Raw genomic sequence first — 121,896 nt, 5'->3', positions numbered from 1 at the left:
ATTTTTCTTTAAACTTCCTTTTAAATCGAGAGAATCAGGTTAAATTAAATTAATGCAAGATTCACGTTATTATTTAAATGTTTGAAATCTCAAATGCCCTCAAGGGCTTTCTTATTACGGCCCTGCGTTGCTGTTGACGACGTTTCTATGACAACAGTATTTTATGACGCAATAGACTAATAAGAATTTAAGAACTCCACTGGCGGTTTGTATGTTCTTCCTTATTTTAACAATGTAGAGCGTAGCAATTTTTTCGAGGACTATTTGTTAGAAGCGAATGCAAGTTTTTTAATACAATTTAATAAATGTCAAATACAAACAAAACAGAAACTTTCAATTTAACCCATGCATCATGCGGAAAAAAACCAAGGTATGTAAAGAGGTTATATTTTGAGGAGGATTGTCAAAAAGTATCTGGGATCGATCCAAGTATTGAAGTAAATGACAACAATTCTACTGTTGAAGGAACTACTAGTAAGACAAGTAGAGATGATTATGTTAGACAGTGGGTGGAAACTCACGAAAATGTACGTGAAAATAAGATCTGTTTTTCTAACGCGTCACGATCACCTGTTTTCCGTACAGTGTCCCAGAAACGATTGCAAAGATCCCCTGAAATTGGGAACCGTAGGAAACGGGCTAAGAGAAAAAATATTGCAAATAAGAAAATTTTAGCTGACAGAGGGCTTAATGACAGTAATTACTGCAGCCCTACTGTAAGTAGTTCCTCGACAACATCCAGTATTCATAAGCAAGATTATGAAAATTCACAGGAGAGATGCAATGATAATGTTTTAGACTCAAATATACTTAAATCTCCAATTATTGGCAAAACTTCTTACACTCAGCGGCGTAAGAAAAGACCACGATGTAAAAATTTATTAGACAATGGAAATATTGATAAAAATATGAATAAACTAAGAAGTAGTGATATAAAAGGCACAAAGTATGCTGTTGATGAGCATATTAATTTCACCCCTGCAAATAATTCAAAGATAGATGAAAAGTACGTGGAAAATATAAATCTAAATAATTCCACGAATAGTTTCAAAATATCCTCCTCTACTCCTAAGAAAAATGCTGATGAGCAAATAAAGAACAACATTACAAAGGCTAGTCCTTCGACAGACTTATTATTAAGTCAAACTTCAAGCTTGATAATAGGGGAAAAAAATGTTATTTCAATAGAGGTTGACAATATTAGCTTGAATACTAATTCTACTATACAATTCATAGATGATGTTGACACTCAAGATATGATATTAATGATAAGAGAACCATCAAAGATAGATTCAAATGAAACTACGAGAAATTCTCAACAAATTTCACAATTGTCATCATCCATTAATGAAAGCACAAAGAAGTTAACACCAGCTGAAGATTCCATTGTATTAGATATCTCCCCACCACGAACTACCAAAACTTCGATATATCCAAATTTATTAAATTCTGGAAAGAAGAGAAAAAGACCTAAAAGGTATGTACACTTATATGCATTTTGGAATAATGTTTCCAGAAAATTAATGAATACAAATCTATTTATAGGGGAAGTTTGAGAGCCAAGCTGCAATCTCTGATTAAAGGAAAAATATCTCATATCAGATTGTGGCGTCACCGAATGAAACAAGCAGAGGTAGAAAATACTTGTGTGCAGTCAGCAACATTGAAAGTTTTAAAGTTTTTATCAGCTTTTAATAGATATTTTCTAGAGGGTACTGTGATAGAAGATAATTTTAATTTAATAAATAAAAGTAATGTTACAATTATGGTAGTACCAGAGGTAGCTGGACAGATTGAGCTAAAATATGAAAGTACTATAAAGATATATCCACCATGGGATAAAGTTCATGAAATGGCAAATATATTAAATGTAACATATTTAAAAATAATCTCAGTTAATTACAATACTCTTTTGAAGCAGAATGAAGTACAGAATATCACAGGTTTTATGAAAGTTATTCAAGAGTTTTCGTGTCCTTGTATTGAAGCTGGAAAACTTTATCCAAACTGTTTTAAGTCAAAAAATATGAAACTTAATGTAATGGAACAAATATTTAATTCTAATTAATATAAAAAAAATTGTATAGTTTTAATACTCTGTTGTATCTTTTTGTTAAAATTTTATACTTAAAGTCAATAAATATTGCCACGTTAGAAATGAAAATATCTCGTTTTCATTTAGCTTTAAAAAATAGCTGGATTTCTGGATAATGGTGTAAAAATGTAAAGTGTGATTATCTTCGAAGCTACGAAGCTAGTTGCTTTTCTTACCACTAGATGTGGCTAAAGTAGTTTCATATGGCTCTTCATCGTCTTTATCCATCAATTCACCATACAAAAAAGTTGTCAACACAATCATCATTGGCTAGATAATCATCTTTTATTTTTCATTATTATTGTGTAGTATAAATAATGAATGAGGGGATAATCGGTAATAATTAACATCCTATTTTTCCGAGTCCTTAAATAAATCGTGTTCTTGATAACGCGATCTTTAAATTCGATTTGACAGTTTGATGATGTCATTGTCCTAATTAAAAGCGAATTATACATTACAAAGGTACATGTGAATCATAGAACTTAATTTTTAAAACAGTAAATTAAGCAGAAATAATTTCATAGAAGTACATAACCTCTAGAAGTTTATATTATTTTTCAGAATTTTTTATATTTTACAACATAACCTTTAAATAATTGTATAATGTCAATAACACAAGATCGACCTGAATTATATGAAGAAGTAAAATTGTACAAAAATGCAAGGGAAAGAGAGAAACACGATAACCAAGCAGATTTATATGCTGTGGTAAATACTCTTCAGCATTTGGAAAAAGCATATATAAGAGACTGTGTAACGCCTAAAGAATACACAGCTGCCTGCAGCAAATTATTGGTTCAGTATAGAGCAGCTTTTAAACAGGTTTGTAATTTAAAACAGAAACTTTCAAATAATTTGTTAATGTTAACTCTGTCCTGTCGTATTAAGGTACAGAGTGATCAATTCCCAACAATAGATGCATTTGCAAGAGCTTTTCGATTGGATTGTCCAGCAGCCTTGGAAAGAATAAAGGAGGATCGACCAATCACAATAAAAGATGATAAAGGCAATACTTCAAAATGTATAGCAGATATTGTTTCGTTATTCATTACTTTAATGGATAAGCTTCGCTTAGAAATTAAAGCTATGGATCAGCTACATCCTGATTTAAGAGATCTCATGGATACCATGAACAGATTAAGCATCCTGCCAAGTGACTTTGATGGCAAACAAAAAGTCAATGAATGGCTACAGACTTTAAATAATATGTCTGCATCTGACGAGCTTTCCGATAATCAAGTTAGGCAATTGATATTTGACCTTGAAACCTCCTACAACGAATTCAATAAAATACTTCACAACTCTTAATTGAATGAAATTAAACAACAAAGCTTGTTTATAATAACTATTGCATAATATTGATAGTGCAGGAATGACATAAGAATAATCACAATATAATATAATGTTACATCTATTTTGCAAATTCATGGTTCCTCGAGAATCGTAGCTTAAATAATTTTTTTAATATTCCTCCACGGTTGTCTAGAAGCAGTGCTATGCTAGGTCCACTTACATAGAATATAAGAAACAAATATATATATATAAACATATACTGTAGCTATGCACAGAGCTAAATATTTTCTATAAGATTCTTTGTATATTGTATAAAACTAAAAAGTATTGAGTGTAAACACACACACATTACATAAATTAAACAAATATTTCGTTTTAATGATATAAGTGACTGTCAACTATACAATAATTGTAGAAGTAATTTAAGTAACGTTTATTAAACGTAAATTTTCTTTCGTTTGATTGAACAGTGTAATAGGTTGTTGGTTCAGCATTATGAGAATTTTTAAAAGAAATGTTACAGCTTCTGGATAGTTACCGATCGAGCAATCTTCTACCTTCGGTGGTACGACGAGCCTTTGATATGCCAAGAGTGGACTTTTCAAACTGGTATTTGCGCGGGAAATGCAAATGAGTTAACTGCACAAGTACAATAACGACTGGAGCTATTGACCAAACTGAGCTAAACTAACATTCGAAGTTGCCGGATATGCGAATTTGCATGTAGCAGACACGCCTTTTACGGATAAAGGGGCGTGTAAAAGACGAAACTATAAAGTTTTGGGAGTTGTAGAACATTTGAAACAGTCTCATACACTCCGCTATTATTCAATGTACAACACAATTGTCAGTAAGGCGATTAAAATTGATTTTTTCTCATTACTTCAGTGTTTTTCTTGCTTCTTTAATTGTTAAACATATATGTGTAATTAAAAAGATTACATTACGCACAACGCCAAATGCATTGTCAAAACATCTCAGAGACTTATATTTATAGTATCTTTTATTATAGGGAAAGCTGACCGTGAAATAGACTGCATGTCGTTTCCATAAATTTTATCTACATATTCAAAGAAAGAAATTGAGAAATCCAGACAGTGAGCTTCTACCTATAATGGACCGAATTTGCTATTGGCATTGAGCCACGACTGCTTGGTATCTGCTTTTAAGTCCCTTTCATCTTTTGAAACATTTTCTCCATTATCATAATGATATTTTTTTATCTTTTTAAAGTTTGCAAGCTTCTAATATTTAAAGTTTCGAGAATGAAGCATCTCGAACCACAATTGTTTGAGGTAAATTTGATAAATAAGATTAAGGGAAGCGATTGGCACAAATTCATCGGAAACTTGTGAACAAAGTAGTAAAATTTGTGTGTGTGTGTGTGTTATGAAGTTAAATGGGCAATGAGAGAACGAGAAGTTGAAGCAAATAAACGATGAGAATAGTTTTGGCCAATTATAGTATAGATAATGTGAATACAACTGAATAGCAAAATCGATTGAGAGACGAAATCTGCTGACTATCCAACTCTGTAATAGATTAGTACAGCTAAAATCAAAGTTTATGATGTTCGAGTCAGGAAGTGTAAGCTCTCGGTATAATATTAGAGTTGGATTACTAAATTAAATCTCACAAGTAAGCGTATAATTAGGCACAAGACGAGCTTTAATTTTATATCAAGTAAATAGGCTTAGGAAAATTTTCTCAAAGCTTTATTTCAAAAAGCAAAAATGATAAATCAAGTGGCATACGAGCTTAAAGCGAACGTGTCGAGGGAGCTTGCACGAACGTGACAGGCAAAAAAGCTTCAAGGGTCGTGGCTTGTTCGACGAACGAATAAAACTGCGAGGAAGAAAAATTGTACCTTCCATTCTCAAGTTGGCTTTGGCACGCAAGCTTTTTCTAAATGCTCGGCTGCGTGACTGATGAGTTTTCAATAGACTTTAGCTATGAGAACTTCCATAAATTCCCATTGTCGTATCAATTTTTCATTTAATCAACTCGGATCTGTAGCTTTGTACAACAGTTTTTTTTATTCAAAATGTTAAATATTTATTATATTTATCGCGATCGGCGAAGCATTGATATTAAATATAATATTTGTTCATTATTTGTGCAAGAGAGGGAGGGCGGGGGGGGGGGGGGGTAGCAATTTCAATATCCATTTCCACAGTTTTCTCGCTGACGAGGTTTCAACTAGCATCAGTAGTAGTATTTTAGAGTCGAAAGCATTCGTGTAATCTGATTTATCGCTACGAGCGGCGGCCAGTTTATGAAGCTGCAGCTGCTTTATAAGCGTCAGGGTTCAAGCCCGTCCCTTTCCCCCATTGGTCAACCACCGAGCTTTCTCGCTGCAAAAGCTTGCAACTGCTGCCTCGATATCCTGGCCGTTCTAGGAATTCGCTATTATTATTGCTCGGTGAAAATTAATTCCAGAGCGACTAGGAAGCGATTCAACCAATCGCTATTTGCTAATTAAGCCGGTTACGGTAAACTCTGGCTAGATTCTCCATTGTAAAATGTTACGTCTACTCTGCAGTTATTAACACTCTTTAGCCATTCACCATCGTGACTGGCTAAACTCTGCACTGGACGATTAAGTTTACTCGCTCTATGCATATATATATATATATATATATATATAACTCGACGTAGAGTCGGATGGAAAGAAAATTCTTGCTCGCATATGAGAAGCCATTCGACTATATTTTGGGCATTAAGTGAGAAATAAGGGTGAGCGGTTAATTTATGAAACGATTAAAGAAAATAGCCGGGTGGTACAGGTATAAATGTAAATTTCTGGGAATAGCAGTGGAGCAGTTGGGTTAAACGATAATGGTCAAAGGCGTTTGGGGGCTTGATAAGGAAGGCTCGGAGCTACATTGGGTGGGGATGGAAATCTCGAGGGGGTTGTCGTCCTCGGATCACGGAGGGTCATTATCAATCGCGTTACCACGGAATTTGCGTTGCCGCGCTATGCATTCTGCAGAATCTTGGACGATTTCGATCGGCTGGCGCGCGCACGTAGATCCAATATGCGAGCGAGCAACGTGCCATCCAACTTATATTTTCCGCATCCGCCACAACTTCCTCGGCCTCCGAATGATTTCGATACGCGAGTCGAATACAACCAACCAACCCCTCCCCTGTCCCCCTCTTCTCTTCCTTTCACCCCTTGCCACCAGCACGACCCATTTTTCCATATTCCGCGATTCATTCAAATTTATTCCAGACAGTATCGACCAATCAATCATCCGAATTAACGTTCGGATTCTCTCCGGTTCTTCCTTCGCTATTATATATATATATATATATATATAACAGAAATATTAGAAAATATAAGCAGCTCGTTTTTTCAAAATTTCAGCTCGTTTCAAAAGAATTATGGTGCGAAGGGGAAGCGTGATGATACAGCTTGAAAAGGACGAGAAAGGGGAGGGGGAGGAGGTAGTTATTTAATTACGAAGCCAGTGGCTTGGTTTCCGCAAAGAAAGGCCGTTATGCTTTACTCCGGAGACTCCGTTCTTGGTTTTGCGGTGAAAGACGAGAATCCAGGCTCTGTCTACAGTTGCGCACCACTTTCCCGGCTTCCATTGCTGCAAGAAGAGAGCGAGACAAAGACGAAGCAACGATGGTAACTCGAGGATCCTTATTCGCTTCTTCGCCTGTCATCTACCGGTTTGACGACCAGAAGGGGTGTGTGTGTGTGCGTATATATGTACGTGCGACGAGATTCGTCCTCTATATATATATGTATATATTTTCCCCCTGATATCCGTAAACACTAAACCTGCACAGATTATACTCTCAATGTCAAATTAAAAATTTGCTCCCCCTTTTTTACACCCGTTTAAGCTTCGAGATTCCGTAAGTTCGCGGTGAATTTTTGCACGCGAATCTACAGCGAATATTTTAATCGACGGCGAGCGAAATGTATTTAAGATATCGCGGGTGATGAAACATTGAGCTCGCGAAGGAGTGATCAGTTTTATTTGATAAAGCAACGCTATAATCCGATGCATTTACGGCTCGATTTCAAAATGTGTGAAATCGAATAGCGGAAACTATCGGCAGGGGATGAAACTTCTCGTCAGCCAGTCGAGTGTTTGAAATTCGCGATTCAAATTTCATTAAAGCGTCCATCGCCGAGGCGCTCTAATTGCCCAGATAATTCCCTCATTTATTTGAAACCCAATATGTTCTAGCCTGTCACGTCTCGCCGGTCCTGCTGGATACCCAATTCCCTAAATCTACAGCCCTTTTATCCAATTCTAGTCAACCATTGAAATTCGTCCTAAATTAACAGAGTTTCCTAGATAAAATTTGCATCTTCTTTTCCTTGTTTACAGAATCCACCGTAGCGTAGGAAAATAACTTACTTATCTCTCTCTCTCTCTCTCTCTCCCTGTAACAATAAGAGATATGAATTTTTTTACAGGACCTTTTTGAAGCTCCCACTTATTTGCATTCTGAGAGGTCTTCAGCCAAAAAATGATAGGGTAAACCGGGACTATGTTTGGTCCTCAGGGTAAATTGGGACCACTATTTTACTCCTGAATGTAAATAGATATATAAACATGCCTTTACGTCCTTGAAATTAACATTGGATTAAACCCATACCACTGTGCACAGTCTCGTTACATCAATTGCCGAGAGATAATAAGCATTTGTAATATTTGATAATACGTGAATAAAATTTTTATTCTATTTTATTTCTGGTCCAGAGATCATATTTGTACAAGCTGTAATATAAAGAGATTTATTATTGTTTATATTTAATAAATTTAATGTTATTTACAAAGTTTCAAATTTTCTTCAATTTTCAAGTATACATATTAACATAAAATCATGTGCATATTATAATAAATATATAGACATAAGCGTTGAGACGCATGACATAACTTGCCCGTGTTCACCGTAAAATCATCTATTATTCGGAACATATATCAGTTTCATTATTATCTACATATTTTAGAGTGGATATATATGATTTAACCGCTTTCAAAATTAATTACATTTTAAAGGCACGCCACTCGCGCTTACATTATATAAATTTTAACGTTGTGCTAATTATCAATTACAGCATGAATTTTATTCTATTTCCTATGTTAATATATTTCTTTCATTCAAAATATTTTCTAACGCTATAAACTCGTTCTTATTAATTATCCCAACTATGCGTTGGTGCACACTGTAAACAATTCTCTTATCAATTATCAGTTTATAAACAACTATATAGCCTGTGGATTATTTCGTTAATATTCTTCATTGATCCCGCGAATACCAATGACGAATAATTTAATCAAGAGTTTTGCTATACTTCTCGAGGAAGAAAATTAGTCGTACCCTCACGATCGATTAAGCTGTATGCGATTTAAGAGGGATTAGAATTTGTTGGCGCGTTGAGTGATTAAATAGTATACACCGTATCGACGTTTACTAGTGACGTTGGAGCTAGCAAATAGTTAAGGGATTATATCGGCTAATCCGCTGTTTGCTGGAAAGCACCGGACGCCACGCCGGCGAAAAGCTGCCTATAATCCCTGACTCGATCTCAGATTAAATTTCACGCATGTGCGAATCGCAGTTTCTGCTGACGAGCCACAAAAACCTGCATCGAGCGCAAGACGCTTCTCGCACAATTTTCTCCCGTCATCCCCTTTTCATATTCACCCGCCAAATTCAGTAACAGCTTCCGGTTTAACGGCACACTATATATATACATATGTATATTTCTCAAACACTACTCGGCCAAACTCACTGAAAAATTCAATCTCCGAATTATTAATCGTGTAAATTGATAGAATATGTGCGGAATATATGGCAGGTTTTTGGCGAAAAAATTTGGCCTTTCATGCGTAAAGAGCAACGAGACGAAACTTGGCGCTTTTCGTATTGCTGAAACTGACGAGATTTGCGCGTATCGATGGTGTTTAACGATAGAGAAGAAAATCATCAATGCCCGACGCCCTGAAAATCTGAAATTCATATCTGCCGTTGGGAAACTTCAACGGACGAAGCTCGTTTGTTTGCTGCACTGGAAAAGTTTGCAGCGATAAAAAATTTGCTATAGCGGAATACGCATTATAAACTTTTCTCCCTTTTCAATAGTTTACAAAGCGAACGGCTAAAAATATTTTTAAAAGCGCTATAAATAAAGCAAAAACATGAAAAGCCATTTTGCGTACTTCTAATAGAAAGCATCTCTCTGTACAAATTATTTGGCGAATTTGAAGAAACGAGATTTGCATCGGTTAAACCCATTGATTATATCGTGGAAGGAGCGAATCGAGAAATGGAAGAAAATTAAATAATTAAATTTTCGTCTCGAGGAAAAGAAACAGCTTGCGAGATTCTTTGAAATCCCGTCCGATGACCTCGACGCGCGTTGATGCAAATAAGGAGCGCGTAAAGCTGACTTTATGATTAAAAACTGAGCAGCCTCAGCGATCGGATGTGAGGGATGGAGTTTGCTTTGTAGTTTGCGCAGAACGCGCGGCAGTTATGAATTTTAGATTTTTCTGGGGGCCCCGAGTACCCACCCCTCTCACCCCCCCCCCCCTCCCTCGTTGCGTATTCACACTCAGCCCGTTTTTATTTATTTCCACTTTATTTGTCTTCCACGCGAGCGTTCAAAAGCCGAGTCGACCAAATTTGCCAGCCATTCTTTCCTTCTCTCCCAAGTAGAAAAGGAAGCTGCTCGTTTTTTCGTTAAAATTCGTGTATCTATTATCGAAAATCCCTGTTGAAAAATTATTAGGTTTTAACGAGAGGCGAGTCGACCAAATTTGCTGTACTTCTTCCCTCGTTTTTCAAATAGAAGAAGAAGTTGCTCGTTTCTTCGTACAACATTAATGCATCGATTACTCAAAATCACTATTAAAAATGATCAGTTTTTAACAATGGGCGAGTCGAGCAAATTTCCCTACCACACTTTCCTTTGTTTTCCAAATATAAGAGAAGAAACTATTCGTTTGTTCGTAAAACTATAAAATATCGATTATTAAAAAAAACGCCGTAAAAAAATCAAGTTTTAAAGAGTTTCCAAGTGCACTGAAATTTGACACGTGTGAGTAGGTAAAGTTATAAGTTTTATCGTTATACCGGAAGAAGGCGAGAAACGAGCGTGATGTGTCGGTTTGTCGGGTTGGATAATTGCGGTGTTAGATATTGGGAAAGTGCGCGAGGGTGTCGAGGATGATTTAGCGGGTCATCGAGAGAGGAATATGGATCCGCATGGTTGAAAAGCGTTTGAGGAGGCCAACTAGGATGGCGGGTTGGCTGCTGGTGCTGGTGCTGCTGCAGCTGGGATGAGTACGGAAATTCATTTCCGCGGTCGGAAAATTGCCATCGCCGTGTCCCATTGTGTGGCGCATCGACCAATCGCCGTAGTCGGATCGCATCCCGCGGGAGCTAATAGTCGCGATAATTGCCTCCGCGTAATTATTTCCTCCTTTTTCGACTTTCCCACCTCTCGCCGCATTCGAGACTCGTCAATTTCGAGCCTCGCCGGCTCAGCCCCGTCCAGACGACGTCGAGACCAGTTTTCGCCCCACCCCACACTCCCCCAAATCCTCCATAACTTTCGAATACTTAATTATTTTCTTATTGAGAAAAAACTTTCCTACAAAAACTTTTTCTTCCCTCCTCGCACTATATTCATCCATCCACGGAGAAAGAATAGTGTAGAGATAATGTGCGAAAGCCACAAGGCTGCAAAATGGAAAACGATTCTTTTCATTCGAAACGTGCCTAAGTTGAAACTCGACAAAACTTTTTCATGAATACTCTATATATATATATGTAGGTACACTGTTAATGGAGAGTAATTGGATTTTTTCAAAAGCAAAAGCAGCTCCGAGACGCGCGGTTATCTGCTGCACAGAAAATTATGTCGAATTCTTAGCGTCCAATAAGATTAAATCCACGTTGCTGGCAACGAGAGGCAACGGGGGAAAATTGGCTGGCTCGTTTCGCGGAGCTCGAGTGTCTGCAAAATTATTACTCGGTTTGCGTAGAAGAGTGGGGATTTTTGTAAGAACGTGAAAGGGCCTGAGGGGGAAAAAATCAAAGGTATTATATTATGCGCGAAAAACGAAGGTGTTTGAGAAAAAACTTGAGGCTGGGCGGAAGAATCAGGACTTGGTGGAGGGGGGTGGGGGGGGGGGGGGGGGGGAGAAGCGTAGGAAGGATAAAAAATGTTCCGAGCAATCCCGCCGACCCCTCAAATTATCCTCGCATTGTGTGTCCCGGTCTTAAGAACGGAAAAGAGCTGCGGAATTTTAACGAGTTTTCTGCAACTTGATATAACGCCCAGATCCGCGAGATCTCCTACTGCTGCAACGTCGTCACCTCGACATCCCTTCTGCTCTCGTACCACCCCCACCCCTTTTTCCCCCTCCCCTATCTAAGATTTGTTTTCTTACTCTTCCCCACCCCCTTCTGCAAGAATTCGCCATATTGCGAAGAAAAGTACAAATAATAATAAATCAACGCCCCGACGAGGGAACTTTCTTCGTTACGATTAACATAAATATCATAAGCTTATGCACGTTCTCGAAGAAAAAAAAAGAAGATTTCAAGTTTAACAAATTTTACGATTGATCGATCGCGATCGTTGATTCGTTTCCTGAAAAATTCCTTAACGATGTGTACCGAGAGTGCTATCTCTGTAGTTATAATATACATATATAATACGTCAGGGAGGTGATAATAACGTCTTCAAATCGAATTAAGCACTCGAGTTCTGACAATGCTGTGGGATATATAACTCTGGAATTAGAATTTCTCTGAAATACATCATCACCCTCGAGCAGCGAACAGCTTCAGGGGTGAGAATAAATTTTTGTTGCAGCAAAAAAGGAGAGAAAGGAAGTAATAAGGGGTTGAAAGAAGAGAATTAACCGGCTAGATAAACAGTTAGGAAAGAAAATGGTGAAAAAGTAACGTGGAGGAGCTCGAGAGGGTCCGGAAGAGGTCTAAGAGGAGAGGGGGAGTGGCGGACCTCGTAAATTCTTCCAATCACCGACAAATGTTGCTAATTCCGCAAGGATTCGGTGAGCACAGGGTGTTTCCAAGGGGTGTAGCTAAGGGTCTGGGGTACCGGAATTCTGGCAGACACCGCATGTCTCTGATAATTTTTATCTACCATAAACCTCCTTTTAAAAACTTCATTATAGTTGTTTGATAAAATATTATTAAGAGATTTAAAGGGAAACTTTCCTTAGAGATTTGCATTTTACTGATAACTTTTACACTCTATTTTATATACTATATAGTATAACGTCAAATCTCAGATAATATTCAATGACTTGCAGCTGTTGGGAAAAAATGGCAAATACGATTTCTCACTCTCACTTTGGTGGACGTTGATTTGATTCTCGTCAGAGCTCTGCGCAAAATTGCGTTTCCGGTTCGCTTCGTGGCATTGATAGATAGAATAACGTTAATATGCGTTTGATCCGGCCGACTATGAACTTTTATCTCTTTATTCGTGCAACAAAAAGTGGAAGATAGCAATTCCAATGGCTAAATCCTAACGGAACTTATTATTAATCGATTGAACGAAACACAAAAATTCGAATATACTTTTTTATTGATTTTCCCATTTGACAATTTCTTTCCAGCATCTATTCTATAACTTCTCGATATTCATCTAAAAAAATAGCCGGGAATAATCAGATGTCTGACAAAAACGGTATTTTTAATGGAAAAAATAAAATTTATTGAATCTCATTAGATGACTTATCGACAAGGTAACATCGATTTGAGTAAAAGAAAAATTTTTGTACTATTAAAATTGTTCTATGAGAGAAAATTATTTGGAAATATTTTGGAATAATTACGAGAACGTGATTTTTCGAGCTACGTTAGCGAAAAGTTGAAAAATAAGGAAGCTTGCTGCGTACGTGTTGGTGAAGCAAGTAACATTAAAATACTCGAGACGAATTCGTTCTTAGAGGTTGGGAAGAGCGTAAGTTTCAGTGCTGCGTTAGCAGAACGTTAACAAAATAAGGGGAATTGGCGTACGTGGGCCCATGGCACGAAATGGCTCCCACAGGAGGCCGTTAGTTGTTCCTCTTTGAAAATGGGAACTCCCACGATTACGATTTCTCTGATTGGTACGGCCCTGTCAGATTACACGCCGCGGGCAAGTCTCCCATTACGGACCCTTCAATGGTCAACTGAAACTTATTGCCGTCGTTTCAGAATGCAGAACTCGATATCTCCACTGGAATGATTCATCGACTCGCATCTAAAGGGTATGCCACGCGATTAATGTGTAATTGTTCGCGATGAATTTCTATATTAGGCTTGAATGAGGCAAAGCACATATATATATATATATATATATATATATAACGATGATATAATATGTGCGAAATGAAAAAGTTAGAAGTGGTAATACCATGAGAGACACGTGGAAGTGTTGAATTAAAAAATATATAAAAAGGCTTGAAAGGAATCAATTCCTGCTTCCGCTTCTTCCTTTTAAATGTAAAAAATTCAGGTGCCGTGACACAGGTGCAGTGGAGGCTTCGAAGCTGGAGAGAAAGTAGGCAGGCAGGCAAGGGAAGCTGGATTTTTTTACGCACGAATCACCCCTTTTTCTTCCTTCTCTCTACGTATCCAGAACGATTTTTCAAAGCGGCTCACGTTTCCTCGATGCGATATGCTTCTTAAACGACACATCTCCTCCACCCACGCTTCCATCTTCACCTCCCCCCTGCGCTCCAAAATTCCCTTTTCCTTCGCAAAGAAGATCGCGATCAAACGGAACAAATGATTTATACAAATTCCACATTTTCCTTCTGCAAAATTCATCGTGCGGTTGAATTATTATTGTTTGTGCAATTGCGCGACGAAATTATTAAATCTTAGGTAAACGGTTTTACCATGCAATCAATAACTGCTTCGCTCAGAACTCCATGCAAAAAGAGTGATATATGGATCCACTCATATCACTTTTATTGTAGCAATTACAACGTTTTAATTAACTGCTGAAATAATGAGTTCATTCATTTTAAATCTGGTACATTAAACCATTCTAGGGAACTGGTTATTAAAAACGTGTTAATTTAAAAGGGGAAATTAAAAATTCATGCTAATTGACTAAATTCAGCTAACCAAGCCCTTTTGTTTGATATTGTTTCTTCGCATACAAGGCTTGGATATTATTACCTTTCATTAATTTACTTGTTTTGAGTAAATTAAGCAACCTACCAAAATGACTATTTCCTATAAAATATTTATATAACGAGGTCTTACCGTTGTTTCTCGAGTGGATTACAAGTATTTGAAGAAATAAGAACGATAAACGACTGTATTTTTATTCTTTTTATTGATCGAATACACAATCGTAAATGATATAATTGGCAATTTGATCGGTACAATCGAGTATATGTTATATACAAGTATGTACATTAGCAGTTCAGAGCTGAAACCTCTACGATACACAAGAGCATTATAAATTCTAATTCGAATGACGAAAATAGAGAATATTCGAGGAAATATCCGATTCCCAGGTAGATGGAACAATTATCGGACGAAATGAAAGCGAAACATTGAGGAAGCTGAAATTTTAGACTAGAAAATGTGTTTTGTTTCTTTTACATATTAATTCGTACCATTTCCCTTTTAATCTTAATGGAACTTATATTTAAATATTACACTTATGTATATCGATATGATAAAAGCCCTCGGATTTTTTGTTCGCGGCTCACCGAGGGAAAGTACAGTCTTTGTTATTCTGTAGTCACTATGGACGTTTCATGAATATTACATGATTTTTTTCGTGACTTGTTCGTAACGGTCACGTAACTTTATTGCAAAAATGCACTTTATACCGAGATAAAAATTGTTAAGAAGCAATATTTTGTCGCTCAGAATATAACTTGACAAAACTTTACCAGTACCTTGATTAAAAATTGATTTGGAAATATCTCTTATTGGATAAGAGTCCAATTTATTATTTGGTTAATTAAAGAAACCAACATTTTTCTCTAAAACGAAAAGCTTCAAAATAGTTTAGATAAATTAAATAAATGTAAATAATACGTTTATATGGTGCCTCGCAATTATTTTTATACAACACTGATTATCATCATAGTTTCATTTTAGAGAAAAAATATCGGATTGCCAAGCGACCTCTTCCTCCACTACGTGATATTTCTTTTTTCAATATCGAAAAGCTTTCAGGAAAAACCAGCGCTTTAGCAGTATCAGAACTTTCCTTGGATGCATCCGTTGGGCAGTGATTTTCACGAGTGGATGAGTCTCAGGAAGACTCGTTATGGTACGATTCTTCCTAAGCGCAATTTTACATTTCTCCCATTTTATAGGAAGCAGAGATGTAAAAAGAAATCGTAAAAATATCTCGCCTGATTATTAGGCAAATTGATTAATACAAATAGATTCAATCGCTCGACATTTATAAAGTCATTAGTTCACTGTTTATTCATTTATAGTCTATAACTTTACTTTATTAATTTTATCTACTTTATAGTCATTAGCTTCACCATTAAAACACTCGCATCACTTTCAGTAAAACCGTCGTATTTTAATATAACCGCAATCTTCAATGTAAATTCCATCACACTCGTTAACAGTCTCGTAAGAAGAATTTGTAATTGGACACTCTTTTACACAATTAATAGTTGTAGACTTTTATGCTTTAAGCTATAGATAATAAATGGAATCTCCTCTAAATACACTTTAGCCACTTGTTTGCATTGCAGTGGTACTCGGATCGATGGCCGAAAAAAAGCCAAGAATGGTCATTGTCGTTGAACGTTGAAAGAGAGATGCAAGGAAAAAGCATTGGACAGATTTCGACTCCCTGTTTATAGGCTGAGAATAGCTGTGTGAAAATCTCGAGGATTCTTGGATAAGGAAAATGCTGGCTTTTCGGTAATCCTTCCGAGCTTGAACAAGCTTACACCAAGGTCTCCCAGCAATATTGCTCGTACAAGCGAAGAATTCTTAATTGGTCTCACTGAGAGTTTCCTCGACAATTTTTTCCAGGATCTGGAGCTGACCATCGAAATCTCTGGGCCTCTCGAAGCACGGGGTCCCAGGGGAGGCGATATCTTGCATAAGGCCCTTTTTCAGGACATTGAGGTACCCCTAGCTTTGAATAATATCGCTCATATATTCTTCGTGAATCTCTGGCAGGTGGCGAGGAACGTCCAGACCAGTGTGAAGGGTTACACTGACTCCTCTATTGAGACTCACTGCAGGGTAAAAGACTCCATAGAGGTCCCTGAAAGCCACGCCGCTTTGGGGCTGGCCGTTCACGAAGAATCGCATGGTGTGCGTGTTTTCAAGGTCGAGCAGGACCCCCACGGTCGATCCTTGCTGCACCCCTCCTTCCGTGCGTTGAGCGTGACCCCCTCCGTGCATGAACCACGAACGTTGTCGATCTATGTACATGCTCCAGCCTTTGTCGTCCTTACCTGAAGCACAAATTACGCTACTGTATATATGTATGCCTTGCGTAATACGCATGTTAGTTGTCAAAGGTTGCAGCAGTGCGCGCGCGTGTGTGTGTGTGTGTGTGTGTGTGTGTGTAGGAAGAATCAAACGAGCAATAAACTTAATCGCAAACGACTCGACAATTATATTATTAATAAATTAATCGAGTCAACTGGTGCAATATAAAAATAAGAAAAATATTGTACAAAGTTTTGGTACAAAATTTGGCGAAGACTCACCTAGCATTTGGTCACGAGTTACATCAAGCCTTGCGATGCCGAAAGCCGGATCGGTGTCGCTGTGATATCGATCTATGGTGAGCTCCCAGTAGTGAATACCCCGTGAAAAGCCGACACTGGACAGGACGACTCTGTGTTCGTATCCCTCGCAGGATGCGCTCATTGCATCCTCTGATATCGAAATCTCCTGTGGTATTCCTGGTGCTCCCGTTGCCCAAGAGAACCATGCAACTACGCATCACCAAATACGCATCGGTCATACACAAACACAGACATATATATCCTTCGTCGACTATATTTACTCCCCCCTCCCGTTTATTTTTTTTTCCAAATTTAGATTGAAAATACTTTTCAACTGCAGCTATTTTACTATATATATATATCGAAAAAGAGTTTTAATGGAAAGAAGCGACAGAAAATAGTTACAGAGCTGCAGTGGTATAGGTGAAATTTGTCTTTTTATTTTACAGGCGTTATTCGGTAGCTTCAATCCGTGCTTCATTGTTCCAACGAACAAGACTCGATAGATCTGTCGATCAGCGAACGAATGTTTCAACGGAAGAGACTGTTTATTTTTTATTTTCAAGCTCGTTTCGTCCTTCGGCTGGTCGAACAGACGACTCCTTCCGGACGAGCTGGTGCTCTCTCAATGGAAATTTATCTCTTATTTAGAGACTCTTCTGTCAGGTGGGAGGGAAATAATGAGAGGAGAGAATTGCTACTTGCCTTCTGCCGTTTGTAGACCGATCAATTCGGAATATTCGCCTTCGCCTGCGCTATTAAAAGCCCTCACTCTTGCATTGTAGAGGGAATTGAAATGCAGGCCATCTACCGTACAAATGGTCTCTCGACCACAATAAACTTCCTGCGAGAAAAAAGCAAGAGAATAAAAAGGATCAATGATCAAAGGAATATTCTCATAACTCTCCTATACTATATATATGCCAGAAAAGCCTTTTCCTCGTTATTTACATTTGACTCTCGTAGGACAAAAATATATAGCGCGCGGCTGAATGTATATCGGTAGGAGAGGAACATCGGGTTAATGAAATAATTTATGATAAAGTTTTTCCAACTGGATCTCGAAATATCAAGTCCGTCGGGAGACTCGTTAACGAACGGCGTCATATCTCGCATATAAATCGTCCCGAGTCCTTAGGATCCTGCGACTATACTATATATATACACTCTTGGAATACTGGACGCTTTTAATATTTAAATCAAGCTCGTTTCTCGCTACGCCACCTTCCCTGTTTCCTCCACTTCTTCCACCTTCTTCTTAATTTCTCAATGAAGTTTTACATAGAATCACGTCACTATTTAAAACCAAGTTACTCGCGAAGTGGGAATTTCTTGGAAATTATAATCAAGGGGCGAGAAATTTAAATTGAATTTGGTCCAATTGATAAATTGACGGTTTGATTGGATGTAAATAAATTCGTGTGGGGGTGTATGGGTCGACGAATAAAGAAGTTAAAGTTACCCTGAACTCTCCGCCACATCCATCATCGAGTTCGAGTAGGTATCCCTCGATGCTTGGTCCCCTTTGGCCGGAACATCCGGTCACGCCGTGTCCAGGAGGCGGCTGCCAGGCGACGGTGACGCTGTTGTTCTCGGCGCTGCATTCCACCGGTATGAGCAGTGGCGCCGCAGGGGCTGAAAATTTCCATTTACGACAGGCGTTAAGACTCGCTGCACCCCTAACGGTCTATTTAAGCCAACCTTACCCACCCGGAAACGTTAAAGCCCTCGATTTACCCTTTCCCCCTCCTATACAAGATCTGCGCTCTGGACTCCTAATAATACACCACCTCCCCCCCCCCCCCTCTCTCTCTCTCTCTCTCTCTCTCTCTCGAAAAATCATCCTGTAAATACCTTTTCATTTGCCTTTCAAAGAGAGAGAGAGAGAGAGAGAGAGAGAGAAACAAGAAAACTTGACAACTATCCAATCTAACCAAACAAAAATACAATTACATAAAAACCACTCTGGCCGCGAGCAATCATTTCATTATGTGTATATATAGAGAGGAAGCAAATTTGTTGGAATAATAAAAGTGAGGTAAACTCTGCGAAAAAAGGGGCCAATTAGCATACGAATGCTCGGCGAGTTTAACGTTCGCGTCTTTCGATTAAAAAAAAATGAGAGACGGGGTGTTTCGCCATTGCCTTTGCCGTTTTAAAATATGCTGGTAAATTGGCGAGTAACGAGGAAAATAAACACGAGCTATAGGATTGGTACAGGGGGGAGGGAGGGGGTGGAAAGAATGAGGGAAAACATCAACAGGAGGGATAGGAAAGGGATGGGGGGTTGAAAGGGAGAAATGCGTCGGCGGTCAACAACAATCGAGTCGCCAAAGGGAATATGCATTCGTTTCACGAAGGGCCATTTCTCCACACGTATACGCGTCTCCCATACAGCTCCGCGTGCGTGCACTACACATGCTCCATACATGTACACGCATGTATGTACAAACACGTATTCTCTGGTCTCTGGACTATCGATTCTCTGAAAATCTCTCCTATCCTGTCACGTCCTTTGGTCTTTTTCTCCTCTATAGGAAAATCCAAGGCAAAAAACTTACAGGACCTTGCGTCCACCGCTCACAAATGAATTTCTCGCGTCAACTTTTACAACTCTATACTATTTTTGTCTATTTTTATTGTACTCGTACAACCGATTCGAGTGGACCACTGCAGGACAGAGTTTTAGCGGTACTAAAAGGGTTTTTCCTTCCTTTTTTTTTCTAAATGGTGTACTCGATTTTCGATGGAGTCTTTGCGATTGTAAATTCTTTACGCTGACAGCTGGCTTACCATAACATGGGCATTACTACTGAGCCCGGATTCCCACCCCGTTTTACGATCCACCAATCGGTATAGCGTGCCGAGTCTCGCGTGTCTAACTCTATTGTTACTACTCCCCCCCCCCCCCCATTCTCTCTAGAATAATTCTACGCTGTATAAAAACAGATAAAATTAAAGTTTATACAAGTTTAGCAGGAGTACCAAAGTTCCGAATCCTTCTCTCGCGCTTCTGTCTCTCGCGAATTTCATCCAAAATGCTAACATTTGCTATTTTTATTATTCTTACCGCTGCTTTTTATTGCCTCGTTGCACTTGTGCCATAAATTTCCTTAACGATTCTGCAGGAAATCATTACCGTGATAAATCTCGTTTCCATTATCCTTTTGAATATATCGACGATCACGATACAGGCGCGAGTGTCTCCTGGGAGGCCGGTGATTCGTGATTGAAACACCGCGAACAAGGGTAGATAAAATTTTATGGTCCTTTTTTGCAGCAAATCGCCACGGTCAGAAAGTTTATGCGAGTAGCGAGATGATTTATCGATATCGATAAGCGATATGGAGCTAAAATACCGAAGGATCATAAAGCAAAACAGAATCTTCTAATAAAGTTCAGCCAATGCTTTTTTCTTACTCTCTTCATTTTTCAAAGCCACTTTCCTAGAATCGTCTTTCAGATTAAACGTTTCGTCTACTGCTGCTTTTATGAGTTTTCGCATAATTTTCAAGTGTTCCTCGAATCAAACATATTTGTACCTTAATTTCCTGGATTGAAAGATGAGAAACCGTTGGGAGCACGTTTCGCTGCTTTTACGATCACTCGCCTATGGTATTAGGAGCTTCCTTGTAAAAGGGAGGTAAAACCAGGCGTCGGGAAGTTTTGTTTCATAAACGCGCGGCTAACGTCACGTACTTTTTGCCATTTGACTTTCGGCTTATTGGATCGAAGCTCCCCGGGCAAAACCCCTTCGAAATATTTCCACCCTTATTTCCATTGGCCGAAAGTCAAATTTGACTGTTCCGCTTTTTTCACGATGAGTCTTTTTTTTTTATCATTTTCCACAATTCAGCTCGTTTTTTCAGGGCAATTTGTCAGTTTCGATATACTACTCCATATATAGTCAGGTTTGTTGTACTTTTATATCGAGGGGAAAAACAAACAAGATTTTTTGCAGAAATTTCTCATCAAGAATAGGTAGAGGGTATGTCACTTGACTGCTCCAGAGCGTCGACGTAAAACTTCATTTATCTTCGCAAACATAAGGGATATCAATTTTTTATAAGACCTTTCCGAAAGTGCCTTCCCTTTAAATCCAAAAAGGTTTTATGCGAAAAATTGATATATCCTTTATAGTAACGAAGATTAATTAATTTTTACGTCCGTCCTATGGGGCAAATAAAGTGGCACACACACACGCTCGTCGCAAATTGGTTTATAAGAGATGATCCATGTCGAACGTGTCGTTATCCGTTACATGAAATGTTGCAGCGAAATTCGTTTGCATCGATGTTAAAAATGGTGTAGCAAAAAAGAAAAAATAGAATTTAATAATTTATACATTTTGCAGCCGAGCTCATTCGTGGAGCGTGACTGTTTCTCAGGCAAATTTGTCTCGTATCCAGATCGTTATAGCAACTCGAGCAAAGGCAGTACCTAATTAATTCGCTTTTGAAACGCTTTAGCCCGAGAGGGGGTTCCGCTTAAAAGAAGCTGCCCGAAGCCAAGTAAAATCATTAGGCAAGCCCCTCCTAGCCATCACCAAGCGGAATTAAGTCTAGACATTTCGCAATGACACTCTTATTCATTTATCATTTTTTTTTGCCATTCGTATACCCCATTCGCGTTTCCTTTTAAAATTATATCAAAAATTTAGATTTTTTTACGCAAACCACTCTATATACATAATTCATCTCGCTGTTTCTTTCTTTCCCCAAACTCTTTCGTTGTACTTTACTTTACCTGCAGTGGGATAGCGCTCCTCTCCTTCGGATGCTGCGTGCAACATTAAAATTCAAAGTAATCGAAAAGTTGGTGAATTTTATTTACAGCTTATTTGATGACCAGCTCGATAAAACGCATTCCACGCATTTCCAGTGAATTTTCACATTAAACCATAATCATAGGGTACTGTATTACATATGCAATTTCCACATTTTCCTCCCTCTAGTGTAAATATCTGTTGTTGTTTTAAGGCCGCGTAAACAGTTGGCATAAAATTTAGAAGGAAATTTAACGAAGCAGCGAAATCAATAATGAGTATGGGTATTTGTTTGATTCGATGCTTTTGAAAGTCGAGTTAACTGGAATGAATTTGAAACTGATGGTTTATAACTGGCATAATTAGCCGAATAATTTGGCAAACTGACAACACATAAATTTGTAATTTAGCTGATAGTACATAATTGTTCACTCTCGTAGATACATATAGTAATACAAGTGGAGTAGCGATAATTCGGATATGTCGTACAGTACATAACACGATAGACCGGTAATCGTATTCAGAGATTTTGCATATCAAATAGGGCTGTACTCCTACAAATGGTGTCAGTAATTTAATGACAGATTTTCCGACGTTACGCATCATGGAGCAAGCAAATCAAATTATCCCTAATCATTTTTGTTCGCATCTATCCCGTTTAATGCGAAAATTCAGTGAAGTATGACCTTGGCGCGTGGTGCGAGTTAAAGTGGAATAATAATCTTGCGAATGGAGTGAAATATTTCAAGGATGCGATTGGTAGAAATTAGAAGGATTCAGCCGAGGTATAGGAAGGGTGATTGGAGATAAGAGAGCAATAATTCTCACGTTTGAGTTGGACGAAAGTGAGTTGGTCGATGGCGCGTTTGAGTGGCTTATCATCCAAGGTCAAGTCGAGGAGGGGTAAACGCGCAATTTCCTGGACCCCCTCGGAGCCTCCCCAGGATCCCGCCGCAGTGGCAGCTCTGACAGATAACATTCCACCGATTTGCAGGAAAGCTGCGCTGTCCGTTTCCTTCAGGGCTTCGATGCAGAAGGTAAGAAGAGCCGTGGTCGCCTGCAGGTGTGTCGCACACCTGCCAACTTGGTCCCTCAAAGAGCGAACTCTGGCCTCCCTCGTCTGCCTGGCAGCCTCTATTAATCGAGATTTTCTTGCCTGCAGCATACTTATCAAATTTGCCACCCTCTCCTCCACCTCCTCCTCCAATGCTATGCACTCTTCCTGCAAACAGAGTTCAACGCGAATTAATCAAATTCACCATGAAGAGGAGCTCCGGCTCTCCATGCTAAATAATACTGCACTTGAAATTAAACACCAAACATTAATCCAGTTGGCTCGGAGGAAATTTCGACGACCCCCCGTAGCTGCGTCTCTCTCCCCTATATATATAAATTTCTCTCGCCAAAGATTATCGATAGAAAATGGGAAAACTTATTCGAGACTCGTTTATATAGGTTTGAAGCGCTCGATAGGCGAGTTCGTTAATCTCGATAACATACAGCGAAACATCTGATAATCCTCTTTGATCAATAATTTGCCATCCAACGTGACGGTGTGTCGCGCAAAGCAGCTTAATAAAATGCAATCCTTTCGCGATAACATTTATTATGTGTTCCCCACACAATCCATTCCTCGCTTAATCAAAGTGTACTGTAGTGCGTTACGCGTATGGCGAGTACACGAGCTTTTAACGAGTGTCCCATTCATTTACGTACAGTCACGTACATTTCCTCACGGTGAAATTTAACTTTTATTAATTAAGAATAAACTAATTGCAGTTTATTGTAGAGAGAACAATGGCAGCACTCTGCTTAATAGAAAATGGCCTTATTTCATATTCGGCTATGTATTATATAGCAGGGAGAGCTTTTGGACTGATCAAAGAATCGCTCTGACGTTATTAAAACTCGAGTTGCAATTACAGAAGGGGGTCGATCGATGCTCTTGCTCGATAAGAACTCCAGTCAGGATTTTATTACTGGTTTGGACAAAAAAAAAACAAAGAATCTTTCTTGTAGTATAACATATACGTACACGAGTACATGCATTTGTTAATTTTTTGAAAATAAAAGAGTTTATAATTGCAAAGAGTCTTTAGGGTGGAGAATCGTGTTTCGTTAATAAGTCGAATTAGGTTTTATCGTTGGGTGGAGAAGATGGTTAAAAAAAATATCTACGGTGGCAGCAGCGAAAGTTCTTTGTAATTTCAAATGGTACTTTCATGTTGGTGGACGCGGAGTGTGGGTGGGTGGGGGGGGGGGGTGGATTCCCCTTTGCCTTCCGGCACTGATATAATTAACGCCCTGTCCCTTCGTAATTTTACAGGGCGCGCAGCAGAGACGTCCATCAACCTCGGGAAAAAATAGTACGAAAAGGAGCGTATATACTCACGTGCACTTTATCCGTCATTCCTTTGAGCCTCTGGATGAATTCCGTTGTGGAACGGGCGCGCTCCGTTAGCTGTTGAAGATTTTGCGAAAGCTCCGTCTGCAAGACAAACCAAGAAAACTCGATGCAATACTTTCGCAAGTGCTACGACGCTTTACTACTAATATATATATATATATATATATATATATATAAACATATCGTTTGGCAAATATTTAAATCCCACCAGAAATTCGTAGCTTTGCAAAATGAAAAGATTTTTCATTTTTGTGTCAATAACAGTGGCAGAACGCTATTCCCATTTACAATGTCGCCTCTCGCTGGCACAGAGGCGTGTAAGTTAAATTGAAGTGGATTTAATTAACATACGCGTAATTGTTTTGTACGATAATACACATAATGGAATAGGGTAGAGATGGCAGAACAGGAAATTCATTTCGTACAATCGGGGTACATATATTCACGTCGAGGTAAGGCCGTTTGGCGTTGTTATCATAGAGTTGCAGCCCACGCGATTCAACCCTCTGGGCTTGTGGGGGTAAGGGAGTAGATGTATATATATATATATATATATATATATATATATATTCTGTGGGGGTAACATAGGCGTCTGTTGAAGGAGGGGGATATACTCCTACTTTCAGAGAAAGAGTTCGAGATGCTTTGTACGTTGGTATGTATATATAGCAATCTATAGAAGCTATGTAGAAGGGCTTTGAAAAACCCTAGTGCATTCTGGCTGCATCAAGCTTACACCTGGATGAGCACCCCCGTGCAATATCTCGTAAACAGCAAACAAATCGACGTGTTTGAAAGAGAAGATTCCCTCGTCTCTCGCGAAATCGAGTGGCTTCTTGTCGATGGCACCTGCCAGCTTTTCCAAAGATTCGAGAAGAACGCATCCTATAAACATTACAAGCCGATACCTATATATGTATATATGCATATACCAATACGACGAATAAACATCCAATCGAAATCGTCGATTATCATCCTCACGGAATATCCTGCAGATTTTCGCAACGCAAATTCTGAATATCGATATTTAAGCGAGCTTCGCTCGAAATTGAAAATATATCGAATTCTCGCCAAGTAGATAATGGATTACATTTCGTTTAATGAGAATTTATCATAGAACCCACCACGGAAAGGGCAGATCCACACGGAGCGAAGGTATTCGAGCAGGTGGTACTTTAACGAAGGAATCCAATTAACGTTTTTAAAGGGAATTTGCAGCTTGAAAATTATTGTCCAAGGTGTTTCGATGCGCAGAGAAATTTTGTGAAATTTATGTAGCTTCGAGGGTGAAATTAAAGCGTTGTGCTTTGCGTGATTTCAACTTCGAGTTTTTAATACGGTTTCGTATATAAGGGTGGAAGTTGGTTGATGATGGAGAGCAGGGATGATTTATCATTTGTGGATATAATTTTTCTCTTACTTCACTAGTCTATTTTGCGATCCGGCTCGACGTACTCGTTCGTCGGTGTGCCATGAGACGAGGGGTGGAGGGTGGAGTCGGTGAAGACAGAGCAGAGTCAGTTCGGTTCAGCCAGTGGCTTCTTTCGGTTCACAAAAGCATCCTACGACGCGTCAACTCTGCTCCGTAATGAACTTCTCTCGGACCCTTTCGAACATTTCGCCTCTTTCCCCTTTACTCGCACAACTATTTACAACTAATGTTCCTGTGTGAGGAACTATAGTCAAGACAACACTGAGAGATTCCAAGACCTTGCTCTCTCACTCTCTCCCTCTCTCTCTCTCTCTCTCTCTCTCTCTCTCTATTCGTCTGGTATACACGTTATTTCGAGTCAACTGGATTTAGCTTCTCTCAGTATTGGAAAAAAAAGAAAATTAACGACTTCACACCTCCCCCCCCCCCCCTCCCTCGAATCGATATCATCCACACACGCAACGATGCAAAATTTAATCTGAAAAATTCTTCGATCAACGCTGGAATAATTATTTTCTGGACGACATTACTCGTTGATCGAAATTTTAAGGGTCAGGCAGAGTGTATTTTAGCAGAATTATGCAGGATCATTAGTGTGGTGGCTATAATTCTAATAATAGTGAATGGACCGATATACAGCAATATATTCTGGTATCCCAGTAAGTGTCTACTGAAAACCGAGCAATGCACACCTGGGGAAAATGTTTTCTGAACGGTTCCCGCTTTCCACCATAACGCACGGCAAATAAATTGCCCGAAGCGTTTCTCTCCCGTTACCTTACCTGTATTGTTCGTATTTTCATCCTTTTTCTCCCCTCCTTTTTCACAATTTCACATACCGCGTCGTTTCGTATTTTTTACTTCGCTTCATTCCGCTGTTTATACATGAAATGTCATGCGGAAGTTGTTTTTCTCTACAAGTAAATTTGACCCACCCTTTCAAGCTGCTCACCCTCCAGAGACCAGAATTCGTTTATCATGTACGAGCTTTTACTTACCTCTTGGCTATTTTACGCCGATTAAACGACCAGTTATAATTTCCATAATCGCAAACGACAAAAAATATAATCGAACCGAGTCGAACGACGCGAACCATAAGTGTGTTTTTCGTCAAGAAAGCAGGAATCGCAGTTCGATGAACTATCGTCGATTTCACGGGTGATCCATTTTTATCGGAGCAGACTGAGCTGTTTTTAGCCCAGGCTGAAATTCGCTGGTTCCTCTAATAGGTATAAAAGCGAATTAAATTTACTATTATAGTAACACGCGAGGTGAATAAATGAATCGCACCTGTACTCTTTCGCATTTTAAATAAACTATTCTAAATTTTCCGAGGGATTTCTATAATTAAGGAGTCTTCGCACTGGCAAACGCGCTTCGATTGTTACAAAACTCGAATATCAACTTTAAGCGAAGAATAATGGAATCTCGTTGCGTGATGGAGCAAGTCGGGTGAATCCAGATCTATATATAAAACTGTGTTACGTACACATGTATATGTATGTATGGTGAAGTTAGGTATAGAAGATACGCTTTTGCCGTTTTTTCTTTCGGGCTCTCCTTTGAAGTTGGCCAAGTGAGAAAATTTTGTAGCCTTATAACGAGACCCTCGCAAAGACGTTTTAGGATACGTTGGCGCTGGAAAACGAAAAGGGAGAGGTGTGGGAAAAGCGAGAAAACTCGGGAAAACAGTGGACGCATGCTAAACGTTGCAAAAGGAGAAGTGGGTGTACATAGGAAAAGTAGGTGTCCTCGTAGGAATAGGTAATCCGGCTTATACCCACGTCTATCTCGTTTTCACTGAAAGCCGGAAAACAAAAACGTTTCATGATTCTCGCTTATACCGAGTGGAGAACCCTTTTCAACATTTTCCAGCACGCTTTTCAGCTTCTCCACGCGCCAACGTGTATACTAATATTTGTCGCCCATCCACCTCATTACTCTTCTTGCAGAAAATTTAGTAAAGCAACATAAATCTGTTACGAGAGAAACAATGGAAAATGAGAAAAAACTGTACCGCGATAAAACATGCTTCTCTCGCGTTGACATTTTTTTTTACGGAAAATTCGGCGCCGAATTTCAAAAGACTCGCTGCTTTGAAGTACACTATTTCTATTCTGAGATAACGAAGAACTCGTTGCAGGGATCAACGTTTGCTTATTTCCGTAACAGGGGACTCGAGAATTTGCAGGATAAAAGCGACATTGGAGTGAGCGGTAGAGTCAAGAGATGGAGTTTTCCTTGTAATAGAAATGTTCCTTTATTTTTATCTATGCCTTCTTTAAAAATAAGCTCCCCTCGTTCCCCTCGTATAATATATCCAGCACGCTTTCCTCGCGTCGAGTATGAAATAAAAAATTAAACGATTTAAGCTGGAAAAGTTGAGAGTATCGGTATTACGCGTGTCGTAATACAAAGTCCGGTAAAGCTTTCACACTGTTGGAAAACAATTTGGTAAATGAGTACAGCTAAAGGACACCTGGACCTCTCTCGACAGGATTACGCATTAATAATAATCGGGATTGAGGGGATGAGGAGAAGGATAGTGGCTGGCACCTCGCAATGTCGTTAACAAGTTTACGAGTTTGGTTAGTGTTTTCAACCGCTTTTGCGGTTCTCTGACAATAATTGTACGTCCTTGTATTTGGGTTTTCCGCAAAAAGCACCAGTGGCTTTCAAGAGTGGGAATTAATCCTTCAGGATAGTTATATTGCTTTTCCCCCTTAAATCAATAGAACCTTTTTTATTGGCATGTCAAAAAAAATGTTTGTTAATTACAAAATATCGTAACGCGTAATGTTCAAGCGTTATTCCATTTCTTTGCAAATGTTTTGGAGCATAGAAAAATATTAGATATATCAACCAAAAGTAGAGTATATATATAACCACGGATGAATTCTTTGATACATTCTACGCATTATTGGATCCACCAGGTGGAATCCCAACGGTGATTACATTATTTCTTCCGTATCAGCAATAATTCACCAAACGCGGTCAGACTCGACTAGATATCAGCGCGATAAATTTTACGAGTTTGTTCGCCAACGAGATAAAAATAATCTGTAAAGTGTATAGAGCATGCGTGTGTATATATATATATATATATATATGTATAGGTGAATGTTGTCGCCTTACCAATGGGGTCGAACGGAAAATTGTTGGCATTCGATAATAAAACGCTTCGCACCAATAACCGTCGCCCTACACCACGAACATCTCGCTATATCTTCTTACGAAAACTCAACTTTATTCTTCCACTACCCTATCCGCAGCACGTATACCTGCGCAAACTTTCCAAACGTTATATATCCGCTTCTATACCGATATTAACTTTGAACCTTCATCTTTTGTAATAAACTACCCTCTCTATCTCTTTGTTTAAAAATAATTATTACTTCGTTTCTGGATCAAACGAAAATTTCCAGAATTTTCCCTGTTTTCTGTTTCACATTTAATGTTTTTTATTCGCGACATGTCGTTGAATTTGTCGAGAGAGAAGAGAAGTGCGAAAGGTAAAAAAGGACGTGTTTTGGGAATGAAGCATCTCGTATAATTATGATGAAAAATTGTTAACATTTCACCTCCTAGTCAATCGCCAAATTTGCAGAGTTTTTGCTATTTTTGTTTTACTTTTATTTTTAATTCGCGATACATCATCCTAGAGAGAGAGAGAGAGAGAGAGAGAGTGCAGGGTGAAAGGTGAAAATAGATGCGCTTTGGGAGTGAAAGCATCTCGTAATTAGGATTAAAAAAACAATCGATAGTTCGTCTCTCGACCAAACGACAAATCTGCAGGATTTTCGCTGTTTTTTGTTTTATTGTTATTTTTAATTGACGATATATCACACATCGCGTTGGTCGACAAGGGAGCGCGGGATAAAAGGTGAAAAGAGATGTGCTTTGGGGGTGAAAGCATCTCGTAATTATGAGGGTGTATCTACATGCTCGAGTTTCGAGTGAGCCAGCGGAAGGGACTTGGCCCTCTTCTCGAAGAGCTCGTTTCACCCTTCAGCCCTTCCAGGCCCGAGCGCCAGGACCAAAACTCGCTCGATTGATCGACCAAAAACTTTTCGATTCGCTTCCGCGTGGCTTTCACTGCATCTCTCACTCCCAATTTCACGTCCATTTAAACTCCACGGATTAAATTATATTCCGGCAAATCCCCATTTAAATAAGCATTTTTTCAAGCCCCAAAGTCCTACAAACTGATAAACAAGCCGGCAGATTTGAAAGACTCGTGAAAAGCTTCTCGACTGATAATCGAGTTATCTTATTAATTGCTACCCAGGCCAATTAGCCCCTTTGCAATTTCAACGTTACGCTTTTAAAAGGGCCGAGCAAGATATCTTTACAATTTACCAAATTATATGTAATTTTACGTTATCTAATTAGTCGGCTAAGGAGAGAACCGAGTTCTTTCGAGGAAAACATTTTCGATGGAGGAAAGAAAAGCCAGGCTATAATGGCGAGTGTTCGTACAAAGATACACTTTCTATTAGGTATAACAGTTTTACGCACGAAACACGAGCACAGCGCGTGTGTACCAACTATATACACTTTCACGTAGAGACATTCGAAGCTTTTAGGAAAAGGGAGTGTGTAGAGGAGGGGTGGGGAGCAGGAAGGTTTGACCCCGTTTCTAGGTGCATCGGGTAACCAACCGGTCACTCCCATCGAACGCTAACGGTATCGTTACCATTTTCATTTCACCCACGATTCACAATCTTGACGATCGTTAAAAAAACACCACTTTATTCCGTCCCACTGATCAAATTTCACCGCACTGCCTGCTTCACCCGATCCCACTGCTTTTATTCCACCTACTATATTATACCTATACTGTTAAAACTGCTGAAAAATCTTATGCCAGACATATCGATTTTGCACCCTGGATAATTAATTTCAAATATTATATAAAAATAATTAATGTGTTATATATTGAAAATTCTTATATTTGATTAGATATATATATATACACACATACACGACTGGACTTAAATGCGAAATCTCGTAGTTGTGACCTGCGACGCAGTACGAAAGTGGAATATTGGTCTAGAAACTGATATAAAGGAAAAAGGATTATAGCGATCAAGCTGGGTTCTTCGGGATATAATTCGCAGGAGCACGCGGAAAATCGCTCGTTTCAGATTCAGCGCGTATAAAGTTGGTCAGCGTGGCTTAATTTTGAAGTTCGTGCGGCATGCGCGCGTAGCTGGACCATTTGGACGATTTTAAGACCGGCAAGAGCAGCTGCGTCCCCAATTCGAGTTACACGCTCGGCCATAATGGTTCTTCGCGCGCGACAATTTTATGAGTTCCGCGCATTGCTAGGCCAACTTCCAATTGCACGAGAGAAATTCGCTGTATCGGCTGGCGGAAAATTCCAAGATTCCTCGGTCACGTGACGCGAGGACGAGTCTCTTTGGCAAATTAACCCAATGAGAAATTTGCAGAGATATAAAATCTACGCGAGAGCGGATGATAAATTACGGGCGACGTTCGAGCGGGCCGCAAGTATTCGGCGTGCAAAACGCTGATTAAATTAAGCGAGCCTTGCTAAGTTAGCAGCCCCCCCCCCCCTCCTCTCCCCCCATTTCAATCCCCGCAGCAGTCGTCTTTAATGCGATACGCGAACTACCGATTAAATTAAAGCCGTGACATCGTTGGGAATTGTGCAGTGCTCGAGTATCGATCATTTCACAACTGTGCACCTCGACTCGATCCATTTTAATTATTGCTCGCCTGACATTTTGCAATACTCATGCCCGACTGTCGCGTCCTTCTCAACTATCAAAATAATGCAAACGATCCTGACGATTTGTCGAGCTTGAGATATATATATATACCGCTCTATTATCGAGTTGAAAAAAGTTCATTCCTATCCAGGTAAATGCAATTAACCGGGAATTTAGGACGTTAAATGGAGTAATTAAATTCAGGAAATTTAATCGCAACTCATCCGTGTGATATTGCAAAATACACTCGATCGTAATAATTGTGTTAATTAAATTATAGATTGATTAAACGAGTAAGTATATATATGTATTTAAATCTCGGCAGAGTGTGGCTTTGAAGCAATCACCCTATCTCGCAGAGGAGAGGTTGATTTTTTTTTCTTCTTTCAACATTATCCCCTCACAGCCCCAATTTGTCACGCACGTGTGCATCTCATCTCAAGATTTTGATCGGCGACCGCCCACTTTAACCTCCGGTTCCCGCAACTTCTTCTAATTATAAGTAGGAAAGCACTTTTATTTCGAGTCGATGCTTGAGTAGTCGATAAATAAACCAGCTTTGCCCCTCCATCTGCTTCATCGATGAAAGCTTTGTTTACTCACGGATCTGTTAATTTATCTCGAAGGTTTTTAAACTGCCTGCTAATGGACTCGTGGACAAAAAAAAACTCTGTGGAAAAAGTAGCTGCTGTCACATTTAACAATCTGCCTTAACTTCGCGTTATACATTCATTTTAAAACGTTAAATTATCCAGAACTAAAATTGCTTTTTTCTTCTCTTTTTCCTTTTCTTTTTCTTTTACATGTACCTTCTTTGCATCTCTGGAAATAAAAAAGGGTGGAAAAATTAACGCGAATTTCCATCACCATTAACGGATAGAAATAGACGCAGTGCCTTTGCGTATGTTAATTTGATTCGGTAAACTTAAGATTTAATCGCTCGATATAAAATGAAAACGATTTTTCTGTGTATTTCGAGAAAAGTAGTAAAATTATTAGTACTATACACATAGCGTATATATTATACATTGCTGTGCAATTTGCAAAGAGGAGGAGAAGGATTTTTCTCTCTAATAATAAAGCGAGCGGTTGGCCTGTTCCAAGAATCATTCCATTTTCACGAGTTCCCATCTTTGGATTTTTTGCTCCCACAGTCCATTTATGCCGCAGTCCTATTATTCGAAGCTTTTTGGCAGCTAAGGAGAGCGAGTTGACATGACCGGTGCCCCGTACTAAATTTAGAAAGGACCGCTCGAAAAGCTCGATCCCCCTGCACGTGTTTTGCCTGCAAACACACTCGATGAAGCTGCCAAGGAACATTGGCTAGTTTAGTTCGTTACACTATATATATATATATATATATATATAGTAATATGTGGTAGAAACGCCAGCGGCAAAATTCTCAGGAGAAAGTGAATCATCCCTCTAATCGCGGTGGTTCATTCATGATTTTTCGTCCCACTGCACTCAATGTTTTCATTACTCGACACGATATTACTAAATTGAAGGCGAAAGCTTCGGAAATGGCCCCAAGTTTCATCCTGTTTCTCCCGCAATTGACTGGAATAACATATATTCTTGTTTACATTAATATCTTAGAGCGAAAGAAGAGTGTTTTCAGGAATTAATTTTTACAGAGGAGCGTGGCAGATGTTTTGAATAATTTAGCTTAATAATGGAGGGAAGGTTGAAAATCCTTTTTAAAATGGACGGTACAGCCTCTTGGGTTAAGACACGGAGGAAAAAAGCCGGAAATGCGGTGGTGAATTTTTTAAACGCAATCGAGGTCACTGCCAACCTGTGGCGTGGTCCTCGAATCCCTTTGTGAAGCCTGCGGTGGTGGCATAGAAAAGCAGCTTTTCCTTCTCACCAATACCTGTACATCCACTCGTATATCGATTTTTCTACCAGGACAACGAGATTTTCTAACTTTTCCCTTTGTCCATTCTACTTATCAACGTTAAAGCCGAACCTGTCAAAACAAGACACATTGCTTTCGTATAACTTTCTAAGCACTTGAAATCATAAAAGTGTCCACGTCCATAAAGCTGCAAAATTTCTCCTCCTTTTATTCTTAAAATTAAAATTTAAACGTTTTCCCTCGCTTTTCGCGTGATTTACGAGGCCGTTCTCCATAAACCTCGTAACAAAAAAGTTATCTAATGTTATAAAAATGTTATAGTACACTTGTTCATAAATAGAAAAATCAATGAGGGAGAGAGAGGGAGCGATAAATGAATGAAAGCTCTCAACGGAGCTCTCTGAAATGGAAAAATCCATAGAGGAACTCGTTAATGAAACAAATCTTATTAAATCAGTGATAGTTTCGAGATGGGCGAGCTAGTTCTAGGAACGGAGATTTATGTGGGGTTGTAAGGGAAAATCGTTAGGGGTGGGGGAAATTCTTGACCTTTGGAGAGGTGATAGCTTGGATCTGTGGGTAAATGTGAAGAGCAACGAGTTTTTACCAAATTATAATCAAACAGAAATCCTTTGATGAGAAATATTGATTAGCGAAGAACGTGGGAGGGATGACGTCACTATATATCTACAGAGTACATTTGAGATATGCAGAGTTTCGCGTAGAATTGGATGAAAGGAGCGAAGAAGAAGAAGAGAAGAAGAAGAAGAAGCCCCTTGACCTGTCGACTGGCGACAGATCCAATCAGTCGCTGGCGCATTGTTGGCCCCGCGGGTATCTGCCGAAAAAATTTCAGCAAAGCATCCTTCTTTCTGACAGAGCCAATCCCGATCCGATCTCTCAAAGAGACACGTGTGGCTTCTTTTCCAGCTTTTACATGAAACTTGTATTACCTTTCCTCACTTGCAAACAAGTACCACAGAAACTTCCTCCTTTCCACTCTCGACAAATTTTGATCAAATCTTTTCATCCACCCTGTTTACTCGAGTTTTACCCCCCCCCCCCCCCCTCCGCCACCGCCACGCGGTTAACTTTGCTCCCTCTATTTCTTCCCTTATCACAATGCCTTCTGATCTACAAACCGTCGAGAGTCGGTAGATCTTGTGGAGAAGCTTAAAAATCTACTCCATATTCCCCATGGATGTTGATACGGAGGAAAAATCACTTATACACGTCAGTACTGAAAAATGTCCAAGCATGCAGCGCGGTTCAGGATTCGTGGAAGAGCAGCTGGGCTCCAAAGAGATTTTTGAAGGTGCAACGAGAGCAAAAGATTGGCGTGTACGCGTTATTTGTGGAAGATGAAAGAGGATGAGGGGCCTGTCGTAGCTTTTGCTGTACACAGTGTGGAGCTTTTAAGCTGTTTCGATGAAAGCTTTCTAAATGCTCGATGTTATATATGTATATATATATATATATATATCAATCAAAAAGTTAATTCGCGAAAAAATTATCTCTTACCGAGCGAGCCACGAGAATTCTGAATAAAATAAATCTATTCACCATAATTCCCAGAACACCTATAAAAACTGTCTTGATTCCCTAAGCTGACTTGTTAGCACCGAGCAATGAATTCTTGTTAGAATTTTTATCAAAACTCACGAGTTTTTCTTTCGAGGCCAAGTCCAGTAATGAGAGAGCGTGCATGTACGAGCGGTAAGCTTTAATAAAATGTAGGGAGTATGCACGGTATATTTGCCAAGTTTACGAATGGTGGAATGATGGTGGGTATATATCGGTATATGGTATCTGAGATATATTTATAGTGCAGAGTCGTTATATGGCAAGTGCGGGGTCGCAGGATACATAAGGACGAAAACGCGTTACATAGTGCTGCCACGCACGACATATGCCGTGACACCCCTCCCGTCTATCTCACCCCCTCCCCATCCCTCTACCCATCCATCCCCTTTTCTCTTTCATTCCGGATTTAATGGCGGAAAATGCAACGAGCCAAAGTCAATAAGTTGTTCCCTATGCCCTATGGGGTTCATACTCGCTAGTGCCAACAACTGCACCCCAACAGTGGCGTTCGTTTTACTATCGAAGATAAAACTCCAACCTACGTACATGAAACTGCGTAAAATATATCATTTATTAAAACAAAACTTGTGTTTATTACAGTTTTCAAATATGCACAAATTCCAGCTATTATTATGCAGGTTTTTTGGTGGAATGAAAAATATTGAGAGAAAGGGGAAGGGGTAATACTCGATTTTATTGGATAACAATCATAATAATCTCTGTTAAACTTTAGGGAAAAAATTGTTCTACAAGCTCGTTTGAAGATTCGTGCGATCTCTGCGCCAATGTTCCCGGTTCGCATGGCGTAGTATATGGGAAGGGCTGCTCGAAAGCAATTTGTACTCCTTTGCAGACTTTACGTTTTATTTTAGACGTTTATATCCTGCGATATTATATACAATCGAAGCTAAAATTGCTCTGCATTTGAATATATAACTATACATACGCAAAATTGCCTTTTGCCTGAGCGATTTTGAAAAGAGTAAGAATTACCCTGAAATTTATTATTATTCTCCAGGAACTAATTCTATTAAAGATTAATAGTGGTTGAAGATAAACGGAGGTTTCCTGACAAATTGTTTACATTGAAAAAGTCAACGGGGTTTGTTTGAAGTCGTGTATTAAAAAAGCCAGAAAGCTTGTTAAATAGGGATTTAGGGGGAAGAAGAGCGTAGGGTATATATTGGAAACAGAAAACACGATGCACGGTGGGCAGTCTGAAAACGAAAATAGTTGTTGAAAGCCTGCCAACCTTTGATACCCTGCTTCAGCGCGTACGCACGTACGTAAATAAACGTACGTGCGTGCGAAAAGTTGAGGGGTGGGGGGGCCGACAGCACGCAGCTATCACGGAACTAACGCCAGACCGGACCTTCAATAATTTATTATCAGTGAAAGCACACGCTCCGCCTATTCTTTCGCTTATTTTACCCTTTAAAACCATTCCCCACAAATTGAAACATTTTCCATTGGAATATAAACAAACCGTTTAATCTACATTTTTAAACTTGGCTTTTCACGGTTGCGGAAATATTGCGTGATGCGTGACGAATCTTCTATAGAACTCTCTTCCAGCTCTTCCTATATACATATATATATGTATGTATAAAGCAGAGATTATCGTAACTGTTTTAAAGGACCCTCCACAGCGAGCAGTGATTTTTTCTCAAGTTTACTTAGGATCCCAAGCCTCAAAGAGATTTCTATTTCGTGGCTGGTCCCGCAATTCTACAAACGTTTTTACGTGATCGTCTTCAGAGAGGGTAGCCACCCTTTTGACTCGAGGTACCCTCTCGATTTACTTTTATACGGCAATTTTTCGATCTGGATATTCAGCTTCGGACGGTCACCCTCGTCGATTAACCCTCGAACCACCTTGCTTCAGGTCGATAAACATTTTCAACCCCCAAACACCCCCGCATTAACCTTAATGTTGCGTGCGACCAACGAGAGAAAGGCCATGGCGTGCGACTGTATTATCACATGTACGAAAGCTTTTCTTTTATTATTAAAACGATTCGTTTAAAGTCGGATACGATCGGCCATTGAGCTGGAGACGAGGTGGAAGCTGATGCGAATCGGTAAAAATTAAGCCACTTTTAATAGCGGCTATATTTTAATTAAATGTTTCGGAAATATATTTTCTTTATCGTTTTTGGCTCGCGTTCACCACCGCTTTTATATATAATTTTATTAATGGAAATAGCAGTGGAGGATAAAGCAGCTTTTTCATAGCATATCCTGACTTGTGTTTCTTCATTTTCCACGCGTCAGGAGCACCATAAATTACTAGATGATCGGATTGGCCACCCCAGTGCTTGCGATTTTCCACCTCTTTAAGGCGCAATTTCCAGCCCTTCCTTCCTTACTCCAATTCACCTTTTTCCCAGGCGTGCGTACCACCCCCGATCCCGGTACCACGTGACACTCGCTTTATCATTCCACCGCCAAAATCTTACGCCCTTATATATATATATATATATATATATATATGTATACGTATATATGGAAGAAAAAATCCAAACGTCTTTCTTACGTTATTTTTTACAAAACTTCATAAATTGTAACGTTGAAACGAAAGAAATTACACTTTTGTCAGTCTCATTACATAAACCCGATTTAATCTTCAACATATGTAACGTCCATGGATAAAAATAATATAAACTGTTTTCTTAATTTATTTTTGACTATATTCATAATTATATAGCGTTGAAACGACATCAGAAGAAACTGTATTTTGGAAGCATGTCATACATTGGATTTAATCTTCTTGCAGAAAGTCTTTGATTCGTTCAAATGAAATATTTCTGTAGCGAGAATTCACGTGAAAGCCCCTACTGCTGCAGCTTTTGCATATTATACTATTTGTTGAAAGGGTCAAAGTCACTTGGCCTTTTCATCCGCTCAGCTGACTCCACTTAACTGGAATATCGTTATAAAAGTAAAAGAAGTGGATTAATTTGATAAAAAAGCGCAAAAGGGGCAAACTAAAAATTCGTGCGAGTGTAGACGCACGAAAGTGCAGCAGGAATTTTTTAATTATCATCGAAGCAGGCTGTAAGCCTAAACTTTTTCAAGGGCCAATAGTTTTGCGAGCCACGGTGCCATGCCGGTTCCAAGTGCTCTAAATGTTTCGTAATTTTTAAGTGCCACGATAACTTCGTGCCCATTTGTAACGCGATCAGCTTCTCTCTTCTGGAAAACCCTTTCGTCGAATGGGTAAAAATCTCCAAAATTGTAAGCTGCAGGGTGAAAAATTTAAGCGAAGACGATTGACAGCGTACTAATGAACGTTTAGAGGATAATTAAACGTTTGTAATTAATTCGGATGCAGGGGCTTGTGTACGTCGTTTTGCTCGAGAGACGGATGGAAGGGTAAGGTGTGAGAGGGAAAATTAGGATATTCGGCAAATCGAAACACGACGTGGTAAATTCCACAGCGATATAAGGAAATTCGGATTGTCAGTTGATAAATCGCACTGGTACCACCCTCTAAGCAAGACGAATAGAGGTCAGGGAATCGTCAGGTAAATCAGCCTGAGACATACATCAAGTATTGTTGGATATTAACCTCCCTTTGACGTTTAGTTTGCTTCGCCAAGCAGAATCATCGATTTATCCCCGAGTACGTGCATTGCGAGCCAAGAATAATACACTCTACCAGATTTTCCCTCAAGATCAAAAAATGCAGGATTTTAATCGCAAACCTTATCTAACCTTGAGAAACACCCTTCTCTCGATAAATTAACGATTCTCCAGACGAAGCACAAATTATCTCGTGGTCTTTAAAGCTACAAACACATATATACACGAGATGTAATTTTTATAGAATTTTATTTACAAAGCTTCACCATCGCTGAAAAGAAGAACGGATAAGAAATGAATATTCGAGTCGGCAGACTCTATTGATTAATCAACGACCGTCCGAACGTTTCTCCAGAAGAAAATGTACGCTTGAGATATAAATCAGTTTATTTTTCTTGCCAAAGCTGATGTTTTCACACCATTCGGGATAAAGAGCTGTTTCAGTTATACAAAACGATAATTGCTTCTCACTCTGCACACTTTGGTGCATAATTAAGCAAAGCCAAGAGCTTTTTCCGTAAATTGGATCACCGTACGTGTCCACGTTAGAGGTAAGCAGCATTGAGGTAATTTTAAGAAACGTCTGGAAGGTAATTTCCGAGAGGTTATTGGCAATCTGGAAATTTCGTGAGGTAAACGCAAACGTAGCATAATCCCTTCACTCTGGAGGATTTGCGCGAGTTCTTTAGCCGGAGAAGCTGAGAGGTCCTTGCAACCTGGAGAGATCCTTTCAGGCTCTGTTATTCGACTCGTGGATAATCGCAGGGATTTCCTACGAGAAATTACTTCAACGGAGAGTCCCACCAAGGAAGCGATTGTTCGTAAAATGCGCTGAGAATTGGTTTTACTCAAACGTGCGCATATATCGACTGTCGATGAGCCCAGCTCTCTCTCTCTCTCTCTTGTACCACTCCCTCCCTCCTCTGTCCCTCATTTTACTCCAATTTCATTAATTTCGTCTCGCTTTTGTCGAGTCAAATGTTTCCTTTTCCTTACCCCCTCGACCGTTCCATCCAATGATTTAGTTCCATTTGACTTTAGTTTACTTTAAATCTCCAGCCATCCGTTAGCAGCCTTATTCACTCGCAGAAATATCGTATATATTGTAGGATGCGTGGTGGAACAGTTGGATAAATATTGCAATAGAATCCAAAAAATAGGAGAGTTATTCCGGGTAAGTAACCAATGGTGAAATATCGTTTTACGAAATATGTTTCGTGTTGAAAGTAATATCTGCGGAGGTATCCTATATATACATATAGTATATCTGGACGAATCCTCGCAGAATTCGAGGAAAATAAAGATATGCGTTATATACTCGTGCATAAACTATATCTGTTTAAATATTGTAATGAGAGACCACCTGAATTATGATTTGCTCGAAACAATATGTTGGTTTTTATTTAAAGGAAACGTTTCCCTTTCTCTCCTCCTATATACATATATATACATATATGAGTGTGTTTGTGTAAGATTTTATCGTGCAATGGAGAGTATGTAGAGTGCGGTTGGTTTACAGCATCCAAGTTTCTCACGAGTGTTTCTTGTGTTTCTTAAATCGATCGGATTGAAGCAGCAACGACAATCGGTTTAAGTGGATGCTTTTGAGGAGACTGCCAAATCGTGGTCGCTCTTCTTTATCCCTTCTGTACACTTGCCAACTCGGGTCAAGTTGGGTGAAGTGATCATGCCACTTGAAACCGTTATCCGATATGCCAGCACGCCGACAACACGAATCGCGCTCTAAAATATCTTATTGCATTTGCCAGATCTTCCCTTTCTTCCCCTTTCATCTTTCTGCGAAAGCCTGATAAGCTCCGATCGTTTCAACCGAAGAGACTCCGCCATTAAGGCTTGCGCGTGATGGAGAACACCGACAAGGATTATCCACTCTCGCCTTTTAGCTTTGACTCATCAAAATCATTGCAATTTTCTTCGCGCAAATTTATCGAATTTTCGCAAAACTAGCAGTTTGTATGTTGGCAAACTTTTACAAATGTTCTTCCGTGTTGGAAGAACCGTTGGGATGTACTGGCGAATCACTCGATAAATACCGTGGATGAAAAAGTACACAATATTTTTATCATCGATATTTCCATAATAAAATCCACAGAAATATTTAATATTATACATTCCGAATGTCGACCAAACAAAACGATCAAAGATTCTTCCCGTGAGTCGTATTCGCGGGGGATGGGAGAATTTTCCCCACCCATGCCGGATACTATGCAAAATAACTCGATCGATATATCGTTCGGTTTTCCTCCCAGCAAATATTGCGGTACGCCGAGGTCACGTACGTTTAATAGTCCCCATCGAATTTCAAAAATCTTGCCAAATTGTTTAATGCTTCCATTGATTTACCTAATCGAACACATGCACTTTTAATCAACCACCGTTCATCGCAATTTTGCTTCTTCGTATATGTTTTTTTGTATATATGGAATAAGAATAAATTATTTTAATGATATAGGGATAATGATGAACAGAAATTTATACATGTATACGGTAAAATTTAATGAAAAGAGGCATTTTAAAAATAGAGTATTACTTTTCACACTTTTATATTATACGTGTCAATTCGACACGATGGGGTAACTTAATCCATAGAACAGTATAAACTGTCAAAAGCGTTGGCGTGACAAGAGCGAAAGCTGCACTTCCGCCTTTTAGCTGCACGCTACCCGCAAACCGAAGGTGAAACTGGTCGAAGTTGGAAAACTTCATAGTCGACTGGAAGAAGCGTTATTGTGCAAAATATTTTCTATATACAAAACTTCTTTGCCAGTCAAAATACAAGAAAACCTGGTCTTGTCGTCGTAGCACCCATAAATATTCGACCAAACACGATCCGATGAGATTTTTATTCAATCCAATGACATAATAACAATAACAAAGTATAAATAAAATGTAAAAACCATGTTGTAGCATATAAGCGAATTAAATTAAAATGTTTATCAGTCATCGGAACAAATCGAAGGGAAAAGTGGTATATTTTCCTGATAGAATAAGATAAAGAAAACAATAAAGTTCTCTCGAAGGATGTCGAGACGGTAATTGTAATTTGGCGCGGCACGTGCTGCGGTGTCAAAAAGCCCAGCGACAATTGGCCAAGTTCCTTCGTCCGGAACCGAGTGGCTATAGCTTTTATTTTTCAGTCGGCTCTTAATTTCCCCCGAGAAATCCGACGCTTTCATTGGTGCAGGGCAAGCCACGACGCTCGATGCATATATTATATCCAAGACCGATGTGCGGTGAGCCACGAAAATCTCACCATCCCCATCAGATTTTACCGATCGATCATTCCCGAATCTCCGCCAAAGTATATATTTCAATAATCTGCAGTAGCGTCGATCCTCTCGCTCCAACGCATCGTCTATTTATTTTGAATCGCCCCGTCTGGCTTTTCCAAAGTTTTATTTATACGGCAAAAAAGTGTGAATGTAGATGGTGTGAAATTTTATAAAAAATTACCCAATATTTCAATAATCTGCAAAAGCGTCGATCACCGGAATTTAACGCATCATTCGTTAATTTTTTCTCGCAAAATCGACATTTCTTTTACACAGGATTATACGTGTATATAGAATAAAGAGTATGTGCGGTGAAAATTAAAAACAAAATTACCCGATAATTCAATAATTTGCAATAATTAACGTCAATTCCCAGAATTTAACGGATTTTTTATTCTTTTATCCCAAAATAAGCGTCTTGTTTTTTGCAGTGCAATAAAGGGTGAAGAGTATATAGACGAGATTTAAAATTTATAAAAAATTTGCCGATATTTCAATAATCTGCAATAACGTCGATTCCCAGAATTCAACGGATTATTTATTTATTTTTCAAAAAAAGGTATGTTGATTTTTGCAGTAATAAAGGGTGAAATGTGGAAGAGGTGAAAATTTATAAAAAATTAGCCGGTATTTCAATAATCCATACACAATAGCGTCGATTCCCACAAGAATTTAACGCATTGTTTATTTATTTCTCGCAAAATATGCGTCTTGCTATTTAAAAGGGGGTGAAATGAAAATTTATAAATAATTGGCCCCTGTGTCCTTGCGTGATAGGTTCCGGTTATTGATTTTCGATGAGGTTGGAAGTGCCGTGAATTGACGTCAATAATTGGTTCCCTCTACAAAACCGATAAGTCCTTTTACCTTAACGGAACAGCAGCACACTGGCGTAATACATCGGCCACTCAACGCTCCACGGCGACTTTAACGAGACCGTCACTGACCCAGCTCTTCGCTCCCAAGCCAAAACCACCGGCACTCGTCGATTCTGCCGGTTCTGCCACTTAACTTTTACATCGCGCTCCACGAATTCCGCGTCTCATCTTAATATTTACCCACTATTTTTGCCCCTCGAAATGCTGAAAACCGCACTTGTAGAATCTCTTTGTAAACAATTGGAAAATCACACATGTAACTCGGTGACGGATTTGCATAATTACAATAGAATTATTAACCAATATTATACTAATAAGCAATTGACAGTCGCGTTTGCAAACAGACAGATTTTAATTGATGTAAATAAATAGACGATTGATGGTTCAATCGATCGGAACGAAATCAATGATTGTTTAATTAATGGAAGGAATGAATAGGTTGATTGAGTGGATATAGCAGAGTCTGAGTGAGGAACATGGAAAAAGAGGAGGAGGAGGAGGGGGGGGGGGGGAGAAAGTCAATGAACGTGGTTTAGCTGTCTTGGAAAGCAAACGGTATTCTTCGCGACCGAGGCGTCTTCCATTAGGCTGATCATTCGTGTCACTCGGGATCCAGCAAGTTCGATTATTTAATTAACTTCCGAGCGACCGCGTTGAAATTGCAGCGTTTCATCCAGCGAAGACTTCCGCGTCGTCTGAAGGGAACACCAAGTGTCGGCTTCCAGCTTCATGATCAAATTATATTCCATACTTAATTGCTTCGGTTCTCTCAAGGGCAAACTCGATAATCTATACACACGGCACGTAAGACGCTCGCTCGTCTTAACCCCTTAAAGGTAAAACTCGCAAATTTTGCTGATAGGACCTCGAAAACTTTCCTGAAAATCAAAGCAAAAATTATATATACGTGACTGATGAATTAATCATGATGTTAGAAATTACCGATCAAGCGGTGGTCTGCTTCCATTCTTCTCGGAGTTTCGAGATCACTGCCGGACAAAAATAGATGGCTTTGGAACGAAAAGCATGGGGACGTGTGTGTATAAAACGACACGGGTCGACTATTCATGGTACAAGTGTCCTTATTACAAGCCCTCCTTCTGTTGGAATCCTTTTCAGGGTACATTCCCACGCTATACACCAACGGGAGGCTCAACCACCCCTTTCAGTCTGTCTTCCGAGCTAAAGGATCTCGTTTTCACATCATCAAGGAACTTGTCCTTTCATTATTGCTTCAAATCTCAACGTGAAATCCTCCCCTGGATCGCTTCGAAAAATGAATAAATCCTGTTGGAAGTACGCGTTAATAATTGTTATCGTTAATTTGCGCAAACCTAAATTCGACTACATTCGTAATCCCATTAGAAATTCAAATCTATTTGTTCGTAAATTATTGGAGCGTTCGCAGCAAATGTTACAGTTCCCATAAAATATTTTCCATGTATTTTCACTTGAACGTAATCGCTTGACCAGATTGCAGACATTAGTGCGCCTGGTGTTCATTAAAATTAATCGGTTCGGCTCAATAATACTCGGTACTTAATTCGCATTTATTCAAATTTATGCTGGTCCTGTTGCTGTTAAAATTGCTCGGTTTACCCGGTGCATAAATCGAATCGTTCCAGATATATTTATTATAACGTCTGTATATATATATATGTATACAGCGATCTCGCGGAGGAGCGATTATATTTCAAAAGAATTGATTCGGTGGATCATAAATCGAGCAGATCGGTAGACTTTTACGAGGAAAGATGGTTATGCAGGACGGTACAGGTGGAGCCGATAAGACTGGGAAGGGAAGGGAAAAGCTGTAGGAGAGTCGCGGTAGAGAAATGAGAGATTAAAATTGAAAAACTATGAGAACTCTCGAAGAAGAAGAGTGTTTTCGCCATCCACGCGCACTCGAGGAGGCTGCATAATTTTTAAAATTCACCGGTCGCCAAGGATTCCTTGTAACTTGGCAATATTGGGCTGGTATGGGAATCTACAATTCAAATGACGCAGTGGCTGCGGTGCGCTCGCAGCCACGCGAGGGCCTCGTAAACCACAGAATCCTGCGATTCGGAGTAAGGTCATTGACGATTTTTGTGGCAAACCTCGTAAAGGTCCCAACCGTACACATTTAAATGTCAGGCGAGAAGTGGATAACAGCATTTTCTCGCAATTCACTGACTCTCCACCTCGTTCTTCATGCTTCCCTCTTGTCTCTTCAGCCCACAGCTTCCCCTCGTCACCCGACAAAATCACTTTACGACACTGGGTATATGGGTGCACTATATATATAGACAGTGTAGAATCCATCACAATCATGAAATATATATATATATATATATATATATATATATATATATACTATGGTATATACACGCACTGGTGCTAAGCCCCAGCGAATATTGAAAATTAATTCCTGATACTGCGAGGATGAATATCCCGAATCTTCTCCTTTACTGATTAATTTTCATCTTTACATTTTAACAGGAAGATCCTCGGCAAAGATTGACCATGGGGAAGATGGTCGCTTTTCGTGGTCGAGCCAGAGCTTCTCGGAGTTTCTCATCAATCTAAAAGCACCCCAGAAGCGCTGGAAGCTACTGCGACAAAAGCTTGCGAGGGTGGAGTAAGGAGGAGCGAGAGTGAGAAAGCCGCTTGGGGACAAATAAGCGCACGCTTAAGTGCGTGCTCGGGTCCTCCGACATAAAACGCAAGGACGCGTGACTGTCGGCAACGAGCGAGAAACTCCGGAAAATGCACTGGGACCAACTTCTCTCGGCCACTAATGGAAAAACACGAAACAGTACAGTCCTTTAACATATGTTTCTCGCCCGCCTGCCTCTCTTTTTATATTCCCGGTGAATGCTAACCGAAACGATCAGAATACACAGCGTCCTATTTTGCTTTAAAACCGTATTAATCGAGGGAGGAAGCCTTGCGAAAAGGACCCTTAAGGAGATCTCGCAGCTCGGTCGGTAAAATCGCTCCCTGTAGAGATTTGCGTTACCGACCGAGTCGCGCCTCGGAAAACCTATACCAGAAACGATTTATCTCTGCCGACTTAATCTCCGTCGCTATTTTCGTCTAATTGTGGGATTGTGACCTCAGCCTGAAAGCATGACCCATCTTTGGTCCTCTTTGACGTTCAACAAGAGGGAACTCGACAGAATTCAAGTTTATCCTCGTACCTTGGGTGGCATTCGCGCCAACTTCAACAGGCTTCTCACGAGAAGTTCTTGCTCTCTCTCTCTCTCTCTCTCTCTCTCCCGTCCTTTCCTGGCTCGAGAGCTTATCTCGGAGCTTAACGTTTCGCGTAGACTATGCTACGCCATGCCACGTGACGCCTTAAGGATCGACGTGTCTGGATCCGCACTTTTGGCAAACTCCTCCACACTGAGATATTAGTGCGTCGTAGAGGGAATAGCTTCGAGAGATTTACCGAATTTATGTAGCCGATATATATGTATATATATATACACACACGTAAATATAGTACATATAGCCAGCACCGTCACATTGACGCAGCTGCCAACTAATAAGGCACAAACCCGGCGCATGAGACGCATCCGTCGCCACGCTAAGCACCTGCGAGTTGGCGTGAAATTGCAGTGGCAGAGTCATTGAAAGCTCGAAGCTTCAATTACGAATAACTAGCTAAATAATTCGAGAAATACAAGAAGCCCTTTAACGCTCGACTCCTCGATATTATTTATTCCCCATTCTGGCAAAATTTCCAACACAGAGATTCATAAGTGGTCCCTCATTCGCCGCGAGCTTCAAACTACAGCGTTGTACGTTTGCCCTCTGCAAGTTCATTACACGAACATTCGCCCAATGTCTCGTGATTCTCGCAACCTTTTAATGGCTTATGATGTTTCTGCCTATAAAATCTTGCAGTCACGAATACATAATTTTCCCTCGGTTTTGCTCGTAGAATAAAGCAGAAAAAAAGCAACGAGTTAACGCGTGCGGTATAAATTATTAAAGACGAATGGAAAGATGGAACTAGCGGGTTATAATGGAGTAGTGGAATGGATGCAGAAACCACTAGCGGGAGGATGAAAAAGGAGCAACAGCGGTTATGTGTACCTCTGTGTGAGTGCGTATGAGAGAAATAGAGAGAGAGAGAGAGTGTGTGTGTGTATGTATATGTATGTGTAAGAGAAAACCGGCCAGACTCGTGATTCTCCGATATCACGTATTACATATCACGGGACTTGCACGTGTACTCACGTACGGTACACACGTACGGTACACGTTAAAAGTTTATACCTCACCAAGCCAAGCTCAAGCTGCAGGGATGCGGTGTGTTGGAGAACGCGAAGCGTGCGAACGTGTGTAGGGAGGACATAATGCAGCGGCATATTTCTTTTTGCTTTTGCGCGTCCTTCTGTCTCGTACTTTCTGCTTTCTCTCTCTCTCTCTCTCTCTCTTAACCCCCCCCCCCCTCCCCTTCTGCGCTACCCCCTCTCCCTTTCTTTCCACCGCCTTTCTCCAACGAGTCCCTAGCCCCGGGCAATACACGGTTTACACACTTTACAATCGCGCTCGCGCACGCTCACCCCCACAATCGACGATCTCCCATGTATAAGCGCGTGCTTAAACACAGACACGCGGTATAACGCGTGCAGCAGGATAAATGCTGTCTTCGATTCAATGTCGTGTATTTTGTCGTTGGTCCATTTAAATGAACTGCTGTATATCCGTATGACAAAGAGACAGCAACTTTTTATATCCTCGTCTCTCTCTCTCTCTCTCTCTCTCTCTCTCTCTCTCTCTCTCTACAGATACAAACATATATATAATGTATGAAGAAAGAAATTTAATCCAAAAAGTCACGCGTTTCCATCGGTCTGGCCCCGTTGATCCATTAGCTCTGCCCTCCTTTGCCCCCCCCCCCCCTCTCCCAGCTTGCTCTCGTTTTACGTCTCTTCCAATATTATTTTCCCTTCTGCCTCCTACGCGTACTCTCCGACTTCTTCAAAACTTCTCTTTTGCCGTTCCTTCTCTGCACACACACACACACACACAGATACAGCGCGCGTTGCCGCCTTAAGGCCGCGCTACACGCGAATACGTTCTTTGTGATACGCGAATCGAGGCGTGGCTTTTTAAGGCACGAGAGCAGATGCCCCGGGAAATTGCCAACGAGAAAGAACTCTAAGCTTCACGATTTTTCGTACAGGCCATTTTATCCCCCCTCCGAGCCATATTTTCATCCTACTCGCGTCTACCGATTTTCGGCTGGTTGCCTCATGCGAATATAACGATCGATCGGGACAATTCCGATAAGAACACTCGACATAAAATCAAGGAGCAAGATACGTTATGCCCGACTGCCTCCGAATCCCCCCCCCCCCCTCCTCCTACTCTTACTCCTTCAGTCGACATCTTTATTATCAAGCTCTTCTCCGGTATACGTATCTCCCTCCCCCTCCCCCCCCCCCCCACCATCCTCTAAGTAGACGCATTTTATCACACCATTTTTTCCTTTTCCAAGCTCCCACATAGATCCCCGCACACAAGCTAATCGATGATCCAATTTACGATACCTGATGAATGCGAGATATCGCGGGATGCTGATAATGATGTAAAAAATAATATAGACCACTCGACAGAGAGAGAGAGAAAATAGAAAAACCGACATCTCTCACTTTTGTCTCGTTATAGCGCAAGCAGAATCGTGGCGGGACTTTTCCATCGAGTTTTGGGGCCAGAAAGAAGCTGAACTGTAGTTGGAAGTACGTGGAGATTACCCGACGGGGCAAGGACCTTATTGGGAGGTCGTGCGCGGTACAACAAATCGATTGGCAACGAACGAACTTGAGAGACGATGGATCCACAAGCTTCGTATATACGAGCTTGTCTATTTACAGCCAATTACCGAGTAATCGAGTCCCTCGTAACATCCGTACGAACACGCTCTCACCTACGCGCCACAATATCTCTTATTTTACCCGCGATGACTCGTCAAAAAATTAGCCAACGACCGAACATCCTACGAACATCCCTCGTTGCAACGGCATCATGCCCAATTTGCACCTTAAAACTCCTATATGTAGTGCTCTATGTATACTGTACGGATATATTATATATACAGCCATCTCATCCTCGTAGATTTAACTCAATCGCAACAAACTATAATTCCATTGTAAGTTTAGCTCCTCCCGTTCATTTAAATTAAAAGTCTCACGATCTGCAAGTTCAAATGAACCGACGCGACGTTCCCTCTCTCTCTCTCTCTCTCTCTCTTCTCATTACATTCTCTTTTCCCCTGTGCTTAAGTTCGATTAAACTCGGGCAGAGAGTTCATTTCGTCCAGCGATTTCAATTGGTGTCTCTTTCTCTCTCTCTCTCTTTCTCTATCTCTCAAAATTATCAATTTGTACCGCTCGCCAAAACTACATTTTATCGAAGCTGCGTGGCAGTGTTAGGTTCGTGATATTCGCTAGTTATTTGTATATGCTATATATATATATATATATATATATGCAATGGAATATGTTTTGACGCAGTTGGATTAATTGTAATTGTGATAAGAATTATTAGTACAACGAGCTGTTGGTTAAATCAATGGTCGTGAAAAGTTTTCCAATGATCACCGTTAATTGATATTACGGACAGAAGTTGTTCGAGTTGAACAACGAGCAATCTCTGAATCATCGGGGGACAAAGTAAATCGCCACCATCGCACACGCTACGCCGTAAATTCTTCGGCGCAGTAAACGATTATGACTCTCGTCACCGTTGAATTTTTCACCGCATGGGACTACGCATCCACCGAGGCGACGTTGCTCCGACTAAACACAATAACAAGTGAATTCTTTAAACACGCTTTATTTACGATCCTCCCATCCAATCTCGTCACCTTAGACTCGTAAAATTATTTATCGCTCCCCGTCCAGTCGTTCCTCCCTCATTCTTAAACGAAAATCAATTGTAATTTATGCTAATGAAACTTGAACTGTGGAAATCAATTAGCATATCATTTAGTTTCCATCCGAATTTCATACCGATCTCCGTATTCGATCTGGAAATTTTCCCCACCGAGAAGTTTACTAATAACGACGGTGACAACTGTAATAAACGGGATTAATCGATGCAGGTTGTATAGCCAGCTTGGTAAGCATTCGGCAAATCTCGATGTTTCGACTGCAATAACATGTTCGGTTCGTAATATTAATGGGGATTTCTCGGAATAGCTCGAACGATAAATAAATATTTGACAATGTTTGGTGGGAAAAAAGCTCGTCCTCCGAGGAAAAAAAACTGATTTATATCGAGGAGTATAATGCACGAGAATGTAAACAGTTAGCGTGTTTGCTTTCCCGGAAAGGATCGCAAATTAGATGCGAGAGGGAGGGGGGAGGGGGTGGTGGGGAGGGTTGATATTAGCGATCGGTGAAAGCGCGCCTCCTAGGAGCAGAGTAATCGATTTTGGATGAAGGTCTGCAGCAGGTAGAGCGCGAATTCTAGTCGACCAGCATAACGCTCGTTTGGCAATCAATTAGCAAATTGTCAGCAGCCGGTTCTGATGCTGCAATTTATCAGATTAATCGCGGAAGAAGTGATTGGAACGGAGTGATCGGGCCCAAAGCCATATGTCAGGAAGTGGCCAGGTGTTGCACGGACCGAATGCCAAACGTATCGATGGACACACCCACGTGGAACACGCGATATCGAAACCAGCTGTCGATCCGACGATCCAAAAACACTCTTGCATATCCTCGCGCGCGTGCCTCTTCACTTTCCACAACCACTGCTACGATTCTCCATTTTGTAAAATCGACGGATCTTTCCACTCCATCGATCAGTTTTTCAACACAGATTTTAGCTGGCTTCGCTTTGTGTACACTCGGGTTTGTTTATTGACTCTGGAAAGTGTGGTGAGTGTAACTCTCTAAAGAAATTTATAGAGTAACTCGGTTTGTTTATAGAACTTAGCATTTGGATTTCTTTCGTTTGATTCTTTGTAAAATGTCTTAGGGATCTTTGTGGCATTATGGCGCTATTACCTGTTTCCTGTCTTTTGTCTACCATCCAAAGTTCAGATTTTGAGAAAAATCTTTTTGAAAACTGAAGCATTGGTACGCGAAGAGACGAGGTTAAAGGGAATTGAGATTTTTTTATGTTACGTTTATCCCCGTGTGCTGTATACGTGAGGATCAACGTTGAGGTACTGACCTTTTGGGCTTTGCAGGCAGCGGCCAAAGGGAGGACATCGTGATGATGCGTGGCGTGTCGATCTCGAAGACAAAGAGCACAAATGGCAATCTTGCATAAAGCGCAATATAGGCTAACGGCCTCTCCTGTGTGATCGTTGCAAATCAGCGTGCCTTCCGAGGGACCCCGTGAACCTTTAGTACCGTTCGATTGCCAACTGCCTCGAGGCGGACCCAGATTATGCGTTGCCAAAGGACCCCTCTTAGGATGACAAGACTCCCTGCAGCCATCGCAGTATAAAACCTGGAAAGAACATGATTCTTATCTTCTTCTTCTTCTCCCTAGCTTTTCGTCCTCTACTCATTTCTCTTAAAAGAATTATATTACGGGAATTCTACGCGCATTCCTTTCTCGATCGAAGATCTACGAGTTACTCTCTCTAAAAACGTCGTGTTCTCAGATACCGATGACGTATCGACGAACACACACTCTTATCTAAATGACAGTAAAAAACAGAGAGACGCTGGAATACTGAGTAAAATATTACAATCTTCTTGACTACTCGACGTAAAAAGGAAAACATTTGTCTCAATTCTAGAAATTAATATGCCGGGGACCTGATGGGTTTGGGCTTTTCGCAGAAACTCGAAGCTTCAACAAACAAGCGTACAGTAGTATATACTCCGAGTGTAATTAGGTGATGCGTGTTTGTTTCTATTTCGGCTGAATTTCATTCGGAGGGACTTCGTAGAATGTAAATGAAAACGAATGAATCCAGGAAAAATTAGGGAGCGGGTTCTCACAATGCGAATAAAGGCTTCTGGATGAGGATATTATTATTTACTCCCTCGGGTCTCTCTTCTTTTTTAGCAATCGTCATAGTAGAATTACGGAGAATTCCAATGCGACAAGGCAAATTTTAAACAACGAGGTTCGTTGAACTCGTGCTCGAAAATTACTTGACTACACTTTTTACGTTCTACCTGGAAAAATGTTCCGAAGAACGGAGAAAAGGGCATTAACGAGCCTAAGCTTATAGGGAATGCGCGCGTAAAATAAGAAAGAAGCGGGCTCCCGTTGCGTTAGAAAAAAAATTACTGGAAAAAAGTTTGAAGAGCGAAGCACGAAGACTGGAAAATCTTGCTCGCCTCGTCAAGAGACGAATATAGGAAGTTTGCGTTGCCGTTGTGGACTATTTTATTTGCTTGAAACTTCATGCGACATTGCTGCTGCTGTACTTACGCAATATAAATTTCAGGAAAATTTGTACGAAGCGATAAAAATAAAAGGGCTGAGAGAGAGAGAGAGAGAGAGAGCAGAAGCATCATGAGTAAGTGGAAAAAAGGTGTCTCTTTGAAAAGATGGCCTTTTTGCATAGCGCAAGTGAGGACGGAAAAAATTAAATGAACATCAATGGACGAAGATCAAACGTAATCGTCCCGTGCAAGAAGAGACGTTTGAAATAATTTATTATTTATTTCTGGATAATGAGGTATATGCATTAAACTCTCTTTTTTGCCACGAGCTATAGTCGTGCGTGGAAGCGATTCCAGCCGGTTAAGGTTATTCGCACGGAGTAATTTATGAGGCAGGTGATACGATAGACTGGTCTTGACGTAAAAAAAGGAGGCGAGAGATAAAAGAAGATAAAAATTGACAATAACCTCGCACTGCTCGCACGCGACGGTCGCTTCGCGAGGCTCTCCTTCGCACATCTGACACTGGAGCCTCGTGTTTTTCGATTCCTGATATTTCTCCACGATATGCTGCATGGCCCTGTATTTGGGCAAATTATGAGCGCCTCCTTCATCGAAATAAACGGTTTTCTGGCAAACTGGGCAAGACAAGCAGAGCGTTCCTCCGGATGGAGGGAATCCACCGTTGCCCGGTGTTCCAACATAGCTTCCGGGTCGAGAACTGGTCGATGTGCTACTGCAGACCACGCCGGAATCGGTTTCGGACAAAATGGACAATTTGTCGGCTTCCTGATCGGACCCAGGCGCGTTCGAGGAGTCTGTTGTCGATTCCGGTGGCGAATCTGGCGGTGCTTGTAGACTCACGGCGCAGCCCAAGCATAAAGTGTGCCAACAAGGCAGCAACACCGGATCTGAGAACAGCTCTTTGCAGCTTGGACATCTCAGCTCGTCCTCCATCTCTGTTACCCTTTTATCCGTAAGCTCGTTGCCTGCAACTTTATTCCATTTAACCACTGTACACGTGGCCAGTGTTCAATTCTTTCCTACAAGACGCGACTCATCGGATTACGGCGCTATAAATCTCTCTCGATCCTTCCAGTAGTCCTTTTTTCACCAGTGCAGACAAAGCATTATGAAACACCGTGTCCTCTCTTTTAAACGTAATACTCACAGCTACTTTATTCCTACAAATTACGCATTATAAAAATCTGTTTATTCGCAGTTTTCTATCTTGTGCAAATATTGCCGTATCACTGAGCAAACGGTTGAATTTTGCAAGGACATTGCAGTTTTTTTATCGTATCAACTATTAGCCGTAAAGCAGGATCCCTTCAATCGTATTTTGTGCCTTTAATCAGCTTTACTTCCTTTGACTAAAGCGCGTCTAAAGTCCAATCATCCTTACGAGTCTCACTCGAGGATAAAAACGCAAGTATCGTGTAAGCTGGCTGCACTGATAGAAGTCATCAATTTTCGTGTTTGAAGAAACACTTTTCGTAGATCGGTCGTATTAACTTTCGTATTAAACTCTTCGAGTTTTACGAGTCGTTCGTTTGGTGGAAAAAACAATCCGAAGGCCGAGCAGTATCACGTAAACCTTCACATTTTCATGGCGAGAAATGTAGGGAGAGCAAAGCTTCAATATTATGAAGGTTTACGTGGCAGAACAGTAATTGCCTACAGGAAGTTCTTTTCTTGGAAGGATTTTAGAATTTTTGATGATATCGATGGACTTTTTTATTTATTGATAGGTTTAGTCACACACCCGCGAACACTTTTTCGTACGGCACCGCAAAGCTAGGACCACTGCTTCGCAAAGGTTCTTGCTTGGTAACCGTCACCGGGTTGACTGACTCCCAGACCCGAGTCAAAGAACCGGCGCGCACCGTAGCCACGCACCTCAGGGGCGTATATACTTCGTGACCCTAAGGTCCTGCATAAGGATATTATATTAGTTTTCCCTATAGACTTCAGTTATTCTTTAACAATTCTCCTACTTTTTCTCCAAATCTTCTGAAACAAGTAATGAACTTGCTGAATGTGCAGTATAAATCAATGTAAAGTATGATTCAATGCTAAAAAAATAACCATCAATATTTATAATATGGATAAATTTTATACACACCTTATAAAAGTAAAAGAAGTTTTAAAACTGAACTAAGTTAGCAAATCGTTTATTATTAATTCCACGATTATTTCTAGTAGAATGTAAAAGATTTCAGATTCAAGTTGCATCAACACTTAAAATCAGTGAATATAGCTTTGTAGTGCTTATATACGTTACTGCAAGGTATATGCGTCCTTCACTAGAAGAGAAAGGAAAATGGTAAATCGGGAACGAGAGACGAACAGAGAATGATACGGTATTGCGACGATGTGGTGATGATGAGGAAAGAAAAAAGGACAATGGCGGCGGTGGGTAAGGAAGAGCAAGGGCATGCACCCGGCAAGGTTTTTCAAGTACATCGTGTCCAGGTGCATCTCATCTCGTATATATGTTCCTCGTAGTACACGTTGCAGCCGGTCGTCAATTGTCCTCCACTCCTCCTTATTAGAGCTTGCTCCAACTCCAAAACTTTATCCCTACTATTCCACTCCCCTCTTAACATCACCATGCTATATACCATTAGATTCGTATATAACACTACGTATGTGTCTGTATGTACACGTGGTTCCAGAAACTTCGTGTATAATGCTTAATCCTACAATTTTAAATAAATCCCGGCAGTCATCTTTGAAAACTGGCTGTGTGCCAGTTCCTTGCGAAATTAGTTCATTATATATTTGTAGCCGGTTTGCTGCTTTTACCATTTTCGAGGAATTGTATTTTGGACGCTATGGAAACAGCGTTTAATTTTTCTACACACACATCTACAAAAATTGATAAAACAAAATTAACTCTTCCGATTATGCAATAATCTCTTTAATTTAAAATGCTACTTCTTAAAGCTTTATCAAGAAAGATTAATTGTAGTTCATTTTTTAAATTAATACTTTACTGCTTCAACGCCTTCTTATATTATAAATCCATGTTAGGGAGCAAAACTTGCGGCCCCAATCCTTTCTCAGTTTTAATTGGGAGTAGTGTCAGAGAGCAGTAGGAAGGAACAAGTTGGAGCTTCCAACCTTGGAGGCGCTACGGTATACAATATGAATATTACTCAAGAGCGAAAATTACTTTATCGACCAACTCGTTAAAGCCATGTTAAAAGGAATGCAATGTAAAATACACACACACATGCTCAAAAATACGATAAGAAGAAATTAAATTCTGCCCGTAAAAAAAATAATAAGAACGTTTGATAATGTGGGACTAGAATCAAATGTCCTTTATGGAAAAAAAATGACACAATGTGACATGACTATACAAATTCTGTATATCAATAGCAGAAGTCGGCGCCATGACGCCATCTATTGACAGTTTCTCTAATGGCATGGAAAAGTAATAATAAGGTAAGAGTGGTAAGAGAAGAGATTGCCGATAAAAGGAAATTCGTAGCAGCTACCAGAAAGAAAAATCGAAATTAAAGGCTTGGGATTGAAAAAGAGTAACTACGGTTAACTGAAAATTTTCTTAGGAAAAAAAAACTTAATTCCAAAGGTCCTTAGATGACCTTCATAAAGATCGATCGGAAGTCGACATTTCTTTTTTAACCAACAAAATTGTATGCTATTTGATCAGCGTAGTGAGACTACGTTTAGAAGGCAGCCATCTTGCAATCCCTAATCAAAGATCTTCGGCTAGCGGGTATCGCTGTCTGGTTTTTAGCCAGTTAATACAATATACAGTACATCAAATGGCTTTAAAACGAATTAATAAGGTATGTGAACGTTTAGCAGTGTTCGTATTGTTTAAGAGCAGTCCGGTGCTTGTGTTTTGTGAATCGAACGCAGTTGAACGCCCTTAACGATTTTGCAGTGAAGCAATGTGAGGCATTGAAAATCATCTTAGCTTTTACCTTTTTTTCGCATTCCTTGATTATACAGATTTGGATTAAACTTTTATCAGGAAGATGAGATTATACCTGCGTACCAGTGCAAGTGGTCCTCATAACGATGACAGTGAAATTCTAACATATTTTAAGTGGTTCTCTGATAAATTGCCGGAAGTAACGTAAAACCGTGTGTTACGTGCATCTATATATACACTGGGCTATAGATAACTCAGAAATTACTAAAATTTCGTTAATGTATCTGCAGATACACTCCAACAATTAAATATTCTCCTACCTTTTGCAGGATACCGATTAATTTTCTGATCCCCTTTGATTCATTTCGTGAGATTCGTGATTTGTCAGATTTACATCATTAGCATAATTAATTGCTATAAATGAATAGATTGGTTGATCTATTGTCTTTCATTGAACAATTTTTAGCATTTCTTTTATTAAGAGAGATGGGAGGTGTGCCATAACTCTATGCTCTTTTTATAGTCAAATATTTCTAGAGATCAGCCTGGATTGGATATATTATTTATTAATATCTTCTTCATTAAATTTATTATATTACTAATTCATGCGCTTGGTTCTTATTCCAGGAACTACAGGATCTAGGTAGAGATCCACCCGCACAGTGCTCTGCTGGTCCCGTTGGAGATGATTGTAAGTTTCTGTTTTATTACCTAAACTTGATACACTAACAATCTTTAAATCTTATCGTATTTTTAGAATTATCCAATGCTATTTCTTTTATTACTTTAAAAATAAAAAACTTTGTTTCCCCTTCTTTAAACTGGGTGTTTATTTTTGTTAAATTTATCTACTTCTTGTAAAACTTATATGCTTTGAGTTACACTGAGTTTCATTCAGCCTCTTTAGATAAAATATGATTTTTTTTGTTTTCATTTATAGTATTCCACTGGCAAGCAACTATTATGGGACCAGTGAGTATACTTAGTATACTGCAATATAATCTTGTTTTAGCAATAACTTAGTTTCTTATATGTCATGTGCTTTTTATTTTCAGCCTGACAGCCCATATCAGGGAGGAGTATTTTTCCTAACAATCCACTTTCCTACAGACTATCCATTCAAACCTCCAAAGGTAATTGATTAAATTTATCATAAAAAATGACAAAAAATGCCTTGAGGGATTAGCTTTTTACAATATAACTTATGTCCCTTCAAGGTTGCTTTCACGACTAGAATCTATCATCCTAATATCAACAGTAATGGAAGTATTTGCTTGGATATATTAAGATCGCAATGGTCGCCAGCATTAACTATATCGAAGGGTAAGATTTGTTTTATTTGCTCCTCAAATAAGACGTTCATTAGTACGGTTTTATTTATAAGAGAAATTTAATTCTTTTGCAGTGTTACTTTCAATATGCTCCTTGCTGTGTGACCCAAATCCAGATGATCCATTAGTACCAGAGATAGCAAGGATATACAAAACTGACAGAGAGAAATATAATGAATTGGCTCGTGAATGGACGCGCAAGTATGCCATGTGATGCGTCAACCAACATTTACCTTAACATCTAAGCGCCACCGCCAAGCAGCCCCAGCCTATTGCCACTCAAGCATCAGCATCTTTCGATAAACCAGTCGGATCTACATGTAAATCCTAAGCTGCGTTTTCGTACTTCAAGAATATCAGGCAATTATTTTCAATCTGATATTCTTTTCTCGCCCTTTACGTGAGGATGGATTGCGAATATTAAGACGTTGCTAAAATGGCAATCGAGGCGATTTAAAAGGTGGTCATACACACACATTATTAATAGACACATATTAAAAAAAAAAACAGAACATAAAAATTTCCGCTTTGATTTTCGTAAATAAAAATGGAGTTAAAAAACCTAGGAAGTTTGAAAGTAGGGTTTGTACTTGAATTTAATAGTTTAATTCCCAATTGATCGTACTTATATCAATATATAATGTTATAAACCTACTTTCTTCGGTAAAAATTTAATTGAAGGAACTGACAGCACATCGATTTGGTAGATATATCACAAGTGAGCAATGTTTGCCCGTCCCATGGAACGATGCGATCACTTTTTGTAAGACTGGGCTATATATAAATACTGCTGAAACTATAATTTTATGCTTTGTTCAATTATTGAATTTCCTTACCTGTCTAACAAGTTTTAAAAGCTCAATGCTTAACGGCTCGAATCACTCGAGAATCAATTAATTAAATAATAAATCCTAGGGAGAATTTTATGTATATCGTCTGGTCTAAACAGTTTATTATGCGAGATAAGACTTATTATACTAATCGTGTCGTAGAAGGTATTTGGGACGTGAACTTCAATTATTTTGGCTGTCTACACTCGTATATACATATATATAGAAGTTGTAGTCATTTGTATTGTTGTTGCTATAATGGTAGTCAAATACGGTCACGTTATTTGACTACTTTAATCTAAGCCGCATTAGTAAATATTACAGAATAACGAATACCAACAATGAGATTGATAAGCATTGTAAAATCTACGTTGTTCGGTATGGAAAGGAAATTAATGAAGAAAATTTGCCAATAATTAGTGCAACGTCCTTTTATTCGTACTAATTGATGTGATTTTTGGTTAAAGATTTTTATTTAATTCTCAATCATTTCGATTTCCCTTTCATCCACAATATAAATCGTGTAAATGTACAGTCTGTACCGAGCATATTTTAAATAATTATTATTCTTTAAGCAAAACAACCTTTGTAAGATTCTAAGCTGTATTTTCAATATATTGTGGCTGTAAAGGATCAGCAAGTTATTGCTTCCTCAATTTTTTTTATCTGTCTAGTTTGTCTCACTTAGACGCTAAACAATTTTGGTTCATTAAAAATGGACTGAATGTAATTTATCATTTATTGTAATGCAAATTTATTTATTTCGCAAGTTTCTCCGGCTAGAAAAGTTAAGATTGGTGCTGTATCACTTGGCAATTGCATTTTAGGAAAGTTGTATGGGGCGCGTTTATTGTTTGACAGAAATGCAGATCTTTCGTCTCCGATGACTGTCTATTTGCTGTAATTTAATCGAAAGCACGAAACAAACAAACAAAAGAAAACACGAAGAAAAGCAGTTATCTAAAGGCAAGCTGAAAAACTTATTCCAAGTTCATCGTTCATCTCTATTAGAAAAGATTTTTCATGCGTGTAATTATCAATACCTACCACGATAATTTTAAACAATTTTAATAACTTATCTTGTGTACATTTTAGACTTAGTCCTTTATATAATAAATACCACACGATAATCATGGGTGTTTATTTTATCCATCGAACTTCATCTCATTGATTTATTTTTCGTTTGGACTTGGCTAAGGAAGAAACGCGTATGAATGTTTTCTTGGCAGGTGTTTCATTACCAGGCCAGTAACGTCGATCGATTGCAAAAAAAGACTTACTTTCAAGGATTAACGCTTGCTCGATGGCTAACAGAAGTTTTCATTTCCGTGGAGAAATATGTATTACAGTAAAGGTCAATCAAGTGCATTCGTTTGAACTTTCGAGACAATTGGATTATACATTGTCTGCGATAATAGCGTGGTGTAATCTCGTGCGAAGAAATTCATCCGAATGCACGATGTACCGATATTCAGAACTCTTAATGCTCGAGCCTTGAGTGAAAGTAGCAGCCTGTCCAGTGACTTTGGCTCTTTCCCTTCTTTCACTGAAAGTAGTTGCACATCTGACGCTTATAGCCGGAGAAACTAACACGGGGAACAGAATTCAGCAGGCCAAACTCCAAAATTCGAGTCAAAAACTTCAAGATACATAAAATTACCTATTAGTGGAAGAAGGAAGCTATTATATTACACTTTATATACAAAACATATCTTCTCTACAATGTTTTAAGCAGTGGGTCCACATATACAAGCGTTACTACTAAAATCATGGCAAATTTTCCTTGTTCAAGCTTTTTTTTTTAAACCGATAAAATATGAAATAAAAGGTTTTAAGAAAAACTTGGAAGCTAGAGGCATAATCCATAACTGTACGTACGGTTATACATTGCATTTATATAGTATATGTGACATAGACACGCGCATGGAAATGAGCCCAATCATTCCTTGTAATTTCACTTATTTTCTATTATTTATCTGTTTCACGATTACTGTAATGTTTTTGGTATTATCATCCATGACGTATCTCATGCGATTTGTTTATCGACAAGAAATTATTTGATAACAAAAATTAAAGTCTGGGCATTATTCGTTATGCAATAAATAGAAAAGACGTATAGATAAATTTGAAAACTTGATACGGGGAATCGATGCAATTCAGGAGCTTCATTGCACATTTATCTATTTAATTTAGCTCTTCCTCGCGTCGATATACAGTCTAAAATTGATCGCGGCTATTCAAAGATCTCAATTACTAAAAATATTTGACCAATCGACAAAGCTTCAATGATGAATTAACGCGTGATGCTTCAAAAACACATTTCCCCGATACACACTGGGAGCTATCCGATACTTTTAAACAAATTTCCATATAATTTTTTAACTCAATGACTCGTCAGATTTCTCAGAGTAGTTTTGATTAATTCCCATAGTGTAAATTTAATGTTAAACGACCGTCCGATGTTCAATGTCTCTTATCGGTATAATTGACGAAAGTAATTAAAATGAATTATCATGACTGAATACGGTTTAAAGCGTATGGTTTAGTGTGGATGGAGCGGTGCGGTGGTTCAGTTGGGCGGAATGAGGGCTCAAGCTCTTCGGCATTGTTGAATATTACTTGACGCAGTTGATCATAGGTGATTCGGTGGGATCTTTTAGCATTTCAGTGCGGTTTCCGGAAGCTCGGAGCCGGATCCTAGGCTGCTCAGTCAATGCGATAGTTGGCTTCGTGGTTCTTCGATAACAGAAACAGAGAGTCAGTGGTCTTCTCGACGTCGTCAGATTCAGTCGACCCGGAGCGTGGTTTGTGCGCAGATTCGAGACGCAGTCGCAACTTACTCACGCGCTTACTGCAGAAATGTGCTCGTAAACTGGCCAGATCCTCTATCTGTGATATACCGAACAACTCGGATTAATTTCTTCAATTTTCAGGTATTTTCTACATATATATATATTTTTTTTATTTAATTAAACATTTTTCTCTTAATTAAAATTCTCCGATTCTCTCATTTACGATAGGATCAATAAAATTTTGCACTTATCAGAGATTAAGCCTTCTTTCGAATTGAACGCGAAGCTCTGTCTTGAAATTTTTACCGGTAGGAATACTAGTGTCTCACATTTCTCGTTATTAAAAAACAGCCAAGCAACAAAATTACATCGAGTGTTATATTAATTTGCGAAATAACAAAGTATATTGCTATAACAATTAATTTGTCTTTTTATATACTTCGTGGTATCTCTCCTTTCAGCTTTCTAAACGCTAGATTTCTCGTTAAGAAGAATCTCAATCGATCTTAATATCTGTACACTTTCAAATAAAATGCCATCCTGTAAAAAATTTTGCAAGTTTTCACTTTTTTTCACAAATCGATGACAAACTTCCTCGTGTATAATTGACTAATGCGGAAGATAACATAATAATTAGAGAGATCTAAAGATAAATTAAATTGACTCGTTTGGACACTAATCTTAAATGTAGACCGATAGCAGTCAACGTCCAATGTGGGAACGTTTGATTCCTAGATTAGTCGAAAAGAATGTTAATCGCGAGGAATAATTCAACGATTGATCGCGACGTTTGTGCAAACCGTGGACACGTGACCTCAGATTGTAATTTCTCACCGCATTGTTATTAGCGATCGAATTACGAAATCTGGATAATAATAGTGACCCGTAAAGGGAGATTTTTTTTACGAGTCCTAAAACTGCCAATAGAATCAAGCGAGAAGGAGATGGAACGTTCAATTTCACGAGGAATATTGTGGAACATTGAAAGAAACGAATAACAGAGAGACCATAAAGAGGTTGTTAAGTGCAAACTACATCGTTCGCGATGTCGAGTCGATTGAATATTATAAATTAATTTGGATAGACGAGATGATGGTCGGTGTACCTAAAAAAGAGGTCAGCATTGATGTTTGGGTCAATAGACTAGTCGCTCCCTCGAAACGTTCTTATATCATCCTCGGCATGGCAATTGACGCAAAGATTCAACTCTCGCGCGTACGTAGCATCGTGCAAGAGAGAAAAGTTATAGAGAGAGAGAGAGAGAGAGAGAGAGAGAGAGAGAGAGAGAGAGAGAGAGAGAGAGAACGGACGTATAAACAGTGATAGTGGATGAAACGTTATTCAGTAAAAGTTTTCAGAGGAAACGACTGGGATGAGTCGACTGAAACTCGCAAGGATGGAAGAATCGTACGAATTGTTATAAGGACCCGAAGAAAAACGGCCTCCTTCGTTCTTCTTAACTTTCTCATAGATTAACGGCGAGAAATTGCTGCGTTTCTTTCCGAGAGAGTGAACAAGATTCTGCGCTCCGACCAGATGAAAAAGCAACTAATCTCCGTTACTAATAACATTCACGCTGTACGTACAAAATTGACGAAACATTTCACTCTCAAACGACGAATACCTGTTAAGGTGAAAGTCTCGGTCGAGCTTTGCTTCTGGATCGAATCTTCTAACCAGACGTAACAGAGAAATGGAGCAAAAAACCAAAACGATCCTATAAAGTCGAATTGTTCGATCGGGGGAGGTTTGAAAGGTAGCTTGGGATATTTATGTAACGCGATCATCTTTTAATTTACAGGAAGTGTGAAAGATAACGATAAATTAGGACCAATGATGAAATTACTGGCAGGCGTGGAAGAGTTGAACGACTCGTCCGCGACGTCTCCGAAAAACTCTCAGGAAAATCAGTGCCCGGGTGAAAAACCGGAAGCTGCCAATCTCTTCATTATGAAAGTAAGTGGGATTTGTGTGTGAGTTTTTTCTTATTTTATATAATACACCTTTGAGAATCGTTTGACCCGTCGATTACGAAACGCGACGCGCTTCGATTGTCAAGCCATCAAATTTTTCGCGTTCGTTTCAGCTCGGCCGTTGCTTATTAAATATTCTCCAATTTGAAAAAAAAAACTTATATACGCGTGGTCTGGTTACTGTGGAACTTCCGCCTTTGGGCAAATAAGCATAACTTTCTATAAACTACGCTATAACAATAATCAGTTTTCCTGCACGTACATGTTCTCGTGATTACAGGGCACCAAGCCGTACCGAAATGTGCATTTTTATATCGGCTATTCTCATCCATCGATGATTACTGCGGAACGCCGTTTGCCTTAATCGCTGATTTCGCGTGTTCAGAGAAATCGAATAATTTGCCGTTTTCTGCAAATAATTGCCTCGCGGTTCGAGTATTGTTGAGGAACGTAATTATACAGGGTGTGTCATTTAAAACGCCCAGAATGGACGTCTATACATTTATAAATATAAGAAAACGTTTATCTCCGTAACTATTAGAAATGTCGACTTTTTGCATCGAGAGAAGTTTTGTGCAAAAAATTGATATCTCTTGTTGCGTGTACGTGTAGATACATGTTTTGTATACGAGAGAGAGACAGCGCCCCATAGGATAGGAATTGAAAGTATCGGGTAACGGTAAATATGGGGACGAAGAATGTAGATTAAAGGATCTGTGGGGAAAAATTAATATTAATTGCTAAATGGTGATGAACCAATAATAGATTGTATACTGTGCCGAAGAACCGATTGGATGAGCGGTAAGCGCCAAGAAGAAAGCTCGCCAATGGACTTGACACAGTTGGATGAGAGGCAGGTCCCGTTGTGGCCCACTTTGCAACTTTCTTATCTGTGCGGATGAGATGAACAACATAGAAACGGTCCTTTCACATCCCGACCTCGTACACGCTTATTATTACTAGATCGCCATTTATATACACGTGTCCCATTAATCGTGTGTATATAGAGGAAACGTCATTGGTCTCTCATTATCTCCTGTCTCTCTTAATGTAACAATTGGCCTCTCTAACACCGCTCGGGAAGTTTGTAAAATTTCAAAATTCACTTTCACTCTTGGACGTCCACGAGAGCCGAGTAGAAAAACCTACGGTGAAGCTGGTGACCGCGGCGTCGTGGAGCAATCAAACTGAAAAAGAAAGTCCGGTTAGAAATAATATTCTACTTTACCCAATGCCACAGTTACGTAATACATGGGTCATTTTAATGTTGTTTCTCTCTAACATCAATGTTTCGAAAACGCGTACATATATATATATATATATATATGTGTGTGTGTGTGTGTGTATAAATTTTTGTAACAACTCGTGTCGTCGTCGGATCAGTATATCTACTGTAACTATGCAAAACTGTTTCAAGATGACGCGTTTTACAGCTAGTCGACAAAAGTTACGCTTTCTTGTTTCCGGAAACACAACTCAGTGATTCTATACATCACGAATGAATGATTTCCCGTTTATAGCACAATGTTCACAATTATTGGATGAGAATTTGCAATGCACTCATTGAATTGATCGATCCAGGAACCGGAGGAGTTTGAGAAGAAGAGACGGAGAAACGAGGCTCCGAGGGACGAAGATGTTACGCCGGAAGAGGAAGAGAAGATGAGACGACTGCTACCTTTCGAGGAGGCTCCCGAGTATCTCCAGCACAATCCTTACATACTTCACGGATATCGAGGTTTTCTCACCACCAAATTATGCGTCGAAAGGTTCGTATTGGAAAGTTGCATCAATTTCTCGGATAATCTTGAACCTGACCTTTTGTTTCCAGTGTATTTTGGTGGACGAACGAGACAATAAATATTTGGAGCCACATTTTTGGCTGGATGCTATTTTTTGGACTGACCTTGTACGACTTATGTTTAATAAATATCCATGCACCAATCGGGGATAAGATGATCGTTGCACTTTTGCTAGTGTGCTTCCAGGTAAGATGGTCCTATGGACACTTCCGAGTAGACTTGACTCGCAGAAAACATATAATTCCTTACTTTTCAGGCTTGCATGATCCTATCGTCGGTGTACCATACTTTTTCCTGTCGCAGCGAAAAGGACTACATGTGTTTTCTGTCCTTTGACCTTTTTGGGATAGCCTTGAGTCTATTGTCCATATACCTTTCCGGGGTATATTATGCTTTCTGGTGTCACAAGGTAAATCTCGATAGGCGATATTCGCGATGGTCATTGAAATATATCCTCTCACTTTTCGATACAGGGTCTTCAGCAGTTTTACTTGATAACAGTGCTGGCTATCTTTGTGGTTGCAATGAGTATGCAGATACCTAGTTTAAATGTTGATAGTAATGTGAAGCTAGTCGTTTTCGTTGCCTGGGCAGCTTATGGAGTCTTGCCAACGCTGCATTGGAGCATCGCTATGGGCGGCATGGAAAATCCAATTGTCATGATGCTACTGCCAAGAGTTATAGGCATGTATGTTATTAGCGGAGTAGCGTTTGCTATATACATGAGTAAAATTCCTGAACGATTTTGTCCAGGTAACCATTATTACTTATCCTGAATATTTTCCAATTTATCGGTATACATGTACTAATTTTAGTAAAAATCTCAGGTTGGGTAGATTATATAGGTTCTTCCCATCAGTGGTGGCATTTCCTAGTCGTATTGGCCTTGTATTATTGGCACAACACTGGAATGCTCTATGTAGAGTACAGGATGCACCATGGGTGTCCAAGTAGTGTGGTTTTGTGACTAAAGGCCTCCTATGACCAGTGTACGTTTCCTCTTGATTTCTCCTATGCCTTGTAAAACTCCATCATACTTTGCACATATATAAATTACTATTTTCTTCTTTTCAGTATTTTCTTTTCCAACCGCGCTGGAATGCGGCTGCTCCATGGAAAAGAAATACTGGCTTCAGCCTGAGCCCCACTTCCCCTTTTACGCTCTAGAAATTGGGGAAGTTTGCATTGTACGGGGTAATCCATTATTGTCATACGCCGAGACAGCTCTGCGTTAATTTATCGACGGTTCAAGTGTTCAACTTTCACGCTACTTGTAAAGCATTGCAAATTTATTTGCTACTCGTATGCAGTGTAAAGAAATATGACAGGCCTATTAACACCAATGGTCGTATCGATAAACCGAACTAAGCTCGAAATGCAGCTTAATGATTATACTTAAAAGAAAGAGCCAAGTTAAGCTATAGAATGCTTAACGGAAGACAAGCTTGTCTGAGTTGAGACAGCTAATATTTATGCAGCGATCAAATGATCATTTTTAAATGTAAACAGACGTGTACAAACAATTTTTCACTTGGTTTACTGTTATCAACCCGTTTTAAAGAATTATATTGAATAGCTTCGTGCTCTATGTCAAAAGATTACGAATCTCGCCTTAGTTAGATTTATATGTATATGTGAAACTAGATAGATTAAGAAAATCCTATATTTATTTTTTTATAATCCCCTATTTTAATTGCGATGTTTTTAATATTTTTATTCCTACGATACGTGTTATTTTTATTAGTTTTTAATTATATTATTTTAATTGGTGTGCTTCGCGCGACAGCGGAAAACTAGTATATGTAGCAATTTAGCTGTGGAATTAAAGAAGCTTCTATATATACCGATTTTCTATTATTGTTAAATAAAAATTGTTTTTATGAGGAAAAAAATGTATAAAATAATATTTATTTTTAATACTATATTAAAATCGGGCATTTTGGAGGGCTAGTAGTTACTGATATTACCCACAGGACTTTGGGATACGATCGATAAGTTAGTAATCTAGCTACAACGATAACGTGTAGTAGAAGACACGTATTTACTTTATCGATTATGCGAGCTTATCCTTGAAAATTTATTTTAAGCATTGCGTCTTTTATATCGCTTATTCTTCTGGTTTTCAGAGCAGATTTATGCGCAGGTGATACTGGTGATAGTTATAGTTATCGTATCAGTATCGTTATCATTCACGCGTTGTCTAATTCATAGAAATGATAAAATAAGTATGTACACACTTCACAACAAAATGAAATAAACGCCAAAATTCGTAAAGAATTCGCGCCGCATTATTTTTCTATTCAATTTCTTGTCATCGTAACGTAATACCTTCTTTGTTTGACGGATTATAAAAAGAGAGAGAATTATACTGACGACTCTGATCTGTTAGAATTGTAATTTAAAAATAAAAGAAGATTTATCATCGGGCAGCCGCGATAAGAGGATGTTTGTAAATGGATAAATAACGGTCAACGAACGAAGTGGGTAAAGATGGGGGACGATTTTTAAGGTCGGTCGACAAATCAGTGTTGATGTTGATGAAGGCTGGGAGAGGTTGAAAAACTTGGAGCTGAGACCAGTTTTGAAAATCCTTGAGACTTCAGTTGGAAAAGGAGTAGAAGGAGAAAATCGAGAGAAGTGACTGCCGATCGCTTTGACATTCGGCCGGAAGTTATACACATATGTTTCCGACGTCGGTTTGCGAATTGGCGCACGCGCGATTCAGCCGAAAATGTCGACTGGCTGAAGTACGTTGGCTGTTATCATGACTAAAAGCGATTCCATTGGTTAAGTTGCAAGTGCAGAGGGTCCACGAGGAACGTGGGAAGCACCGATAAAAAAGGAATAGGCGTTTAACGTGAAACGTAATCGCAAATCGGGCGATTTTATTTGGGCAGCGCTGGTCCTTATGTCAAGTCAAGTTATTGGCAGGGCCAAAGTGCCAACATGAAGAAGCTCTTCTCGAAGATCGACAACACGTCGAAGGAGCCTAACAGTTATGTGGGGAAAGTTTTCGTCGTCGGCCGTCATACCGTCAACGTCGAGGAAGTCCTCGCTGAAGGTTTTACTCCTAACACTTTAATCACCAATCCCATTACACGATTTCACTTCTACATTTTCTATTTCTCTCTCTCCTATCTCAATTTCAATTAATTTATCCGTGCTCTCATTAAGTCATATCTAATCTCTTTTAATCTCTTTCCATGGTTATTCCCAAGACCCTCTTACGAACTCTGCTCAATGTCAATATCTGTCTTACTATTTTTTATCTGTTGTCACATGAAAATTATTCAAATTATTTTGAGCTTATTTATTTTAAAGCATCATCCACCGTCCAATTTTTGTGTCAAATCTTTCATTTTTATTCTTTAATACCTTATGAACAATATTAGTCTTCATTCATATCATTTTATACCAATAGTTTATAAGTCCTATGATCAATCTTAATTGTTCTTAGTATATACTTAGTATACCTAACTCACACCTTTACTATGTATTAAATAAAAGTTAACTGATACTTTCACTCTCTCTCTCTCTATACAGTTTTACTTTATCATTGTTTGTCCAGCATGTTAAGTAACTTCAGTGAAATTAATGTAGCAAGTAATTCTTTTACTTTTTAGGTGGTTTTGCCATTGTGTTTCTAGTAAAAGGTACAGGAGGTCGTTATGCACTTAAAAGAATGTATGTTAACAATGAACACGATCTCAATGTATGTAAAAGGGAGATACAGATTGCGGTACGTAATATTTCTCCAAAAATTATTCGATCATTTCTTCCCAGTATAAATACAGTTTTGGAAATTTTCACTTGCAGAGTAACTTGAATGGACATAAAAATATCATAGGATATATAGATAGCAGTATAACTCATGTAGGTGGAGGAGTGCACGAGCTTTTACTTTTGATGCCTTATTGTAAATCTCAAGTTCTTCAAATGATGAATAACAGGTAATTATTTCATATAGGTATGAATAGTTTTGTATTCTCAAGATCAAAGTGATAATAATATTCCCACAGGTTACAAACTGGATTTTCGGAAACTGAGGTGCTTCAAATTTTTTGTGATGTTTGTGAGGCAGTCTCTAGATTGCATCATTGTCAAACACCAATCATACATAGAGATCTTAAGGTATTAAGCTTGCTGAAGTTGAAGAGAGAAAAAGATTTATCAGTTACTTATTACTTTGTAGGTTGAAAATATATTGCTTAGCGATTCAGGCAATTATGTATTATGTGATTTTGGGTCAGCAACAGGAAAAGTTTTAAATCCTAGTCTGCATGGTACAGCATTGGTTGAAGAAGAGATTAAAAAATACACAACAGTTAGCTATAGAGCACCTGAAATGGTTGATATGTATTGTGGAAAACCAATTACTACCAAAGCAGATATATGGGTAAAAATGATGGCTTAAAATCTATTTCAAAAGTAAATTTAAAATACTTTATATAATTTTTTTTTACTTAGGCTCTAGGGTGTTTACTGTATAAACTTTGCTTTTTTACATTACCATTCGGAGAGAGTACTCTAGCAATTCAATCAGGAAATTTTACCATACCAGACAATTCTAGGTACAATCAATTTTACTAAACGTTTAAATATATGATATAATATAATACTTTTACAGATACAGCAAATCTCTACACTGTCTTATAAGATACATGCTAGAGCCTGATCCAGATTTAAGACCTGATATATATCAAGTAGCAGTTATTGCTTTTCAAATCCAAGGGAAAGAATGTCCTGTGCAAAATTTACACGTAAGTATACATCTTTCAAAGTAAGCTGTTATTGTCAATGATTTATAAGTTATTTAATACTATTTTATCCACAGAAAGCTCCAACACCAACAATAGAATCTTTACCATCTCCTATGTTAGAATCTGACAATGTGAAGCGTGCTGCATCAGTAAGAACACCCAAACCAACTCCAGTAGCACAGGTCGAAGGAACTTCTGTAACTCCTAGACAACGACCAAAGGGCCAAACAGTGACGACTGGACCCATTAGTTTAAGCGGACAAATAGTGAGCCAGATATCAGGCCAAGGGAACCAATTACAACTTTCAAGTACAGTTGCAAATCAGATTAATTACGTTCAAATTAATCAGCAAATCACTCCCATTAACACACCGCTGTCCTACATTAGCCAAACGGCTCAAAATGTTCAATCCCTTCCTACAAATCCTCAACAACCAAATCAAATATCCGCTCAGTCGTCTTTTACCCAAGTCTGCACCCCTAATCAAAGTATTCCCTTTGGACAAGCCCAAAACCAACCACAATATAGCCAATCACAAAGTCCAATGATTAGTCATTCGCCTTTAACGCAACAGTCACCTGTAACTGTACAAGATAAAAATACTTATTACTTTGAACCACGACAACTTGAAAAGTCGTCAAGCAATGCCGAGGACGAAAACTTGGAGGCTTTATTCCCACCTTCCGGTTATCCAGATCCTTTTAAAGACGATGCGAGGGCGATGCCTCCACCAACTAAAATTCCACCTCCTGTTGCCCCAAAACCAGCATTAAGTGCTAAGGGACTTCAAAGTAAATCTTTACCCAATAAGTCTTTGCCCGTGACTTCTGTACCATCGAGATTAAACATTCCTTCAGCATCTGGAAAGGTCACTACTGCACCTACCGTACCATCTTCTTTAACATTACCCAAATCTGCTAATAAAACTGAGAGTTTGAGCCAAAATATTAGTTCGAGTACTTCGCCACCTGAGAGTCCTACATTGTCTACCTCGAGACATAGGAGAAACGTTAGTGATACCAGTGCGTTTAATAAGTAAGTAAGATTAATTTCAAGAAACACACATATGAAACTCTCAACTGATTATTGTAATGTCACTTATAGAGCATTTGCCAGTGAAACTACTCAGTTCTTAGCTCCATACGAAGCCTCAGTTAAGTCACGCACTGATGTTAGTACACCCACTGGAGGGATATCAACTGAAAAAAAATCTTGTATAGGAAATAGCGCATCGCATGTACGTATTGTAAGTACGATAAACGCACATTTTTATTTTCCGTTCTTTTTACTTTACATTTATTTATTATTTCATTTATCGAAATTTTTATTTTTAATCTTAAAGTTATTTAATTTGATTATTTTATTTTGTATAAAAATTATCTGATTAGTTTATTCAGAATTAAGTTGTTTCTGCACCGCACACACTAATATCTTCATTAATAAGCCCGTGGTACGATTTCTTCATTGCTCCTTACGTTTCGGCGCTGTTATATTTTAGGGAGAGCTTGCTAGAGTACCATGCTCGGAAGGAAGATCGTTGAGCGCAGAAGTGGCTGCTTGGAATCCATTCGAAGATGCGCAGCCATTTAATCAGTTAACTGAAGATCATATTTTTGGTGCCGAATTTGACAAGATCAGAAGAGGGAGTAGTTCGAGTACAGGTGGTGTGAAAAGTCGAGAAAGTCTTGTGATGAATTACTCAGAAATTCCTAATGACCCCTTCGAATCTGCACCATTTAGTTTACCAAGTAAGATAATAACATTATCAAGACACATTATTCATATTTAATATTAAATGTATATCAGCTTTAATGGTAACATTAATTGCTCGTTAACTTCAGCAGGGAAGAAAAACAAAATTGGTTCGAAGACAGCAGCCATCGCTGGAGGTAATGCATGAATTTATTTTCTGCTATTTCTTTCTCCTATTCTTCAAATAAGAAATCGGACTCTACGTACGAATTTTCTTTTTTTCCGAGCTTTATAAATGCAATCTATGCATTGAAACGATGAGTTTTACTAAAATTTAACGATGCTACCAAGAAATAAACTAAGAAACAGGATTCGAAGGGCTGATTAATCGCGTACAGGTTCTCATTAACATCACATCTTCAGTACAATTTTCTGCACTAATTCTTTTCTGTTACTCGTTTTCGAGTTTCGAATGCAATCTCGGTATAACGATTGTTTATCATTGCATTTGCACCTAAAAACGTTTATGTACCTTCCTCTAATTAATAAACAATACCCCAATTTAATTTTATGCACGATTTAATTACGCACATCTATTATAGCTACTTATTGCTTTTCACGCTTATCACTTTTTTGAGGGGAATTTTCCTTAATCATATAACCGGTGGACATCCAATTTTATCCAAATTTCACCAGTGATACTCGAGTAATAAAAGTAAATAGGAAACAACAGTCGTTGGCTAGGCCATTGGTCATTTTTTTTTAAGTCACTAGTAATAGTTAATATTATTATCATTCGAATCAACGAATGTGTTATCACTGGATATTTGTTGTGCGAATTTGTTTCGCAAAGAGGGCAACGTTCGTACCTAAAGTATTAATACTGTGCTAAATTAGATCAACAGGCGATTGTCGATATATCCAGACACAAAATGTTAAAATTCGATCTACATACTGGTTTTATGTAGAAACATTGAAAAAGTTTTCTATTAGTTACGACATTAGTTTTTAGCAAGTATATATATATTAAATTAAACAATATTACTTGTATTTATGCTTTTAAAGAATACTTATATATTTTAAAGACATATATAAGTATCAAACTATATTTTTCACACTTGTACCTGTGGTAAAGCTAATGCTTTATGCAGACTAGAGATAGAGTATAGAATAACATAAAGAAAAAACATTCAATGTTAATATACTTTATTTTTTATCGTTGAGAATTATATTGTGAAAAATATATTATGATGCATTTTTGCTCAGTTCTCGTGCTCAATTACGATAAATAGCAATGGATTCTTAAGACATTTTGTTTCTTCCAAAAATCACTCATTGAAGAACTATATAATTAGATTCAAGGGGTATAAGAACGTTACGAGAAATGTAATTACTAAAGAAAAATGTTACTTATTATATGTGACGTGATATTAAAATTTAGACTTCGACTTTCTAATGTAGTTGTTCCTATGATAGGCTGTATCAGACAAGTTTTTCTGTTTGTTCTCATATTGATTGCCAAATGAATAAGATTTGCATATAATATAGATACATATTTTGCAAAGCAAATGGAGTTATGCATAACTCATATACAAATACATCTACACTTAGATAATATGCGCATATAGTGATTCAATAAGATATTTTGCCCTATTTGCATATACCAGCAAGAATATTATATGATACACATGATCGTTCTTGTACAGTACAGAATTTAATTCTGGCCTTAATTGTGGAAAGAAAAATGGATGTTCATAATAATACATATGTATAGTTTTTTATAAAGAGGACACTTTAATAATGGACAGATAACTTTTTTATTTAGAACCCAGAGAGTACTGCAGAATTATTTTTCTTTCCACTTTCCATGTACGTACACATACTGTACCTATGTATTAATATAGAGGCGAACAAATTATACATATATTAAGCTCTCCATCCAATCTGGTATTAAAATTAATTAATCAATCTTTCAATTATTGCTACTACTACTATTACTACCTACTACTATTACATACAGTGGCTATAAGAGTTGTTTGCTTTGTTCTTCTCTTAATTCGTACAAAACATACGTGCTTCTTACGTGTTCGGTTTTGTAATGTTGGTGGTATAAACTATAAAGCTTTTCATGCAGTAAAGAAAGATTATTTTTGAGCAGTATGTACAATCATAATACTTGATAAAAATCTGGAATGATAATTCTAGATATGAGAACTGAAATCTATATTTTTCACTTGCTCAAAAGTTATTTTTTCTCGCAGTATCAAGGTATTTTATCTATTTTTATCATTGAAGGGATAAGTGCTACCATTAATATTGTAAATATGAAATTGACGAACTTAAAGAGCTACAAAGGCCTGCGAGCATTCATGGAATTATGTTCTATGATACCAGGCTTTTGCTGCCTGGAGCTGATAAATGTGCTTACTTCTGTAATTGCAATATTTTTTGAATCGCATCGAATCTGTCCACTGTCTGGAACAACCTAATGATTTGGGAGGCATCGGAATTTCTCTAATATTATAAAAGACCTAGTATCATATTAATTTTATTGTAATAGTGTTTCTTCTCTAGTCCTTCATGGTTTGCCTCCCACAGTGCCTCTACATGTAATCGGTATTTTACTTTACATTACTTTATGAATCATAAACAGTGCCATCGTGAGACCTTGCATTTTTTCTTTTCATTACGCTGGATGGAGCGCACATTAATTCTAATTACATTAGGCTTAATTAATATGCAAGATTCAAATCGATCTCATTTATGAGAACTGTAGGGGGCGGACGAGTTCGGACCATTTCTCGCTGTATTAAAGCAAATAATGTTACAGCAATAAATATGTACATTAGCATATGGACTACTGTTCTTTTCAATTTGTGAAGCTCTAAACGCAGCAATTCTTTGTCAAAATATCTTGAATATATTCTTTTATCTTTTTTTTTGACGTTGCTTTTGACTATTTAACTATTCTTACTCCATGGTGTTTTATTCGAATGCATAGATTCAGAGCATTACTGCGTTTTTCGTCTTTCTTATTTTCCTTAACCCCCAGAATCTGATTAGGACTGTTCCAGACTTAATAATGGTAATGGCAATGGTGGTGGTGGTACTAACATTAGCTTTACAATAAAATTATTACTGCACATTGTGTTAAATAACAATGCAAATATTGAAACCATGCGAGGAAGGGAGCATAAACGTTTGGTGCACAATAACTTATTGCACTGTTTGTGGCAGACCTAATCAGACATTTCCTACATTCGTCTTACGCCTGCATTTCTGCAACTCTGTATCTTTCTATTTTCCTAACTTGCAAAATGCTGTACAATTATTTATTTCTTTTGGCTCACTACTGCGAGTCTATAGATATTGAGTTCTGTGATATCTTTTTGTAGTGGCTAAAATTTATTAGATAGGTAAGTACGCTATTATTTAATCATATAATCAGCCCGAGAGATCCAGAACAATTTTCATTATATTTAGATTCGAATAGTGCGATTTGACAATATTATTAAAATTGCTTCTGTTTTGCAGGGAAAATCTTAAATGGTAGAGCAAAAGCATCTTTGCCTCAATGGAGTCCAGGAGGGGATCCTCCAATATTGGACGACGAGACCTCGTTGCTCGCTGAGAGTGGACCAGCCTCTCCACCATTCGTACGCGCGCCTTTAGAAGACAGATCAAAGTACGAAAAATTAGCATTTAATACCGATGACGTATCCAGTGACAGTGATAAAAGTATTGCTCAGGAACGAGCGAGGAAAAAAAGGAGAAGGGTGAAAAATGTATTAAGCAGAAAGAAGAAGGAAGTTCCGCATGACGTCAACAATGCTCCTGTGGATTACGAATCTGACGATTCGATTGGATCTGCTAGTGATTTAAGAGCTATGAACGACGAAGAAAAAAATGATGAACGAGACAGAATAGACGAGACTATCTCGCACAGTGTTAGAACTTGCGGCAGCTCGGCCTATCATGCCGAATGTGAGTCTGTTGCGACCCACGAGGATGACAGGCGAGTTAGGAAAATATCGAGGAGACATCTTAGGGAGCAGCAACAGGAAGTTCAAGAAAGGCTGGCGATCATCGACGCGGATCCTGTGGTTGGGCATCAGTATGGCGAAAAGCCTTTGCTCTTGGACGATGAATTAGATCCCGAATCTAAACCCGAACAGACTCATGCGGATCCTTTCGTTGGTCACCAGTACGGACCAAAACCATTGCTGTTTAACGATTGTAATTCATCGGATGAGAATGAAACTCAAATTTCGAGTGTATATGAAAATGTGCGTAATGCCGAAGCGAATGTTAATGAAATTATAAATGAAAAAGCGAGTAAGATTTTAGGGAACGATTGTGTAACCGAGAATGAGAATGAATGTGCAGAGCGTAATAAGGATGTCAACGCAGAGAAGCCTCATTATCTTAAGAACGGAATTTGGAAGATTGAGGACGACGTCTTTGCCATGGCTCCATTTCCGCGAAGCAAGAATAGCGAGGACCAGGAGAATGGATCAAAACTCAGTATTAGCAGAAATAGCTTTTTAAAGTCGCCTACCGGTGGAAATTTGGTGGACCTGAGTCCCACCGTGGAAGTAGCGAGTTCTACTCCAGCAAAAAACATCATTAATAATTCCGCTAGCCTGGATTTTACACAGAGTGTGAAACAGGCACCGTCCAGGGCAAGTTTAGATACCTTAAGGTTAAAAGAGTATTCGGATGAGATTCAAAGGGATCTTTTTGACTCCTCGCCTTTTAGTCCAGGTACCTTCACCAATCCCTTCAGCAGTATCCCACAATACAAGGAGACATCTGATACGTATATGCCTCCCTATTTGAACCAAGGCACGAACAAATTTGATTACTCTAACCTTGTGCCTCAGCCTTATCAAGCAAATAATAGCCAAAAAAATTCCAAGAAATTCGGAGTAACTGAGGTTCACATCGAGAGCGCAGTTTCTTCCAAAGATTTGTTTGGCTCAGTACCGTTCGATGAATTTACATCTATGGGAATTGACGACCATCAGCGGCCAACGTCTCTGCCCCTGTCTCAATCGCCTAATTTTGTTGACAGCGCTCTGAGTACTTTATTATCCAGTGACTCCAAGAATTCCGAATTAAATTACCAATCGACCTCTCATCAACAAACTACCATGCGACCAGCAATGCAACACACAGCAAATATCATTGTTCAAGCGATAAACAGTGTTTCCAAGCCAGAAGGTACTATGTCCGATATCGTTTCTCCAATGTCTCCAGAACCATTGGTCTCGGATGATTCCCCGAAGCATAACAAGAAAGAAAAATTTAAACCTGATAAGTCCAAGTACCACTTGATCAATGAGAATCCTGTGGATATCATTAACGTTCTGCCGAAAGTATCAAAGATAAAATCCTCGAGTCACAAGAAAGTACCGAAAGTCAAAAAGGGCTCAGCGGTTACTGCAGGTTTCAGTAACATGAGCTTCGAAGATTTTCCTAGTGACGAAAATGATGAAAAGCAGATTAAAACTCCAGTGACACCCTTTGAAGTAATTCGTGAACCGGAAAGGCGATTTGGCTCCTTAAAAAGGCGTAGCAATCCTTTCACCTGAAACAGCTTTTTTTATACTTAAGAAATTCCCAAGTGAAGTTTTGTTTCACCCATTGCTCTTTTACCGTGTTAATGTGAATTTGATTATATCTTATAGAGAAACTCTTATTCTTGCTTTTAACATCTTAAACGAATTCTTCAAACTGAGTATTTCTTAAGCAAAGCAAAAATTCTTTAGAATTCAGATTAACTTTAAGAGTACCGTTCCATTTCTTCTTAAACTTGACACTTTTCTACTCCGTTACACGTATAATTGTGATATCAGCATGAAGCTGTATATTTTACGATGAGGTATATACATGAAAGTGCACGTTACTATAATTAAATCGGAAGAATTGTTCTCACAAAAACGGATTTAACTTGTAATATGGAATGTACGGAGGAGTCCAGTCAATTTCTATGTAAGATCAATTGTATAGATTGTTACACTTGGCAGCTCGACAAAAAATAATGCTAAAAACGTGCATCTATTTTCGCAGCTATGGTTTTTCACTGCGTTTGTACACTGTTTCTAAACTTCTACCGTTATACAAGACTAGTTCTTTGATGGAACAAGTAATTTTTCTATAGTTACAAAAACGTCAGCTCTTGATTGGATTAAAGAGTAAACGATTTTCTAATCGGCATCTAAAACTCCTGTGGTATTTTTATTGATAGAAAATTGGGAGTTTGCAAAGGCGCAGACACAGCAACGGGCCAAGCAGTATAATATGCTTATGAAATATTCACAATTTTTCCTATTTTCAATGTTCAAATACCGCGCGATGTTCGTACAGGACATTAACAATTTTTCACTTTAGAATTTGAGCTAACTTTACCCAAGCACGTGTAGCTCGTCAAATATTCAGATTTTCATTTTCAATTATAATTAGAAGTGTGCTGAGAGCATTGTCTGATCTTATATGCTGTATGAGTAGCAGATTGATAATTGTTTTGCTAGCCATAGCAAGAAATCAAGTTGTACAAGAAGGTTGTATCGCAAATGATCTGTCAGAAAACGATAAAAATGCCTTATTGAACGTAAAAGACTGAACTTTTAACAGTCCTGTGGAAGCTTATCTAAATATTCTCTACAACACTTAAATATTCTCCGTTGCTACTACTGCGCCTTTCTTCACTAAGTACAAGATTAGTTGAATGTATTGTGACAATATAAAAATGTCCATAGCTAAACAGCACACCGCAAAACGGCGAAATTCGTACGTGTATTTATGTATAATAATTGTAGGTATTCATATAGTATAAATTAGGTGCCTTCCTTAACTAATTACTATATTAATCCTCTACTGCTGTGTAATATAAAGAAAGCTATTTATATACAATAAACCGAGTCAATTGCAGTAATTTATTCGATCTATGTATGTATTCGACAAGTAATTCGATACTCTGTCCTAAACTTGATTAATCAATTTTAACGAATCGATTGATTGATTTCATCGATTGAAAAATTTCCTGCAAGTGAACGCAGTATTCAATCTATTTCATCACCAAAATATTAATTTATTTATGGAGATTAACACTTTGTATTGAGTTCTCTAACTTCCTCTAGTGGAAATGTTCTATCATTATATACATTCCGATATCTTTTCAATTTTACTTATTTATTGAGATATTCTCCTATGTTAGGTTATTTTTAATTTACATGCTAATTTTTATGCAGCTTAAAAGAGATTTCTGATAATTTTATTATCGGCATTAGGAGTTTGAAGAAAAATTATTGGATTTCATCGCATACCAAAGATTCTGTATTCAAAATTTTATTTTTCATTCTCTTAAGTTAATTAACTACTAAACCTTTTAATCACAATGTTAAATTGATGGTGTTGAGCAACAATAAGTCGAGTCAAAAATGTGTATTATTTTGAGGTAACTAAAAAAATAGTTAGTCGATCTATGAAAATTAAGATAAAAGCTTTTGTAAAAAAGAAATTATTGCGCTGCGGTCCAGAGGAAGTTTGAAAGATTATTGTCGATTGCTGAAGGAATCTACAAGTATATATATATATATATATATTTAGCTACATAAGTCATTTTTCATAATGTAGATTAACTGATTATTGCTTAACACCGTCAAAATATACCCTATGAAAGATTTTACACTCTTTATGTTTCTCGCTTTACATACAACTGTACTACGCAATTATAGAATGATATTTACAAATGGAAGAATGACGACATGTGTATATATATATAAATCATTTTAATTATATTGGTACTGGTTGTCCTCAAACTACTGTATAGATTTTCAGCTGGTGACTTATAAGAGCATTAGGAAAATAAAATGTTTAATAATTTAAGCTTCTTGAAACAGTTTTTGATATTATCAATGTTTAAAATTGACCAATGATGTGTTTCGTAGTTCGCGCCAGGTTCTCAGCGATACTACATCGAGATTTGACAAGCGAAGTGTGAAAATTACTACATACAACAATATAGTACAGTGTTATTAATGTGCATATTAAAACTTGTCGTAATTTACATGTCTTGTATTCACTTGTCCCGCTTCGAATTACTCGATAAAACTTTATTGTTCAAACAGATTATTTTTTTAACGCATTCTAGAGTCCCTAGCTGCAAATCCCAGCGTTTATTTAATAAAGTCCAGTGCATCTTTAATATGTATAAAAAGAAATTGTTGCCAGATGAGATGTAGAGAAAAAAGATACGGATTGTACACGTACAGTTACTATCAGTTTTTGAACTAAGTTTTTATTAAAATAAAAACTGTACTTCGATTTAAGAAGCATTGAATTTATTTATATAATAAATAAACTATAGTTGATTTATCAAAATTATGAAATAAAATGATAAAATTAGCAGCAACAGCAGCATAATTTTTCACCTAAGCTATTCAGCCTTTTCCTAGCCATTATAAAATTTATCAGACCGGAAAGGAGCCAGGCGAAGAAATTCAGCCAGCTGCAAAATATCGCCAGCTGCAGAGCGAATCCTGTATTAATTTCATCCCCTCTTCTCCAATTGTTGGCATCTGGCTGTAGGTAATCCATAAAATCGAAAATCGAACCACAAGGGAGTCTATTGTAAATTACCTAAAAAAGGCATCCATTGTTATTATAGCGTTTTACTGTAAATAAAACTAAAAAAATTAAATAATTTTGAAAATTCCAAGATCTGAATCAACAAATAAAAAAATATACCTGAATTTCACGGCCGCTAGATCCCAACAATTGTCTTAAATTTTTTCTGTATTGGTCACAAGTTTTATAAAATCCATCAGTCATCACAACGGCGTGTGCTAGTGAGAGACATGAAAGTAGAACCGCACAAAAAGCAGCCAACATCCATTGCTTGAACGGTTTTCTTCTTTTGGGGGTGACTACCACCACTTGTCCGTTGTAGCTTGGCGTATTACTACTGTATATCAATAATTTTACAACAACGTTTAGATTTCAATGATAAATTATTAATACTCGATAAAATTATTATTTTTAATAATAAATAAATTAAAGATCAACGCGCGCTGGATATGAGATTAGAGATGATAAAAAAATGGTATTTTAGAGTTTTAAATGCCAACCTTCTGTAGCGAGCTCCAGCAGCGATTCTTGGTTCATCGAGATCTGTACTAAAGCACCTTCTGTATCCATGATAACATCCAAAACATAGTCCAAAGAGAGTAATAGGCACGAGCCCGTAGGAAGTAAAGTGGCATATTTTTATATCTCCGCCCATAAAAGTATTAAAAGTTTTGATGCCGTAAAGGATGCAGCCGCAGTTGACATCAATGCAGACATCCAGCGTCCACACCCAATGCTGCCAAGATACCACAAGGCTTACTGTAGAAATGATGGACAAAACTGTTGAACCAATGTAGAGAATCGCCAAATACAACTCTGCTTGAGTACAGTTCATTGTTTCTTAGTCCAGCTGATAGTAATGGAAAACCATTGGTGCATGATAGCTACTCAAATATGATCAACATTGTCCCAACACTTAGCCAAGGTGTCATTAAACTGGTACAACTGAAAATGATGAAAATTATATTGTCACTCGTTCAACTATCTATTATCCACCCTTTATCACCCCTTTGCAAACCTATATCATATTTCACAGTTTGAGCACCACACCTAGCAAACAGTTCTTTTCAGAATTCTACAAGTGATGAAACTACGTTGATGTCAGACTTCTAATTTAGAATTTTATTGCTAAGTTACCTTTTTTTAATTTCACACAGGAATTTGGAAAGTCATTGATGTGTTTCGTGGGTACGTCTATAAAATTTCCACCGATTCCTAAGATTATGAAATTATTTATATCCAACAATTAATACCTGTTTAAACACTCAGTCATATATTTTTCTTAAATTGTTAAATATAATTTCTAATTTACGTTTTTGAACAAAAAGAATAAAACCTACATGTATATTTGAACATCTATGTATAATTAAATAAATTAATTTATCCACATAGCACTTGCAATAATTTTACTCTTATTTTGATATAATATAATGCTTAAAGTTTTTTTATGAGTTAAAACACTTAATTATGAATTTCAAGATTTTCAATTAATTGGAGAATTACCGAGCGACAATCTATATACACGTTCGCTGAGAGGTATCCACCTAACACTAAATTTCCAAATAGCTTAGCTGACGCAAAATGCCAGCGTAGTTTGCCCATGAAATATTACGCATTTCTTTGTTTAAACAAGCGTATTGGTATGGGTACTCTTGCATGGCCTGCTGAAAAGATAGGGAAACGAGATTCAGGAGTAAATATTTACTCGCTATAGGCTCGCCCTGCAATGGCTGAACGAAATCCGCTTTCAAGATTCTCTTTTTAAGACTTAAGGCACATGTGCTTTTAGCATTAGTTGACTAAGTGTTTGCTATTCTTTTAATCGGATTTTTATCTAACGCGGATGCGCTACTGACAATTTGCCAACAATATGTACTGCATATATGCAACTAATATGATGAGATATGAAGCACCTAAATATTAATCACTCGCATTCTCATACATTATTAACACTTTATTTCTTACTTGTAACTTTCGTACAAGACAGCTTTAACACATTCTAACTTATTTTTAAGACTGAATGTTTGTGTATATTATTTGTCGTCATCCCACAATGCTACCAAACTCAGTGCTAGACTTTTCTACTTAATATCATTGATTCGATGTACGTTTTTTTAACGGTATGGAGAAAATATATAAGAAATTATTAATAATAAAAGTTTATGAATATTAATTTATACAATAAACACCTCTTTTTTTGGCTTCTTTTATGCGAAAATAATATAAACTTTGAACTTTTACTCATTTGTCATAGACTAATCAGCTTTGCGAAATTGCACAAATGTTACTATCACTTGATGTTGAAATCTCTAATAATTTTTTCATCGAGATTCATACGTTCTCAACGATTGAACGAACATTACCAACAGATTCTCTCAATATCACAGAACGTTGCGCTCTACCAGATAAACGTAGATAAGATTATATCCCAGCAATCATTTTCCAGGTAAAGATTACGTTCAAAATTTACGAATTTAGGGCTATGAGATTTAACAGGACTGTACAAGTTCTTACAATAGTGTGTTTATTTGTACATGAATTTACAAATATTCATAGTAATAGTTAAGATAATTTTTGTTCGTTTTTAATTTTATTTATTTTCCTTCAAATTTCATTAAATTAATTTGAATGTCCTGAATAATTAGATTTCTTTATACTATAACTCAAATTCAAGCCATAGAAGTACATTTTGAATTTCATTTCTTGTAAATAACAGCGCTCTATTTGGTTTCTTTTCTTTACTTCGAGCTCCACTTCTATATACAAGGTAAATATAATTTGTTGCTACATTCCCTATTAGCAAATAGAACATTTTGCTATATAGATCTGAAAAATATGATAAAATTCAATAAAACATTTCATTATTATCGGCAGTTATTATTTTAATTATATATAATAATTTTATGCAAATGAAAACTAAACATTTTTATGGCCAATGTTTAGAATGAATCCAAAAAAACTAATGCCTAGCAATAATTGCTCTTTCTTACAATTTACAACTTAAAAACTAATACAAAATTTTGATTGATAATTCTTTAATTATATTTCAAATTTAAATTCACATTGAAATGAAAAACCATTTTACTTTGAAATTAAACATAAGTCAATAATATTGAATTGTAATATTGAAATATTTCTAAGTTCTTGAGAGCATTACTATTACTTGGCTAAAAATTCTGCTGGTACACACACTTTTACGCTGGATTTGTCATGTGATACCTAAACTGCGCCAAGTTATCTCTGTTAATCCATAAACAGTATATAGTTGCTATTCCCAGTCCGATGCCCCCTCCCATTGCGCACTTTCTTAAACCATCTGAAGATCAAATTAAGTTATTTAAAATATTTTAAATAAGTATAAGTTGCAAGGAAATATAAGAGTATTTACTTGTTGATTTAAAAAGCATGCCAGTAGCAGTAGCTGCAGCTAAGGTATTTATAGAGTCGTCTGTTCCTCTTACCCATGATAAAAGAACGCCAAAACCACTATACATTACTGTTACAACTCCAAGGGTATTTGCTAGTGACGAACCACTCTTCATTACGTGGTTGATTAGCCTAAAGTAAAATTTATAACGATTAATTAGAGAGCTAGGAAATTAATGGAATTTAAAGTAAAACATATACATACTGCGTTCTCCTAAGTTTACCAGTTTGACCAGCTTGAGAAGTAGCTTTAAGCCCTCTATATAAGCCAGTTGTTCCACCTAATCCTGCACCAGCTATACAAGCTGCTCCAATTTGACTAAAAGCTAGCTCAAACCTTCCACGCTGTTTTACAGCACCCTCAGGAAAAATAAATTCAGGTTGGGTAGAAGGTAAATATGCAGGATCAAAATTCAAATATGGGCTAAGAGCTGTTAACCCAGGTTGAGATGTAACTACAAATCAAGAAAATAATATTAAAATTTTTATTAAGATTAGCATAATATGATTCATTAGGCATTTAGAGTACAAAATAATCTGATGGATCCAATCAGTTTCACCGATAAGAGTTCAGAAATAAGCATTAATTTAAAATATTAATTCGTTGTTCCAATTTACACGAAAGTCACTTAAACACTGGTTTTCAAGCCAGGTTAGCAAAACTGGGTCTTGATGACGAAATTAAATGAGGTTAGAATAGAAGTAAACGTGATATTTCTGATGAGAGTAAGGGCAACGAAAGCTCTAATACGTACTTGGAATATTTGTGGTATCATTACTATGTTTTTGATTTAAAGGTGAATTGTTACTCGGATTGTCGGTACGTAAATCAATCATTTTTATTCAATTTTAAAATGTTCTACACAATATAAAATCGTAGATAGTTCTCGTACACATGGCGGATGGTAAATGCAGATAGTATGATTGTGATTATCAGACATGCGCAACATACAAGCGACAGACAAGGCGTGTAAGGCGCATGCGCAATACAGACCAATCTTGAATAAGATGACCATTAAATTAATGAGTGTACGCTGCGCTGGCTACGCGGCTGCTAGCAACGCTCGAGTCTTGGCTGTTGTTCAAAATGGAATATAGGCCTCCTTCGTCGGATTGGATACTTCTCGTAGAGCACTGACAGCAGCACCGTTATTCTTCAATACACATTTGCCGTCGAGTTTCCAAGGAAACTTCCAGAGTTTCTTGATTCGACCTAATCAATTATATAATCCAGCTTTGTTGAAAGCAACAAAATTTAATGGATTTGGATTGAAAATATTAAGAGTAGTAAATAAAACTGATTAAGGGAATTAACAAATTAATAGGAACTGATCAGACTATCCTATCATAATTTTCTCATAAAAAATTGTCCAATGAAAGAAATAACAGTTTTTTTATTTGACCTCTTTCAGCAGATAGCTGGCCAATAAAAAATGCCGGTATTCCTTAGTTTACACTGATGATTTAATTATTTTTCTCAACTGATATATATATATATATATATATATAACAGATATATTAAACAAAATAAAAGTGCTCTAAAAATATTCTTCTCTTCTCTCCTACCAGTTGTAATAAACAACAGCATATCGTTCATATTGTATAATCGTTAAACAAATAAAATGATAAAATTTATATTATCAAATCATTATTTTCAGCATGATATTATAATGATAAATTGTATATTTATATTACGAAGATTCATTATTACATATTAATGCTACATATACAACGATTAAACGTTTCATTACCCCACTCATGTCAATCTTAATTTCGTATTCTTCACACAATATAAAAATTAAATGGGCTTGTATTCAAATCATATATTCTTTGTACATTGGCTAAAAATGGTTTTAATGCAGCACCAAAATATTAAAGTGTTTATTTTTTGAAAAGTTTATTTATCCCTAAGAGATATACAAAACAAACATTTCCTTCATAACTACCATATTCCCCTATTATAGTAACACAGGAAATTCTGTCATGATTTTTCAAATATTTGTTTTTATTAATTATCTCCATATCAGATGGGATTCCTTTGTATCAGTACAATTCATTTTAACCAGCTATGTTAAAATTATGCACATCTGCAAATCAGTATTAAAATATTACAATTTTATTATATTTTACAGTGTTCGTCCTCTAGCTCCCTCTAAGACAGGTCTTCATTTGTATAATAATGGTACATAGTTATCCGTTATGCGACTGTGTGCAGCGGGAGACAAAGAGTTTTCGCAAAAATTGAAATAAAAGTGACATGTAAATATAATTGTATATTGATGAGCCGAATCAGGGTCTATGTCAGTGAACAATAACGAAGCTTCTTGTACATTTATCATCAAATTCCAAACACCACCATCCTGGCATTTTGGATTCGCGAAGTGATCTCTGAGCTTTCATGTATGCCCTATCATAAGTTGGCTCTAATCGCAATGATTAGAATCTGTACACAACTAGAATCTAGGAATGTTAACATTACAAGAAACCACAATAATTTATTATAATACAGCCTGCTGTACAGCGGATGACTCAAGGCAATACAAAACATGCCCTTTCTTACTCTCTTTAACTACGAACGCATAGAGAATATGATTGTTTAAAGAGGGTAAGAACCTTTACTTTTAATTAAAATAAAATGAAGGTAAGAGGGAGGATGACGTGGTAAGGGCAGGGACTACTTGAACAAACCTAAAGGGAGATGAACAAAAAAGAGAAGAAAGTAAGAAAAAAAAAACATAAGATACCATTCGTCTCCTTGTTAAGGACTGTCTTAAAATTGAAATCAATAAGAGAAAAAGAAACTCAGCTCAGTAGCCGACTAAACCTGATTCCAATGCAGATATCATCAAGATTCTAAAGTTTTTGCCGAAATTATTTGTTATGTAGGGTGTGTCCTGAACAGCATGAATATTTCAAATGGATTCATAAAACATTTACGTTACAACCAATGACACCAAGAACCATTGATCATGTCAATATTCTGGAAATAATACTCTACATGGAAAAAATTTAAAAGACGTTGCGGCTATCCATTGGTAAATGAACGACTAATAAAAGTTTCTTAGAGGGTTGTTCCATATAGGCTGCGCCGCTTAGGGTGTTTTCTTGTTAATGCCGACATTAGTCTAGCGAATAAAATTTGTCTCTAACATTATAATGGCAATCCATTCTCTCCGCGAGGCCTAGGAATGCCAGCCGATGCCTGGAACGTTGTCAAAATTTTTTGATTTGTAAGAACTGCGAACTACATCATAATGTTCGATTCGAATAGCTTACGACCTACAAGGCTCAATCACGTTATTCGGTATGCACCGCGTAGTGAGAACACATATCTGACGTAGAATATTGAATCGAAACTGCAATAAGGTACACCTAATTCTAATTACTTACACCTATGCGACTTGTGTTATGTGTGTTGTTGTTGCGTACGTGTTTATGTGTCCAAATTCATTAATATCCCTTACTTTCTTACAATGCAGCCCCATGCCCTACCTGCGAGAGGGATTTCGACCATTTTGTTGCCTTTTTGGCAGGAGAAAAACGCACATTTTTTTTTTACAAGGATATACAATTGATGGTGTCTTATTAACGCTGCTGGCAACGAATGAACTGAACTGATAAGTTTGTAATATTTCCAAAGGTAAAAGCTGTTTCGCGTGAACGTGAACAGCTTTGCCTAAGTTGTCGTTTATCTTTCTCATGGTTATAATAACTAAACTAAATTAAAGTAATGTGGAGACAATGTCAACAATGATTGAGCCCTTGCGCCTTTTCACCTGTTTGAAAATGGGCACCATCTTAGTTTTCTTCTTTTTTTGTTTTTGCGTCACTCTATCCTATGCCACTTTACATGTCGCTATCAATTATGTTAAAATACAAATGCCACTCACACAATCTCCTCTCGCAGTCGTTCTCATACATACAATTTCTTTAAAATAATTATCGTTAATCGCGGGTACTTTAATTATTATTGTAAATAATCGGGAGGAGGGGAGTGTTGGTTAGTTATTTGTTCTCCTAGAGGTGTAAGTACGCTCACGCTAAGGTCAATGGTACGTACAGTAGGTGAGGTATGCTTCGGGATCAAGGACACGGGGTGACAGATGAAATCGCGACGTGTGCCCGCTATTCGTCATCGTCTTTCCATTCCTCTTCACTGTCACTTTTTACAGTGTTCGCTACGGGCGTTGCGCCCACTACTGGTGCACCATCCTTTATCTTCTTCTTGTATGCAGTCATTTCCTACACAAATCATTCATCCCCTTAGTTTCTCTCCTTAACTCTCGTGCCCATTAAAACAATTAATAAAATTAAGTCGTTCTAAGCTTGATCATACAATAGTAACTTAAACTAGTTCAAGAAATTATAGCAAAATCAATAAACACTTGCACGCAGCTATTATTTCAGTAGATGAACCGTTTTCCGGTCCTATATGGACGCTACACAAATGTCTTTCCGTGTAAAAAGCTTATTTATATGAAGCTAATCTGAATTAACAAAGTAATGAAATTCTTGGAGCTAATTCGTAGCAATGAAGCATATGTACTTTATTGTTAATTTTAAACGTGCTATTCAGCGCTTGAACAACTTGATTTTACTTTTGCTGGGGTAGAAGAAGGAACTTTTTTAAAAAATACTTACCCTTTCATATCGGGCTTTATCCTTCTCAGCCATAGCCTCGTATTTAGATTTGGTTTCGGAATCAGCACCTGACCACTTCTTACCCAATTCCTTAGCAATATCTCCAACGCCATAATCAGGATTAAGCAATTTTACTTTACCGCGTTCATCATTGCAAAACCAGAAGAAAGCAGACCTAAAGGGACATTATGAAGCATTTCTTACATATACAGTTATATACCCTATATTATAGTACATCAAACAATATAACATATTTGACACACGATATATTAGTTATAACATAATATTAATAAAATCCTAAAATGATAAAATAAGTGAACTAAAGAAACTAGACTTACAGCGATCTTTTGGGTGCATTATGATCTTTGATGTATTTGCGTTTTTTGCCTCTGCCAGTTTTATTTTCACCCTTGGGTGGTGTGTAATTTTGCATTTCCGTGTCATACCTCTTCTTGTCTTTCTCTGCCATTTCATGGAAACGCTTCTTCTCTTTGTCCGACATGGTCTAAAATAATATAACAGTAGTACAGAATAAAGACAAAAAAATAGTTAGAAAAATCATTCATGAGAATAATAAATTGACAACAAAAATGGATATTTGATGAAATGATTTTAAAGGAAAATGTTAATACCTTGGAGAAGTAGATTGTAACTCGTAATGGAGGAAAAAGGAGGAAAGGTCGGTTTCGGAATACGGTGATCCGGGGTGGAAGGGTGAAGAGGCGATGAAGGGGGCGAAATACGTAGGGTTGGTCGATAGAAGCACGACCGAGGCGCAGGCACAAGCGAAAGGGTTGTCTAAGCTGCACAATTTTTTCTATTAAAAATTCCGCTCAAATTTTTTTACCCAATTAATAGTCTTCTGTTTTTAAATTATTACACAAAACAAACTCTTAAAAAGATAAAGTAAAATATTAAATGAACTATAGACTAAATTGTCTTGATTAATTACTTAGCAATTATATACTGCGTAAAATCAGCAAAAGCTGAGTTCATAATCAAATTGTATATTACGCAATTACCCTGTTCTGCATCGATTCTACTACCGAAAAATTAATGATCCGCCAGATGCTTTAGGCAATAGGATTTCTCTATTTCTAATCTCGGAAGGAAAATCGTTGCAGATCAGTTTACATGTTGAATAGTCATATAGAATTTATAGTCTACTATACAAAAAACATTATTAAACAGCTTCAAACCTCAGGATTGTTATATTTTTCAATAAGAGCATGTTGATCAAAGTAATGGAGGGATTGGTAATTCATTTTGATAGGAATTATTACCTTCCACCTCATTGCACACTTTTTCGAGAACTCTCTGAAGACGATTTTCTCCTCGGGGTGCTTCTTCTTGTGCTCCTGGCGACATGTTTGTACAAAGAAAGCATACGCGGTCATCCGTCCCCGGGGTTTACAATCTTTTCCTCCTCTCGGCATATTGTCTCGCTGCAGGCTCTGAGCGTTATTTTGTTGAAGATTATTCTGTTGTGGAAGCTGCTGTATTTGATGCTGCAATCAAAAATATTCACAAATTATTCCTACGAACTTGTAAAATAACGGCTGGTCTAACAATTAAAGTTTTTAGTTTTTTGTTAAACAACAGAAGAAAAGTCTGTTGACTCAGCTGTCTTTGATCGATATAATAAATTCACTATCTTTATTCTTATTTTAGTTTTTATATTCTGCCAGTTTAACAACGAAAAACTAGATTGTTTTCGTCGTTGAACTAAAAACAGTTCCACGAAAAGTCTCTCTCTCTCTCTCTCTCTCTCTCTCTCTCTCTCTCTCTCTCTCTCTCTCTCTCTGAACAATCCTTAACTAAATGAGATACAAAAATTTTAGTTGGAAAATATGCCTAAGAGTCCCACGACGAAGTTTCAAGGTATTAATCAAATTTTCGTGAAAAAGATTGCAACAGTAGGCCATTTTTAGTCTGCTGACCATCTTAATTCCGGTGTATTAGTATCGTTCTTGGGAACATTGTATTTAATGAAAACAAGACGTCGTGTCACGCTACATTAATTATCATTAGATCCACACGATTCATTCCGTTTTTAGTAGCGTCCCAACGTTCGGTTTGACAAATGTTCTATCAAATCTTTGATTAAATATAATACTCATTTTTCGTGTACTTTTCATACTTCTAATATAAGAAATATCTCATTAACACTATTGTTTAACAATGTTAAATAAAAGTGTACGATATGGTATATCATAATGTCAATTCGATTGAGACAGTTTTGCGATAGAAACTTTCGGCTGCTTATCGAAAAATAAATTCAATTGTTTAAATGATTTTTGTAAAATGCTCTATGTAACCCTGACAACGAAGAGTATATAGCAGAGTTTACATAATGGTCGCAATTAATTAGTAACTGCAACATTGTTTCACTGACAATGAGTAATGTGACAATTTTATAAATACTAAGCTAAACATAACCTTTATATAACATACGCAAAGCTTATATTTATTTATGATAATTTAATATTACAACCAAGATTATAGTAATTAAAGGTCAAAATTGGCTGGGGATTTTCCAAAAATTATTCCTCGTGGTTGGAATTAACAATTTTTCGATTGTAATCTCGCGAGATAAAAATGTTTTCTCTTTGTAAGAATATCTTCCCGCCTTTTTGCACACAACGAGCGCTGTAATCCACATTCAGCAGTATAGAAAAAGTGAACGTATGGAATGGTAGAAGGAGCAATTAACCTTGAAGAAAAATTTTCCAATTTTTAATAAGTATGGCGCGCGATTTTTATCAATTATCACGAAATTGCGAAATAAGTCTCTTATTAATTTTATGGTTACCGTCAAATGCATAAATTTCGTTTTATAGTTTGCACGTTAAAAACTTATTTTTATGTTTCCAGTATAAAAGAAACTTGAGATTTTATAAGGGTATTTCAAAATAGAAAGGTGGAATTTATATACCGGGACACACAATGTGCTCTCTTTTTTAAATAAAAGAAAGTTTCGAATGCTTACTTCGAAATTATCTAAATTAGTTACTGAATCCAAATTACGAGAGAACCTTTGGATTTTATTGTTCTAAAATATGTATAAATGATATATAGGTACACTATACGCAGCCTCAAATTTCGGGGCTATTGACTTACTCCATATAAAATATTATTATTATTGACTTTTGGCGAAAGGTGAATAGAAGGACGATTCAGCCGAAGAAGGTACAATGGACTTGATCAGTCGTAAAAAAAAGTATTTATAATTTGACTAGAAAAACATTTTGCACCGGTTTACGACCAGATTTCCGTACGACGAGCTTGCAAAGTTTTTATCTTTCCTCGCTGTAATATTACAAATGCCTGTGTCTACGCATAATCAATACATTCTTTAACTTTCCTATGTATAACTCTTACTGAAAATAATAATAATCAAAAGGAGTTTTTCAGTCATCAAACTTTTGAATTTAAACAAAAACATTTAGAGTGCCTCTCGGACGGATACCACTGTCCAATTTGTCGGTTCTCCAAATGGTACAATAAAGTCGCCGCGGTACAAAGAATACTTGTAAACTTACAAAAACTGTACACGCGAAAAACAGTAAAACGATAAAGGAAGAGAAGAGGTTTGGTGGAAAAAATAAGAGTGGAGAAAATAAAATTGTGAAACAATAGACGGTATATGCAAGAATGAGCGTGGAAAGGGGGAGAAGGCCAAGTAAAAAGGGGAAATGCAAGAGGCCGAGAAAATCCACGTTAATCGAACGTATCAGGTATGGAAGTACGAAGCTTCGATCGTCAGCAGAATGTAACGCTGGAAAAGTTGTACGCCGGTAGAAGGGAAAAGGCGAGAATGACAAAAGTGCCGATCGTCACTGAACAAACCCTGGATAAGGTTTACACGTTCGGTATTGCGATGCACCAAAAATTGCGGAGAGAGTCTTACCGACTGGCGTAGGAGAGCCGGAAAAATGTGAAAGCTCGTCGAAGCATAATCACTGGAGGATTTGATCGGACGGAGAAGAAGAAGAATTTAGATTTGCGTGAATTAGCAAGGGCTGGGGAGTCGCTGGCGTGGTGGTGGAGGGCGCAGAGACGGAGAGAGAAGTGTCGGGAAAGCGAGGTGAGGTGAGGTAAGGTAAGGTAAGGTACGGTAAGGTAAGGTAAGGTAGGGTAAAACGAGGCAAGGGGCAGAGTCTTGGGTTTTGATGTAGAATTTTTGGGGAAACGTGTAACGTACCGGGGACATAACGGGGGGCGTGGACGTTTGCGTGGTAATGGGCGAAAGGTGCTGCTGTTGTTGGCCCTGTAGCTGCTGGTGCAGGTTGTTCTGACCAGCGTCCATGACACCACCTGGATACCACCACTGGACGCCGGGTGGTGGCGGAGGCGCGGCGGCGGGGGACGCTGGCATCCCGGCGCCGGTTCCGGGCGCCGTGCCGAGCCTGTAGTCGTAACCGCCTCTCATGCAGGAGCCGACGGGCGTAGACGTGGACACCGAGCTCGACTGGGTGCCGGTCGTGGCCGGATTCTGAAAGCTGGAGGCCATTTTGTAGGAAAAGAGCTGCTGAGTAGCCGCCGCGGTACTCCTGACTATATCCTGATGGTGTTGCTGTTGTTGCTGTTGATGGGACATTTGTTGCTGTTGGTTCATTAGATGTTGATGGAGATTCTGTTGTTGTTGTTGTTGTTGCTGCTGCTGTTGTTGTTGTTGCTCGTTAATGTTCGAGGGCCACCATGCTTGGCCAGAGGCGTCTTCCCGGTTCCCCGGACTCGACGTTGGCCAGCCACCGGCTACGCGGTGGTGTTCCGACATTGCTTAATACTGTCACTGTGTCTCTAAAAGCGGAAACCCGTCGGGGTTGTTGTCGCAGCTCGCGATCCGAAGCGCGAGGGCACCCGCCACTCTCACGTTCTTTCTCTCTTTCTCTCTCTCCCACCCTATCTCCCTCTCTCTCACTAACTCTTACTAGCTCTTTCTCTTTTTCTCTCCCTCCTTCTCACACACACACACACACTCTCTCTCTCTCTCTCTCTTTCTTTCCTTCTATCGCCTCGTATCTGCCTTTCCCGCTGTTTTTTTTTTGTCACCTTTCAACCACGCACTAGGCTAAGGAAGGAGCACCCGCGCGCGCCCTGGCATCCACGCGATGCCGGCGTTATCGACTGGAAAAAAAGCAACGTTCTTGTGTCACACGCGACTCTTTCGTGGATACGCGCGTTTCGTACTCGGGCCACAGCAATATACAATGGGCACTGACTGAGAGAAGAAGCACGAGGCGAGCGTCTCGACGACGCGAACGCGGAACGCCGCCGCAAAGCGGCGTTAGCACAAGCTGTTTTCCCCGAAGGTTCCAGCGGGCTCGAGCACGCTTCTACCAACTTTTACACGCTTCTTCCCTCTCTCTCTCTCTCTCTCACATACACACACACACACTGCTTTCTTTTCCGTGGAACGACTCCCTTGCTTCCAAGCAGAGAGAGAGCAAGAGGAATAATAAGAAACAACAGCACCAGCTACTAGCACCACGCCGAAGAATTCGTTCGATATTCAATCGTCACTTTTTGCCTTCTCCTTCACTTTCCTCACTGCTCTCTTTCACTGTGTCCGAGAGACCAATCTCTCTCTCACCCCCTCTTTCTCTCTCAAGCTATACCTGTCCTTCTCTCTCTCTCTCTCTCTTTCGTTCCTCAAATCTCTCTCACTCCGCAGTTTCTGGCCTCTCGTCTCGCACAGCGTCCCCTCGTGCACGCACTGAGCGCGCCCGCCGTTACCGGATCTCCTACCTGCCTTGCTTGCCTGCTTGGCCTGGCCGTTGTACCTTTCTCTCTCTCTCTCTCTCTCTCTCTCTCTCCCCCTCTCTCTCTTTCTCTCTCTCTCCTTCTCTCTCGTCCGTCTGTCTCTCCTTCTCTCTCCCTCTTTCCAACTAGAAGCGTTTACGCGATTTACGTTGTGGATACTCGACACACGCTGAAGTTACACACGGCAACTCGACGCTACGCTCCGACCGTTCGTTAGCTTCGTGGGTTGGTACGCCAGGATAGGCGAGAGGGGAGCAGAGCGAGCGGGTGGGTAGGGGAGGAGCCCCCTCTTCACTCTCGCTCCCTTGGCATCACCCTCCCCTCTCTCGCTCTTTCTCGGTATCGCTCGCTCGCTCGCACCAACGTACCCCAGCTCCACCGGACTCCTTCTTTTTCCCCCAATTCCCCGCCAAGCCCCCTTCGGCTTCGCGCGCTCTGCCTTCCCTTTCTCTCTCGCGCTCTTTTCGCTTCTCCTTCTCCAACTATGCCATATCCCCACCTCAAGCCCCTCGCTGCTCTTTGTCTCTCTCGCCACGCTTCTCTTTTTCTCTTTGTCGATTTCTGTCTACATAGCCACCAGAACTCTATTTCTCTCGCACTCTACGTTATGGGAGAATGCTTCTCTCTTTAGCTTTATATTCCCCCCTCTCTTCTCTCTCTCTCTCTTTATTACTCCCCCTCTGTCGAAGCATACCCGTCTCCCTTTCTCCGGATTCGATTTATGTGCGTCTCTTTCCCTCTCTCTCTCTCTTGCTCCCTTTCCCACAAGCTGGCGTCGTCTCTGGCACGTCGATCCACGTCGCTCCTCTGCGCAGTCTTTTCGAATGCTACGTCTACCCCCCCCCCCCTCTTTCTCTCTCTATCTCTGTCCCTGTCGGTTCTTTCCTACTACATGCCGAGGATCTTGTGTGCGGGTGCACGCTTGTCGTCTCTCTCATCGGTCCATGTCGATCGCCTCTGCGCAATCTTTCCACTTCTCCGCTTCCAACCAAAACTCTCTTTCTCTCCGTCTTCGCACTCCTCTTCTTCATTTTCGTCTTTCTATCGCTCTCTCCTCTTTTCTCACTTAAAAGTGCGATCTCAACGGGGCAACTATTGCACGCAGTAAGAGAGAAATTACGCTCACGGCTTTCTCCCGCCAAGTCCGAGCAATGTTCCTTCCCCCCTACAGTCTTTCTCTTTCTTCTTTAGGGTTAGAGCGACCATTCGAAAGAACCGTGGAAGAAAAAAGCGGGAGAGGAGGAGAGAAGCAGTGGCAAGCGTATATAGGAATATTTTTTTGGAGGTATAAGAGAATTTTGCCGAGTTCAACTTGACCGTTTTTCCAATCTTTTCTGGCCTTTCGAGGGTTTTATTGTTTTTCTTTTGGTGGCAAAAAGGGATGGAAGAGAATGAGAGAGGGAGAGATAGAAGGTATCCTTGTTGCTTCGGAGGACGGTGTCCTGTTCCCTCTCCTGCCAAAGCTTATAGTCTTCCTTCCAGCAGCGGACGCGGCCGAACTCATAGCAATGTTGCCAAGTCCCGCTTTCACCCGCCCGCTCACAAAGGAGGACCGAAGAGTGCCGACCAATCGCAACCCTCATTGATCAAGGTGGGGATGGCAAACCGACCACCACCATCGCAGCTCCGAAGCAACGTTGCTTTCTGTCGTTTCCTTTCCTTCCTTCTCATTTCACCTCCTCTCTTCCTCTTCCATTCCTCTTTGTATTCTGTCTCTTCTTATTCCTCTTCTTCATTGGCTTCTCTCTCTCTCTCTCTCTCCTTTTAAAAGCAGCGCGGAACAGGAGGCAGGGGGACCAACTGCGAACCCTTCTCTACCCTTGAAACTCGAGGTCAACTTTTAGGCAAGGGAAGAGATGGAACGTGCAGGAAAGAGACAGACACTTACAATTAAGGAAGACTGAGAGAGAATCAAACGGTGAAAAGAGAATAGGAGAGATATCTACCCTGACTCGTCGTATGCTCTCTTTCTTCTCACAGGCTTTTTTGTCCTTCTTAGTTTCGTTACACAGCCACGGTCACTGGAATTTGCCCCACATCGACACTTCCTGCTTTTCACGTACTCTTTTTCCCGCCTATTCGCGCCAATGTCAACCTTACCGGCCGAGCATTTTTCTTTTTAACCAACCGCGTCGATGAAACTACAATTTTCACTTGCAAAATTCCGACCATTTTTTTAGCACTATTTCTTCAGCCTGACCATTGCAAAAATTTATAATATGAAAAAAACATTCGAAATATTAAGCTTTGACAAACTTTTGTAGCATTACTCCGAGGATAAAATATTGAACAATTTCGTAAATAAATCATTCAATATTATTTCACACTTGGATCATAAATTATTTCAATGAAATATTTCTATTTAACGTTGTTGGAGGCAAATGCAAAGCTTGTCTTAATTTATCATTTAAAATTCGATTAGAAGAGCTAGCGAAACTGGTCATTTTTAGCACAGGTGTACAAGCGGTTTCAACACATATCTTAGTACTTTCTCTTTATATCACCTAGTGTATATGTATTGAAAATAATACGTTTTTTGTTACAACTCATTGCCAAAGGACGAAGTAACACGGTCCTTAATTCTCTAGATTATTTTAAACATGAACAAGTTTCTCGACCAAAATTGCTAATAAACATCAATATAGAAGCGCTCAAGCGCAATTAAAAATTTATCAGACGCGCTATGCAGCTGCGATCTGAAGTTTCAAGTATTTCATCAAACTATAACAAAAGCTTTTCATAGGAGAGTTTTTACAACATTCAACTCGCCTTATCGTTAAATCGATTCCCTCTTGGGAAGCTCGAGAAAGCATTAATCCGATAAGACAAATCAAAGCTGCGAATAAAAAAAAGTAAGCAGACTTTTCAGTCCTGCAATGATGTCTTAAATAAAAATTTCAACGATGATTATATAATTATTTTGCCTTGAAGCCCGATCACCCATCAAACGAGTCTCGTAGCTGCATCAAAGCCGACTCCTCTATTTACATTATTGATCCTAAATTATCCGTTGTAAACATTACTTCAGCGCCCGCCTCTCAAGTGACAATGAAAGGTGAGCTATTGTTATTCTCGACCAAACAAATTAGTTGATTCTTGCAAGCTTCTACTAGACCGTAGTCTTTCTTAATTATGACGCGAGTCGATTTCAACGAAAATTCAACGTATATGCTATGTGCCAAACGGTCTGTATTTTTCAAGGTCAATACGATTGAAGCGCGCCTGACTGCCAGCGATAAATAAGATTTGGAGTATTTGCAAGAGCAGTAGCAGCAGCAGTAGAGCGGCAATGGCGATGGTGTAAAGGGTGGAAGACGAGAAAATCGAAAAGAGGGAGAGGAAGAAAGAGAATAACAGAATGAGAGAAAGAGAGAGAGAGAGAGAGAGAGAGAGAGAGAGAGAGAGAGTAAGTAAGCAAGTGAGGGAGCGATTGAGTGTGAGAGAGAGAAAGAGAGAGACGGGAGGGGTAGGGAGGGGGGCAAACATTTATAATCCTGGTTTTTAAATTGTGCGGGAGGCGACATGAAAATGTATATCGTCGAAGGACCTGTATGCCGGCTTTGCTTCCCGTCTCCTCACTGCCCCTAGCAATTCCCTCCTGCACGAGACGGGTGAGCAGAGGTAACGCTGTAAATCGAAGAGAGAAGAGAACAGAACCGGGTTCGGGTCAATAAGACGCGCGTGCGAGAAAGATGGTGGAATAAAGGTGGGGCGGAACGGGGGAGCGGGAGGGAGGGAGGGAGGGAGCGAGAGAGAGAGAGAGAGAGAGAGAGAGAGAGAGAGAGAGAGAGAGAGAGAAAGGGGGGAGGGTTACGGGCACAAATGGGGGAGAGCGAGAAAGGAAAGGAGAGAGGGGAGAAAAAGTGTGAGAGGGAGAGAAAGAGAGAGGGAAGGGGGGTCGGACGCGCATTCCCAGGGCTAGGCAGTCTAACGAACGAAGGGGAAGATTGAACGAGGAAATGAAGCAGCGAAAAACAACGCTGGAGATAGAAAACGTTGAGGAAGGAAGGAGAGAGAGAAAGAGGGAGAGAGAGAGGGGGGGGATACTGAGAAAGAGCGAGATAGAATGAAAAAGTGACGACCCGCTTAACGAAGGCATTGGATAAAAAAAGAAGAAGATAGCAAAATGATGGAGTAAGAGAAGAGTGGGGGTTAGCAGAGAGAGAGAGAGAGAGAGAGAGAGAGAAAGAAGAGGTAAAAATGGGTAGAAACTGAGGAGTCAGGAGGCTTCGAATTCTCGGCTTATATGTTGACGATGTGCTCTGTCCGACCAAGAAAGCCGATCGTACCCGAACTTAGCCGAACTCAAACTTATAACCGCGCTTCCAAAAAACCGTTGGTTTCCCTACACCTTCACAAAAACAATATGAAACGCCAAATTAGTATAGAAATTAAACTATAAACGCGCGATAAAGAATGAACCTTATTATAATCTTTTTATTCTTTTCTCCCCGTTTACCATCAAATTATTTTCTTCGTGCTCTTTCGGCCAAAAATAACGATTTAAGGTCAAAGTATAGACCAGTCTTAGTCCATTTTTATAAAATCCGAGTTTAATTTTGCTATACTAAAATGCAGTTTTCAATACTTAAGTATTTTTACATTTCATGGCAGCACCTACTTCAGTATCTACGTAGTAACGGTAGTACTATAATAACAAACCTTTTAGGCTCAACGACCAAATATCAAGAGAGTACTTGGGAAAAGTAAAAGATTTAATAAAATTAATATTATATATATATAAATATATATGTAATAAACGACGATAAAAACTATTCTGTGCTACGTTGCATGTACAGCAAAAAGTTTCTCAAGCAAATTCTAGTATTTAAGAATTATTAATTTTAATATAAAACAAAAGTGTAAGAAAAATAATTGCTCATATCTTACGGTAAATATTGAATTTATAATTGATTTTAGTCGTTGGTTGGAGGCTTTTATAATTATTTTGGAAAAAAGCGACAATAGTGTTCACTGTGCTTAATGTTCTTAAGAGAAAATGGAAAAATAATCTTTTTTCTTGGTTCTCTACTACGTTATATAAATTTAACAATTATAAAAATATTAATAAAATTGACTAACGGCCTTGATGAGTCATTCACCTTGTTATCTACTATAGCTACTACTACTACCACTATTATTATTACTTGTTAATTTTAATCGAAACAATGGTAATTTGCTATCCTCCAACTGGTTTCAAATTGAAACAAACTGTTGAAAACATTAAGAACTCAAAGCTCAACGAATGAGTCGCGTAAAACTGAATTTATTAATTTTTATATTCGCGTGTGTAATTGCCACGTAGCAAGTATTACAGAGATAATTTTCAAGTCAATATAAGTGTGTCTGATTATTCGCATAAAGAATAATACAGAAGCGTTAAGTATCTTATATTATACATTGATTGTAATTCCATCACTAAGCATAATATAACATAGTCTCTTTTGCATTATAAAACGAATTTTCAGAACACACATGGCAGATAAATGAAGGTATGGATTTAATAAAATTATTAACCATGGGTTGGAGAAATATAAAAAATTCAATTCAGATACGCGGAGGCTCGTGAAGGAAGAGCAACAATTCCACCATTTTCTACGTCAGAACACAGTCACGTACTTTTTCACGGATAACGATACGTATATAAAGCGCAGAAATTCGGAATGCAGAGAAAGAAATATGAGAAATATACAGATACACATTAGCTATTCGGTATATAGTAAGATATTTGGCTAGCGTAGCATTTGAAAAATGAGTATTATATGTGTTGCGTAATTGATCGCGTCATTTTATTATTATTATTATTACCATCACTTAGTTAAGAAAGAAGGGACGCTTTGGTGTGGATTCGCCGGATTTTCGGAAATGCTTTCTTCCTCGTGCAGGTCCGATAATGGTTATGGCGTATGCTAACTACAAGTAAAAACAGACGCTAACATGTAAACACGTATTGGATGGAAGCTTCGAAACGCAAAACTACGAGAGACTGCTCCCCTCTAGCCCCTCCCCTTCCACCATCCTACCAGAACGAATTGTGAAACTGAGGAAAATTCGTCGTAATCGTTATTTATACGCGATCGATATTGGCGAATTAGATAAAATATAGGTTAGGGCTTGTGGGAGAAATGTAGGGCGAGTCCGAGTAACTTTGACAGTCCCAGGCTATGGAATTTCGAGCGGGAAATCGAACGATGGTAAAAAAAGGCTCAATTAAGAAAAATGGAGAAAACTCATGACTAAAAGTCCATCTGAATTTGAGATATTTTTTAGTAGGAGCAAAATTCGCGAGAGATTTTTCTAGATTACTCGTAAATAATTGGTATACAAAGTCGGAGTAAAACGGTTGCATAGTAGGATATACGCCGTATATGCCAATGCATGGCGTAAGTAGCCAAACAGAGGCTTATATGCTGCTATAGGTAGCCTTGATGGCACTCAGCGACGAATTTTCCTACGGTTTATGCTTACTACGAGATAATACGTATAGATAATACCGATTGGAACGATATTTTTAAATTATTAGAGCTAATTTTATCGATATTTCACGAGATTCGGGAGGCACACCACACCAAAACGTTGACGAATGTACTGGCCAGGCATATCTCTCTGGGCAGCCATTTGCTATGACGGTTGTGTAGAAATAAAAGGTACACGCACAAAACGGAGCACATTAAATCACCTTCGTTATAAACTTGTATGTTTACGCGTGACGCACGACACCGATGGCCCAATGATTCGTAGTTCACCGAACAAATCTGTCAACACCTCGAAACAAAAATATTTGGATTTTTCTTACCTGAACGGTCCTCTACAGCTAAAAGGATTCTCAGCTTCGAATATCGCGACCCCACGCCACTTGTGCGGCATATGGAACTCTACAGGGAAAATCTGCCTCCCCATTGGCGTATTTCAGATAAGCCGCAAAAAGTAAACCAATCAGCGGCAACCTTTTATGTTTTGAAACGTTTCTTTTTACCCCCCAGATAAAATGTCTGCGCGAAGTAAAGGCGGGAAAAATTGCTCGCTAAAACTTAACTCTGGTTTATCCATCACATCTTATTTAATTTATACATTTATTCTCAATAAAAAGCTATTAAATTTATCTATTTATTTATCTTACCAATTTCGTTAAAACTTACCAGAGATATATATTATTAATTGGCCAAAAGGTCTGAGGTTAGAATACATTTCTATCACAGATGGCGCGCCGAAACGAAGACACGAAACTTATCGAACTACCTAAAAGATTATCTCTTTCAAAGTTACCAACTGACAATGCTAGTTTCAACCATTTCTCATTAAAGATTAATAAATTTTAGCTATTATTTATAATTATCTACGCATACAATCTGCTGTATAAAGTTCTTTCAAAACTTAACACATCCATATAAATCGTTAGCCAACTAAGTCAATAGGCTGAATATGTCTATTTTCACGATGTAGAGTGATGTAGAGTAGACAAATATTTTTCCCCACATGATATTGCAAAGAAAATAAAATCGCTGCTATTTATTTTTAAATAGTTACAATAATAACATCTGTAAATATCATATGCGGGATACCTATTTTTAACACCAATTTTTTTTTAATAAAGATTTATATTATAAAATATATATGATAAACTAAGTATTGTAAAGCCAGTGGCAGTCTAGGCAGACGCGATGCTTTCCATGCTAGATTCTATGCTGAAGCTACAAGGACCAATGAGGATGTAGTATGTATAGCAAAATATTACATTCTCATTGGCTCTCGCAACGGAACCTAGCACGACGAATCATCATGTTCACTTCATTGTGCCGCTAGCTTAATGCTCATATACATACATACATAAATGTATAAATAGTGGTGAACTGGTGAAGTTGATTATTACTAGATATTACAAAATACGGAATACGATGCACGTTATGTTCGAATAAACGGATACTTTCAGAATTCACCCAAAATCACCTCTGCGCATTTTGCATATTGTATTACACTTTAAGATCTCTTTAGCTTAATTATTTTGATAACACAATTTTATTCATAAGAATTACGATTCCATTGTAGTTAAATTAATCATGGACGAAGAACCTTAAGGTTTGACAAAACGCTCAAATATTAATGCAGCCGGTTCGCCAATTGATGATAATGACAAAGGTGACAAATCAGTGACAAGAGCCGAATCAGAATGCAGACAAAGTTTCAGAATTATGCTTAAATTAAAGAAAATTTAATTTAACTTTGTGTGGTTCAGTTTGTCATTTGTGGTTTTACCAGTCTCTACATATTAAACGGTTTAAACAGTTCGTTTGTGTACATATTCAAGTCAGCTGTAAAATAACTGCGACTCGCAAAGTTTAAATTAAAATTAACTAAATTCAAGAAAAATCCACAAAACTTTTAAATAAATACAATATAGTTCTGATATTTTGCTTTGCAAATACTTAATTCAAGTGCATTTAATTTGTTTTCAAATTATTTCATATAGAATGGTAACATGTGGTCATGAGTTTTCTATTTTGAATTGTTATTATAGGCACAAATATGATTATTATACATGAAAAGAAATGCTGTCACACCTGGTGTACTTAATGAATTTCAATAACTAAGATACCGTAGTTATTCAGAATAATTTTTTATGTTTCTTGGATCACAGCTAATTTAAAGTAAATAAGAATGAATGGATTTAGTACTGGTGAAGAAGATTCTAGGGGGGCAGCAGACCAAATTTGTTGTTTGGTCGATGAAGGAGAACGTTGTGCTAGACCAGCTGGCAATGCATCTTATAGTAAACGTATACAAAAAACTGTTACTCAACGTCGGCTAAAACTCAATCTTGATCAAATGGTGTGTTTAATTTTCCTTCTGTTAAACAAATACATAGTTAATTAAAAAGATACAATTAATTAATTTCTAATAATGCATGTAATACTTTCAGGCAAGACATACATATATATGTGATTATCATAAACAAGTCATTCAATGTGCAAGATCAAAACAGCAGCAGCAGCAGCAGCAGCGTAGACGTAAAGATTCTGAAGAAGATTCTGGTGAGATGGACAATGACCTTCCAGATGTAGATCTATTCCAATTGCAAATTGGTACTTTAAGGCGCTACAAAAGACATTACAAAGTATCCGTACGACCAGGTATTAATAAGCCTATGCTTGCTGATGTAAGTATATGTCTACTCTATGAAATATCTTAGCTACTATGTGTATATATGCTCTGATTTTTAACAGCATTTAATATTTTTACAGGCTGTTATGAAACATTTTAAAACAATTCCAGTTGTTGAGAAGGAAGCTCTAAGCTTTTTTATTTATACAGTTAAAACAAATGCAAATAAGTTAGATCAAAAAAATGGCTTAAGTAGTGATGCCACGTAGCTCAAATAAACTATAAACATAGGATTTTATTTCATAAGAAACATAGGTACAATTATGAGATACAGGTACAATTATATGATACATTTTTTTATGAATAGATTGTTTTATACAATTTATAATTCATTCTTCATGTGCTATAAATAAATGTGCAAAATTGCATAATATGTAAGTTGACTGATTGTAAATTTGTTTGAGATATTCTTAAAATTGGAAAAAAATCAACTATTTTACAAATATTGTGAAATATGCATTAACTAACTTTCTGCAACATAACGAACAAGTCTTTGTTTTTTTATGTTTATTTGCCAATTTTGTACCAAAATTAAAAAGAATAAGGTATTACACAATTAAATAAGATTTTCTTTTTATTTCAGTATTAGAGTCATTGAATTCAATCAGCTTTAAAAACTATTCCTGTAGTTTCCTCTTTACTATCATCCTCTACACCTAAAGAGAGAAAGAAATTGTATATTTTTAATATAATAAGTTACAAATATTTACAAGAAAAAGTTTTTTTTTCATACATAAGTTACTTTTTACTATAGTTGTATTTTTAAAAATTGTAAAATTAAACTATTGAAATTGTAGAATATACAGAAATATAAATAATTTACCTATACTACTAGTGGTTATTCTTCAAGCAAATGTAATATAAGGGAAAAAGGAAGATAGAGAAATGAAAATTGCAATAGGATGGTGTACGTTTATTTTCTTTGAATGTAAGCACAACAAAAGCGAAGCTATGAACGATATTCCTAGCTAAGAATCTTTCCGATGCACAAGATGTAGACTTTGGACCGTTCAATACTGATATAGGAGAAAAAGCAAATTGGAAAGTTCTAAATAAGACTACTGAAGAATAATAACTATTGTAGTAAATTATTTAAATAATAATTTTTGTGAAAGTATCACTTCTATTTCTCCTTTGCAAATGTAAACAACTACGATTGTTTTATTGACCTCTAGGGAATGATTTTAATCCTTACAAAAAAGATTATGATTATGAAATCAGGAACATGTTTATCAGCACATAAGGGACGAGTAAATCGAAAATAAAGTAAAATTGTTAAAAATTAAAACTTTCTTCTTTATTCAACAATTATTACCATTTGAGGTTCATTATTATCATTTCTTGTCTTGTCACTTTCATTATCAGAAGAATCAGAGGTGTCCGAAGTCTGCCATGTATTAGTTCCTCCTTCTCCTATTCGTGTTACCTAAACAATGTAATTTTAAATCAATCATTATATATATGCATTATATTTATAATTTAATGTCTTAATATATTGTTTTTAACTATCACATTTGTAAGTAATTCTGCAGAAAACTTGTCTGGTTTATTAATAAAGGCCTCATCACATTTGTTTGAAATTTCATCATCTGTTAAAAAATTGTAATTCATTAATTGTTACATAAGAATTAAATTATTAAAGAATATTTACCAATTAACTGCATTTTTTCAATACCCTTGCTTTGAGCCTGTTTAATACATATTCTTTCATTAAGCATTACTGTTATTTTATTTTTTGGTATACATTCTTTCAAGGTAGCTTCCCTTTGAGTTTTATTATATCTATTTAAAAAAAAAAAACTATATGCAATAGAATCTGGGACTAATATTTTAATACATTTGATACTAAAATTTTGCTAACCTAGCATTAACATCCTTTGCAACTATATTTTTAATATATGTTATTAATTCGTATGCATGATTAGCTGCTTTATTAGATACAGCTGACACCACATCTTCTATTTTCATTGTTTTTGTTAAATAATCAAAATGTAGACAACAGAGCTCTCTATAGGAATTCAAACCAAGCGTTAATTGAGCTACTCCAACTCTCTCTTCTAAATAAGTAGGGTCCATTACTGTAGTGCCACTATAAATGTTTTTAAAATATATAATAAGTTAAACAAAAACATCAGGATTCAATTTCCAATTATACTTACTTTTCAAATGTGATAAAGGAAACACATAGTGGATAATGAAATAATGTTAAAGGCAGTGGATCCTTTTCAGAAAATGAATGAATTATGATATTTTCTCCTGTAGATGTAACATCAGGCCTGTGAAAATGTAATAATGCAGCAAGTGCTGCTACTGATGCACAATCTATTAAGTTTCCATCGTGGCTTATTATGTTTATGTCCACTCTCAAATTCCATACCTAAAATGGTATAAATTTATCTTCTATTGTTTATTTAAATTTCTTTTAACAGACAATTACTAAAACAAACCTTTTTATCTGCTACAATGCACAATGACTCTAAGTCTATACATTTTGAATCCTTGATACACTTTTCTAACAGTCTGTTTATCATTATTGCAGTTGAAGTTTGCCTGTTATTATCAAAATGTTGAGCTGCAAGTCCATTAAGCTCAACATTTAAATGTACTAGTCCTTCATTTGGACGAGAAGATTTTGGTGGTTGAATATCACATGTTATTTGTGTAACAACTCTGAAATATCAAACTTATTAATAAGATTGATTATAAAGTTTATAACGCAATATTGTAATTAACAACCTAGTTTGGCCAAGAGATACTATACAGTTGCCCCAATTGGATCCGAAATTAATCTTTACAGATCGTCCCTCCAGCAAATCTCTACCATCTAACCTCTAAAGAAATGAAATTAAATTTTATAATTTATAAACATTATGAATTTTAATAATATGATCTAAAGTTGCTATTACTATTTTGCTTTCTATTGCTTTATTTAAAAAATTAAATTCACAGTTTGATAAAACGGTTTTTTTCATTTTAACAAAGGATTATTCTTCACATTTGGCACTTTTGGCAGGTATGCGGCGCGGTATGCCGTAATTGCCGTATGCGTGCACAAGATTCACAGATAGGTCCAGTGGTATAGACTCACCAAAAATAAATCACCCAGTGGCGTAGAATTATTTTAGACAAAGACGCTGATAGAAATCCATGAGTTAGAGAGAGAAGAGCAATGGCGACGTCCGAGATAGGAAATAAGAAACGAAGGCCTCCACGTTGAACGCGGTACAAGGCTCTCTCTTTCTCTTTAAGGCATTTAAAAAAGGATAGCCTAGATCATACACATATCCTATAGAGACCGTGCACACCAACACAATGATAGCGAAGTGTCAATGTATAACTGTATACGTAAAAATAAATTACATTATACTGAAAAACTGTGAAAATTGACAGTGCATATACACCAATATACATTCTTATCTCACTGTCATTGTGTTGGTGTGCAGTGTGTGCACGGTCTCTATATGTATACTCTTTCCAGTCACTCAAATGTAGAAATTAGTCCAGGCGGGGAAAAATCCCCATGGGGTGGTATGGTTCCTAAACGCATCAAAAAAATCTTGCAGGCCATTAGTGGCGGTCATTTACATACGACGTACGTAAAAACGAACGCAGCCGGTTGGCCAGAGTGGCTAGACGGGTTTATGATAATTTGAAAGTATGGCTGCCATGTGAAAATAAATTTAATCAACTACGCGTAAACAAGTTTCTATTTAATATTTTAGGAAATATTGAGGTGATATATACTCTTATTCTACTAACAACAAATATTGGAGTTTAACTATTTGTGTTTTGTAATCACGCTAATAAAGTACACAAGGGATCCATGTAATATTCGTTACTGATTACATACGTACTTTAGATTAAAATTGAAATTGTTTAGAGTGGACAATAAATGATAACGTGTTGAGCGTGGCATACAAACCAGATTCCCATTAGTACATGGTTTTTACTGTCGTATTTGCATATTTGACAGCTCGGCTGTGAATGCGCGGTAAAGGTATGTATTGACTTAGAGAAAAAAATTTGTATTAAAATATTTGATAGCTATGTTACTATGTTTACTTATTGTTTCCCTATTCTTTTATAGAATTTTGATCTACTGGATTACTATACTGTATTTCAGGCAGAAAAGGAAAATAATGCTTACAGCTACTTCTTGCTAATGTAAAACGAATATTGTTAATTTTAAAAACCCATTATTTAAGACTCAACGTCAATGGATACCAGTGACTTTGATGTCGTCATACGTCATCCAAGATCGATAGTGCATATAGATATAGACTGTTTTTATGCTCAAGTTGAGATGCTACGGCATCCAGAGCATGATGGAAAGCCATTGGGTGTCCAACAGAAAAGAATGGTTGTTACTAGCAATTATTTAGCTCGTCAATGTGGAGTAAAGAAATTAATGCCTCTTGAGGAAGCTTTAAGACTATGTCCAGGGCTGGCCTTGGTCAATGGTGAAGATCTAACAATTTACCGTCATTATTCAGCTAAGATCTATGAAGTTGTCCATCAATTCACACCTTTAATTGAGAAATTAAATTTAGATGAAAATTATATAGATGTAACTCAGCTTGTGGATAAATACTTACAGTCTAAGAATGAGCTAGATTTTGATATGTCTAATTCTTTGGAAGAGCAAGCTGAAACTGAAGCCCTTAACATTTTTGGAGTATCCGATGAGGATTGCCCCTGTGGCTGTCATGAACGCTTAATGATCGCTTATAAAATAGCGAAGGAGATACGGAGCAAAATATTTAAGGAGCTTCGTATTACAACTAGTGCTGGGATTGCACACAACAAATTACTGGCGAAAATAGCAGGATCTTTGCATAAACCTAACCAGCAGACATTAGTGTTTCCTTGCAGTGCAGCTATGCTGCTTGCCTCACTAGGGCCTGTTCATAAGATGCCAGGTGTGGGTCAAAGAATAAAAGAATTGTTATTATCCAATAATATTAGAACAATTGAAGACTTAAGAAAAATACCGTTGGAAAATCTAGAATTAAAAATTGGTACTGAGCTAGCAAGAAAATTAAAGGACACTGCTGAAGGTATCGATGAAACGCCTTTAAAACCTTCAGGGCGGCAACAAACAATCACCTTGGAAGAATCAACAGGGTTTAAAAGTGTGTCATTAGTTGCAGAGGTTGAAGCACGCCTTGGTGCAATGCTAAGAAGATTAACTGAGCTGGCCATGGAGGATGGCAGAATTCCACTTGCTTTAAGAATTACAGTAAGGAAGCAAGAAAGCAACAAACCAATGTCTGGTAAAAGGGAAACTAGACAATGTGCTTTACCAAAGCATTTGTTGCCTTCTACAAAAAATTCCATTTATGATCATCCCAAGCTATTAGCTCTTGCAATGAAATTATTTCACCGTGCTGTTGATGTTTCTAAGCCGTTTCATTTAACGCTACTAGGAGTCGCATTTACAAAATTTGAGGAAAGGTTGTCAGGAAGAAGTAGCATAACATCTTTCTTGAGAAAACAAGTTGCTGTACAATCAGTATTGGATATTAGTTCAGAGGAGGGTTTATCCGATATTAGTCTAGGATCGCCGATGAGCATAAATCAGGATAGTAATGATAGCATAGAACAGTCGCATTCGGCAAACAGCACGAATGTATCGATATCTAGTGTTATATCCGGTTCATCTAAGCCAATGGCAACTACGATTGCAGAAGATGATTTAGTAGGAGAAGTAGAGCCTTTACCAAAAAAGACAAAATTGGAAGTTTGGCTGAGTGGCCGAAGAGAATCTCCAAGCAACGAAATGGCTGACTTAAGATTAGGTCCTTCGTCGCCAATGCAGTTATCTCCAAAAGTCGATCCTACATTACTCAAGTCGCTACCTGTCGATATCCAGAGAGAAATAGATCTTCCATGGCCCACGACTAGCAAACCCAAATCCAATAAAATACTTAAATACTTTATAGCAAATAAGTGACGGAAGTGTACGACCCAGTGTTTCCTAAGGTCAATTTTATACACATTTTCACAATATCAATATTACATGGCAGCACCAAGCAACTTTAAATATCCACAACATGAATCTAAATTGTACAAATTGATTTAGGATAATTGTTAAGATAGACGAATCTTTTATGGTGATTTATTACAAGTGTAAGGTTATTTTATATATACTTGAGAAAAGTGATAATTATGTATTTGCACAGGTCGCAGATCTTTGTAAAGTTTATTATGCAATCCCTATGTATGAATGAAAAGACGAGTTACTGTATATACTGTAAAAGATGTAATAATTTGTACTATTTGATATAAAATTACAAAATTTTAATCATCTGACATGTTATAAATTCAGGCACACATCAAAAAAGTTTGCTTCCTTTTTAATTACATTGACTATAATTTTTTATATATTCTTTCTTTTGCAGCATCTTATTATTTCTTGCTTCTGATGCATAAGTTTGCTCAAAGTAAATACAACTATTATTAGTTGTAAAATTATTAAAAGCCTTGTGTAACACTCATGTGCCTGCTTAGTAAGTTAAATGTTCATATTTGGGATTGCATTTAAACGCTTGCTGTACAAGTATTTTATTACTATTTACATGTAATATTTCTTAAAATCCTTGTCTTTTGGCAACAAAATTGTAATCTTACATACACATAAGCATATTATGACATTAAGTCTATGGGTGCTGACATTTAATTTTGTATATTGGCATATAAAGGATAAATAATTATATGATTTAATGTTCTAAGGAGAATTTATATTTTTAGTACTGTTGATGTTATCTTGTAATATATTTCTCGTGTATTAAATGAGATACACTGTATTGAAATACTTTTATTTACTTTTCGATCTACTTTTAATCAGTAGTTTCCATCTTCCCCACCTTTTAACTGAATCAGCTGAGTCAGCTGTGAGCTGAGTGATACTAGAAAGAACTTAGAATTGAACTTTTTGTTTTTGTTTGTTAGCAATAGAGACAGCACAATACCTCGTATCGTATACTATTTATATTTATATATGCTTTTGTGATGCGTGTGTCCGCCTTTTTGATTATTTTCGTACAAAAAAGTTGAATTTTGGCGCATCATTGACCTAGCTATAGCTATACTTTTCTTTGCATACCGCTTGTTTTGCTATGCAGTTCTGTGTGTGTGAATTGTTCAATTAATCAATTATTTAAAATTATTGAGGGCAAAGCTTTTTCTCTAAAGACTAAAATGGCGCTTTGGCGCCATCTGCCTCTGCACACAGTGCCAGAAGTAGCGTTCAAGAATTTACTACCCAGTACTCGTAGTATTATTTTTCTTTGTCAGGCCCGGTTTCACAAGCCTTTTTTGATCTGGATTAAGTTAATTTTGCTTTATTTTATGTCACATAGAATATAACATAATTAACTTAATTTAGTTTAAACAAGGCTTGTGGAACCGGTCCTCAGTCGGCTAATAATAAACACTGATAAATGATGCTGCGAGAATGTACTGACAGTAGATTCCCGAACGCAACCAGAGAGCACGGCACGGCACTACTGATAATCTGAATCCTAAGTTTTGCTGCAATGTGCTGCACTGTGATGCACTATCGCACAGTAACTTTAATGTGTAGCTTTAATTAAGCGACATTTATCTAATATATTGTAACTAGATTATGATTTTGTGTTATATTTCGGCATATTTCAAAATTGTCAAGCCTTTCATTGTTTAAACAATGGTTTGATGGTATCCGATAGCACTTCAAAAGATTGTTGATATTTTACAGCCGTCATGTGGAAGTGCCATAAATGTGGAAAGCCTGTTTACTTTGGTTAGAAACTTTGTTTATTTTTAATACTATGTCACTCGTACTTGAGAAGCAAAGTATTGTCACGTTTATCTAAATAAATTAGAAATTTTATGAAAAGTTTTTTGGCTTCTAATTAATTAATTAAATTTTGTTTTTGAATTTTCCATAGATTTCTTAAAAATATTGAGTTTATGATTATCAAATTTAGATACTCATTTATACAATTATTTCGTTCATTATTCTCTAGGTGATTTTAACATTATTTGGTTTAATAATTTCATTATTTTTAGCGGAACGTAAACAGTCATTAGGATATGATTGGCATCCTGAATGTTTAAGATGCGAAGAGTGTGGTAAGCGGCTAAATCCTGGCCAGCATGCAGAGGTAATATTTTAAAATGTGACTTAATTATTATTATTGTTACTAATTTTTCAAAAATTTTTTAAAATATTTCACTGACAGCATAAAAGTGTGCCATATTGCTATGTACCCTGCTATGGTGCTTTATTCGGACCTCAACTCTTTGGTCATGGAACAAGAGTTGAGTCTCATACAAGTTTTGGTAAAAAGGAGGTTCGTTCGTCTTTGCCCAGGTAATCTTGAAGGAGATATTTGCTTTCCAGGTTTCTTTTATTTATAAAGCTTCTATTTGACAGAACATATTTAGATCAAAAATTGAAAATCTTCAACCAGTATTATGAAGGGAAAAGTGGAGGCATCAGGAGCAGAGAGGTAAGCATTCCAAATCAATATTTGGCTACTTGGTTGCTTAATGATTGGATAAGACCTTTAGCACATTCTATTTGTTCTTCAGGTAAATGGAAGATTGATTTATGAGGGAGCATTAAGAATTTATTGGGGAGTAAGGGGAGTTATCCATCTAAAGGAGGATGATGATCAACGAACAGTTGTTACGGCCCGACACAGAAACTCGTGTAGACGCAGTACTTGTGAGGTTAATACATTTTTCATTTATAAGCTGTTTTGTATATAATATAATTTTTTTGTATTTTAAGTAAACGTCTTTTGTAGAATACGCCTATTGAAGTTAAAAATGAAACTTCGACGAAGAGTTCGTCCGATGAAGAAACAGTTGATGCCGACAAGAACAGTGATACAAGTTCTACTCTTGCATCTCCTGATCATTTGAAAAGTCTTACTCTACCGATGAAACTAGATGTTAAGACTATGGAATGGGATGAATTAGACGAGCTTCTTCAGGTTTTTGACCAACTTTTCTTTTTTTTTTCTCAGAAACATTACTAAGTTTCGAATTTTCTTATAGGTTGAACGTAAACCGAATGAAGGTAATAAACTTTATCAGACGATGCCTGAAAATCTGCTTTCATCGAGTACACATTCCACTACAGGCATGCCACATTCTTCGTTGAAATCTGGTTCTGGCAGTTCCGAGTCTAGGAATAGTCCCGAGCCGAGTAGTCCCGATCTTCAAGGTAGTAGTGCAAACAATAGACCAACGCAGAGTGAAGAAAGCTTATCTAGTACTGGTACACCTACTCGTGAAAGTACCCCAAATAGAAATGGTACATTGCGAAGAATAGAGTACTTTGATAATTTGGATAAAAACAATATGAGTAAGTCGTCTAGTGTGGATAACGGTTGGTTAGAAAATAAAAATCGTAGCGATAGTGATTTGGAATCAACGAACTATATTCAGTTTAATGAAGATGACAATATCGTGCCCATCAACAATGGAATCGAAGTAAATATTAATAATCGTATTAAGCATTAAAATAATCAGAATTTTAATTGTTGTAATAAGTGAAAAACGAGAAAATGTTGTTTTTAGCCTAACGGAGTTATATTACGTCGTAAACAAGGCTCCACGGCGATTAGAAGACGTCCAGGTGGTAGACGTCAATCTTGTGGTAAATTGCGACGACGGTGCTCGATCAATGGACATTTTTATAATCGCGAAACTAGCTTCTTTACTCCGCCACATGGCTCTCAAATGTCAGTCTGGGTTACGAGCCTCGTGAATACACAAGAAGTTATTAATCTAATGCTTGATAAATATAAAGTTGATGCTAAGCCGGATAACTTCGCATTATTCGTTGTTCGTGATAACGGCGGTAAGCTTTTTATAAATAATTGACTTAAAACTGTATTATTTGTAAGCTTATTCTTATGTTTCATTACTATAGAACAACGCAGATTACGAGATAACGAGTATCCTTTGGAAGTAAGAGTTATCATAGGGCCCCATGAGAATGTGGCTCGTCTATTTTTGGTTGACAAATATACAACTCCAGAGATTAGTTTCGATATTGCTCAATATCTTAATTTATCTTTAGCGGAGTGTCAAGGTATTCTTCGAAGTTACAGTTACGAGGAAGAGCGACAGGTCATGCTGTTGAAAGAAAAGTAAGTAAGGCATTAAGAAAAAACGTATTATTCACATTAGTAACTAATATTTAAAAAGTAAATTACCTCATTTTAGATATAAGGAATTGCGAAAACGAATAAAGCAAAGGATGGAAGAATTAAAAGTACGACTCTAATTAGCAATGTTACACGCGATAAGTTCAATCAAAACGTCTTGTTTAATCTCCAATTAAAGTTAATATACTATTAATAGAGGAAGAATCATTAATATTTATATCATATTAGGTGCTTGTAACAATCGTAATATAATTTTCTGTGGCTTTTAAAACGGTTGAATTTATATAAAGAGAAATATATACAGACATCCATTAATTTCGTAATTTAATTGCAATGAAAATATACTATCTTTAATATTTTTTTTTGTTTTTAATGTTTTTACAAGTCTAGGCATACGTATACGTATGGATAATAAGCATATACCGTTCAATTTCTTGGTACAAATATAATTAAACATCTAAAATTCTCTATGACTAAAGATTATATTGATCAAATTACTTGAAAAGAGTGATCTGTTTTTTATATTATATAAAGAGCCTTTGATTATTGGTACCGACGATCGAGATAGGCATTCAACATAATGAAATTGTAACATCTTGAACATGTAGTATAAAAGTATGTTTCATGCCAAATTAATATACATGCGTATGTAGTTAGTGCATATGTTAAAGAAATGTTTGTGGCACCAGGATAAAGGCTTCAGTTGCATTTATGGTACATATCTCACGTTTCGACATGTAGACTGTAGACGAATTAGGAAACAATGAGTGCAACACTGAAAATCGCTGATAATCTATTGCCGAAAGAAGACAAATAAAAGTTATATTTTTGGCATGAGCGGGTAACCGTATGGTTGGTTTTCACATACGAACAATAATTATGCATAGTCATTGTTATATTAAGATTTAGGTATCTGATTGAAACACAAGAATCTGTTGCCTGCTTTTTTATATCGTAGTATCTAATCCACCAGAGTCCCGATGTCGTAAGAACTTTGTCTCACCACTATGACTTCCAGGCATTCACCAGCGTAGTGCTTGAGAGTTATAGTAGTTGTAGGAGGAGGAGGAAGAAATTCCCATGTATGAAAACTCCGATTCAATTAATTTTTAATACTTTTAGCATATGTATGAGTCATTCCACCAAATATAGGACATGATTTTAACTAAGCATCTTAGATCTTGTAACTTACGGAACTGAAGTTTCGTATAAAATATAAGATTTTAAATATTTTCATCCAATTTTTTTATTCATTATTTTATTTTCTATCTTATTATTACTTTTTTATGCTTATTTAAAGAAATAAAATGATATTAGTTAGGTATGATTTTTATGTAAAAAAGTTCCAAGAGCTTTTCTGTGAAATTATTGCTGTTGTGCTAAAATGACTCTACATCAGCGAAATTATCGTTTGAAGTAAAAAAATGATTTTTCTGGCAATGTGTACTTTTCAAAAAATATTTAAAAATTTCAGCTTTTTTCATATGTAACATAAGTACTGTAGGTTACTAGAAGATCTAAGATGGTAAATCAAAAATTTGTTCCACATTTAATGGAATAGTTCATATACATATATAGCTTTAAACTTAAGATTACTATGACTTGAAAGCTTTTATTTCATATCGTCTATGTTCGTTGTGGTGCGATAACTATAGAGGATTAAATATTTTCATATTCTATTTGGAAATTAGCTGGCTAATTTGATTGTCCCGTAGAAAATAAGATATGCTCGATGATGTCTCGAAAGTATGATGTGTCCGATAAAATCTGTAACTCTGAACAAACATTGATGTATATCCGACAAATGTTACGTGTTAACTAACAAACAGTCGCAAGATAATTCGTCAGATTTTATAGAATAAGTAAAACTTATAATATAAGATACGTTAATACACTATATGTAAAGGTGACAGCGTAGTTGCTTTTTCTAATTTCTTACTTAATCAATACTTGAATTAAAAAACAAAAGGTGAACAAGCTTGCTGGTTTCTCAAAATGAATCAGCTGTCGAGAATGTTAAACATTTGTTCAAATCGCAATGATTTCAAATAAAGGATTGAATACTGAATTGTACGCATAGCCTCTTTCTCTCAATGGTGAAGGTTTAGGGGTAGGAAGGTGTGAAAAAAATAGATCGAGTATGACATTGGACAGAACGTATTTATTTATCTTTAAAGTACGTAGAGTAGAATAGATCAATGCAATTTTATAAGAAGTATCGAGTAGTAATTGTCATACGAATTGCTAGGAACGAATATGTATACCCACAACACCGAGGAGCTTAGTCGCTCTTTGCACGACACTGATATACATTAAACGTTGCGAAATAGCAATAACGATTATCATCTCACCGTTCATCGTTATCGTTGACATTATATCATAATACCTTAACGTGACATATCTTTGGCATCGAGGACGTCAGATTCAACAAACATATCGTCACACAACCGCATATATCGAATACAGCGGGACGCGCGCGCTTTATATTACACTCAATTAAAAAATTCCCCTATAATTATCTCTCCTCTGCGTTCAATGTTCTCTCAAGCATATTTGATTCTTTCACGATAAGGATTTATCTCTTTTCTCCTTTCTCTCTCTCTCTCTTTCTTTTTTTCTCCCATCCCTATCTCTTTATTTTTATTAATTTACCATCTTCCTATCACGCTTTCCTCTCTTTTCAATTAATACGTATCAACAGCCTGTTTCAACCGGTTGAAAACTTGTATCCGCTTCCTTGCAACGATTGTCTTGCCGCGATCAAAGACAACTGAGGATAAAGAAAAATCATCTTGTAAATTACGATCATTGGTCCTATTGTCGTTAAGGCAAAACTTGATTAATTATCGTTAATGTGTGTGTTTGTTTATATGAATTAAGTCCATTTGCGGAGTAATTAACGTCGTTTCACACGGTGCATTCCCGCTTAAGTTATCGATCTTTCGAAATTAATACCGGAGGCGGATATGAGTTTTCTCTACTTTTCATGTTGCTGGAAATATCGTGCTCGACTAAAAAACCCGAACCCGGGACAGAACGACTTTGATCCCCATAAAGCTTGTCAAATTAATTTCAAACTACTTCACAGTCAATCACCAATAGCGTGATTTTAAAATTTTAAAAACTCGATGATTTGCGGCTGCAATACTCATTTGCGTTAAATGTGCATGTAGCGTGTATAAATAATAGATTCTCTATTATATATCAATATAATCGTTTCGTTGTTGATTTTCGTAGATTATAGCATTGACGGGAAATTCGGTAACTGCGAGTTTAATATTATCACTGTAGGAAATCGCAATTGTGCAATAAAGAGAAGATTTAAAGATTTCGTAGTCCAGGAGGGGGGTTACGATACTACAATATTAATATTCAAGTGTAAAGGAAATCAAACGAGTGCAAGAAAATTTATACGTCGTAAGTCCATCGTTCTAGACTAATTATCGATCTCCTGCCGCTAACTTCTCCTTTGTCTTATTATCGTTCTCAATTCTTTATTTTCTTTTTTTCTTTTTTTTTCACTTTTTCGCTTTTTCTGTTTTCAAATACCAATAGCGCCGGCCTACCGTTGTCGCGTCGTCTATTTCGCGCTTTGACAATACTGCGAGCATGATTATCACAATTTGGCAAAATCAGCCATAAAAAATATACAGTGCGCACTCGCAACGTCATTACGGAGACTATCAATCGGACAATTGCTAAAAACACACGCGCCAGTCACTCCTTTCTCTCTCTCTCTCTCTCCCTCTCCCTCTTTCTTTTTTTAATTTTCTTTTTTTCAACTATTTTTTTGTAGGTCGATCTACGTGGTCGTGCCAAGCTCGTACCTTTTCTACTTGAACGCCAATTCCCTCTTGTCCAGTATTACTCGAGCGATCTTTTTCCACTATATCTTCGATTCGAGAAGTTTTTCCCGTACAACTCTATCTCGATGTACACAGTTATGCTAATATGATTTTAAGGATGACGAAAGTTTCAATTTTTCAACGATTCCTAATTTATCGTTTGGCTGATGGGGTATGATACTGGAAGCGATAAAAATGAAATTTTTCAGACAAGGGATCAGGTAGCTTACATGGCAGACACCACGAGATCAAACACTAGGTTTTTCTACTGTTTAAGTTAGAGGCGCGTACTTTCTCGCTGCTACATCGAAAGGCAGCAACCGAATACACAGAAATGCCTACAAATTGTTTTCTCTAATATTCGATGTACTCTTTCTCATGCAGACACATGCACACCGTCTCGCGCGCTTTCCCTTCTCTCACGCACACACACACACACACACACACACTATCACTCTACGACTTTCGCACTCAACAATAACAATTGAATATGAATTAGAAAAATAACATTATATAGTAGACAACAATCGATTACAATGTGTATAAGTAATGTCCTAAGAATACTTATTATTAATTATTTTAAAAAGTACTTTTTTCTTTCGTTCTTTTAGGCGATTCCATTGACGCAGGGCACCGTGACTCTCTAGAAAAAGAAGAACGGCTTTTCGCGCGTTCTTCGGCACTCGGTCCGGTTCTTCGTCGTCTTTGACCCTCTGCATGCACGAATCGTGAATAAAATCCGCGTTGGAAATTTGCACGTGCATCGATTGAATTGAAATTGCGCGAACGGGGCAAAAGGACATCCCTTAATTTTAAAAGCTTCATAAAATTCAATGTTAATTAGAGGATTGGCTTTGCGACGTTCGTCGATAGTTAGTAATTAATATAGTGTAGCCGTTTTCAGCGCGCATCGCTTTCCATTAAAAGCTATTAGTTATTAATCTCGGACGTTTCATTGCACAGCGCCCGACGTCGGTGGACGAATCGTGGACAGATTTGAGACGGCGTTGCATGAAATTTCTCAATTTCTCTCTCTCTCTTTCCCACCCATCCCTTTAACCATTTTCCATTAATAATTGGCGCACGCGGAGAAGCTACGAGGCCTTTCATTGCGCTTATTGGCGCATCAAGCTTCCATTTATACTTTACACCGGCAGAAAATTCATTCGATTCCAATCAATCGCGTGTCTTTGACAGTTGCACTGAAATTATTTACTTCATATTAATAAACTTTAATTTAAATTGATTAAATTCATTCGAATCACATATTTATATATATATATTTTTAATTCAATAATTTATTTATTAAAACCTAAGTAAATCGTTTCACCGTAACCATCCCGATGCAAGATTTACTCGAATCGAGTGAATTTTGTGCTCGGTGTATACGATTACCGACTAACAAGTACAACTAATAGCTATAGTAAAACTCAATTGTGGCTTAGACGACAGAAATGTGTGTTTGTGTGTGCGTGTATGTGTGTGTGCATATGTATATAATATATTTATATGTGTAATATATATATATACACATTACAATTAGATTGCTCATTGTCAATTCATCGCATCGGTTATCACATTTAGTACAAGTTGAAAAATATCTCTAACATCCATTGTATCGCGGCTTTCCTAGCGAGATGCTGCGCAACCCTCCTCGCTCCCCTCCCCCCTTTATTTCCCCCGCACCCTATCCGCCCTCATCGTCCTTGCCACTTTCTCTCGCGTCGCACTCGATTTTACAACATTTACTAATTTTCTTATTCTAATCGATACATTAAAATCACTAACTAATTACTCTAGTACAAACATGAGACGTCGTTTCGAAAATGATCGCAAAGTTTTTTCAGCCGCTCTTCTCTCCCAATTATAATAATCATCGTAATTTTACGCTTCCCTCTATTATATATGGCTTCTACATATTTTCCAAAGCCTTTTTTCCACGTCTCCTTACAACGTTTGCGATCGTTCTACGAAAGAAGCATCCGCGAGTCTATATTAATAATCGCTTGGTTTCGAATCTCTACACACAGACGAGGAGAGTTTTCTTTTAAGGATTAAAAGTTGGTTTCTTTTAGCTTTTAGAATATAGAGTATAAACACCGAAGACATTGAGAAAACCCGAAGAGAAATATAAAAGGAGATAAAATCTGTTTGGCTATCGAGCGTTTTTCCAAGGAGTGATTTCTTTCGACGCTATACAAATCGAATCAGTTGGAAGTATTAGCGTGTGTCTCTATAAGGTACATACACTAATAGTGCTGTCACGCTGTTATTGGCTGTTGACAACGCGCGCTTCTCTCTCTCTCTCTCTCTCTCTCTCACACAGACACACGCACTCTCGCACGCACACGCATACACTTTTTGTTAATTTTTCTCTTGCATTTTCTTTTAAACCTATGAGTAGTTGTTCCGTACGGACGGACCGACCGACGGACATGGAGGATTGAGCAAACTGTTATTGCACGGAACGCGTTATCTCCGGAACATCCGCTTCTCTTCCCCTCACTCGCGTTTCATCTCTAAATCTGTGCGCGATCCTTAAGAGAAATTGAAAAAATTCTACCTCCCGTATATACTCTTGCCGCGCCCATTTACGCTCTCTCGATAATCCTTTTTCATCCCTTTATCCTTTCCCCCTGCACCCCCTCTCAAACGAGCGCGATCGAAGTGAAAAAAAGCACACAGGGCGCACACCCAGCCGCACGAACACGCATTATACAAATGGAAAGGCGCACGCTGCAACGCAGATCTCCGTATCAAAAAATAGATTCGACAAAATTCTTGGAATTGTCGTGAGATTGTAGAGGTGAAAAGAGGAAGTCTGTGGCGCCTCGGTGAGAGGGGAAGAGGGATGGTCCGCTTCGGACGAGATGGGCCTTAGAAATACGGGAGCTGGAATTTTCCTATATATATATTTCTTTTTTCTCATTCATCTCTCTCTCTCTCTTTCTCTTTCACTTTGTTTTTCTCTTCCTTATGCTTAGTCGCATCTCTCTCTCTCTCTCTCTCTCTCTCTCTCTCTATGGTTTGGAGCGCAGCTGTAGTCGATCGTTTGCACGAGGTCCCTTTAAATCGAACAATAACGGCGGGAGACCTCCCTTCCTATCTAAATACACGGTAGACAACATACACTTGGCGTGTAACATCGGAACATATGATAGATAAAACAGATTGAAAACACTGTATATGCCGTTCTTTCTATCTACTGTACACACAAGTACAATGCAAATATATGCTTGTGTATCATAACCGTGTTAATATTCATACAATACTAATTATAATATTAATGATAAAAGGTAATAATAGTGCTTATAATAATCATAACGTAATAATTAGATGTACATTATATACGATTAGAGTAAATAATCGTTACTTGAACCTTATGCATATATCACATCTGAACGTTCAGTCAGTATATAGGAAGACCCTCGCCCCATCATCGACCTACTCGTGTCGTCCCTTTGAACATTATAATTATACACGTTTTCAGCTACCTACCGCATTTCCATTCTCATTTTCTTCTCGCGCTTTCTCCCTTTCATTATTCACTTTTCTCTCTCTCTCTCTCTCTCTCTTCCGGCTTTATGCTAATTCGATAATTGGCTACTCTCTAAACAGACATTGAATTACTTGTAATGCTTTTTTTTCTTTTTTGGTAAAAATCTGAAGTTGCCATCGAATATTTATATTTATATATATATATATATATTTAATTATACACTTATCGTACTTATAGTATAAATATAGGAACATTCATTAAATATATTTTCATATTTATACGCACATATATATATGCGCATATCGCCGTCATCGTGGTATACCGTGCGTAAGCAAATACTCGCGCGATAGGAAACTTGGTAAGTGAATACGCACGTATACACAGGTGCATTGCTTGGTGTTTTTTTTTAAACATTTTTCTTTCGTTATAATAATAATTAACTATAACCTTAAAGTTGCTTTAAAATGCCCATGTGTTTCGCGATCCTCCGTTACGATCGCGTTTAGGCTAATAAGATGGCCACTGGAAGCAATAGCCGCACTTACGACAATTTTCAATAATTGTCTCTTCCTCCTTCATTTTTCTCTTATTACCTCTTTCTCTTTCACCCCTCTCAATCTTGTAATAAGAATGAGGATCGTTAAAAACCGATTCCGCACCGTCTTTCCGCGATTTGCAACAGTGTCAACAGAAAAGCCCGGTTCGAACCGCGGTTCTTCGATCAACGCTTCCCGACGCTCCACTCTCGTATTTCGTACTATTTTTTATTCAATAGTGCTATGTAATTACACCAATATAGTATATATATATATATATATATATATAGGGTCCGTCAATTATAAAATGCCATAGAGCATAGACGTAAATAGACATCTGTATCCGTAACAATTAAAATGATCAAAATTTTGCAGAGGACCTTTCTGAATAGAAATAGTAAGACATTTTCAGGAAGTCCTATGCAAAATTTTAATATTTTTTAAAGTTTGGGAGATACGCGTCTCACTGCATCTATGCTCTGAATCTTTTAACTGGCGGACCCTATATACAGGGTGTTCCAATATTCGCGCGCTCCCGTGAAATTGAGTATTCCTGGACCTATTTTATAGGTACATTCTTCCCGAGGAACTTCTCCCGTAAATTTCTACTTTCTGAGTTATCCAAGTTTTTAATTTAGTAGTCAGTATACGTGACGTGCAGTGACGCATTCGACGTCACGGCGTCACGCTCGACAGATGACGTCGATAACGCAGTTTCGTCACAAACAGCTACTCACTGGATAATTTTGCATTAAAACCAGCCAATAATCATTCAGCATTAATTAAACCCTTTGACTGCGACGCGCTCCCGGAGGAATCCATCAATACCGACGGCGCGCTATTTGCATGTTAGTTGCTGCGACTTGGCCTACTCTGAGTATTCCAATTTTTTATTTATTTTAAGCAACTTCTTATTTTGAGGCCCCATGTTTATTCCATATATAGATATTGACTTGTGAAAGTCGTTTATGCATATCGATATCAATTTTCTAAAAGTCTGTATCCCAAAATTAACAAATTTGTCAGGAGATGATAAAAAGTTCTCATTACTACGATTAGAAGAAAGTAGATAAATATTTATTAATTGGTTTTTAATATTTAAATGTAATATAAAAT

At 37.8% G+C, this 121,896-nt stretch overlaps 12 protein-coding genes across 27 annotated transcripts; 7 read left to right on the top strand and 5 right to left on the bottom strand.

The window, feature by feature from the left end:
• The first annotated feature begins 210 nt into the window (after positions 1-210).
• Vps28 (vacuolar protein sorting 28) lies at positions 211-4,273 on the top strand. Its single transcript, XM_066737699.1, has 5 exons — positions 211-370; positions 466-1,477; positions 1,546-1,788; positions 2,695-2,920; positions 2,987-4,273. Exons 1-5 carry the CDS (start codon positions 346-348, stop codon positions 3,404-3,406), a joined length of 1,926 nt encoding a protein of 641 aa, XP_066593796.1. The 5' UTR covers positions 211-345; the 3' UTR covers positions 3,407-4,273.
• Positions 4,274-14,734: 10,461 nt separating this feature from the next.
• On the bottom strand, positions 14,735-54,185 carry Trim9 (E3 ubiquitin-protein ligase Trim9). 2 transcript variants are annotated; one of them, XM_066738170.1, is made up of 10 exons: positions 54,146-54,185; positions 52,489-54,030; positions 50,846-51,127; positions 24,285-24,380; positions 22,721-23,114; positions 21,874-21,906; positions 18,590-18,762; positions 17,833-17,971; positions 17,107-17,337; positions 14,735-16,848 (listed from the first exon to the last, which is right to left on the bottom strand). In XM_066738170.1, the coding sequence occupies exons 2-10, from the start codon at positions 52,975-52,977 to the stop codon at positions 16,520-16,522; spliced, it is 2,166 nt and encodes a 721-aa protein (XP_066594267.1). In that variant the 5' UTR covers positions 52,978-54,030; positions 54,146-54,185; the 3' UTR covers positions 14,735-16,519. The 2 variants fall into 2 exon arrangements, with proteins under 2 accessions (XP_066594267.1, XP_066594268.1); XM_066738171.1 differs by lacking the exon at positions 21,874-21,906.
• Positions 54,186-55,569: 1,384 nt separating this feature from the next.
• Positions 55,570-59,224, top strand: eff (ubiquitin-conjugating enzyme E2 eff). The gene is made up of 6 exons (XM_066737915.1): positions 55,570-55,841; positions 56,558-56,621; positions 56,871-56,902; positions 56,986-57,063; positions 57,148-57,253; positions 57,336-59,224. Exons 1-6 carry the CDS (start codon positions 55,818-55,820, stop codon positions 57,473-57,475), a joined length of 444 nt encoding a protein of 147 aa, XP_066594012.1. The 5' UTR covers positions 55,570-55,817; the 3' UTR covers positions 57,476-59,224.
• Positions 59,225-59,370: 146 nt separating this feature from the next.
• LOC136779940 (progestin and adipoQ receptor family member 3) lies at positions 59,371-66,501 on the top strand. The gene is made up of 8 exons (XM_066737901.1): positions 59,371-61,024; positions 62,685-62,839; positions 64,438-64,625; positions 64,688-64,844; positions 64,915-65,067; positions 65,132-65,411; positions 65,486-65,647; positions 65,733-66,501. Exons 2-7 carry the CDS (start codon positions 62,717-62,719, stop codon positions 65,623-65,625), a joined length of 1,041 nt encoding a protein of 346 aa, XP_066593998.1. The 5' UTR covers positions 59,371-61,024; positions 62,685-62,716; the 3' UTR covers positions 65,626-65,647; positions 65,733-66,501.
• A 137-nt stretch (positions 66,502-66,638) lies between these two features.
• Positions 66,639-78,721, top strand: Nak (Numb-associated kinase). Of its 3 annotated transcripts, XM_066737896.1 has the most exons (13): positions 66,639-67,719; positions 68,282-68,397; positions 68,475-68,608; positions 68,678-68,789; positions 68,851-69,054; positions 69,126-69,229; positions 69,286-69,418; positions 69,493-69,727; positions 70,277-70,454; positions 70,524-70,665; positions 70,918-71,167; positions 71,261-71,308; positions 74,646-78,721. In XM_066737896.1, exons 1-13 carry the CDS (start codon positions 67,605-67,607, stop codon positions 76,703-76,705), a joined length of 3,831 nt encoding a protein of 1,276 aa, XP_066593993.1. In that variant the 5' UTR covers positions 66,639-67,604; the 3' UTR covers positions 76,706-78,721. The 3 variants fall into 3 exon arrangements, with proteins under 3 accessions (XP_066593993.1, XP_066593992.1, XP_066593991.1); XM_066737895.1 differs by having other exon boundaries at positions 69,493-70,454; positions 70,524-70,656; XM_066737894.1 differs by having other exon boundaries at positions 69,493-70,454.
• Positions 78,722-79,393: 672 nt separating this feature from the next.
• On the bottom strand, positions 79,394-82,110 carry LOC136779941 (uncharacterized). 8 transcript variants are annotated; one of them, XM_066737904.1, is made up of 5 exons: positions 81,932-82,110; positions 80,880-80,957; positions 80,243-80,687; positions 79,863-80,079; positions 79,394-79,754 (listed from the first exon to the last, which is right to left on the bottom strand). In XM_066737904.1, exons 3-5 carry the CDS (start codon positions 80,575-80,577, stop codon positions 79,518-79,520), a joined length of 789 nt encoding a protein of 262 aa, XP_066594001.1. In that variant the 5' UTR covers positions 80,578-80,687; positions 80,880-80,957; positions 81,932-82,110; the 3' UTR covers positions 79,394-79,517. The 8 variants fall into 8 exon arrangements, with proteins under 8 accessions (XP_066594001.1, XP_066594003.1, XP_066594005.1 ...); XM_066737906.1 differs by lacking the exon at positions 81,932-82,110 and adding an exon at positions 81,083-81,425; XM_066737908.1 differs by lacking the exon at positions 81,932-82,110 and adding an exon at positions 81,246-81,425.
• Positions 82,111-82,319: 209 nt separating this feature from the next.
• Positions 82,320-84,108, bottom strand: Tim23 (translocase of inner mitochondrial membrane 23). Of its 4 annotated transcripts, none has more exons than XM_066737913.1 (5): positions 83,924-84,108; positions 83,374-83,623; positions 83,131-83,300; positions 82,962-83,058; positions 82,320-82,568 (listed from the first exon to the last, which is right to left on the bottom strand). In XM_066737913.1, exons 1-5 carry the CDS (start codon positions 84,003-84,005, stop codon positions 82,559-82,561), a joined length of 609 nt encoding a protein of 202 aa, XP_066594010.1. In that variant the 5' UTR covers positions 84,006-84,108; the 3' UTR covers positions 82,320-82,558. The 4 variants fall into 4 exon arrangements, with proteins under 4 accessions (XP_066594010.1, XP_066594008.1, XP_066594009.1 ...); XM_066737911.1 differs by having other exon boundaries at positions 82,906-83,058; positions 83,924-84,107; XM_066737912.1 differs by having other exon boundaries at positions 82,935-83,058; positions 83,924-84,106.
• A 723-nt stretch (positions 84,109-84,831) lies between these two features.
• Dsp1 (Dorsal switch protein 1) lies at positions 84,832-93,749 on the bottom strand. The gene is made up of 5 exons (XM_066737897.1): positions 92,014-93,749; positions 89,093-89,317; positions 88,148-88,314; positions 87,810-87,984; positions 84,832-87,410 (listed from the first exon to the last, which is right to left on the bottom strand). The coding sequence occupies exons 1-5, from the start codon at positions 92,587-92,589 to the stop codon at positions 87,294-87,296; spliced, it is 1,260 nt and encodes a 419-aa protein (XP_066593994.1). The 5' UTR covers positions 92,590-93,749; the 3' UTR covers positions 84,832-87,293.
• Positions 93,750-101,500: 7,751 nt separating this feature from the next.
• Positions 101,501-103,445, top strand: Sap30 (SIN3-associated polypeptide 30). Of its 2 annotated transcripts, none has more exons than XR_010823688.1 (5): positions 101,501-101,711; positions 102,091-102,401; positions 102,493-102,729; positions 102,815-103,008; positions 103,318-103,445. XR_010823688.1 is itself a non-coding variant. In XM_066737914.1 (5 exons), the coding sequence occupies exons 3-5, from the start codon at positions 102,231-102,233 to the stop codon at positions 102,941-102,943; spliced, it is 537 nt and encodes a 178-aa protein (XP_066594011.1). In that variant the 5' UTR covers positions 101,504-101,542; positions 101,622-101,711; positions 102,091-102,230; the 3' UTR covers positions 102,944-103,311. The 2 variants fall into 2 exon arrangements, 1 of the variants encoding a protein (XP_066594011.1); XM_066737914.1 differs by lacking the exon at positions 103,318-103,445 and having other exon boundaries at positions 101,504-101,542; positions 101,622-101,711; positions 102,815-103,311.
• Rrp45 (exosome complex component Rrp45) lies at positions 103,254-105,775 on the bottom strand. 2 transcript variants are annotated; one of them, XM_066737900.1, is made up of 9 exons: positions 105,641-105,775; positions 105,471-105,565; positions 105,182-105,404; positions 104,894-105,111; positions 104,596-104,823; positions 104,386-104,516; positions 104,247-104,323; positions 104,050-104,160; positions 103,254-103,390 (listed from the first exon to the last, which is right to left on the bottom strand). In XM_066737900.1, exons 1-9 carry the CDS (start codon positions 105,704-105,706, stop codon positions 103,385-103,387), a joined length of 1,155 nt encoding a protein of 384 aa, XP_066593997.1. In that variant the 5' UTR covers positions 105,707-105,775; the 3' UTR covers positions 103,254-103,384. The 2 variants fall into 2 exon arrangements, with proteins under 2 accessions (XP_066593997.1, XP_066593996.1); XM_066737899.1 differs by lacking the exon at positions 103,254-103,390 and having other exon boundaries at positions 103,912-104,160.
• Positions 105,776-106,361: 586 nt separating this feature from the next.
• LOC136780029 (DNA polymerase iota-like) lies at positions 106,362-109,712 on the top strand. Its single transcript, XM_066738060.1, has 2 exons — positions 106,362-106,731; positions 106,822-109,712. The coding sequence occupies exon 2, from the start codon at positions 106,951-106,953 to the stop codon at positions 108,685-108,687; it is 1,737 nt and encodes a 578-aa protein (XP_066594157.1). The 5' UTR covers positions 106,362-106,731; positions 106,822-106,950; the 3' UTR covers positions 108,688-109,712.
• A 334-nt stretch (positions 109,713-110,046) lies between these two features.
• Positions 110,047-114,961, top strand: Rassf (Ras association family member). The gene is made up of 10 exons (XM_066738061.1): positions 110,047-110,517; positions 110,787-110,881; positions 110,960-111,090; positions 111,154-111,229; positions 111,312-111,452; positions 111,530-111,718; positions 111,783-112,220; positions 112,308-112,590; positions 112,663-112,882; positions 112,959-114,961. The coding sequence occupies exons 1-10, from the start codon at positions 110,478-110,480 to the stop codon at positions 113,017-113,019; spliced, it is 1,674 nt and encodes a 557-aa protein (XP_066594158.1). The 5' UTR covers positions 110,047-110,477; the 3' UTR covers positions 113,020-114,961.
• The last annotated feature ends 6,935 nt before the right edge of the window (positions 114,962-121,896 follow it).

The sequence above is a fragment of the Prorops nasuta genome, unplaced genomic scaffold (genome assembly GCF_024137725.1).
Source record: "Prorops nasuta isolate Cenicafe-Biocafe unplaced genomic scaffold, Cenicafe_Pnas_1.2 PNAS00018, whole genome shotgun sequence".
NCBI classification, from domain to species: Eukaryota; Metazoa; Arthropoda; class Insecta; order Hymenoptera; family Bethylidae; genus Prorops; species Prorops nasuta.
This window is presented reverse-complemented; position numbering and strand designations above follow the sequence as displayed.

Bases quoted from the DNA above. Each gene is read 5' to 3' on its own strand.
- LOC136779941 (XM_066737903.1), bottom strand. From the start codon at position 80,577: ATGAACTGTACTCAAGCAGAGTTGTATTTGGCGATTCTCTACATTGGT. The intron at 80,080-80,242 runs GTTGGCATTTAA...ATTGATATACAG, and splicing joins GCTGGAGCTCGCTACAGAAG to TAGTAATACGCCAAGCTACA. The intron at 79,755-79,862 runs GTATATTTTTTT...TGCCTTTTTTAG, and splicing joins CTAGCGGCCGTGAAATTCAG to GTAATTTACAATAGACTCCC.
- Sap30 (XM_066737914.1), top strand. From the start codon at position 102,231: ATGAATGGATTTAGTACTGGTGAAGAAGATTCTAGGGGGGCAGCAGAC. The intron at 102,402-102,492 runs GTGTGTTTAATT...TAATACTTTCAG, and splicing joins AACTCAATCTTGATCAAATG to GCAAGACATACATATATATG. The intron at 102,730-102,814 runs GTAAGTATATGT...ATATTTTTACAG, and splicing joins ATAAGCCTATGCTTGCTGAT to GCTGTTATGAAACATTTTAA.
- Tim23 (XM_066737911.1), bottom strand. From the start codon at position 84,005: ATGATTGATTTACGTACCGACAATCCGAGTAACAATTCACCTTTAAAT. The intron at 83,301-83,373 runs GTATGTATATGT...ATTTTACTTTAG, and splicing joins GGTAAACTTAGGAGAACGCA to GCTAATCAACCACGTAATGA. The intron at 83,059-83,130 runs GTAAATACTCTT...TTTGATCTTCAG, and splicing joins CATGCTTTTTAAATCAACAA to ATGGTTTAAGAAAGTGCGCA.
- LOC136780029 (XM_066738060.1), top strand. From the start codon at position 106,951: ATGGATACCAGTGACTTTGATGTCGTCATACGTCATCCAAGATCGATA.
- eff (XM_066737915.1), top strand. From the start codon at position 55,818: ATGGCTTTAAAACGAATTAATAAG. The intron at 56,903-56,985 runs GTGAGTATACTT...TTTTATTTTCAG, and splicing joins AAGCAACTATTATGGGACCA to CCTGACAGCCCATATCAGGG. The intron at 57,254-57,335 runs GTAAGATTTGTT...ATTCTTTTGCAG, and splicing joins AGCATTAACTATATCGAAGG to TGTTACTTTCAATATGCTCC.
- Rassf (XM_066738061.1), top strand. From the start codon at position 110,478: ATGTGGAAGTGCCATAAATGTGGAAAGCCTGTTTACTTTG. The intron at 110,518-110,786 runs GTTAGAAACTTT...CATTATTTTTAG, and splicing joins TGGAAAGCCTGTTTACTTTG to CGGAACGTAAACAGTCATTA. The intron at 111,719-111,782 runs GTTTTTGACCAA...ATTTTCTTATAG, and splicing joins AATTAGACGAGCTTCTTCAG to GTTGAACGTAAACCGAATGA.
- Nak (XM_066737894.1), top strand. From the start codon at position 67,605: ATGAAGAAGCTCTTCTCGAAGATCGACAACACGTCGAAGGAGCCTAAC. The intron at 70,455-70,523 runs GTAAGTAAGATT...TGTCACTTATAG, and splicing joins GATACCAGTGCGTTTAATAA to AGCATTTGCCAGTGAAACTA. The intron at 71,168-71,260 runs GTAAGATAATAA...CGTTAACTTCAG, and splicing joins TGCACCATTTAGTTTACCAA to CAGGGAAGAAAAACAAAATT.
- Dsp1 (XM_066737897.1), bottom strand. From the start codon at position 92,589: ATGTCGGAACACCACCGCGTAGCCGGTGGCTGGCCAACGTCGAGTCCG. The intron at 88,315-89,092 runs GTAATAATTCCT...ATATTATTTTAG, and splicing joins AGTGTGCAATGAGGTGGAAG to ACCATGTCGGACAAAGAGAA. The intron at 87,411-87,809 runs GTAAGTATTTTT...TGATTTGTGTAG, and splicing joins ATAAAGCCCGATATGAAAGG to GAAATGACTGCATACAAGAA.
- Vps28 (XM_066737699.1), top strand. From the start codon at position 346: ATGCATCATGCGGAAAAAAACCAAG. The intron at 1,478-1,545 runs GTATGTACACTT...ATCTATTTATAG, and splicing joins AAGAGAAAAAGACCTAAAAG to GGGAAGTTTGAGAGCCAAGC. The intron at 1,789-2,694 runs ACAGATTGAGCT...ACCTTTAAATAA, and splicing joins GTAGTACCAGAGGTAGCTGG to TTGTATAATGTCAATAACAC.
- Trim9 (XM_066738170.1), bottom strand. From the start codon at position 52,977: ATGGAGGACGAGCTGAGATGTCCAAGCTGCAAAGAGCTGTTCTCAGAT. The intron at 51,128-52,488 runs GTTATTGTCAAT...TGTTCTTTCCAG, and splicing joins TCGCGTGCGAGCAGTGCGAG to GTTTTATACTGCGATGGCTG. The intron at 24,381-50,845 runs GTCAGTACCTCA...TTTGTCTTGCAG, and splicing joins CTGCCTGCAAAGCCCAAAAG to ACGGAGCTTTCGCAAAATCT.
- Rrp45 (XM_066737899.1), bottom strand. From the start codon at position 105,706: ATGAAAAAAACCGTTTTATCAAACTGTGAATTTAATTTTTTAAATAAA. The intron at 105,566-105,640 runs GTAATAGCAACT...TCATTTCTTTAG, and splicing joins AAGCAATAGAAAGCAAAATA to AGGTTAGATGGTAGAGATTT. The intron at 105,405-105,470 runs GTTGTTAATTAC...TTGATATTTCAG, and splicing joins GTATCTCTTGGCCAAACTAG to AGTTGTTACACAAATAACAT.
- LOC136779940 (XM_066737901.1), top strand. From the start codon at position 62,717: ATGATGAAATTACTGGCAGGCGTGGAAGAGTTGAACGACTCGTCCGCG. The intron at 65,068-65,131 runs GTAAATCTCGAT...TTTTCGATACAG, and splicing joins ATGCTTTCTGGTGTCACAAG to GGTCTTCAGCAGTTTTACTT. The intron at 65,412-65,485 runs GTAACCATTATT...TAAAAATCTCAG, and splicing joins TCCTGAACGATTTTGTCCAG to GTTGGGTAGATTATATAGGT.